Here is a 144,179-nt window from a genome sequence, read left to right as displayed (position 1 = left end):
CTGGACCGGGGATGGGGACAGGCAGGGCCAGAAAAGAAACTGCATGGTCTCCTCAGGGGAACCTCTCTGGTAACCCACGCGTGTGCTCTGAGACGCTGTTCCACAGCTGCCTCGCTCCCCACACCCCTAAGACGGGAGGACTTGGGTGGAGTCTCCCCCTCTCTCTATCATACACTCCTTCCTCCCTTTTTTCACCCACAAAACGTGCCTGGAAGCTCTGGTGACCGCAATGAGCACGTTGCAAAGAGAGAAGCAAAGTGCCTCCCACCCGCCCCCTTCCCCGCCCCCGCCCCCGCCCCCGCCCTTCCCCCACCCCCGCCCCCGCCCCCGCCCTTCCCCCACCCCCCCTCCCCGCCCCCGCCCCCGCCCTTCCCCCACCCCCCTCCCCCACCTCCTCCCCCGACCCCTCCCCCAACACAGCCGCCCACGGACCAGAGACTCACATCAGCGCCTGGCTGTGCTGCCCGTGCTCGCGTCCCCATGGAACCTCAGGTGCGGCTGTGCAGGTACACCTTTCCCGAGGCCTCCAATCAGGAGAGAAGCAAGGAAGGGAGAAGAGGTGCTCACCAAGTCGTAAGCCCTGGCGTGGGGCCTTGTCTACCGGGAAGAAAAGACTGCTCTGTTTTATTTGTATAAAGATACTGAATGAGCCATTGAGGCTCTGGGTGTCCAGATATATGAATTCTAAGGCAGTACAGCCAAAAGAATTCAACCTAGTTTGAAGGAGTCTCATGATGGTAAGTTCCTACCTCCGCCAGTCATGCCAACTTACTTCTACATCAATTCATATGTCAATTCAGAATCCAGTGGCCTCATGCAGTGTAGACAGAAGGTGGGACGACTTGATGTCAGTTGGACTGGGTTTGGCCCTTGGATCTTTACCTTCATTCATTCATTCATTCATTCAACAAATATTTTATTAAGGACTTTCTCCATACCAGGAACAACCCTAAGTGTGGTAGGGATACCACAGTGAATAACGCAGACAAATACCCCTGCTTGCATGGTCCTTACGTTCTAGTGGAGAGAGATAATAAATAAACAAAACTAGTAAGTGAAACCTGTGGTGCGTGAGATGGTGGAAAGTGTTAGGGAGAAAGTAAGCTGGGAAAGGGGAGAGAGGGTGTTGGGAGACAGCAGTGGCAGGCAGGTGAGAGGCAGTCAGGGAGAGGGCCACACGGATGAATGGGGACAGAGCTCTCCAGGCAGAGGAAAAGTGAGGACAAACACCGAGGCGGGAGCTTCCCACAGCTGGGAAGGAGACCAGAGACAGCAAGTGTCAACAAACAGAAGATGGAGTCTTAGCACAAGACCTTGAGCAGCCACTTAACTCTTCTGAGCCCTTAGTTTCCTCCTCGGTAAAAAAAAAGAACCAGTAACACGACTTCACGGGGAAGTGATAAAGTACCGGAATATATGTGAGAGAACTTGCTGGACGGGGATGCACTGTAGCAAGCTATTGTGTAACTGAGACTCCCTCCTTTCTCCCCATCCTTCCCACTGCCATCTTCATCCTTCTTCCACTGTGTCCCTTCCCAGCCATGAGTGACACACAAAATGGAAGTGTGCCCTCCCAAATCCTGCCCAGGATGAGGTCAGAACACCTCCTTGCCCCCATCCTATCCTGACTCAGCTCTACAAAGAAGCCTACACCTTCAATGGCTGCCCCATTTTAGAGAAGGAAGGAAGAAAATGCCCACCTGGACACTCTTAGCCACCCACCAGCCACAGCCAGAAGTCACCCACCTCTGCACAGTGCCTGGTCCCAAGAAGATGCTTAATAATTGCCAAGTGGATTGGCTTTAATTGAAACAGAGTTTGAGGCAGAGACAGGAAGACAGAACAATAACACATATGGCCACAAAACAGAGGCTAAGAACTAGAGGAAGATCTGCACCGACGCTCATGATTAAGGCAAAATTAACAGCTAAAACATTGCCCTTAAACACTGTAAGGCCCTGAAAGGGACGGTTTCCGGTAGATCCAAACAATTCTTGACTTGAAGAATGCCAAAAGAGAAAAAGAGAATGCTGTATCGTTTCAAACAACACTATCTCTGGAATACAACCAGATATCTATCTATCTATCTCCCTCTCTCTCTCCCACCCGCCCCCAGTAAGTGGTTTCCACAAGAATGTCGAATGCATATGTTTAACACAAGTTATTTGATTCTTAGTAAAGTATTAGCACATTTAGATTTCCACAGCACAGTTTTGCCTTTATAAGGATTTTAATAACTTTTTTCTCTGATACGAGTCCTCAGACCTCTGGATGAACAGAGCTGGCAAGGAGCTGTTACATGCTAGTTGTTCAAAGTTAACAGCTATTGGAAATTTTTATTTACTTTCTTTTTCTGTTTGCATTTACCTAATGCTAATAAAGTTCTGTCTGGCAGTAAAAAAAAGGGCATAAAAGTGGCTACTTAAGGAAAGCAATTTGGCCATTTGTGACAACAGCTGCCTGATATTGTATTTTATTTAATTGGAAAAGGATGCAAAAAGTCTGTCGAGGCATTAAAGAAACTCAAAGTCTGGAGAGATCCTAGGAATTTTCTCCTCTACTTTCTTCTATTTAAATTACCATTATTAAGTAATCTCTTGGGCGTCAACAATATACTAGATAGTTTCTAAATTGTTTGAAATGGATTGATGAAGGAAAACTCATTTAAACTCTTTTGGAAAGGCTCTCAGTGGACCTTTCCAATCATGTGTTCAGCTGACAGGGTGACACTGTCATTACAAGGATCCCCAAGAGCTGTGGAGCCAAAGCTAAGCTTCTGAGCCTCCACCCTCTGGCCCCAGTGTCACTCCAAAAATTCTTCCACCACTTGGTCTTCCAACCACAGCCAGCTGCTGCTCCCAGTCCTTGGCACCCCCTCATTCCTTGGCCTTCATTTGGCTCTTCTCCCTGCTTAGCACACACTTCCGCGTTGTCTTCCAGGTGAACTTCTTAACCCTTAAACCTCAAGCATCAGATCCAGCAATTGCATTTCTAGGTATATAGTCAAAAGAACTGAAAACAGTGACTCAGACAGGTATTTTTACACCCATGTTCATAACAGCCTTATTCACAATAACCAAAGGGGGAAACAACCTAAGTGCCCATTGACAGATGAGTGGATAGACACGATGTTGTATATACACATTAATACAATAGTATATTATACAGCCACTAAAAGAAAAGGAAGTTCTGACACATGCAATGATGTGCTTAAGCCTTGAGGATATTATCTTAAGTGAAATAAGCCAATTACAAAACAGACAAATATGATATCACTCCTCTTACATGAGGTACCTAGAATAGTCAGATTCATAGAGACAAAAAGCAAAATGGCGGTTGCCAGGGGCTGGGGTTGGGAGAATGGTGAGTTGTTGTTTAATGGGTGTAGATTCTGGTTTTGCAGATTGAAAACAGTTCTTTCTGTAGATGGATGGTGGTGATGGTAGCACAACAATGTGAATGTACTTAATGCCAGTGAACTGTACACTTGAAAATGGTTAAGATAAAAAATTCTGTTCTGTGTATTCTTTCACAATTTTTTAAAAATTTTAAATAAAAATATAAAATTAAAAACTTAAGTATCAACTTCTCTGTGAAAACTTTCCCTGCCCCCAGCACCAAACAAAATTAGTCTTTACTTCCTCTCTGCCCCCACTGCACTGAGTACCTAATTAAAATTATCTGTCTGAATGCCATTGTCCGCTCCCAACTGGGAGCTCCTTCAGAGTCAAGACTGTGTATTTTTCATCTTTATTTTGTGTGGTCATCACTAGGACAGGTCACAAATACCCAAGCTCTCTGCTTCTTGGTGCATGATAGCATGGCACTTTCCATTGTGAATTTCCCTGGCCATTGAAACATGAGCCGAAGCAATGTCCTTTTCAGGGCAAGAGCTTTAAGAATCGATACGCATTTGTCATGTACTCTTTCCCATTTGCCAGATAGTAGCTGCTTAATCTCCATAATTTTCCATGTAAGGACTAGATGACTCAGAGTGATCCCCAATGGACATGTAGTGAGAGCAAGAAATACACTTTTGTTGTCTTAGGCCACCAAGATTTTAGAATTGTTCCTTACCACAGCTCAGCCTAACCTATCTTGACTGATAAACCCCCCATGCTAACAGTGCTAACGATATGGCAATTACTTGAAAAAATGTATTTAAAAGGAATGACTGGTTGAATTAATAAATTAATGAACAATAAAAAACTATCCCTCCAAGATTAAATCAAACAGGTAAGAGTTTCATTGGTAATTCATTTAAACTTGGTTTGTAAATTGAGGGGACCACTTTGGTGATCAAGGGCAATAATGTAATAATAAATCTGCAGTTCTTTATATCGTTATTTACTTCTACTACTAATAATAACCACCATGTGTTAAGTCCTTATAACTCTTAGAGATTGTGTTATAAGCTTTACATACATTATTTTAGTTGTCTCGTTTATGATGTTATGTATTTTATTGATGTAAAGTTACAACAATTTTACAGATGGCAAAACTGAGAACTAGAAAAGTTAAGTAACTTTCCCACTATCACAAAGCTAGAAATCAGCAGAGCCAAGATTCAAAATAGGCCCATCGATTTCCAAAGGCTGTGCTTGTAAACTAGAGCCCAGATTCTGTTTGCCATCACCCAGGAAAGTTCTTCTGGAGGCCTACGAATGAGAGAAACAAGTGAAATCAGCAATGAGAAAACTTCACCCCTCTGGTTGGCAAAACCAAAAAAGAGTGATATCATCTAGTGCGGGCAAGACTGTCAGGAACAGGAATGTGAAACGCAACGTTTTGGGAAAGTGAACTGGAAATCTCTTTTAAGATACACATACCCTTTTGTCCAGGAATCCCACTTTGAGGAATCTTATGCTATAAAAAATAAGGGCACCAATATGTACAGATGTTAGTATTAATATAGGATATTTTTAGTGTCAAAACCTGGGGTTAGAGGTAATTAAATGTCTATAAATAAGGAAATGATTGAAAAACGTTCAATAGGTCCATACCATGGGATGTTAGGAGACTATTAAAGAGAGCAAATGAGATATCTATCCATGTTGCCCAGAGAGAAGTTCATGATGTATATAATTCAGTAAGCAAAAGAAGGTTTCGAGTAATGTTTATAGCATAATTCATTTCTATTAAAAAAAAAAAAAAAAACAAATCAACAGCAAAAGCAGCAAATGTGCGTGCATGTGCCTATGGGCTGTGGAAGGGAACACACCAGCTGTTCGTTGGCAAGTTGCCCCAAGGGGAGGAGAAAGCAGAGGAGGAGAACAAAGTTTTTACTTTTTCTTTATGCAGATTTAAATTGTTTTGCTTGTTTTTGAGATCTAAAAAATTAATCTAGACTTTTTTTAAAAAGATGTGGATGGCTACTTGGCCAGGGTAGTGCTTGCCGTTGCTCTCCTAGGCACGACTGATGCGGGTGACTGGCCCAACTTCTCCCTCCTCTCTTCACTATGAGGCCCAGCACGAGACTCCACTCTGATCATGAGATTCACCTCTCGGTCAGCACTGCTGGACCAGGGCCCCTCTCCTCCTGGTCCACCTGCCCCAGTTCCTTGAAACTAGACCCCGCTCCCCTCAGTCTCCCACATGAGGCCCTCATCCCAGGGACAGAGCGGCACTGGCCCCCACAGCCCATCCCAAGGCCTGCAAACGCACTGCAAACACACATCACACTGTGATGACACGACTTGGTTTTTGTAGATGAAGCGCTAAGGATCAGTCCAACTTCCACTAAGTGGAAGTAAAGCAAGTAACAAACACATAAGTATTCTTTTAAAGTGCCAACGTCCCTAGATTATAAGAAAGTCAAGCATTTATCCATTAATATAAGTTGGAAGTAATCTGATTAACCAAATTCTAGAAAAGACAAACTTCACAAGGAGTGGCCATTGTTTATAAGGTGGGGGGGGGTGGCAATGATCATAGTAAGTTTAGAGTCCAGGGTCCTCTCTGGAGTGGGGCAGGGTCAGGGGTAAGGGCTAAGGCACACGGGCAATAACACGCATAGAACTATCTTCTGTGATGACAACAACGCCTTCTTCTGGAATATCTCCTGAAGGACCTGCCTGAGGCTGTTTTAGTTTTAAAAGGCTGTTTACCTTTTTTTATGAATAGAAGGAGTATACTCTAAAATAATGATAAAAAGTATAGTATAGTAATCATATGGGACCGTCATATCTGCAATCTATTGTTGACTGAAATAGCATCATGCAGTGCACGACTATATAGATTGCTGTTCCTAGATCTATTCGTAAGTATATTGCTATTCCCTGGAAGATGATTAAGTTCTCAACTATCACCAAATTTCAGAAAGTTACCTTTAACTGACAGCCTTTAAGAATATTTTCATAGCTGGTCCCCTTGCTTTTCATTTCGAACCTCACACTCATGTAAATTCAGAAAGATGCTAAGCACTGCACTCCTCTACTCTGGGTAGATGTAACAGATGTCCAGGCAACACAGCACAGGCTGGCCATGGGAGGGCTTGGGTTCTAATTCTGCATCTGTGAGCTGGCCAGATGGCTTAGCCTAGCTGGATCTTAGTCTCCTCACTAGCAGAATACTGTGTAGTGGATTCGAATAGCTTCTTAAATTATGTTAAGAAATGTTTCTATACAGAAAAAAAAATAGTATAACAAGCCACTATGTGCCTAAAGCCCAAGCATTACAAATATATCAGCGGCCGTGCGAACTAGGCTCATCAAAAAGACCGAGACTTACAATGGGAGGCCCAGAGGTGAAGCCAGCCCTGCAGACCAGGGACAAGCATGCACACGGCTAGCAAGTACAAGTGCAGGATTCCACACAGATCTCCCGTGTGGAATTACTTTATTGCAAGGGTACAGACATTTACCCAAGAAGTGAAACAAAGGGTGTTATATGCCCACTTATTCTAAAAAGAGATGCAAAGTCATCGAGGCAAGACTTGCTAAGGGTTATCCAAAACATGTCCTGTCGCCTTACGCCCATGAATCTCTAGGCTATTGAGAAAGGGCTAGATATTCCCTCAGATGGGTAGAGAGGATCCCTTCAGAGAGTGTTGTCACAGCGCTGAGCCTCCCCTACTTGCCATGGTGGCAGGTGCCCCTACTAACTCACTCCAAGTGAGGGCCCCTTGACGTGGCTCCTGGAGCCTGGAGGACACAGAGACTGAGAAAGGGAGAGGACTCTGGAGATGGCCAAGGGAGGGGAGGAGGCTTCAACGAGACTGGGCTGCACTACCTGTGACCATGGGGACTCCAGAAGGGACCCCACAGAAGACAGCAGGCTCGCAGCAGCCAGAAGCAACCCCACCCAGACGTCTACCTGCCAGGGCTAGGCTACCTGTGCAGAAAGGGTCTGTGTGGGCTGCACCACCAGAAGCAAGAGTGGAGGGTGGAGTCAGAGAGGGGCTCAGGGAGAGGGTCCCCATGGAGGAGAGGTCTCCAAATAGCCCAGATGTGTTCCCGCATCATGGGCACCTGCCACTGCCACAGGGCACCAACCCAAACTGCAAACAGAGCCCGTCAAGGAAGATGCCTATGCCCTCTTCTCTCCTTCCTGCCCCCCACACCCTGAAGACGAAGGGCAGCACAGAGTAGGGCAGGGAAGCAGAGGACAGGCTGGCACTGCAGGTTTCTGAGCCTGTCAGGTCCCAGCTGGGAAAGGGGAGGGATGTTTTAAGTGGACTGAGATTAAAGCTTTCATTTAGACGACACTGGATGTATTAAGGAATTTTAAAGGCGACTATGAATTACTAGCTAAAGATGACATCAGAAGCTATGGGGTCTGCCCAAAATATCATTCAGGTGTAGGAAGAGATTTCCATATGGCACATGTGAAAAAAGTAGTGTGAGAACATGAAGTTATCTTTTGATATCTGTCACACCAAGCCCAAATTTACATAAATATTTTGTCATATTGGCCTCAGATCCTTCTTTTTAATAAATAAAACATTATAGATACAGTAAAAGTTTCCCTTTCCCAATACTGTGTACCTCCCTCTCTTCGCAGAGCAACCTCTATCCTGAGGTTGTTGTGTACAGTTTCTGCACGTATTTTTATAGTCTTGAAATGTAATTACGTATTTGAAAACAATATATAGTATGTGTTTGAAAATTTTAGCATGTTGTCTAAGGTTCTTTCTAACTATAATTCTATGGTATAGTGTGACTTTTTTACCTTAATGAAATAATGAAAGTGAAGAGACTGTTTCAATTTTCTCTCTCTACACGTGTATCTCACTGACCATAAATGAAATACAGCAGCTCCTGACATGACATACAGAGTCCTGGCTGTGCAAAATTAAAGGCAGCAAAGCTAGGGATGCATTGGTAAAGAGCTACGGTGCAGATCCAGCAGGCATCCAGCAGAGGGCGATATCATCTAATCAAAACAGTACACACGCCTGGGTGGCCGCCTTGGATAGTTGGGGGATCATACAACTCGACATAACTTTTAAGTGCTAGATGGTAAAATTAGAAAGCACAAGCTCAATCATGTGAATTATTTGCCCAAGGTCACAGAGCTAATTAATATGTACTATTTCTGCCTTCTGGTCCAGTACTCTGGAAGGTCTGTTAGCAGCCCTTTCTGCAAATGATTTAGCAGAAATCAAATTGGTCTAAATCAAATCATTGATAATATCTGTCTTTTTAATTAAATGTCTTCTGATCTCTTGTGCCAGTTTTAAGTCCTCAACATGCTCAACAGGGCATTTTAGTCATGATCAAGATGATATTAGGGCTTGAGGAAAGAACAAGAGACAAAGAATTTGCAAACTGATAAAAATGATTTAAAAATTATAAAATCATGCTGAAGCATGAGTACTTTTAATCAAAAAAATTATAAATTCTAATTCCTTACATTTATTCTAAGAATATGTTCTAATGTATTGTATGAAATTTTTAGAATAGTATCAAAAATACATTCTATTGACCATCCAGTTGGGTTAAAAGTATTAGTCAGATTAGGATACATTATGCTGAAGTCACAGAGAAAGCCCAACATCTCAGTAGCTAACACTATAAAGCAGGAGTCAGAAAACAGGCCCAGAGCCTGCTTTTGCAAATAAAGTTTTCTTGGAACACAGACACACCCATTTGGTTATATATCGCCTCTGGCTGCCTTGGAGCTTCAATGGCAGTTGAGTAGCTGCCACACACACATGATATCTTCAATTGGCCTCTTGACCTGCAAGGCCTAAAACATACACTACCTGGCTGTCTTAGTCCATTTGTGCTGCTATAACAGAATGCCACAGAATGCATAGTTTATAAACAGAAATGTATTGGCTCAGTTCTGGAGGCTGGGAAGTCCAATATCAAGGCATGGCAGGTTTGGAGATTCTGATTCCAAGATGAAATCTGGAACACTATGTCCTCCAGAGGGGAGGAACTCTTTGTCCTCACACAGCAGAAGGTAGAAGGGCAAAGAGACAAAAAGAGGCAAAACTCACCCTTTTAGAGTGGCATTAATCCCACCCATGAGAGTGGAACCTTCATGACCTAATCATTTTTTTTTTTTTTTTTTTTGAGACACAGTCTCACTCTGTTGCCCGGGCTAGAGTGCCGTGGCATCAGCCTAGCTCATAGCAACCTCAAACTCCTAGGCTCAAGCAATGCTCCTGCCTCAGCCTCCCAAGTAGCTGGGACTACAGGCATGCCTGGCTAATGTTTTCTCTATATTTTTAGTTGTCTAATTAATTCCTTTCTATTTTTAGTAGAGATGGGGTCTCACTCTTGATCAGGCTTGTTTCAAACTCCTGACCTTGAGTGATCCTCCAGCCTCAGCCTCCCAGAGTGCTAGGATTGGCCTAATCACCTCTTAAAGATCTCACTCCTCAATACTGCTACAATGGCAGTTAAATTTCACCATGAGTTTGGAAGGAAATAAGCATTCAAACTACAGCATTGGCCTGTTCCAGAAAAAGTTTGCCAATCCCTCCTATAAAGCTATGCCATCCAGTAAAACTTTCTATGATGGTGAAAATGTCCTATAACTACATTGTCCAACACAGTAGCCATTAACCACATGTGGCTATGGAGCCCTTGAAATGTGACTACCAATTACCATATTGCACAGCAACTGAGGAACAGAATTTTCAATTTCAAGTAATTTAAACTTAAATAGCCACATGTGACCAGGAGTTTTGAGGAACTAATAGTCCTATGGCATTCATCAGTCTCTTAGCCCCCCACGCTGTTGGAGTTGTGTTCTTTACAAAATCAGAGGCTGTGGGCCAGCTTTGCCTGAGGGCAGTATCTCATTGCCCCCTGCTTTACAGTGTTAAGGTGCTGAGATGTTGGGCTTTCTTTGTGACTTCAGCATAAGCCAACCTATCCTGACTCACACATTTCTACAGCCTCCCACTTCCTTCAGCTTTTCTTTAAAAGCTCTGCCAAGGAAAAATCAGGGAGAACAATACCTACCATGTAAAGTTGTACTTCATCTCTTTGTCTTACCTTTTATCTCTTCCAATCTGTATTAGTGTATCATTTGGGAATACTCTTGCTGCACATATCAAAATATCTCACAGTGGCCTAAAGAATCAGAGCTTGTTTTTTCACATAACAAGAAGTTTGGAAGTAGACAACTTCTAGCATCGGTTCAGCAGTTCAACAGTTTCAGAGCTGCTATCTCTATAATTTTTTGGAACTTTCTCTCTTAGTTATAAAACAGCTGCTGCCACATTTAAGGCAGAAAGAAGTGGAACTAGGTACTGTGCCAAATGCATCTGTCTTTTTATAAGGAAAGTAAAAAATTTTCCAGAAGATACTCTTAATATAAACTCTTACCTTATTGGTATCTGGGAACAACCAGCACTGGGTCATATGACCACCAGAACTGTGAGATAGTCTGAGAAAGCAGGAAACCATTGACTGCCTGTCAGTGGTTGTCACCTAGGGCTGGGCACACTGGCCCTACAATGGCAAGAATGAATATTGAGTAGACAACTGTCTGCTCATTTCTTAAGTATTTCTTAAGTGGCAAGAATATCCTCTGAAGTTCATTTTCTAGGATTTCATGAATAGATGTGTGTTCTTTGTATCTGTTCTTTAATTCAAGGATTATTTTCTGACTATCTGTTGAATGTCAAGCATTGGGCCAGGTGTCTGGAAGGGGCAGAAGATGAGGCTATAAATGCTGATCTAGAATATGGAGGTTCTATGTAAAAGTATAAATTGAGGGCTTTATGAAATAAAATAAAGATTTATGCCAAATAAGCCACAGATTTATATTTTTACTTAGGAGTCTCAGTACTTTTAACCTGCAAGCTCTTCCTAAGTGACCTAGCTTACTATGACATTTATTGCATATCTAAAAACGCAATTCTGTTGGATGATTTTTTTAAAAATCTCCTAGTAGATACAAATCTCAGTGACTCAGTTGAGTAAGAAACATGCTAGAGCTTTTGTTATTTTTCTATGTAAATCTTCCATTCTGCTGGATTGGTAGAAACCTTGTCTCGGGGAATCTGTCGTTCTCTAGGGTTGTGACTAAGTCCAGAGGGTGAAGAGACGCCTTTTGGGGGAGGGAACAGTCCGTCTGTTGGTGGCGTCTGTACACACCAGCATCAATTAAGATTGGATCCTATCTACACACCTCCCTCATTTCCAAGCTCCTGGTCCCTTTGGGATGATTCATGGCTTGCTGGCGCTCTACCTAGGGAAGTCATCCCACAGCTCCTCCCCCATAATGCAGTTCGGATGACTCTGCAGGGCTGCTAAGGCCCCGTTGGGTTCAACAGTTAACGTGGTGATTTTACTCTGAAGAGCTGCCACCTCCACAGGCTCTGGTGGGAAAGCAGGGTACAGCCCCTTCCCTACGTTCTTGAATCCTGCAGTCCCAACTGCGGGTCTGCTGCCTCTGGGACCCAGGCAGGAGGGTGGGCATGGGGCCTCTCTCTGTGAACCCACATGTCTGTGCTCGCAAAACTTCCCCGTCTCTTCTCCCCTGGACACTCTCAGTTGGCTATTTGCTGCTGTTAGTTTTTCTACATATATTTATAGTGACATAGTTTGTCCTTAAGTATTTTCTGTCCTAAATCATTCAAATTCCCCTACACCAGAATCATCACCAAAAAAGGCAGAAGGAACTATGGGAGTGTGGGAGAAGGTATCCAAAGTGCAAGAAGAAGAAGAGAAAGCTACCTTGCCACACTGCCCCTCTGCTCCTCGTGGGACCTGCCTCATGCCCAAAGCAAAGCAGAGGGCTGCCCCCTTCCACACTAGCAGCGCCTGCACCTCTCACAGTCGGGTTCCCTTGAAATTATCCCTCAACATCATATGAAGAGAATGACATGACTATACACGATAAGCTGTGGGTGACGCACACTCTAGGCTAAGGGACAAATGAGTTTATGGATTATGTCTTGCAGAATGATGAGCTGGAGAAAAGCTTGCCAGACAGAGAGATGAAAGAGGACACTCTGGGGCACAGGTACAAGTTGGCACTTGGCATGTTTAAAGGATTACTAGCCATTTCACAGTCAATTCTTGTTATTTGTAGTATCATGTTTCCCCCCAAATAAGACAGGGTCTTATATTTATTTTTCCTCAAGAAGACACCCTAGGGCTTATTTTCAGGGGATGTGTTATTTTCCCCTCAAAGCCTCAGCTTGCAGCACGCACAGGATGGCCAGGACCTGACAGGGGGAGCCGACCTTGTTGGTGGGGCTGCCCGCACCTTTCCGGTCACCTCTGGGATAGCAGCTGTCACGATGGGGCAGATGAGAAGGGCTGCTCGTCTTCTTTACCGCTCTGAGACGAAATGCATGGGTTGTGCAGATGCGCTGCGTAGCCATGCCCAACACTAGGTCTTGTTTTCGGGGTAGGGCTTCTATTGTGCAAATGCTTAGAAATCCTGCTAGGGCTTATTTTATGAGTAGGTCTTATTTTGGGGGAAACACAGTAGTTACATTCTATAAAGTCTCACAAACACTAAATTAGTGAATACTGAACTATTACTCCTGCAGGAAAGAGAGCTTTAGGCTCCTGAGAGCCTCTGGTGACAGCATTTTCATTAACCAGTCAATCCATGCCCTTCTTTTATTTCTGTTTCTGTTTAAAGACACATCATTTAATATATCCTGTTGATCTGTGAACATTAAACTGCCCGCCGACAGCACCGTAGCACACGCTGAGCAAGGCTGGTCCAGCGCGTGTCTTCTCCCCGCGCCAGGAACACTAGACAGCGCCTCGGCACCACACTCGGGAGCGATTGTAAACAGCAAAATCACAACAGAAAGCTCAACATTCAGAAAACATGGCACTGAACAGACCTCAAAAAGGGCACCTGCTCATAGCATGAGAGCTGAAACCAGAAAGCAGAGCGTCAGCTAGTTTGACCTCGGTCAGAACGTGTGAGCTGGGTGACTCAAATTTCTCACCACTCTGTCAGGCACATGCCCATTGAGGGGTCGAGTCATTGCACACCTGCAAGGCCGCGCACCCCCAGTGAAGCCAGAAGCAACATCCGGCTTCTGGAAACTGTTGCTTGCTTGCCTGCACCATGGAAACTGTTGCTTGCCAACTTTGCATTGTTTGAACCCCTGTATAGTGGGGCTACCAGCCAACCAATCATGTTAAAGGTCAATGCATGATCCACGCGTGATCAGCCAATGCGTAGCGTATGCACCACAGGGATAAAAGGCACGCTGCAACCCCGGTCGGGGTCCTTGCCTGCAAGAGTGGCCACTGCGTTGGTGCTCTGGGACTTGGACCCTGGCTAGCCAGAAAATAAACCTCCTCTTGTGTGATTGCATCCTCGATGTCTCTGCTTTTCTGTCCGGTGGGGCTGTGGAAGGTCAGTCCTTAACACCATGAGTGACAACCAGAGCGCCACAAATACTGATTTAGGGATTACAAATAAATTTTAGCACGTAGGCAAATTTGCAAATAAAGAATTCTTGCATAATAAGGACCGACTGGAGCTGGAGCGAAGATTACGTGCTGGTGTGCCCAATTGCTCTGGGGTATGATGTCAGGGAGACCAGAAAAACAGGCCACCAAGGGCCTTGTGTGACAAGCCCATGAGCATGGCCCCTCTCAGGATGGGACATGTGGAAGAAGTAGCTTGGAGGCAAGACAGTAAAAGTAAGTCTTTGACCTTAAGAAGTGAGTTCCGTAGGATGAGGGGCCTGGACACTGCTGATGGCTGGTGGGGACACATTGCTCAATTAATTAATTTCATTTAACTTTACTCTGACTCCATCGAGATGCTAGGGTTGAGCGCTAGAAGAAGAAGTGTTGATATACCTGTATATGTATGTGGCCATTCAATAACCAGGAAGTTCTGCATTTATGAAGGAAATGCCGAGTATAGCAGCACGAGCAGAGGTGACAACGGCGTGTTTGGGCCGCAGTGTTGAGCAGGGTTACCAGAGGGCACAGCAGTCAATCATGGCAGCTGCGGGTGGGGCCCGCCCTCACAGAAGATCAGAGATGGCTTGTGACCACCCTGATCCCCTTGGGTTGGGCCTCACGGGGTTCCTGACGTCCCTCGGACTGGCACCCCAAACTCATGCTTGGAGAAGGGAAGGATACCCATGTGAATCATCACAAGTCATTGGCAACTTCGGCAGGACTTCCTTGGGGTTTTCCACTTGACACTTAATGTCACAATAAGTACATTTTAAAGCTTTTTAATTCCTGGAGAAAGTTATTTTTGCTGGGAAACAACTGTTTCCCACAAGGCTCATTATGCTTTAATTTTGAGCTAAAAAATAAAATACTTCCATGGGACTTCTTTGTGGGGTTCCACTTGATACTTGATGTCACAGTAAATACATTTTAAAGCTCTTTAATTCCTGGACATAGTTATTTTTGCTGGGAAACAACTATTTCCCACAAGGCTCATTATGCTTAATTTTGAGCTAAAAAAAAAACAAAAAAAAAAAACTGCCAGCCAAAACTATATCATATTTGGAAATTGCTTTCCAGTTTCAAATCTTAGCTACATGATCTTAACAACTTTAGATTTCAACTTCTTTATCTTTATCTGTATCTAAAAATGTTGGAGTGGGTGCTGTCTTAAGTCCCTCCATTTCTGGGATTTTAGTGTTTCTGCTCTTTGAAGCGTAGGATTTTGGACAAAGTTCACACTGCATTTTAAATAAACTTACACATTCTGAGTCCATAATTGCCATTGACAGATGGGAATGGATTCTCAGATGAAGCTTCATGGAACTTAGATCTATCTCTTTAATGGCTGGAGGTGATTGAAAAATATATTGCTGGATTTTTGAAAAGGAAGAGGTAGAACATTGCCAAACTGCCTGAGAGAAAACGGTGTAAAGATGTAGAAAGTGATGACAGTTTAGGGAAAAGCAGAAAAGAGCGAGTAAAACCCCTTCCCAAAGCATCCACTCAAATGAAAACAGGCTCTGGAAACAGGAAATTCAGAATTCCTGGCCAATTAGATTCAACATCTTAACATCAGAACCCCTTCCTTCTCACTCCCTGCAGGATAGATCCCCCAGGACATAGCAGAGGGGGCATCCAAGCCCGACTCTGCATTAGGCTAAACTGGAAGACAGGTAAGAGCTAACTTAAGTGCTCACTTAGTTGCAAGAACATGATGACTACAAATGGTAGGAAAGAAGGCAGGGAAAATAATCTTGACTTAGAGACATGAATGAATAACCTAATCTGGTTTTTTAATCTGCAAAAAGCAAAAGACAGACATGACAGTTGAAGAATTGTATACAAGAGTTCAAAACTCAGGAAACAGAGAGTAGGTTGAGAGGTTCTTGAGCAACCTGCTGTCTCAAAAGAAATTGACCAGCAGCACCAGCCTTGACAGATCACACGGCATCGTCACTGACACGGCCACACCCCACAGGAGGGGGCTCGAGTTGGCCTCCCCTCTGTAGAGTGGAATAAAGATGGATGTATGAGGCCCCTACCCTACTAATGAAACATACCTGACAGGTAAAGCTATGCAACCAAGAGTGTCAATTACAAACATTACAAGAAAAAAGGAAAAGCGAATAACTGAAAGGGTATGCAACACAGAACAGAAGCCATAGTCTGTTTCAGATAACGTGTGTCTTATATTCTTACAGCTGAATTTTCAAAAGTATTTTAATGTGCGCTTTGTAAGTGAAAACTTGGAATTCAGGCTGGCGGAAATTTCGTTTAGGCAATCACATCCCTGAGACAATCCCATTCTAAAGTGGAAGGGAGTGGGGAAGATTAGCAAAATGAATCATATAGTAATGCAACTTCATTCTTCTTTGACATGGACTTAACAAAAAAATAGTTTAATGTGCAATTTGCAGTAAGAGTTTATAATAAGTCCCTGAAATTGTTTTACATTTTTAATTGACACATAATAATTGTACATATTTATAGGCTACATGTAATCTTTCAATATATGTATACAATGTGTAATGATCAAGTCAGGGTATTTGAAATATCCATCACCTAGAGTATTTATCATTTTTTTGTTTTGGGAACATTTCAAATCCTCTCTTCTAGCTATTTTGAAATATACAGTAAATTATTGTGGGTTATATTCACCCTACTGTGCTATAGAACACTAGAACTTACTCCTCCTACCTAACTGGAATTTTATACCTATTAAGCAACCTCTCCTTATAGAAATCCCTGAAATTTTATAAACATTACTGAAATAAGCACATATGTATACTGTTTTTTTCTGTAGTGAGATTTTATAGCTTTCAACAGATTCCTTCAAAGGGATTCATAGTCCCAAAAAAGTGACAATTCCTGGTGATAGTGGCAGATGAGTTGGTGAACTGCCATCTGCAAAAGACATTAATAAGGGGAGTCAATGTTTTTGCCAGCTGAGATAACCAGAGAAAGGCAATCCTATGAATGTAAGAAAAACATGTTTGGTGGCTAGCTGGTAGCATTTTATCAACTAGTTATCCAGAGTTGAACTACCAAGAGAATGGATTTCAACTAATCCAGAGAGGACTACTGATAGTAGAGATTTGGTGAAGACCATGTTAGAGACCCAGATATGATACAGGAGCATAATATCTGTACACATTAAAGTGCTGATAAGTAAAAATCTCATGATCTCCCACTTTAGAACAGAATGAAAGCCCTGACATTGATTTAAATCAATCTTTTTTCTGCAGTCATATGGGCATAAATTAAACTATATCTTCTTATCCCCAAGACAGACACCTTACAGGTAATCAACACATGCTGAAATGAAGGTGGTAGAGGTGGTGCTGTTTATTTAAGAAAGTTAAGAATGAATGGGTCAATTATTTTCACCTATTGCAAGTCCTCTCACCCCAACCAAATCTTACCTATGTCAAATACCTTCTTCATAAAGCCTTCTCACAGAATAATAGAATTAAATATTATTAACACGGAAAGGAATGTTAGATGTCATTGATTCCAAACGCCCTTGTTTAAACAGATGTGGAAAGAAATGAAATGAACTTTCTCAGAGAGTTAAAGGCAGGGTTACACTTCCACATCAATGCCTCTGCATTCTTCTAAACCTATGGTCTTTACAATTCACTGAGAAATTACTGGCATTCTGCTTTGTGACACCTTTTCTAACAGCAGGTGTTTAGGTACTCTGCTTTCATTTCAGTCTGTGTAGTTAAGTCTTATTTTCACCATTTAGATTATGTTCTCTGACAGCTTTGTTCAGAGCATTCAGCAACTGTGTACTAACATGATTTTATTCCCAGCTCCTGAGGGACATTTCCAAGCTCACGGGGCATTTGTTTTTTATCAAGAACATTTATTTAGAATGCCAGATCTTCAGATGCGGTCCTATTAGTCTGAATCACCAAGCTACTTGTTTGCCAATTATGCACCCTAGAAATGTAAATTGAGTGCATAATGTTTGATTCTAATAAGACCAAACTTTTTTCAATCTTCATGACACTATTAGTAGTTGCTAGGATTGCAAATTGTGCTCATATGCAGGGCTGCTTTTTCACCTCACTTCTGCAGCACACAAATCTCTTCTTTTTTTCCAAGCCAAGCTAGGGTGTGTCTCAAGTAGAACACAATTATGATACATGCCAAACGTTACAACTATTTTTAAGGTTTTGGGGGAGGGTTGCTATTTTTTTCCATTATGAATGCAATTGCTACCTTCTAACAACATGGCTTGCTGGACCAGACACCTAAATAATGAGTACTTTGATTCAGAAATGGACCATATCTCCATGTTCCCAGACACTAAGAGTCCACTACACAATACCTGCATTTTTCAACTGAAAGCTCATTAACATTCATTAATCCATTCATTCAGTTTTTCAACAAATAATTACTATGCAGAATACTTTTCTTTGATCTTAGAGTTAAAACTAGCCTCAGTGGGTAAAAGTGACAACAAAACTTTAGTGCTGTATAAATAAGAACTTCCCAGAATTCAGAGCTGTCAAAAAATCAAATAGTCATGTTCATATACAACCAAACAGAAGGAGATTCTGCAAAACCAGTGGCCTGGCCTGAACTCTTCAAACATATCAATGTCAGGAAAGAAAAAAAATAAACAGAAAAACTGTTCTAGATTAAAGGAAACTACATTACCTAGCTTAAGTACAGACTAAATTAAAGGAAATAAAATACACAACCTTTTATTGAATCCTGGATTGAAAAAACAGCTATAGAGGACATTAATGGGAAAATCGGAGAAATAGATTTACCATCCACATTACATAATGGAAATATATCAATGTTAAATTTTTTAAGGTTAATAATGAGTAGTTTGTGGTAGAAGTTTAGAACTAAGCGGTTTGTCTCCAGAGCCATCTTAACAATTTCCTGTCTCTAAAAGTATTTAAACAAAGACTGTCGATCACCTGATAGTGATTATTAGGTAAGATTCAAACAATGAATACAGTGGAGATGAGGAGCTGAGCAAACATTCAAAAGCATTAATGTTGTGAAAGACCAATAAAAAAAGAAACAGCTGGGAAACTGTTCCAGCTTAAAGACAAACAAGAAACAAGCAGTGAATTAGATATTTCTGGCCCTGTACCAGGGACTGCACTAACGGGAAGAGATTCCACAACCCTCAGGGTGGCTGGGACAACCACCCAGCGCGATTCAGATTTTTATGTCAGAGTCACAAGGTAAAAGAGTTGATCTAGAAATCAAGGAAAACTACTGGTACTTAAAACAACTCCTTTAAGATATATCCTTTAAGATATAAATCACTTTCTTTGACCAAAACAACTAATGGGTCCTTCATTTTATATCAAGTTTGTCTGGTTAGATGAGAGCTACACAGATAACACCAGGCACTGGTCTGAAGATTAATTATGGTGTGTTTATTTTCTGACTCCACCTTTAGGTGCCTCTCTTCCCCGTTTTAAGTACTATTAAATAAAATTTATGGAAGGACACTGATTTGGACTAAGCTCTTGTACTAAGTCCCCAACAGACCAAACCAAAATGGAATTACTCATGCTAAAATTTCAAGTCACCAAACTGAAACTAAGGTGTTTATCGGACCTTCAGGAAATCAGGAGGGAGATGACAGCCAAATCTCCAAACAGGCCAGTTTTAGCCATCATGATAAAGAAGTCCCCTCTGCTTTAATCCTTTCGAGAAAAGTAACCTGAAGTAACATAACTTGTTAAACAAACCACTTTTGTATTATGCTGTTTCCTTGCTCCTGCTCAAGCAACCTAATAAAATCCCACTGTTCTGCCGTGCCCAAGGGGAGGGTTTATTTATTCTATAAATGAGATAGATACTGGCCAATTCAAGAATCAGTAATAAAAGTCAACCAGATCTTTAAACTAAGTTTGTTGAAATTGTGTTTGTTAACAATACTAAGCTGTTGTTTTCAGCGGATATTAAATAAGCTACCTCTGAGAGCCAGGCATTGTTCCAGGCTCTGAGAATACAAAGGTAAAAATGTTGATGGCAACTTTTATTAATATATCCTTGAGGCCAGCTTTTGAGCACATGATAGATTTTTTTTATGGCTACTCTGTCCTTTTTAAGAATTAATATTAAATGTATTAAAACCACAAATTCAAAAACCTTTTTTCTTAAGCTTTCAACTTAAAAATCCTATTATCCTATTTATAATTTGGTAAATTTTAATATTTTAAAAAAAACACTTTGATTCATATTTGGTACCACTTATAAACACAATTTGTTGACTCCCTTAAATATTTTTAAATGAATTTACAAGAATAATATATTCAAATTTCTAAGCTCTTCAAATGTCTACCAAGCTGGTGATTCCCAAGTACTTAAACAATTTTCATAAAAACCTAATAAAATTATACCCTGAGACTTTGCCGAATTTGTTTATAAATTCCAGGAGTCTCTTGGTGGAATCTTTAGAGTTTTCTAGATATAAGGCCGCAGGTTCCCCACCCCTGGCTCATCCACTTGACTTAATATTCATAATAACACACTTGCCGTCTGTCAGGCTCTCTTAGGTATGGAAACATTATCTGATTGGCTTCTGCCATCTGTGCTGGAAGATCCTAACACTGAAGTCATGCTGATGACAGAGGGACCTACTCCCTGGCTGCCCCCAAGGCCCCTAAAGACCTGCCTGCCTGCCCCCAGGGCCCAGGCCCTCCTCTCGCCACCACTCCTGCCCCCTCATCTAATGCCCAATCCACTCCCAAGCTGTCCTGTCTACGTACAGGTAGGATTGCCCCACTCATAATCTCATAATGCTGATATTGCTGAAGTGGTGTTAATGTGTGGTTTCTCTCAACGGTTTGAGTACAGGTTAGTGAGTTTGGACTGTTATAACAAATAGGCCGTAGATGGCAGTGCTTAAATAACAGTTTCTTTCTCACAGTTCTGGGAAGTCCAGGTCGAGATCCTGGCAGACCTCGGCTCTGGTGAGGGTCTGCTTCCTTGTTTGCAGAAGGCCGTCATCCCGCAGTATGCACACCTGGTGGAGAGCGGCGAGTGGGGCAGGAAGCTTCCAGCTGTTTCCGATGAGGGCACTAACCCCACTCCTGAGGGCCCCAGCTTTATGACCTCATCACCTCCCAAAGGCCCCACCTCTAAATACTATCACACTGGGGATGAGGCTTCAACAAATGAATTGGGGGGCGGGGGGCACACCAATTTCCATTCCACAGCAAGTATCTTATCTTAGCCAGTTGCTCCTAAATAGGTATCACAAACCGACAGCCCATGAGACAACTTCGGTCAAAGACATGTTTGTTTCACCCAAATGATGATGTTGATCCAATACTTTAAAATTAGGATATTTCACAGAGAATCAGGATATCCAGCACCTCTTGAAAACTCAGACAATCCAAAAACCCTGAAACCCTTATGTAAGCCCACGTGGCAAAAACTGGCGCCAGACGAGCAGCGGTTCCCCTCGTTGGAAAGGACATGGCCCTGCTCTATTTACCCAGACCCTCGCCCACTCGCCCCCCAACTCTCTTCTCCGTTTACATTTTCCTCCTGGATCAGGGCAGTCAATTTGAGTTTCTCCAACTTTCTTAATAAAGGCAAGGGCAGTGGTGGAAATTTCAGGCACCGTGAATATCTTTGATAGAGTTCCCAAAGCTCTTAATAGTCATACTATCATTGTCTATTGTGCTTACGCACGGATCAGCCTGCATCGTGGTTTCCGAGAGTCATTGCGATTTCTGACTGTTGTTCACAGAATGGTAGATATTATTACTCAAAATATCACACTGACTGCAAACATTCTTTGAAGCAGAAGATTAAAGCTGGAAGAAACCTGGGGATCATCTAATCTAATCCCTTCTTTTTATCAATGTTTGAATCAAGGCCCAGAAAGACAAAGCAACTTGTCCAAGGTAACGTTTTTTTGTACTTCCTGGTATTTTACTGGGCTTATCCATTTATTCTTAGACTGCTTCAAACAATCCAGGCTAACTAGTACTTGAGAAATTAAAAACGTGTTGAAAAATAAATTTTCTTTGCCCAAATTGAGAAAAAGACAGGAAAGAAAGAAGAAACTCACCAAATGTAGATACTCATTAGGCTCCTAGCTCTGGCCTAACTAAAAATATTTTTAAATGCAAGAAAGAACTGACATCAAAGGGAAAAGTAAAAGAGCAACATTACCATTATTTTTGGCACAACTTTGAAATACCAGTAAAAGAATTTTCTACATTTAAGCCTCCAGGCCCCAATTTACATACTCAGTCAACAGACTTGTTTAAAGATAAGATTTTATTTTAATGGGTTCAGATCTCAGTCACAAACCTGTAGTCTGAAACATCTCGGCCTACTTTACAAGTAATCTAGCCATTAACTTAATTCACTGTCCTTAAACATATACCACAGTCCTTGTGCAATTGCTGTTTTTAAATTTGCACTGCTTTACTGGTCAGTTTACCAGTCAATTATTTACATGCTGAATTCACACAGAGTTCCTGCCATTACTTGCCCTCAGTCCTGCTACCTTTCCTTTCTGGGTTTCCAACTTCTCTCTCTTGGACTACAGACATCAACTCAACTCACCTACCTGGGAAATGCCTTGCTATGGGCTACCAGTTGTAGTGACCTCACTTTGAAAGAATGCAAAGAAAGGAGGCTTCAGAGACATAAATAAATATGTATTGAGGATTTATTATGTGCCAGGCATTAGGCCTTGCACTTCCCCATATTATCTAATTTAATCTCTCAGCAGAGAATTAAAAGGAATGAAAACTATATCTCATTAGGACGGGGCAATAAACTTAGTGCTGGCGGGGCGTGGTGGTTCACACCTGTAATCCTAGCACTCTGGGAGGCTGAGGCGGAATATCTTTTGAGCTCAGGAGTTCAAGACCAGCCTGAGCAAGATCAAGACCCCATCTCTACTAAAAAAATAGAAAGAAATTAGCTGGACAACTAAAAATTATATATATATAAAAAAAATTAGCTGGGCATGGTGGCACATGCATGTAGTGTCAGCTACTTGGGAGGCTGAGGCAGGAGGATTTGCTTGAGCCCAGGAATTTGAGGTTGCTCTGAGCTAGGCTGACGCCACAGCACTCTAGCCCGGGCAACAGAGTGAGACTCTGTCTCAAAAAATACATAAATAAATAAAAATTAGTGCTATACAACCTAGAAAAGAAAAAATGGTTTCTCATTTCAAGGGGAAAGAAGTTCTTGACTCCCAAGATGGTAAACTCCATAAGGCTATCTAAAACACTCAGCTCTTAGCCACAGGCAGCCTTGCAGTTTCTCTTGCATTGTCTCCCTGTGCTTGTCATCTAGGCAGGATATACCTTTTCATCTTTCTTGCACCTGTGGCTTGTCTCCAGTCTACCTTACAACAGTAGAGGGGCTGGAACTGAGCTCTGCTCTCCCCCTCCCTTCCCTGGCCCTGAATAGATGCTCCTCCATTGAGGATTGAGTAGCTACTCAATCGCCGCTTATTGAAAGAAATTACAGTCAACGAATGTAAAGGAGCACTTGAGTGGAGAAGGTGGGAATAGCAGTCCTGGGAGAGCACTCCAATTACCTCAGCAATAATTGCTTAAGTGGAGCAACGGGTACTTAACTTAATTAGACCATTCAAGTGCATTCCAGGAGATAGTTGTAACATCTTTCCTTGATACAAAGCTAAAATAACTTTTCATGACTCAATTTAAAAGGTGTTTCTCAACTCAGGAGCGCCTTTTGTGCAACCGTAAATCTAAATTCATGCTCATCTACTCTACCAGTGGGTTTCCTAGGCCTATTGACTCTGTGTTTTAATTTTTTAAAAGGCTTTTGGAATCACATAAGAATGTTCATTGACGTTTCATGTTTTTATTATGTGAGCTAGATCTGAACTACTCCCTCTTCACTCACTCTTTTACATTTCCTGGAGGGCACCTAGCTTCAACCTAGACTAGGTTAGCCACGCCTAGATTTCAGGTTTGGGGAGCTGGAAGCTATTAGATATGAATCACGTGTAATTCTCTTAAACACTACAAATAAATCTACTTATAAAAACATGTGGATAATATAATGTCACAAAGATTGTATAGTTCTTTCACAGTTGTCAGAGATTTAAAAACAAAAATTCTAAATGTGGGTTTGGATTTACTGACACTGAGTTTTATTCATTTATCTTAGCCCTAGACATTTGGAACATTTCTTCTCCCAGGAGATAGGGGTAAATACAATTGTGAGAAAGTAGAACTCATTTTTTTTTCTAATATGCATTTTCTTCTGATTACGAAGCAAAATATCCATTTTTCCATTCATTCATCAACAGATATTTATTGAGTACCAACTCTGTGCTAGGCATTGTGCTAGTAGAAGATACTATTTGAGCAATAACATAGAGTTGCTGATCTTTTGGAGCCTGCAATCAGTTATGTTTGAACTGAAATCATAAGAAGAGATGAAACTAGAGGGTGGGGAATGGGTATATAGAAGGAACAAGAAGGACATTTCAGGGAAAGTAAACAATATAAACAAAGACCTTATGGCACTTCTTTCAAGAAAGTAGCTGATTAGGTGCAGGAATCTCCACTCTCATTCAAAATACAAAGGGGAAATACACGCACACACACACACATATATGTATTTCCATGTTGAAGACATACTTGAGCTCAAAAGAAATGGATATCTTCATATGCCAGAAATGAATAGGGAACCTATAACCAAAGACAAGCAGTTTTTGGAACCACACAAACCTTAGGAGAAACTGGGCCAGACATATATTTTAAGGGCTGGCTGGCACATTCATACTTTTGTGGGAAAGGAATGGAACCCTTAGGCCCCATATACATCAAGAAATAGGAACTGGACATCCTGCTTAGCACTGGCTGCCCAAAATGTGCTGAAAAGCTCATAAACATTACCTGAAAATCCCCTCCAGCAGGCTCACTTTTACAGGATAAAAGTAAGCTGACTTCCTCATGCTGTCAGAAACAGAGATTTCAGCAGAATACTCCCCCCTACAATGAGATGTTTCAATCTTGAGACTGCATCATGCACCAGTGCAGAACCAACCACCTGTAAGAAAGAATAAAGATCGTTGGAAATGGTAAATATATGGGTAAACACAAAAGATTATAATTCTTTCTATTAATTTCTTTGAAAGACATTAGTGTCTAAAATAAAAAATGTGAAACTATGTTATGCATTTATGACATGTAAGAATATAACATGTATTAGGAATAGCACAAGAGATGGAGAGAAAATTGAACTATACTGTTGCAAGTTTCTTATATTTTGTATTTATATTAACTAAGTAAATTATGATAAGTTGTAATAAATATATATTATGTTATAATAAATGCATAGCCATATGCAAATTGAAATCACTGGAGGTATAGCTAAAAAGACAATAGGGGAATGAAAATAGAATAGGTAAAAATATTTCATGCACCCAAAATAAAGCAGGAAAAGAGGAGCAAAGAAACAAAGAGCAGATGAGAAAATAGAGAAATAGCAAAAATGGCAGGCCTAAGTCCAACCATATTAAAAATTAATAAAATGGGTATGGACTAAACACTCCTTTTAAGAGCCTGAGGTTATTAGATGGAACAAAAATGTGAGACACAACTATATGCTATCTACAAGTGATGCACTTTACATAAAAGATACAGGTTGAAAGTAAAAAGATGAAATAGATATAACATGGAAACACTGATCATAAAAAGCTGGTATGATTATATTACCATGAAACAAAATAGACTTCAAGACAAAAACTATTACTAGAGATAAGCAATGGTATTTTTTAATGATAAAAGAGAATGAAAAATTGGAAAATAAAAAAGTAATGATAAAAGAAAAATAACAATTATGAATGCTATGAATCTAATAATGGTTTTCAAATACATGAAGCAAAAACTGACAAAACTAAAGAGAAAAATAGCACATCCACAATCGCAGCTAGAGATTTTAACATTCTTCTCTCAGTAAGTGATAGACCAAATAGAAAAAGATAAATCAATATAGACATAGAATATTTGAATAAAATTATCAAGCAACTTGACACATTCTTTTCACGAGTACATAGAACATTCACCAAGCTATATCATATGCTAGGCCATACGATAGCTCTCTTAAGTTTCAAAAGGTTAAAATCTTACAGAGTATATTCTCCGAAAACAATGAAATTAAATTAGAAACCAATAACACTAGATATAAAAGCACCAGATAATAGTAAATTAAATAACATACTTTCAAAACATATATTATAATGGACTTCTAATAATTCATGATGATAATACTCCATGAGTCAAAGGAGAAATCACAGAGAAAATATAAAATATTACAAACTGAATGATAATGTAAATCAAACATATTAAAACATGTGGAATGCTATTAAAACAGTCCTCAAACTACTACTCAACAATAAAAAGGAAGAAAGTATGGATAAATGCGATAGCATGAGTGACTATCACAGACATTATGCTGTGAGAAAGTGTGTTTCCATTTATATGAAATTCTAGAACAGGCAACACTAGCCTACAATGAAAATAACAAAAAGCAAAACAAAACCTAGAATGGTTACCTTAGTAATAAAGGGGCATTGGCTGGGAAAGGACGCATAGATGTTTCTGGGGAGATGTAAATGTTCTGTGTTGTGATGGAGGTGTTGTGACATGGGTGTGTCCATTTGTCAAATTGTACAGCTAAGATTTGTGCATTTCAATTATGTAAAAGTTACCTTTAAAAACTCAAAAAAACCCAAACATAATACTCGCATGGGAGATGGGGAGGAAGTGAGGTATCAAAGAAACATACACAGCACAACGTTGACAGTTGCTGAAGCTGGGTGATGGAACACGGGGCTTAGTCCACGATTCTTTGGCATCCCTTCTGTGAGGGATGAAGGTAGGCTGCCTGGGGAAGGTGTAAAACCATTGCAAAGAGAGAAAAATCTGGCTTAATGTTCCAGATATTGTATTACTGCAACTGTGAGTCCTTTGAGGACCTGAACCATAATATATTATCTGTGTTTTTGTGCTTAACACTAGAGCAATAAAGGACTACTCAACCATTTAATGACCTTTTATTGGTAGGAACACCTGTATAAGCCCCAATTTCAGATAGGAAGCACCTGGGTTCCAAAGCATTTTTTTTTTTTGTCTTTAAAGGCCTTTCTAGTGACTCCAAAACCATACCTTGGATTAGCCTCTCCCCTTGCTCAAAACACTATTCAAATTTAAATTGTCATATGTGTATGTTCAACTCTTGCATGTTGAAAGCATTTTGTATTTGTAGTCAGGAGGTTAGGATCCTTGTCCTGACTGTGCCACTACAGAGCTGTGAGAATTCGAGCAAGTTGTGTCATCAACCTGGTCTGAATGGAAAATGAGGGGATGAGATGAAGTGGTTCCCCAGATCCCTTCAGCTCTCGGTCTGGATGCCTCTGTTTAGGGTACAGTTTGATTTAGCCATGTGTGATGGGCTCCTGTTCTTGTTCCTGAAGAGCTTTAGCATAGTTCTGTCCTGGAGAACAGAGCTCCTTTTAGCCCAAATGCAAATAATAAACCTGAGAGTAAGAATAACTGAGTAGCTGCTATCTATTCACCCACTAGGGTGTAGCACAGTGCTGAGAAGGCAAAGTCATTGTGGTTTGATTCCAGAATAAGACACAGGTTTGCACAGAGAAAAATCATTAGTGGAGTTAAATAGTTAATTATTGAGCTGTAGCAAAACTCCCCAAAAGTTAATGTCTTTAAACAACAACCACCTTATTTGCTCACAATTCTGTGAATAAGCATTTGGCCTAGATTTAGCTAGAAGATGTTTCTTCTGGAGTCACTGTATAATGCACTGCAGGTATCTAACAGCTCACCTGGGCTGGATGTTCTAAGACAGTGTCAGTTGCATATCTGAATGTTGGCATTGTCTGTCCGGTTGTCTGTGCCTCCCACAGGCTAATCAAGCTTCCTCATCTGACAGCAGCACTCCTGCAGGGCTGGACCTCTCGAGCCATAGCCTTGAATGTAGAGTGCTGCACTTCACTACCCTGCATTCTATTGATCGAGCAAGCCACAAACCAGCCCAGATTAGAAGGACAGGAGAAAGTCTCCGCCGATTAGAGGAGGGCTTGGCATTATCTCACTGCAAGGGGAAGTGAGTGAGAGGAGGGGAGGAGTTTGCAATCATCTCTCTTTGTACACAATCAGCTACACTCAGTCACAGCATGAAGAAGGCATCCAGTCAACACGGGTTTAAAGGATTACCTCCTTAGTTGCAAAGGCTTTGGAGTTACCTCCTCTCCTGGGAGAGAGTAACAGTGATGTACATGGGATGTCTTACTGGTGAGGAATCAGTTGAGTCACTGCTGAGTCCAAATTCTGTTGCACACCATGGAGGGTGGTGGGGGGTTTTGGTTCTGGTTTGCAGTGGGATTGTCATTTCCCTTTGCTCCCTGGATATAAAACATACTGATATGGAAGGATGACCCCATAATGACACCATTATTTCTCTAAGAGAAACACCACGGGGGAGGTTTGTCTACTGTAGATTCCACCAATAACAAATAAGATGTATTGTTCTCTATTTGCTTTATTACTCTCTTATCTTCATAAGCAAAAATAAATAAATAAATAAATAAATAAATAAATAAATAAATAAATAAATAAATAAAAGTGGTCAAATCAATTCAACAAATATGTATTTAATGTCTATTTAGTGCCAGGGACATAGTCCCTGGAAATAAAAATGATACTGAAAGAAGGCATGTGCCTCCTTCCTCGTGCCTGGTCTAGCCCAACTTAGGAGGTTTTGTTAGATCCTGGAGGTACTGAAATGTTTCTTACTGTTGCAGCCTCAAAAACTACATCCACCAGGATTGGCTGCTTCAGCTACTCTGCTTTTCAAATGAAAAGTTGTGAGTGAGACTTAAGCAGCCAATTGCTTTGAGGGTGTGTGGTGCGTTCGCACATGCTGTTTCTTCTGAGTGAAATGCCTTTGTCCTCTTCTCTGCCTGGCTTGCTCTTTCAATCCATTCTCTGCGTTTCAGTCCAGCATTTGCTCTCTGAAATCACACCCTAACCCAGCTAGCTGGTCGGCTGCCCACTTGCCAGCCTCCTCATTACCCTGCGCATATCTCCATACACACCCAGCAGCTGCTGTTCCGTTGGTTTACGTGTCCCGGACTTTGAGCTTCTGAGGCTGAGAATAAATAGAGAACAGTTTCTTATTTATCTCTATAACACTTTAAGCAAATTCTCAGTAAATGTGCGATAAATATCTAAGAAATGAAAGAAAGAAGAAACAAATGGGTAACAAGCCAAAGGGCAGTAGATAGCTTGCACAACTATTTTGAAGCCCACAGTGCAAGTTGAGCTCTGCGTCTCATCTCAAAACAACAGAGCCCGTTCTTCTTCATGTTTGCCTCCCTCGTTTTTTCTTCTTCTAACAGACCTGAAGCAAACTGAAAAATCTAGAATCAATTTTTTTATGTTACCCTTAAGGGATCCTAGATCAATGACTTTCTATAAAAAGAAAGATCCCTATTCTTAACTTTGCATGATCTATTTTTTTAACCAAGAAATTACATTTTATGTTTAAATGTCTAACTTGTCTCTTCTTAGGCCACACAGCAATGTTATCTCCTATTTTGACAATTGCCATTGGGTTTACTTCAATGGAAATGGAGCATAATTTCATTAGAATCCTGCACGCATGCTGGTGAGGTTGGTTTTAATCAAGTACCATATCTTCTCTAGGGAGGATCAGTCTTAGCCAAACTTTTGGAAGGTGTTAAATCACATTCTGTCTCTCAGGATGGCAGTCATTACCAATAAATAAATACGTGTCACCAGAGCTGGGGTAACAAAATAACCTGGTCAAAACAACCAAAAATATAATAAATGTCCAATGACAGGATTTTGTGTAAAGTAATGATACAGTGGCATTAGAAGCTAATGTCTTTGATAATCTAACAAAGTCCCTGAACTCCTTGAAGGCAGACCTTCTTATGTTCTTTATGTCATCACCATCAAACATGACTGGCACACTTGTAGTAAGTTAGATGCCTGATTAATCTTTGTAGTTCAGATAGGAGCATATGAGTCAGAAATTATTTGGAACCTAAGTCCACTAGACACAGCTAATTAAACTATAAAACTTGGAGCAAAATGTATTGGGTGCTTTAAGAGCTTACATTAATAAGGACATGCAGACACGAAAAGTGATGAAGACAGAAAACACATGGAACCAAATGACAGGAAACAGCAAAGTCTCAGAGGGGCACTAACTAGGGGTGGTCTTTCTGAGGTTCTCCTGAGCAACTAATACTCTTTCATTCAACTTGATCTTTCCTGGAACAATAATAAATAATGCCAGGAATTCCTTAGAAGGGTGCTTCTGCAGGGTGTGGTGGCTCATCCATGTAATCCTAGCTACTCAGATGCTGAGGCAAGAGGATTGCTTGCAGTCAGGAGTCTGAGACCAGCCTGGGCAACACAGCAAGAATCCCATCTCTATTAAAAAATAAGAAGAAGAAGAAGAAGAAGAAGGGTGGTTCTCAAACTGCACTAATTACCTGAATTATCTAAGGTATTTTTTAAATTTACAGATTCTAAGCCCCATTTCAGACCCACTAAATGAGAATCTCCTAAGGGGGACCCAGGAGTCTATATTTTTAAATCTCTTTAGGTAATTCTATTGATCAGCCATTCTTAGCTTTAGACCAGTGATTTAAAAACAATAACAAAACAAACCTGTAAGGTGTGTGCTGCTGTGGGCTGAATTGTGTCCGCCACATTCACATGTTGAAATTCTACCTCTAATATCTCAGAATGGGACTGTATTTGAAGATGGGGATTTTAAAGAGGTAATTAAGTTAACTGAGGTTATTAAAGTGGGCCCTAATCCCATATGACTGGTGTCCTTATAAGAAGAAATTAGGACACAGAGAGGTATAGAGGAAAGATCCTGTGAAGACAGGGAGAAGGTCACCATCTGCAGGCCAAGAAGAAAGGCCTCAGAAGAAATCCACTCTGCCAGCACCTTGATCATGGACTTCCAGCCTCCAGAACTCTGAGAAGATAAAGTTCTGTTGTTTAAGCCCCTCAGTCTGTGGTCCTCTGTTAGCCCTAGCAGACTAGTAAATGTACTTCCACAGTTAATTTACCAACCGGCAAACCTGAGTAACAAGAAGACATTGCTAAGGGTGCCTTGTGTCATGAAGAGACACAATATTTCAAAGGGAAAACGGTCCCCATTAAAATGGCTGATTGATTGTTAAGTTTCAGTTCTGTTCAACTTCAACGAGGAGAGCAGTTGCTGAAGGAGAAAGGAAAGAGAGAAAAGAGTGCAAAAGTGAAAAGGAGTAACAAAGAGCCAGAAAATGAGGGACACTCAGGAAAACGGAAACCATAGCTCTTAAGGAATGTACCATAACACAATGACATTACCAAACAGCCTCCCAAGGAGGGAAACAATAAAAAGTAAGGCCCAGGAACACCTTCAGAAGTCACAGGGAATTTTGTGTGTCTTCTCTTGCCCGAGGGAAAAGCGTTCTTCCTTCCATTCATTTAGCCAACAGCCGCGTATAGCCCATGGCCTACGTCACAGACAGGAGGCTACGGTCAGGTCACGCAGACACGATTAACCCTTTGCACTTGGATGTGGAGTGTGGATAATGTCGAGTGGATAGTGAGAAAAAAGCAAGCGAGTGCAAAGGGTTAACACGGGAGCTGTGCTGAGAATGCCAGAAAAAACTGTTGTTAAAAGCCTCCCCCAAAGATCCAATCCCAAGAAGACATGTTTAAACCTCCCCTAGGAGATCTTAGGTTCTGCAATTCCTTACCTCTTTGTAGATAAAGAAGGCAGGAAATCCACAGCTGTGTTCCCTCTAGGCTGTGACAGGAACTGTACTTCTCTGACATCCTGACTCCAACCCAGGGCCAGGCACATAGCAGGTGCTCAATAAATCTTTAATTAATTAATTAATTAATTCTTAAATTAATTAACTAATGGCTCAAACCATCTGATCTGCCAATCCTAGGAGCCCTACGTGAGTCTGGCACACCCTCCCCTCCCCTGCTGCCCAGAGCCTTCCCGGAGGCAGCTGTGCCTTACTGGAGTCTCCCAGAAGAGGCCACATAAGATAGTTAGTGTTGAGAAAACATCATTAAAAGCAACATCTCCTCCCAGCCTAGAAAACCTCTCCAAAAAGGTAAAAGAGAAAGAAAACAATTTTATTATCAAGTAAGTGTCAAACCAGTTTGTGGTGTATATCACAATTTACTAAAAGGACTGCAATGACAGAGAGAAATCTTTCATAGAGCTAAGTGGATACAATCCATTACACTCGTGTTTTCAAGATAAAATTGCGAAGTTGATCGTGTCCTCATGCCTGGAGATAGGGCTTGCCATTTGAAGTCAGAGGACAGTGGAAATTAGGCCCATCGCCCAGAAGACTGGGAGATAAGGACCTTGTATTCCTTAATGATCACATTTAAAGGAGATGGGCTCTCAGGTCCATGAGGAAACATTCCTGAGTTGTTAGACTGACAAGAGGTTTATTTAGCATTTGACCTTAAAAGTGGCAAGGCAGTCCCTTCCTCCTGGAGTCTCATGCTCATCAGGCTCCCCTTGGGAGTGGGACTGGACTTGTTCTAGACCGGAGAGCACAGAAGCTGGCCCCAGGGACAGGTGTTCTCTTAGCCAGGTCTCCAGGCACAGCACTGAGCTCTAAGGCCAGCTCTCAGGGCAGAAAGGTGAAACCTTTCTCTGAAAAGCTACTTGATAACCCTTTTGACCTGGAACTTAAGCAGCCAAGCACTGAAAACACAGACTTTGAAATTAGACAGACCTGTACTAAAATCCACAGTTCACCATCTATGTTGTCTGATCTTGAGCTAATTGGTTAGTTAATTTTTCCAAGACTCAATATCCTTATCTATGAAATGAAGATAATAATACCTTCCACAGAGAGCACAGAAGAAGAGTTATTAACTACTCTTACTACTATTACTGAAGCAAGAGAATTCAGAGGTTTGAAGAGTACACTCTGAACCTGAACACCTGGCTTTCATCTCAGACCCATGTTAGGCAAAATCACATATCCTATTCCTCAGTTTCCTCATAAGTGAAGTACTTAGAAGAGTTGCTGGTCCATATAAGAATTTAATAAATGTTGGCTATTATTTTTTTTTCACCTCCATCTCCCTTTTGCCAGTGGGGTTTGGAGAAAAGAGCATTCCATTTATATTCTAACTCTTTCAAGTTGTTTCTTTCATTTTTAATTGGGTAGAATCCTTTGAATTGCAAGGTCTCTAGAAAAATTATTATCCAGATTAAACTCATTTAAAAGCTAAATGGAAATAATTTGGAAACCTAAAGAAGCATAAAATTCCAAATTGCAGTACAGAGAAGGCCTCTGGCTTTCATCCTTATTTAACGCTTTTTCCCTTCCCTCTTTATCTTTCTCTTTTCGTGGCAGTTTCTGAATTAAAGAGAAAAACCAAGCCTTTCATGTCTATTTAATACCTGTTTAACAATTTACAACACTTTTAAGAGCCAACTATGTCTCTAATGGGAGAGTTGCTCTAATTGCTCTCCAAATACATAGCAGGCATCATTCATCATAATCTTTTCCCCAGGCAAAGATCAGATCTGGGGGCAAAGTTCATTTAAATAAACCACCCTGATGTAGTCCACTCTAGCAACTAATAAACTAGCATATTAGATAAAGAATAGCTAAGAGCTACATTGGTTGATCAAGTGCAAGCCCTTTATTCTTGTTTAAACTAAATATAAATCAAGTCCTAATGCCTTCTGTAGTGTCTTCTGAGACAGAAATGAACTGTCTCTCCATCTCAGAAACAATGCAGCCTCCTAGAACTGGTGGCATCAACTCCCAGATCTCAGGCTCTTCCTTGGTTGAGTAATCTTGATTGACATTGTTTCCAGGTTTGATTTGGACAAGAAGCCAGAGCATGGCGAAGGGTGACTCATGCAGCCAGTAGAGGATGAATGTCATTTTTGTCACTATAATCCAACACAAAACTGTTTACTCTTTCACTTTTTCGCCAGCTGTGTTTGAATGCACTTTCCAGGATCAGCCCCACATAGATTTGGATCCCATATCTGCCATTTACTAGTTCTGTCACTGTGAGCCAATAAATTAAACTCTCTGGGTCTCAGATTCCTGTTCTATAAACTATGGATGATGATACCTTTTTCATGTGGCTATTTGGGGGGTTAAGTGTGACAATAAATCTGTACTCCCTGCCACTGTGCCCACTCCAGGCCTTTATGCCCTGTATAACCCATAGCCTATACTCAGGGAACATTGTCTCCCTTCCCTCTCCACCCAAAGAGTCTATTTGTCAGCCTAGACTACAGATTCAATGCTATCTCCCCAACACCATGGAAAGCAATTTACTTCCAACTCATCCTTCAAGTCCTCACTTTATCCTGCTCCTTCCATTGTCCTGTTCACCCCACACTGAAGCCACCTCTCCTTTCTCTGAATCCCTCTATAGCTGTTATTTTTTCCATTCATATTACCTGGCACACTCTGCTGGTGGCCCCATTTTGCTTAGTCCCTTCTCTGTCTCCATTACTAGATCCTTGAGAGTTCCTCTGGTCTACCATGGTGTTTTAGTCACCATACATCTGCCTCTGAGTTCCTCTGAAAGCAAACCTTGAGACAACCCTGAGTTAGGATGCTTATCGGGATGATGATCCCAGGAAGCTCGAGTGGGGAAATCAAGGCAAGGAAAGGAGGCATGCCAATAAAGTGTGCATCAATGGCCATGTGTGCAGCTAGAGTTCAGCCCCACTGAGGTCTCTCTGAGAAGCATCCTTCAGAATTGTCCCACCAGGGGATGCAGACGCTAGAGTATTTTATTCACTGGCTCTTACCCAACATTGATTAAGGACTGCCCCCGGAGCATCAGTTTCAGGCACTGCGGGCAGCCCTGCACATGGCTGAGCAAGCTCTTTCGTCGCAGGGAGGTAAAGAGAGAGCCGTGGACAGGTCAAGTAAGAAGCTGCCGTGTGCACTAGAGCTCTCGCCTGTGGCTGCAGGTGAACTTGGAGTTGGGACATCCACATCATCTGCTATAGAATTTAATTAAAATCTAGTTAGTATTGAATAAATGAAAAAATAAATATCACAGAAACACTACCTGTATCATAATACAAAGTCACTATCTAGAAGAGTTACACCTATTTCTTTTTAGACCACTGGTCTATTTAACACATAGTGTCTAAGGCCCAATTCTGGAGTTCTAGAATGAAGATCATGGATATTTTGCTCTCTGGTTCTGTTTGGGAGACTCTTGAAGTCCCTAGGCATTGCTGTGAAGGACAAGGGGAAGGCAGAAGCTAACAGCTACTAAGAACCTTTCTCAACCGCTTCTCAAATCTTCAATACAAAACGTACAGTGACTTATCCCAGTTCAAATAGTAAGTCAGCTCTCGGGCTGGAAAAACAACTTGGAATTTCTTAAGTTTTCCAAAAACCCAATCAAAAGAGACAAACAATGAACCACTCACACAACCCACATCCTGGACTGTCTACCTAACTAACCATTCCATCCATGTTTCCTTCGTGTTTTCTTTACTCCTGCAAATACCATGACTTTATGTTTCCACACAGCCACTATTCCAAGAGGGCCACGGGGTGGCACAAACAACTCTGTGATTCTGAATAGCTTCTCTTTTTCCCTCACTGCTTTTCCCATACTCGGTGGGTGGTAAAAATAGAGGCTCATCACCTTAATACCAACATGTAATGTTTTCAATCAGGTTACATGATTTGCAAGAAATTTCTTGGAGGAATGTCCACCTTCACATCTTACATTTTTCCACATTAATAATGATGAAATTAGCCTAAAATCAACTAATAAAAAAGTAAGAGCAGTAATCAAACCCTGAATTGATTCTTATCAATTCCAATCCTTTTGTTTTGCAATGTCTTTCATTTAACACCTTGAATTGGAGCAAAAGTTTCTCAGATCAGGCTCAGAATCTTCAATGATGCAATAACATTTGACCAGAGCTTAGTGCAGACTCCTGCTCAGAATGAGGCCTTTAATAACTATGAGCAATGCTGGGAAAACTGTGTGTACTCTAAAAGCTGACATCTCAACCAAAAATAACAATCTTCATGAGTGACTGTTCCAGGACAAAATAAAAGTGTAAAAAGTTTCCTCAGGATCATACTTTAAATTATTCCTGCCTGAACAGTTTCTTTCTTTTAAAAAAAAAACAAAACTTGATTATGGTGCAAAGCTAAAAGATCATTTTCTTTGGGTAATTAATGCCAAATATTCTCAGTACCCAAGTTTTACAACCATCTTCCAAGAATAGGATTTTCAAAGTCACATGAAGACCAGAAAGGCTCAGGTAATGAGCGTACTAACTGCAACTTTTTCCAGCCTACATTTTTAAGAAGCACTAGAGAGAGGGAGGAGGCCCTGAGAGCACAAAAGGAGAAAAGTAAAACCAAAAACGTGGGCACCAGATGCAGACTCAGGACAGCCCGAATGAGATCCAAGGTGGAGTTTTGAATGATCCTCAGCAGAGGTGAAGATCTTGGAAGCACTTATGAACAGAAGTTGTGGACACTGAAAAGAAGTGTGTGCCCAGCCGCTGCAGGAAGGAAATAGCAAATATTGCATTCAATAGATACAGAGGCTTATACATAGCACGCTTTTACCCTGTGGGTCTTTTTCCATTTCCTGAGGCACAAAGGAGAAGTCATCTATGTCCTAGCCTGCAAAGTGGTTACAAGCTAGCTGGGGACTTGACTGATATATTCAGGAAGAGAAAAGAGACCCCTCCAGACAACTCCAGCCTGCAGGACTTCCATAGGAGACACGCCTGGAGGGGAAGGGAGGAGGGCAGGGGAGGAGTCCAACCTCTGGGGAAGACTGGGCTCCCCTAAGTTACCAGTTAACCCCTCCAAGATCCCATCTTACCAGTGAGGAACCCAGTATGTCAGGAGAGTTTTACTTTGTAATTTTGATAGTGCCATGTAAGTGCTGAACAAATAGCAACTTTTATTCATTATTATTACTATTTCTATTTGCTTCCTTTATTAGTAGTATCTTCTTAGAACTTCCTGGAGGGTAGGGCAACGCCCTGTAAATCCCACTTGGAACTGAAATGCAATTTCCTACTGTTATAAATAGTACTTAAGGGATACTGAATGCTTCACAAATTAAATGTTTATTATTTGCTGTCGGGCTACGACTACCACAGATAACATTCTTTGAGACACTGAGGCCAGAATTCCCAACAAGGTCAACTTTACAGATAATTGGCAGATGAACGGGAAACATTTGGAGCCATCCCCTTTGTTACTAGTGTCTACCAGGGCATGATAAGAAGATTGGTGAAATAAGCAATGTGTGCTCAGATTTAAGTTGCCCAGTGAAAGGAACAAGCAGGGGCTCAAATCCAGGCCCCAAATTTCCCCTAAGACAAGCCCCTGGCTCTGTGATGACAACATGGCCTTATTTTTCTTTGCACGAAGGAGCCTCTGAGAGCCGAGCCCATGGCCTGTGGGGCTGTGCTGCTTGCAGGAAGAAACTTTCTCTAATTTCTCTGCCTTGAGGAGACACAGAGAGTTAGGCTGAAGCCTCCGGGTTGCACCATCTTGGGTGAGTCTTGTATCATCCCTGTTAGAGCTGTGACATCCTCACTGTACCCTCATTGGTTCCAGCTTTGGTACAGGGGCTCCACCCTAGCCCAGCCCAGCCAGTCACAGGGGTGCATCATCATAATGGTTGCTGGGTTGAGGATGAGTGGCCCTGGAGGTGGGGGCACTTCCCCCAGCACACACCAGGGCCCAACCCCCTCCTCTCTTTCCTGCAGGGCCAGTCCTGCCTCAGCCCAGCCACCACCCTGCGCACTGCACACAGCGCCTTTGGGAGGGCCCATCTAGCCCTGTCCTCCTCTGCCTGCTTCTCTCCTGGGGGCCAGCCCCTGTCCTACCCAGTCCCTTCCAGAATTGTAGTGAATAAAATGTCTCCACCCAAATGAATAATTGAGTGAGCATTTGGCACGTCGCTGGCACTTACCAAATATTGGTGGAATATGTAAGGGAGCAAATGAGTACACGAATCCTCGGAGCCTAGCGGTGTGTATTGCCTAACCAAGTTGAATTACAGGCATAGGTGGAATCAAGCATTCTTGCAGAATGCATCAAAACGGACAAGTTAGCACAAGGCGTCCTGCTCCCCAGCACACTTCCTAATCAGAAGAAATAAAAGCCTATATGGCACAGAGGCTGGAATCCCTGCAGGCTGGAATGTTTTCTAAACAAAAGGACATAGACACCCTGCCTACAAAGGAAGCCAGGAGCCAAGGAAGGTTCCTTGGTAAAGAAGATGCAAGACACGTGCCTTTGACAAGAAGGGAGACAGCATGTGGACAGGAGCAGGTCCCCTTCCTACTTCACTAGACCCCCACAGCCAGCCTTGGAGCGAGGCACAGAGATGTGGCCTTAGCTCTGAATCACCACCATCAGGGAACGAACACTCCGAAAAGGGCCTGCTTGCCTGTTTTCATTGAATGGCAATTCTGCCAGGGGCTCAGGCTGGATGGAAGCAAGCTGCCCTCACACCGCCATTGGCAGCCTCAAAAATATCTCCATATATATGCACACACTCACGTACATAATACATATCATATCAATAGCATATAAGATGTATTCCTAAATAAAGTTTACATGTAGCTTACTAGAAACAAGAAAAACAATTATATAAAAGGACATTACTCAGGTGAATATATTTTTAAAACTTTCTTTATTAAATATTTAAAGAAATCAATTTATATGTTAATTTGTATTTTGTTTTTGAATTTAAAGTACCTAATTGATGTTAACCAAATTGTTATTACAAAACTGTTATTACAAAATTGTTATTACAATATATAAACATTTTATGTGAAGCAGAAAAAACAGATATTTGTGTAAATATATGTATATATATTTTTTTACTTAAAAAACTAATTTTAAACAATTCATTTAGTTTGTTAAAAATAAATTTGAGATGATATAATATATATATAATCTCCAACACTTGGAGCAGAGAGAAATGCCAGAAATATCCACATCACACCATAAAAGACAGGCTCGCTGGAAAGAAGAGAATTTTACCACCCCTTGTTAAGTGCACTTTCGAGTATTGCTCTCTGCCCCTCTGCTGGGTTTGAATGAATCACATCCTCAGGAAATACAACTGGTTGGGTAAACCAGCACTCTGGAAAGTCTGAAGAAATACAGCTAGTTCAGCTGACTCACTGGATTGATGCAACTTTAAACGGAGCATTTAAAGCCTTGAAGGAGGCGTGCCGTGTTACTGATTCAAGGTGGGCAACGCTGGTGCCCAGGTGTTTGTCCAGGCAAAAGGCAAGTCAGCTTAACGTAGAGCCCTTGGTTCTTACCTAAATATACGAATCTCGGGGAGCAGTTCTAAGGCTGGTCAGTAAAGCCAAAGCAGGTGGGAACCCAGCTTTATGAAATAGCATGGCTGAAGTCAGCCTTAAACGAATTTCCTTTTTTAAAAACTTTTTTATTTTTCTATTTTTTATTTCAGCGTATTATGGGGGTACAGATGTTTAGGTTACATATATTACCTTTGCCCCATTTGAGTCCACCACCTGGATGGTGCCCACCACACCCCTTAGGTGTGAATATACCCATCCCCTTCTCGCATCCCCTTGTCCCCCCTCCCACCTGTCCGACACCTGATGAATGTTATTACTATATGTGCACTTAAGTGTTGATCAGTTAACACCAATTTGATGGTGAGTACATGTGGTGCTTGTTTTTCCATTCTTGGGATACTTCACTTAGTAGAATGGGCTCCAGCTGTATCCAGGATAATACAAGAGGTGCTAGATCTCCATTGTTTTTTGTGGCTTTCTTCATAGTGAGAAAGGTATTAGGAGCCAGCCACAGTAGCTCATACCTGTAATCCCAGCTCTTTGGGAGGTTGAGGCAGAGGATCACTTGAAGCTCAGAGTTTGAGATCAGCCTGGGCAACCCAGAGAGACCCCTGTCTCTACAAAATTTTTTTTAAAAAATTAGCTGAGCATGGTGGTGCACGACTGTACTCCCAGCTACTTGGGAGGCTGAGATGGGAGGATCACTGAGGCCAGGAGTTTGAGGTTACAATGAGCTATGATTGCACGACTACACTCCAGCCTGGGTGACAGAGAAGACCCTCTGTCTCAAAAAAAAAAAAATAAAAATAAAAAATAAAACAGAAAGATTTTAGGGACCTGACAAAGAGAGGCTGTATGTCCTTAGAGCATCTTTTATCAATGTACCAGAAAAATTAATGAGATTTGGAACGTTGAGTCCAGAGATAACTTTAAAAGAAGAAACAATATAATCGTTTATGTTCACACTGTTTGTCCCTGTGTTCTGGCCTTGATGGAGTGATTGGGCGTCACTGAGGGGAGTGAGTAAAGCCGGCTGGCAATGCTACAGAGAATCAGCTGTGAGGCCTGTCTGTGCCATGCAAATAAATAATATTCCCGGACACAGCCAGGATTTTCATTTAATTTTCCAAAATTGGAATGAACTAGATCTAAAAACAATGGGCAGTGAAGTGGAGCTGCAGTATGATCTGAGCAGACCACATAAAACCAGCTACTTCCCTCTCTCTGCCTTTTGCTCGCATCAGCCCCAAGTATCTGACTGCAGACTTGGGCGAAGGGGCTCTCAGAAAGCAGAGCACCAGGAAGAGTGGTTTGTGCAGCCGAACTGATGGAAGGGAATTGCAGGGATTGGTCCTGATCGAGCACAGAAGAATCTCACACCAAGTTACAAGACATAATTGCATTTGTAAGCAAAAACAATACATCCCTTCAGATCACAATTTCTAAATTTTCATTCCAATCCACGTCCTTTCAGTCCAATTCAAGCTTGTGGTTATGAATTCAAAATAAACAGAGCTGATTTGGGAAGCCACAAAGCTTTGCAGAGAAAAACGAAAGCCAGCTGTCATTGTTAAAGGGAAAACTATACATATCTTTGACTCAAATTAGAGGAAAGGTAGGGGCAAAAGCCAAATGGTTTAAAATTTGAAAATATCCTCTTTCTAAGGGCAGATTGGTCTTAATAAGTTAATGCTTGATAACAAGGCTGTGCAAAGTCCAGGGCGGATGGTCCAGATCTCCTCTCCAGGCCAGCCCTGATTCTCACTTGGGAAATCTGGGACCTGGGGCTGCCCTGCCCTTTGCAAACAATCCTGCCTGCTTTCTGGCCTTTCTCCACCTGAGCCACCCACTCCAGTTCACCTCTGGCCACCGTTCTGTCCTCTTCAGCTCCCTTTCTTGCCCATTCAGCCCCTTTGTGTGAAATGTGAAAACACACGGCTCAGTGCCACTGACCCTGGCACCTCTGAGAGGCAGGGAGCAGCCTTTGGCGGACCATGTAGGCCTCCTCCCTCATCTCAGAGGGTGACAGGCGGGCACAGGTACATGCCCCACAGCCCTGTCCTCATTCTCCCCCAAACTCTAACTCATAACCCAACATGGGAAGCATCCAAGGATGTCCCACATCACCTGGTGCTTCATAAAGAGCCACAGGTGACAATTTCCTAATCTCATCTTGCTAGAATGCTAATGAAAAGGGGCTAAGAAGAAAGCCCTAATCAGGTCCTTTCTTCCTCAGATCTTGTTTTTTATGTTGTTTATAATTCTAAAGTCATTCCTGTTTATTGTTGTAAGTGCAAATGCCTATCCTACCTCTTTCTAAATTTGGGATCAAGATTGAATAGAAATTTTGGGCTTTCTTGCATAATGGATCCTACTTATTTTCCCATGATGTTAAAAACTTTTTGGAAACATTGTTTGCAAATGCATAATACAGCTGTATTATATTGCCTTGCAAGGAAGCACGTTAAGCATCCACTGGGCCTGATTGTGATATGTTCATTTACACATGATCCATTATTGCCTGTGCCTTGAGTTTTTAGCCATTAGAGGAAAAGGCAAGGTGTGTGTAGACAAATAGACAAACAAACTGGGCCTCTGCTTCTCCACTCTGGGAAACACTAAATCCTCTAGATGAGTCAGAAAGCTGTCACTTGGGGAGGCGGTGTGCCAAGAACACTTGCTGGCACCTCCAGCTTCCTTGCCCCTCCGCCTCTGTCTCTTTGCCCGGGAGGCTGGGTCATTATGGGCACATCAAAGAGCCCCCTTACCCTGCAGTGACCTGGCCAGTGAGCTTGGTGAAAGGGGAGCTGGCAGGAGATCAGAGAAAAGGAGGACAGGTAGGTGAAGGCATTTGTGCCCCTGGCTTCCTTGCTGCAGGGTGGCCTCCACTGAAAGGTACAGCTCCTCTCCTGTCCCAGCTTCCCCCCAGGTGGCTTCAGCATATGACTCTGTCCTGGTAACCTCCCTCCCTGGTCCCTCCAGGCCCAGGCTGTTTCTAGCCCCACAGTATAATCCCCAGAGTTCCCCAAATCCTGCCCACACCTTTGTGAATAGTTCTTTGATTAAAACCTTCTTAAGTTATTCTATCTTATTTTTTTCTGAGGCCCTGACTGAAATAGCAGGAATGTGCAAATGCAAATGCCCCTTTAATTATAGCAGGACTGTGTAATACACCTACAAGTAGGCCAGCCCCAGGTTTCCACATACCATTTTGCCTTTCTCCAGTCCTTTGAGTCTCTACCATGAAAAAGTGGGAAACAAACTGAAAAGTAAGTCATAGAATGTGTCAGCCAATAATACGTGCCGTAGGGATGGGACAAACAATATGCTCTACAAGCACGTGGGAAGGAAAAAGTGTGAGGAGAAGGACACCTCAAGCCACAGCCCTGAGGGTGGGGACAATTTCAATGGTGTGAGACAGCCCCCACCTGGATCAGAGAGCCTCCTTGCCTATAATAAACTACAGCAAACACTGCCTGCAATTCACAGCCTGTTCTGGCAACAAAACAATTCCTGCCAAGGGGAAGTATATGAGACCCAGCACGCCATTCATTCATATAACAAATGTTTAGTAAATGTTTATCAATGTCCTCTATACCAGGCCATGTTCTAAGTCATGATCTCACTTCCAAGCATGCCTTTTATCTTGGTTGTGAAACTAGAGGCAAGTCTCTCACTCGCACACACAGATACACACACATATCACAATCATCATCATTATCATCATTAACACCAGCATCATCACCATCATTACCATCATCATCATCACCATCATCATCACCATAACCATCACCATCATCATCACCACCATCACCATCACCATCATTATCACCACCATAACCATCACCATCATCATTACCATCCCTATCATCATATCATCATCACCATCTTCACCACCATCATCACCATCACCACCATCATCACCACCATCACCATCACCATCATCACCATCACAATCATCATCACCACCATCACCATCACCATCATCATCACGACACCCATCATCATCATCACCATCATCATCATCGCCATCATCACCACCATCACCATCACCACCACCACCATCCTCACCATCTTCACCACCACCATCATCATCACCATCACCACCATAATCATCATTACTACCACTACCATCATCACCACCATCATCACCACCACCATCATGATCATTACCATCATTATCATCATCATCACCTTCTACCTGCCATTAGACTTTGGTTCCTCACCTTCAGAGCCACGTCCTCCATCCTCCTTCACCCAGGACTCTTCCTCTTCATAAGTTTTATATAAGATAACCAATATCCCACTCTGGCAAACTCCTAACTTTCAGGTGTCGAATTTCCTCATCTCCATGGTGCCTTTCCTTCCACCTCATAGAGACGTCTAGGACTTCAGTCCTCCTGAATCCTCTTCCTCCCTTATTATTGCTCCCATTTTCCTAACTGGTGTCCCTGTTTTCAGTATTTCCAACATTCAAAACATCCTCCACCCTGCCATCAGGGGATGTATCTAAATTTACCTTTGCTCATGTCACTCCCCAACATCTTAGCAATTGTAACCATGCTGAACTCTTTCCCTTTCTTTAAACTTGACTTTGGCTCATGTGCTCTCCTCCCCAGGATGTCCTTTCCTCTCTCTGCCTTGGTGAGCTCCTGTTTGATCATAGAATTCCAGTCTGTCGTCATCTCCTCATTGAGGTGGGTGAGACTGAGGAGGAACTTAGAATAAATATTTACTGGGAATTTTATATTTCTGCTGGAGGTTGACCAATGAAACCCTCTCCTACAGATTGCCTACATTGTCTAATACTGATTTTCTGGGCACAGAGTCTTCTAGAAATGACCATGACAGATGTGGAGTTCTGCCTCTAGCCAGCACAGGTTGACATGGCATGTTCCCAGGGGCAGAGGACAAGTGAACCAGTTAGCTCTGCTGCATTCCTACAACCATCACTCTGGTTCACAAGCCCACCATCACTTGCCATATACTAGAATAGCCCTTCCCTACCTAAAAATGCTTCATGGATTTGTTTGGTTTTTATTATCTGCTTTCTCCACTAAAGCAAGAATTTTATCTTTCATTTACTTGTTTATAGCACTTAAAACATTTGCAGGAACTTAGATGTTCAATAAATATTGCCTGAATGAAGGCAGGAGCAAAGCTTCCTAACCCTTCATACAATCACTGAGTCAACTGTGCTCCAGGCGGAAGAGGCTGGACAAATTTGGGTTACATAGCTCAAGCTCAAAGCTGGCCATGTCACTCTGCTTCTCAGATGTTTCAGATGCTTCCGGGCTTCTGACTGCAACGGGAATGCTATAAGATCCAAAACTCTTAACATGGCAGGAAAGTGTCCTTGCTCTGGCCCCTGCTTGCCATCCTGGTCCCATCTTTCACCACTCCCGGGCTCACATTTGACCCTCCAGAGCCCTAAGGAGCTGTGGCTTCCTTCACATCCCTCCCTACAACCTGCTGCTCACATTGTCCCCTCCCCACCCGCCCCTGTTCTCTTCATCTTCCTCAGATCCTCTTACCTTTTGAGGATTTACTCAACTCCTATCTCTTTTACCAATTCTCCCCTCTCACCCCTGTCCCCACTAAGTTTGGGAACTTGCTCCAGGTCTTGGGAGAGGCTTTGGGGAACTTGAATAATCAGGCAGGTTATAAGGGCAGAGATGCAGGTATGAGAAAGAAGGTAGCCTTAGTCACTGAGGAAAGGCAGAATCTCAAGCCAACGGGTCAAAGAGATCCTAGCAGCAGGGTTGGTTTTCTTTTTCTTTTCTTTTTTTCCAGCATATATGCAGCTACAAATGTTAAGGTTACGTATATTTCCCTTGCCCCCCTCCCCCCTCAAGTCAGAACTTCAAGCTTGTCCATCACCCAGTTGGTGCACATCACACTCATTATGTGTGTATATACCCATCCCCTCCCCCCACCTGCCCGACACCTGATACATGTTATTCCTATATGTCCACTTAAGTGTTGATCAGTTAATACCAATTTGCTGGTGAGTACATGTGGTGCTTATTTTTCCATTCTTGAGATACTTCACTTAATAGAATGGGTTCCAGCTTTATTCAGGAATATACAAAAGGTGCTATATCACTATTGTTTCTTATAGCTGAATAGTACTCCATGGTATACATACACCACATTTTATTAATCTACTCATGTATTGATGGGCACTTGGGTTGTTTCGACATCATTGCAATTGTAAATTGTGCTGCTATAAACATTCGAGTGCAGGTGTCTTTTTCATAGAGTGACTTTTGTTCTTTTGGGTAGATGCACAATAATGGGATTGCTGGATGAAATGGTAGATCTACTCGTATCACTTTTAATGGTTAACATTTATTTACCACCTGTAGGACATATTTTTTGCAAAATGGTTTATATATTTAAATTAACTTAATGTCCACAATAATGCTATGACATGGGGATAGTATTGTATCCATTTCATAGATGAGGAAGCTGAGCCACAGGGAAGTTTTGGGACTTAGATTCCATAACCTCCCCTAGGTCCCTCAACAATTAAGTGGTAGAACTGCTGTCTGGCTCCAAAGTCAGACCCTCAGCCCAGCCTCTGTGGGCCTAGTAGCTTCCTGCACAATGCCCTGTAATCCAGAGCTAGACTCCCTGGCACCTAGACTAGTCAGCTGGGCCAAAGATGGGTTTGCTCTTGAAGGTTGTCTCCATCTCCCAAGACCATAGACCTTTCTTTGCTCTGAGTTCCGAGCTCATCAAGCAACCTTTTAATTACTACTAATACCAGAGGGAACCAGGCCTTCGGGGAGGCCTAGATCACAGACATAAGCATTCAAGGGAAACTTGTACTCTATTGTAAATAGATAAAGAGGCTTTGTGGTTTACAGATAATCCCTCATGTGTATCTGATCAACATGGCTCACAGGCTCAAGAGCAATCTGAATATGCTAAAAATCTGGGTTTTGGATCTGCTAAATTGAGGACAGACCTGAACTGCAGGGATTCTACCCTTCTGATATTCCTTGGGATCATGCTAGCTGGCCTTCTTTCCCTGTACCCCTATGTGATTCTTTAACATCATTAAATTTACTGACGATGAGTTTTGCTTTACCTGCACCATGACATTGACTCCCTTAAAATACCATACTCCCCACTGCCTCTAACCCGACAACCCCATGCATACGCCTGAGGGGGAGGGAAACAGCTTCAGCAAAGGAGACTAGAGGGCTATCCCATAGGGACCAGGCAGAGGAATTATACCAAAATTCTGCAGCTATTCAGCCTGTCAGCCTTTATTTAATATGCGACTGAACCTCGAAGGTGAACACAAAAAACATGGCAATTGCAGCTTATGACTCAATAAATTGTCAAGGCAGATCACACTCTGGAGGCAACAAAAATATATGTTTGCAAACCAACATATCAGCAACTACAAATAAACCAAGCCATAAAACTTAGGCAGCAAGGTTAGAAAAGGTCAAATCCAACACACGGGAAGTACTCTTGCTCCTGACAAAATGGGGTACATGGAGAATGGTCCCAATAATGGAGAATGAAGTAGATGAAGTTGTATTTCCGTACCTGTCATTCAATGAGCTACAAAAGAGTTTGAAGAAATAGCACAAGAGTTCTATTTATTATATGGCACTTAAAATATTATCAAAGTACTACATGCACAAAATTAAAAATTCTAAATAGGACAGAGAGCTGAGAGCACAGTGCAGCCACATTCCTGGCTCCAGCCCACACAGTCTGTGTCTGGGTGAGCGTGGGCCCCGGCTACGGCCAGGATCATAACTCAGAGTGAGGCTCAGCATGACAAGCTAGAAACCCTGGAGCCCACCCAGCCAGACTCTTTTACAGCTTGATTCCACAGTGATCTTATCCTTCTAACAAGTAGCCTTCCAAAATATAAATGGAGCAAGATTCCACATTCTTCAATGATACTTCATTTGACAAGATCCTACTAAGCATTAGGAGAAGACACAACCAGTTTTACCATTCTGTAACATCAAAGGCTAGAGAAAATAACAAACAGTCCAAAAATGCTCAAGTTTGCATGTGGTAAAAGAAGAATTGCCATTTATGAAGAAAAAATTGAGAAGATTTCTCAGAAACTTTTAAATTACTAATATTACAAGTAAAGGAAAAGTTTGTTGGAATAATGCTCTTTGCTTAAGTATCAACTGTGCAGGAAAAATTAAATGAAAATAGTAGAGCAAATAAAAATTATAAGAGAAACAAAGAAAGAAAGGAAAGGAAGAAAGGAAGAAAAAGAGGGAAGGAGGGAGGGAAGGAGTCAAAAGCCAAAATCCATGGCACTTCTGTAACAATTGACAATTTCTTTAATTGGAAGGCAAAAGTTTGACACAAAATTCTTGAAAATTAGAAAGAAACAAATGAACAAAGAAGAACCAGTAGGAAAGAAATACATCAGTGAGGAAAAATAGCTATTTGAAGCAGATCATAATCTTGACACATCCAATATCCAGTTCTTGGAGGATGCTAGAGACAACAGAGAACTCATGAATCTCCGCCCCAGGAAATAGAAGGCTTGCAGCTGAGGATGAAGAGGGTGACCTAGACTACAGTCCTGCCAATCCAAAAAGCAACTTGACAGGTAATGTCCTCAGGCTCATGTCCCCATCTGCAGAGAGACTTGAATGTTATCTGTGGTATGCTGAGGCAGTTTGGGTTTTCTTCTTCTTCTTTTTTTTTTCCTTAATAAAAAATAATTTTTAGGAGAATATTCTTCTGACAGCTTTCATCATTTAACTTAAACTGACTTTAAAAGTTGTTTTTTTTAAGGTTATGACAACAGAAACAAAAACCAACCCATTTTACCCTTCCCAGCCCCTGATAGATTCATGTTGCTGTCATCTCAATTAGGATACAAGACAATTCCATCACCACAAAAACTCTCCCATACTATCTTTTTATAGTCACATCCTCCCTCAACCTTTGCCCCTTAACAATCATGGACCTGTTCTTTGTCACCATTGTTTTGTCTTTTCAGGAATGTCATCTAAAAGGGAATCATCTGGTATGTAACATTTTGAGACCAGAATCTCTGACTCAGCATAATGCTTTTGAGATCCATTCAGTTTATTGCTTATATCAATAGTCCATTACATATTATTGCTGAGTAGTTTCATTGGATGGGTGTAGTACAGTTATCCATTCACCCATTGAAAGATATTTGAATTATTTCTGGATTTTGCCAATTATGAATAGAACTGCTACTCATATTTGCATACTTTCCTCTAGAGCAAATACCCAGGAAAGAATTGTTGAATCCTAAGTGTGTGTTTAACTTTATGAGCAATTGCAAAACCCATTTTCTGCCCATGATGTTTAAGAGTTGCAATCGCTCTACATTCTTGTCAGCACTTGCTATTATCAGTATTTTTAATTTAGCTATTCTAATAGGTGTGTAGCAGTTTCTATTGTAGTTTAATTTGCATTTCCTCAGTGCTAATGAGGTTGAATATCTTTTCTGGTGCTTATTTCTATTCTTATATTCTCTTTGGTGGAATGCCTGGAGATCAATTAGGACAGAATTGAAATCTTCACTGTGTTGAATCTTCCAATTCATGAGCACATTGTATCTCTCTGCTTTATTGTTTAAGAAAATATACTTAGTATAATTTTAATTTTTAAAATTGTTAAGATTTGATTTATGACTCAGAATATGGTCTCCCTTGCAGAATATTTTATGTGCACTTAAAAATAAAGTGTATTCTGCTTTTGGATGTAAAATTCTATAGATATCAATTAGATAGTTAATTGTGTTGTTCAGTTCTATATTCTTGGGGATTTTCTATCTATTGGTTCAATCTATTAATATTTCTTTTTTTTTATTTTGGCATATTATGGGGGTATAGATTTTAAGGTTTCAATAAATGTCCATGTCCCCCCTCCCCCCAAAAGTCTGAGTCTCCATCATGACCATCCCCCAGATGGTGCACATCTCACTCATTATGTATGTATATACCCGCCCCCCTACCCCCTCCCACCTGCCCAATACCCTATTACTGTAGTACCTATGTGTCCACTTAGGTGCTACTCAGTTAATACCAGTTTGCTGGAGAATATATCTGGTGCTTGTTTTTCCATTCTTGGGATACTTCACTTAGTAGTATGGGTTCCAGCTCTAACCAGGAAAATATAAGATGTGCTATATCACCATTGTTTCTTAGAGCTGAATAGTACTCCATGGTATACATATACCACATTTTATTAATCCATTCTTGGATTGATGGGCACTTGGGCTGTTTCCACAGCCTTGCAATTATGAATTGTGCTGCTATAAACATTCGAGTGCAGGTGTCTTTTTTGTAGAGTGTCATTGGATCATTTGGGTAGATGCCCAGCAATGGGATTGCTGGATCAAATGGTAGATTCACTTGTATCGCTTTAAGGTATCTCCATATAGCTTTCCACAGAGGTTGAACTAGTTTGCAGTCCCACCAGCAGTGTAGGACTGTTCCTCTCTCTCCCACGCCAGCATTTATTGTTTGGAGATTTTTTGATAAAGACCATTCTCACTGGGGTTAAGTGATATCTCATTGTGGTTTTGATTTGCATTTCCCTGATGATTAGAGATGTTCAGCATTTTTCCATATGTTTGTTGGCCATTCTTCTGTCTTCTTTAGAAAAGTTTCTGTTCAAGTCCTTTGCCCACTTTTTAATGGGGTTATTTGATTTTTTCTTCCTGATTTTCGTGAGTTCTAAGTATATTCTAGTTATCAGTCCCTTATCGGATGCATAGGATGCAAAAATTTTCTCCCATTCTGTAGGTTGTCTGTTTACTTTCATGACTATTTCAGAAGCTTTGTAGTTTGATCATGTCCCATTTATTTATTTTTGTTGCTGCTGTGATTGCCTTTCGGGACTTCTTCATAAACTCTTTACCCAGGCCGATGTGTAGGAGAGTGTTTCCAACTTTTTCCTCTAGAGTTCTAATAGTTTCATACCTTAGGTTTAAGTCCGTTATCCAGCATGAGTTGGTTTTTGTGAGAGGTGAAAGGTGTGGGTCCTGTTTTAGCCTTCTACAGGTGGCTATCCAGTTTTCCCAGCACCATTTATTGAAGAGGGATTCTTTTCCCCAGCGTATGTTTTTGTCTGCTTTGTCAAAGATTAGATGGCTATATGAGGATGGTTTTATATCAGGATTCTCACATCTGTTCCACTGGTCAATATTCCTATTTTTGTGCCAATACCATATTGATTTAATTACTACACCTTTGTAGTATAGTTTGATATCTGGCATATTAATGCCTCCCATTTTGTTTTTGTTGCCTAGAATTGCTCTTGATATTCGGGGTCTTCTTTGGTTCCATATGAAGCGTAAAATTATTTTTTCTATATCTGTGAAGAATGCTGATGGGATTTTAATAGGTATTGCATTGAATCTATAGATCAGTTTGGGTAGTATAGACATTTTGATGATATTGAGTCTGCCGGTCCACGAGCATGGTATGGATTTCCATCTGTTTACATCCTCTGCTATTTCCTTCCTCAGTGTTTCATAGTTCTCCCTGTAGAGGTCTTTTACCTCTTTGGTTAAATATATTCCTAGGTACTTTAATTTATTTGTTGCTATTGTGAAGGGAATTGAGTCTTTGATTTGGTTCTCAATTAGATTGTTGTTGGCGTATATGAATGCCTCTGATTTCCGTGTATTGATTTTGTATCCTGAGACTTTACTAAATTCATTGATCAGTTCCAGGAGTTTCTTGGTTGAATCTTTGGGGTTTTCTAGATACAATATCATATCATCAGCAAACAGTGAAAGTTTGATCTCTTCTGCCCCTATTTGGATACCTTTGATTCCATTTTCCTGTCTGATTGCTATAGCCAAGACTTCCACCACTATGTTGAACAGAAGTGGAGATAGTGGGCAGCCTTGTCTGGTTCCAGTTCTAAGTGGGAATGATTTCAATTTTTCCCCATTCAGTATGATGTTGGCTATGGGTCTGTCATATATGGCTTGTATCATTTTTAGGTATGTCCCTTCTATGCCTATTTTCTGAAGTGTTCGTATCATGAAAGGGTGTTGAATTTTGTCAAAAGCTTTTTCTGCATCTATTGAAAGAATCATGTGGTCTTTGTTTTTGCTTCTGTTTATGTGGTTAATTGCATTTATAGATTTACGTATGTTGAACCATCCCTGCATCCCTGAGATGAAGCCCACTTGGTCGTGGTGGATTATTTTTTTGATAAGTGTCTGGATTCGGTTAGCTAAGATTTTGTTGAAAATTTTTGCATCTATATTCATTAGAGATATTGGTCTGTATTTTTCTTTTTTTTGTTGCATCCTTTCCTGGTTTTGGTATCAGAGTAATATTCGCTTCATAAAAGGTGTCGGGAAGGTTTCCATTCTTCTCGATGTTGTGGAATAATTTCTGCAAGATAGGTACTAGTTCTTCTTTGTAAGTGTGGTAAAATTCAGATGTGAAGCCATCTGGACCAGGACTTTTCTTTTTAGGGAGATTTTTAATTGCTGTTTCTATTTCAGCTGTTGAGATTGGTCTGTTCAGGGAATCGATTTCTTCCTGGTTGAGCCTAGGGAGGCTGTGTGTTTCTAGAAATTTGTCCATTTCCTCCACATTTTCCAGTTTGTGTGCATAAAGATTTTTGTAATATTCATAAATTGTATCTTGTATCTCTTTGGGATCAGTTGTGATATCTCCTTTTTTGTTCCGGATGGAGCTTATTAGAGATTTCTCTTTTCTGCTTTTCGTTAGCTTAGCCAATGGTGTGTCAATTTTGTTTATTTTTTCAAAGAACCAACTTTTTATTTTATTAATCTCCTGAATAGCTTCCCTGTTTTCAATTTCGTTTAGTTCTTATTTGATCTTGTTGATTTCACTTCTTCTGCTGGGCTTGGGGTTGGTCTGCTCTTCTTTTTCCAGCTCTTTGAGTCATTTCATTAGATTATCTATTTGTGATCTTCTTGTCTTTTGGTTATAGGCATTTATGGAGATAAACTTTCCTCTCAGAACTGCTTTAGCTGTGTCCCAGAGGAGTTGATAACTTGTCTCTCCATTGTCGTTTTCTTCATAGAATTTTTTTATTTCCGTCTTGATTTCTTCATTTATGAAGTAATCATTTAGTAGGAGGTTGTTTAATTTCCATGTTTTTGCGTAGAAATGTGAGTTTCTGTTAGGGTTGATTTCTAGTTTTATTCCACTGAGATCTGAGAAAGTACATGGTATGATTTCTATTTTTTTAATTTTCTTGAGATTTTCTTTGTGTCCTAGGATATGGTCAATCTTAGAGAATGTCCCGTGAGCTGATGAGAAGAACGTATATTCACTGGATTTTGGGTAGAATGTTCTGTAAATGTCAGTCAGACCCAATTGTTCTAGAGTTTTGTTTAAGTCCATTATTTCTTTATTAATTTTCTGTTTGGAGGATCTGTCTCGTGCCGTCAGTGGGGTGTTGAATTCTCCGGCGATTATGGAGTTGCTATTAATCCATTTGCTTAGCTCTAGTAAGGTTTGCTTTATGAATCTGGGTGCACCTAAGTTGGGTACATATATATTTAAAATTGTTATCTCTTCTTGTTGAACTGTACCCTTCACCATTATATAATGACCCTCTTTGTCTTTCACTACTTTTGTTGGTTTAAAAACTAAATCGTCTGAAATTAGAACTGCCACACCAGCCTTCTCTTGGCTTCTATTTGCTTGGAATATTGATCTCCACCCTTTTATTTTTAGTCTATATGCATCCTTGCAGGTTAGATGTATTTCCTGAAGACAGCATATACTTGGCCTGTATTTTCTTATCCATTCAGCCAGCCTATGTCTCTTGAGTGGAGAGTTTAAGCCATTCATATTTATTGAGAGAACTGATAGGTAAGGTAGATTACTGATCATTCTGTTGGGTTGGATGTTGTTGCTATGATTTCTGTCTTGAGCCATTGTAATATCTGGCCTTTAATATCTTTGGGTTTTGGTTGTTTTTATATTCGTGGGTTATTATTATGATGTTCCGTGCGTAATGCTGTTTTAAGTACTTCTTGTAGGGCTGGTCTTGTCTTGATGAATTCTCTGAGCCTTTGCTTGTCTGAGAATGTTTTTATTTCTCCTTCATATATGAAGCTTAGTTTTGCAGGGAATAATATTCTAGGCTGGGCATTGTTTTGTTTCAAAAGAGTGAGAATGGGGCCCCAGTCTCTCCTTTCTTGTAAAGTCTCATTAGAGAAGTCTGATGTTATTCGAATTGGCTTTCCCTTGTATGTTACTTGCTTCTTTTGTCTTACAGCTCTTAGAAGGGCCTCTTTAGTTGATACTTTGGTCAGTCTGATGACTGCATGTCGTGACGTCTTCCTGTTTGCATTGAATCTCCCAGGGGTCCTCTGAGCTTCTTGAACTTGTATATCAAGATTTTGAGCAAGGCCTGGGAAATTTTCCTGTATTATATCTTCAAACAGCTTGTCCAATCCTTGAGTGTTGTCTTCTTCCCCTTCTGATAAGCCTATGACCCTAACATTAGGTTTCTTCACATAATCCCACAGCTCTTGTAGGCTTTGCTCTTTTCTCTTGTTTCTCTGCTCTATTTCTGTGACTGATTTATTTAATTGGAGGGTGTTATCTTCAAGCTCTGAGATTCTTTCTTCTGTTTGATCTACCCTGTTCTTGAGACTTTCCACTGTATTTTGTAGTTCCTTGAATTGATTCTTCATTTCCAGGAGTTCAGTTACACTTTTCTTCATTGTGTCTATTTCTTTTCCCATATCCTGGAGGCTTTTTGTGGTTTCTTTGTGTTGGTTATTGAGTTGTTGTTGCAGCTGGGTGAGTGTTCTTATGATCCACATACGAAATTCCTCTTCTGTCATATTAGTTGCCTGATTTTGGTTGGTGTCCGTTTCTAGGGGGCTGGTGCTCCTCTTTGGGGGTGTGTTTTCCGTTTGGTTCTTCATATTTCCTGAGTTCTTTCGCTGATTTCTTCCCATGTCAATGAGTTGTTGTTTCTTTCCTTAAGTTATTGTTTGGGTATTCACACACCTTGTTTAGTTTCTGAGGCGTTAGGTGGTGTCTGTGGGTGAAATTGGACCACTCCCTGTATATTGAGTCAGTGGGTGCTGTGGAAAGGCTGTGCAAGATGCTGTCCCTGTCAGTAGGTGGTGTTTGCTTGGAGGAACAGGCTATGCTGTTGATTTTGTGTCCTGTTATCAGCTCTTGTTCTAGGTGGAGCTGGGTTGGGTAAGCCTGCCCTCAGGCAGTTAGCAGGGGTCAAAGTTCTGTTCTCTGCCTCCAGGGAAAGCTGTCAGGGCGGGGCTGGAATGGTCCCGCTCAGCCAGAAAGTCTGGGTGTGGGGGTGGGGCTGTCTGAGACCGGCAGTCTGGAGCGGGCCTCGCTTCTTTCCACCCTCCCCAACTCCGCAGCTACTCCTGGGCCTCTGCCAGCAGGCCAGACCACAAGCCACCAGGCCTCCCCGGACTGTGATGCCGGCGGGGAGGTTCCCTGCACAGGAACGCCACCTGGGTTGGGCGCACGGCCTCCTCCTGGGAGGAGAGTTTCCCTCTAGGACGCCGATCCGCCCCTGGAGGCACACACACCTCAGTAGGATGTTCAAGTATAACCCTTCTGTACCCCGGGCAATGCTAGCCCTCGTGCAGGGGATCTGGTCTGCAGGTCTGACCTCTGGGTCCCAGAGTTCAAACTGTATCCCCAACAGGGAGAGGATTTCCGGTCCCAATTCACCCACAGGGAGCCCAAGCTGGGTCTATGTCTCTCAGCCTCTGAGTCAGCACCGTTCTCCTGGGAACACCGTGCCAGCAGCACCTGGGAGGGCGGGCAGGTAGGGAGCTCACAGTCTGAGTTCCCCTGAGTCAGCTGTAGGGTCCCAAAAGGGAAGGTCCCATTCCCTGGAGGTGCCTCTGGCTGGTGGCTGTATTGTCTCTCTGGGCAACCGCGGGTAGGGTCGGTGGATGGGAGGAGGAGGCAATATGGCGCCTGCCGCGGGGCTCGGGTCTGTGCACACGGAGGTGCCCGGAGGAAGTTGGGAACCTGGTGCCACGTCTGCCACAGGCTCACCGCTGGCTGGTCGCGGCGGTCTCTGGGCTGGTGTCCACAGGTCTCTCCACCCGCTGGGGAGCCCACCAGCAGTCCCAAATGCAGGGGAGGGGAAACAGCAAATCCACTTACCCTTGCCGCTGGTCTCCGGGCTGCTCCGGTGGTCTCAGCCTCCAGTTCTCCTCCGCAGCCTCCTCCCGTGAAGTCTCCCGGGGTCTCAGGTACCCCTCCTTCTGGCCCTTGTCCGCTGTATGCTCGTCTTCTTGCTTCTTTCCTCTAATTTCTGCTAGAATCTGTCTTTTCTGCAGAGACACTCTGTCTGGCGGTGTTATTCGTCCGCCATCTTGCTCCACCCCCTATTAATATTTCTGAGAGAGGAATATTGAACTCCCTGATGATAAGTTTTGATTTATTTTTCTTTTTAGTTCTATCAGTTTTTGCTTTATGTATTTGGAAGCTCTAAATGTACATACACACTTAGAATATTCACATCTTCTTGGTGAATTGATCTTTTTATCCTATGCGATCAATATTTTCATCCCTAATTATCTTCTTTCCTCTGAAGTATAGCTTGAAACTAATATAACCACTCTAGCTTCCTTTTTATTAGTTTTTCATCATATGTCTTTTCTCATTCTTTAGCTTTTAACTAACTACATCATATTTGAAGTGAGTTTCTTGAAAACAGCATAGAATTAAGACATTTTAAAATTCATTCTAAGATCTCTGTTTACTAATTGGTATATTGAAATGGTTTACATTTAGGGAAATTATTGATATGCTTTGGTTTATGTTTACATTTTATTATTGTTTTTTGTTTGTTCCCTCCATTTTTCATTTCCCTATTTCCTCATTCCTGCCTTTTTGGGGATTATTTGGGCATCTTTTATCATCCTATTCTAATGTATCTATTGTGATTTTTATCTATTTATGTAATGTTTTTACTGGTTGCTCTAGGGATTACAAAATACATAATCAACTTTTCATAGTCTATTTAGAATCAGAAACCCTAACTCCATAAAGTTTTCCTTACTCCTCCCTTCTTTGTGTTACAGTTGTCTTAAATGTCACATCTATAGGCACTGAAAACTTCACCCATGTTATACTTGTGCTTTCAACCACGAAATATGCTTTAAAGCACTCAAGAGGAGAATAGTCTGTTATGTTTACCCAAATACTCACCAGTTCTGCTGCCCTTTCTTCATTCTTGACGTTCCAAGTTTCTTTCTGGCTTTATTTCACTTCTGTCTGAACTCCCTTTTGCAGTTCTTTTAAAGCAAGTCTATTGCATAAAAATTTTCTTTGTTTTTCTTCATTTGAGTATGTCTTTATTTGACTTTCATTTCTGAAAGCTATTTTCACTGTATATAGAATTCCAAGTTGATAGTTCTTTTCTTTTTTCCCAGCACTTGAAAGTACCGTGCTACTTCTTTCTGGCCTGTGTGAATTCTGTCATCAGCTCATTGTTGTCCTGTAGATTATGGATTGTTTCTCTCTGGGTGTTTTAAGAATTTTTCTTTGTCTTTAGCATTTCAGAAATTTGAGTACTACATATTTGGGCATGCATTTCCTTGATTTTATCCTAGGAGTGGGGATAGTGGGATCTGTGGAGCAGTGGGGTCTGCTCCACTTCTTGAATATGTAACTATATGTTTTCTTCAAAATGCATGAAGTTTTCAGCCATTATTTCTTCAAGTTTTTTTTAGCACCACATTCTTCTTCTAGCCTAGAAATCTCATGACACAAAATTATACTTCCTGTTGTTCAACAGAACCCTGAGGTTCTATTCTTCTTTTTTTGTTGTTGTTTTTCCAATATTTTCTCTCTCTATTGTCCAGACTGGATAATTTTCATTGATCTATCATCAAGTTCACTATTTCTTTCCTCTGTCATCTTCATTCTGCTACTGAGTCTTTCCAGTAATTTTTAATTTTGGTTACTGTGATTTTTAGTTCTAAAATTTCCATGTGGTTTTTCTTTATGTCTTTTATGTCTCTTGTAACTTTGTTCCAAAAGTGATCACAATTGCTCCTTTGAGTATTTTTATAATGGCTATTTTTAAGTCTTTGTTAAATAATCCCAATATCTGTATCATCTGTTTGTTGTATATATTGGTTGTATTTCCCCATGCAGGTTGAAAAGTTCTTGGTTCTTTGTGTACAAAGTAATTTTAAATTATATTCTGAAAATTTTGAATATGACTTTATGAGACACTACATTTTGTTTAAGTCCTGTGAGAGAATGTCAATATTTTTGTTTTAGCACCCATTTTCCTGGTTAAGTTGTAAGTTCCAACTCACTTTCTGTGGATTATGCTTACAATGTCAGTTCAGGTTTCAAAGGCTTTAGTACTATTCAAATTTGTCCTATGAGTATGTCATCCAGTGATCAGTCTGGGCCCTGGGAAGAGGTCTGTCTGTTAACTCAGTTCTCACAGTTTTTGGAATACTAATTAGGAGCAGATCCACCCATGTACGGGTTGGAGATCAGCCCAGATATCCATAAACAGATTTATAGGATCCATTTCCTGTGTTCTTCCTTCTCTGCTATCTTCCCCATACTTTATGGTTCCCTGAGTCTTCTGTTTTTCAGTCTATCAGCCAAAACTCAGCCACTTCTATGACTGAGCCACATCTGGGGCCCAATGACAAGTGGGGAGAGAGAGGTTATAAGGGTGGGGTGGGGGTTGGAATTGCAGCTCCACCAAAAGGAAAATGAAGTTTCCTCTCCCTCAGAGTTTTGCCTCTTGTAGGTTTCCATGCCAACTACTGCCCCCACCATGAGATTGCCTGGGGCCAAGAATGAAAGAGAATGGAGAAAAAGGAGAGGGAGGAAAAAAAAAAAAAAAAACCCTGTGGATTCCCTCACTATCTCTGAACTTTAAAAGTTCTCTTTTCTGTTCCTCAAGACAGACCAGAGGGATTTCCTTGGCGCTCTGTCTGTTCTGCAGCACTTACTTCCAGATTGTGACTATGTTAAGATTCAGTGGGAGGTACTGAAGGAAAAAATACTATAAATTCACTGCTAGTTTGGTGTTACTATAATCCAGGGCCCCCACTGAACAAATTTCAATGACTCCTATATAATCTCCTCTCTTAACTAACTACTTGATCTTTGAGTTGTTTCCCAGAAATGGTGGATTTTCTGTAAGACAAAGGAGCTGAGATTCTGAAGACCCCTGGGCAGATTTCCTGATGCCAAGATTCACCATCCCCACGACCTGTCCCAATGCATGTAGCCCCTTGTGAGACCTGTCCCAAGGCACGTGGCCCCTCCTTTAAAAGCCTGTGATCTCCCTTAATCAGAGAGATGAATTTGAGGCAGCTTCTCCTGTTCTCTCACCAAGACATCTGTCATAATAAAAATTCCTTTCTCCCTTGGCAGTCCTCATTGTCTCAATAATTAGATCTTTGTGTGACGAGCATCTGGACCCAGACCGAAACCCCCTTGCAGTTTTGACAATATTACTTCAAACTCTATTCTTCCTCAATTTGCCTGCTACTGCACATAGAGGGGCAGTAGCACATTCTTGGAAGAGACCAACCAGCTGCTTGATAGCAGGTTGACTCTATTTAAGCCTTCAACCTTCACAGGGGCAGAAATTCATCCTGCTACTCTTCTTTTTGCAAGTTCCAGAAACACAGGCCAACTCCACAGAGTTCTGGAGGAGCTACACAAAGACAGTGGCTCCAAATGGTTCAAGAGGTGAAATGAGTTGTATGCTGTGGTGTGCTGCCCATATGACTGACTTCAGGACTGAAGCACACACCAGGAATTGCCCTGGAGAGTCAAGCCAAAGAAAGCCACATTACCCAAGACCACACCACATCCCTGGAGCCAGCTCACATCCAGTGACTGGTTGAGGTGGAGATAGCGCTGGGGCAGCATCAATGCAAGGAAGGACCGAGTTAAAGGCCCATCTCAGCTCCAGAGTCCCCCATGGAACTGACTCTTTTGTTGAACTCCTTCCTTTGCCCAATCCTATTTCCTTCACTCCCTGCAGTGTTGAGTGGAGGACTCTCCCCAGTAAACAAACCTCCTGCACACAAACTGTCCCGGAGTTTGCTTCCTAGCGACAAGGGAAGATACTACGGATAACCATGGCATTCCCTGCTTTCTAAACCATTCTAAAGGAATTGCTTTAGAAATGGGCGCATAACTCAATTCAGATTAGTATGATGTGAGGAGACTTGTTCTAGAATCTTCTGGGAAATTTTCCTGACACTAGAGAGAACCATAGGAAGAGATATCTGTCTCACTTTGAAACTAAACCTGATCAAGAACTCCTGCAGCTCCAATTGCTGCTGACAAACATATTTTGACACCAAGAACAACCAGCCTAAGAACAAAGTTTATACTGTGAATAGAATGGCGACATGGAAAGAACCTGAATCCTTAATGACATTGAGTTGCAAGGTTGATGCATCCAGAAGGCCATCCCATTTTTAGACGTCTGGTTATATGGGCTAATACATTTCTTTATTATTTAAAGCAGCTTGGAGGCTTCATTTTTGTTTGTTTCTGCTATTTGCAACCAAAATATCTGATACAAATGCGCGTCTCACTGACTCTCCCTTCCTATACCACTTCTAGAAGAGATTTTCACAAATATTCAAAAGAACTTGGGAAATTTATAACCTAGACCAAAAAAAAACCACAAAAAAAAAAAACTGAACTGTAACTAAGTGTAGGCAACTGATGGTAAGTTTTCTTTTCTTTTTTCTTCTTTTTTTCTTTCTTTCTATAGGTCACCAATGATATTTTTTTAAAAAAGAGAGAGACCTAATTGAACAAATATAGTTTATATAATAATTAAGACAAAAATGATATTTGCAACTGGGTTGAAAAAAGTACCCTAAATTCTATTTTTAGGATCAAAGTACAATCTAGGCCATGAATTTGATATATAATTGGAACTTCTGAAAACTCCCTCTGTAATAAACAGGTAAAGTCAGACACCTGGTAATTGCATAGGGTATTTATATGCCTGTGGAGGAGGAAGAGAGAGATTTCTGCAAAATTACCTCAGAAGGAAAATGCCTGCAAAACAGATATAGTTCCAAAAGTGATTCAGTTTGCAACTTAAAAGACAAACAATCCATTATGACAACCCAAGAAAACATCACTCACTCCCACTCATAGTATCTTGACTCAAACTCTGAAGGTCAAAAAACTACGATTTTGGAAGACCAGAAAGGAAAGAGATTTCAAGAAGCAAAGCTTTCTGCCCTTTCATAGGGAACACCGTATCTGCCATACCTCCAGGTTCAAGGGCACGACAATGGAACATCCCTTGCTCTGAATTTAACTCTCTTCTACCTGCTGAATTGACTGTGTCCTCTTCTTCCTCAGCACTAGCCATTTCAAGACGGTTTCCTCAGGCATCTAAATACATAATCTAATGATTCTGTCATTGTGGATAACAGGCAAAGCACAGGCCTGAATTTAGGAGGCAGGTTTTAATCCCAGGACTGCCCACCAGTGAACTGGGTGGCATTAAGAAAAATATCTTTATCTCTCTGAGCCTCCATTTCCTCATCTGCAAAATGATCCCTTCTGCCTCCATGATTATAGATTCCTGGGGAAGTGAGAGGTGCTGTCTAAATGCTGGTGTGGCTTGCAGCAATAACTCATTTTTTCAGTCACCCACCCACCCAACAGTCCAAAGTTTTAACCCAATATACAACCTATATTCTCTGTTACAAAGAAACTGGAGGGTGAAGACAGAAACTACCGAAGACAGAAATAGCAAATCCTCTTCCTCCAAATCTGCAATCAACCTCTACTTTGCTTTTGGTGCCTTGAGAGTTGGCCCATGTCATCGGCGCAGAGGAAAAATGAATCAAACACTCCTGTTCCTTCTCTGCTTAACATTTTAGAAATAATCCAAGGATCACACTGGAATACGTATAACTGATTTTGCAGTAAACATAGGTTAAGGTGGTGGTGAGAAGGGGTTGAATGAACCTGGAGTCCTTCGGAGGCATATTAATGGGACTGGGTCTACAAATGTGCACACAGATTTGCCCTTAGTTCTCTAAGTGCTAACCCCAAACAAACATCTAACAAGTTCTTTAGGCCACAGCATCAAAGCCAACTGCATGACCCACAAGAGCAGAGATAGACGAGCTGGCTCAGAAACACAGCCCAGCAAAGAAACAGTGACAAGCATCCATGGAGTCCTTTGCAAGACATCTGTCCTGGACACTTCAAAGATTCAGTGAAAAAGAACAGAGGAAGAAGAGGAAGCTGCTCTAGACCGAAAGTTACTAAAGAAACATAGCAGGCAAATGCAATGCACTGACCTTGACACTAATGATATTCTGGAAACAATTTAGGAAATGTGATTATTGACTATGTGTTTGGTATTACTGAATTAATGTTCCTTAAATGTGGAAATGATATTGTGATTATCGAATAGGAAAATGAAGAACGTCTTTGTTCATGGGAAATGTGCTATTTAGAATTATATAGGAGCGATGTGTCATGATGCCTGCATACTACTTTCAGGTGGCTTACAAAAGGGAAGTGTGTGTGTGCGTGTGCATGTGTAGGTATGGCAAGATGCTAAAACCTTTAAATCTAGGAGGGCAGAATATGTGTGTTAATTATTATGGGTTTTTTTCAATTTTCCTGAGTTTTGAACATTTTACTAAATTTAAGAAAGGTACACAACTCAGCCAGGCTTGATCAGAGAGCATGTGGGTTTACAGGGGTCTCATGGCTATAAGCTCCTAGAATGTTTCCCCTTCTCAGAAGCCACTTTGCTTCCAGTTCTCCTAGAAAAATTCATTACTGACACTTGTGAGGACCAACCACATAACTTACAATTGCTTTTTAAAAAATGCATAGGAGGGAAATAGTTTATTCCCCAATTTACAGAGGAAAAAGCTGAAGTACACTCAAGTTAGCTAACTTGCAGAGCTCCCTGCAAGAGCCACGTTGATATACTACCCAGATCCTCTGAGTCTCTTTGACCAGTTTTCTATGCTCACTTTCCATCTTCTAGATCCTTCACTCCCAACAGGTCTCACTGCAACCTTCTTCAGAGGACTAACCATGGGCTACTGAAGCCACTTCACCAAGACTCCAAACTCAGGAGAACCAGAAGTGCTAGGGAGTTCCATCCTTCCAAAGCCATAGCAATGGCGGTCTCATCAGTCTCAGAAGGCCAGGAATTCCTTTCATTTCAGTTTAGTCCCAGAAAATAAATCCTCCCTTCATTGTTGTAATTATACTCACCTGTTTATTCCCAGAATCAAGCCACTTCCCTCCCCAGCACCCTGATAGCCCCCACACACACGCATGTCATTTCATCCCACGCCCTTTGGTTGCCATGGAAGAGCAGTGCTCCACGGTACAGTTTCATAATGACAGGCTTAAGCTGTATTCTCTCTCCTTCAGAAGACACAATCCTGTCTCTAAGGTGTCCCAAAGTTCTTCCTTGTGAGGAACGTGTGTGATCACCATGCCAGGACTTTGTGGGATCTATTCTTATGTCCAGGGATTTCTTGCGCTTCCTTCCCAAAGCTAGGCTGAATTCCAGAACAAAGGTTGGCTGAATAGCCATATTGTTATGGCTGAGTTCATATTGTTATTTTCAGGAAGCGATAATCAAAATATATAACGACTAATAAGCAGAGAGGGCACTAACTAAGAGTGGGTGGGTGCAGGCAGAAAATGGACCCAACTGGGATCCTGGAGGACACCCCCTTGCTATGAATCCTCCAGTAGCTGAACTGTGGGGAGCCCTAGGGAATATCTTGGCCACAGAGGAGCACTCAGGTGGGGCTTGTGGTAATAGTTACTTACAATCAGATATAGAAGAATTTCCAGATTTGATAATCATCACAGCTGTACCACTGTGGACAACCTGACCATCAGTTCTGGTTGTTTTAATGATTGGAGTCATAGAAAAAAATCATTTTGAAGCCATGTAAAAGAGCGAGGATAAGAATGAATTAATACAAAAAGGGCATTAAAAGATGGGCATTAAATGACAGACACTATACACAGATACATATCGACCATTTCTCTCTCTCTAACTCTCTTTCCTTCTCACATACACACAGAAAAACAAGCAAAGCTCCACACCAATGGCAACAAGCATTTTTTTGCACCCAACTTTCAAACTTCAGTCCCTCTAAGGTAATGTTTTAAGAACTTTTGGTGAGGCCGGGTGTGGTGGCTCACGCCTGTAATCCCAGCACTCTGGGAAGCCGAGGCAGAAGGATCACTCAAGGTCAGGAATTCAAAACATGCCTGAGCAAGAGCGAGACTCCATCTCTACTAAAAATAGAAAGAAATTAATTGGCAAACTAAAAATATATAGAAAAAATTAGCCAGGCAGGGTAGTGCATGCCTGTAGTCCCAGCTACTCGGGAGGCTGAGGCAGATGGATCACTTGAGCCCAGGAGTTTGAGGTTGCTGTGAGCTATGCTGATACCACAGCACTCTAGCCAGGGCAAAAACAAACTTTTGGTGAAAAGGCTGTTTTGATGCCTTCTGCTGTTGAGGTTCCTGGCCAGTCAGCCAGGAGCCAACCTCAGGAAAATGTGAACTATTATTCAGCAAGCAAGGAGGAAGCTGGTCAAAGCAGGGAGGAGAGCAATAGTGATAAACAATATTATTCAGGAGAACTCAGAAGGAGAAAAAGCAACACTGGGCGAGATAAGCATGGGGGAACAAAGAGGCCCGGGAACAGAGCTTTCCCTTCTAGGATATACAGAAAATTTTCCACGTCCTTAGGCCCTAAAATTGTCCTTGGTCAGCAGAGTCTACATTGACTGACACTGTCCCCTCACTCCTCAGTCAGCTGCTGCCATGAGCAAAGCAGCATCGTGAGACCAAAAAGAAAAAGAATGTTAAATTTGAAAGACAAATGTAATCATGTTTCCTGGTTAGGAGTTTTACTTTGTTAGTCACTAATGGGCAATTTAAAATCCAGACACAGTGAGAGATTAAGCTAACTAAACAGAGGATGGTCTATCTGTCCCTGAGGTGTAGATATTGCTACAAACTCCAGGTGGAGATTTCCAACCACCAGGTCCACACGGAGTACAAACCCATACTAGAGAGCTCCAAAACTGCACATGGGTGAAAAAGTTCTTTTGTGGCTGTCTTAGTCCATTCCTGCCACTATAACCAAATGCCTTAGACTGGATGGTTTATAAACAAGAGAAATTGATTTCTCACAATTCTGGAGGCTGGGGAGTCCAAGACTGAAGGCATCAGATTAGCAGATTCGGTGCTTGGTGAGGGCTCCGTCTCTGCTTCATAGATGGTGTCTTCTCAGTGGATCCTCTCCTGGTGGAAGGGGCAAAACAGCTCCCTCAGCCTCTTTTATGAGGACGCTAATGCCGTCAATGGGGACAGAGCCTGCATGACCTACTCACCTCCTGAAGACTCATCTCTTAGTATTATTGCATTGGAGATTAGGTTTCAACATATGAATTTGGGGAGGAGGAGTGAGAGGCACAAACAAACAGACTGTAGCAGTGACCCTTTGTCACACCATCCATTCCATGGAGTTAAGATTTATCTCCAACGAATCTGTCACCAGAAAGGATTTTACTGATTTAATTATGATGCCACTATGATAAGAAAAATGAAATAACTATTACAAAAGATTTTTTTTTTCCTGATGATCTCAGAGACAGGAATAATGCTAAATGTGTATATCAAAATAGTTAGGATGACTGCATTGGTAGACATAAACCTTAAGAACCAAATCCAGCTGTGCCAGTAGTTAGACAATCTGGACAGAGGGAAAGGATGAGAAAAACAGTGATGAACCTAAAACAAAAAGCCAGAGTGTTTGAACTTCTGGCCCTCTTTTCATCTTCTCAGGAAAGTGCAGTGAGACCTGCATGTGCAGAAGCCAATCAACTGAGAAAGAAGCAGCCATAGAAGTCAGGGTCAGAAGAAGCAAGGACAGGGAAAGCAAGGCTTTCAAACTTGACTCCAACTTCTAATAACAGGGTAGAGAGGCTGTGCCACGACCTATACAGAAAGGCAAAAGCTGATAATGGACTTTTGGGGAAACTCTTCACAGTCCCTACTGATAATGAAATCATTGATCAGTTTCACACTGGTGACCCCCACAGTAGTTACCCTTGTTTCTGGGGGGTCCTTAGGGAAGAACATAACTGCTCTGGTTTGACACTAGTTCCAAGGCCTAATAAGAAGATATTCAGCTAAAACATAGTCATTTCCCTCCAATATTTTAATATAGCAAAGTTCTCATAACTTTAGCACATTTTGTTCAGATAAGAGAAAACAGTAGGATCAATGACACAACTAAGACTTTAGAGAGGATGCTTCCTATGGGGACCAGTAAAAGAAGTTTGAGTGAATATGCTTAAAAATTTAAGTGTAGATACTCAATTTGTAGTGAAAATTACTAATACTTATAGAAAGAATTTTCAGAAATATTTATTCGTTAGTTAGTATATTGATTAAAATTCTAAATATAATCACAGTCTATGAATGCAATATTTCACCCTGGACTAGCACAAAACCTTTTAAAAAAAAAAGAAGAAAGAAGTATAGGTCCAGAAAGAACTAGTCCAGGCATCTGCAACATTTTTTTGTTTTGCTTCAAGAAACGTTAGTAAAACTATCTCAGCTAATTATTCTTCAAGTCTCACCTGCTCTGGAAAGTCTTTTTCCCTGACCCTCCTAGATAATAGTCACATTTCCCTGTCCTGATTTCGATAGTGCATATAGATATAGCATAGTATGCACATGTGAGATCAGCTTTATATGTGCATATGCTTGTTTCTTTAGCTAGGTGCAAGTTCATGGAGGACAGATACGTGTCGTATTCATCTTTGTTATCCCCCACAATGCCCAGTATCATGTCTGATGCATAATAGATATGGATTGAATAACTGATTGATTAATGCTTCTGGGGCTCCCAGACACAGGCCAGGGAGGAATGAAATGGAGAGGGAGAGGTGGCAGATGAGACAGGAAGAGGAGAGCTGTATGGGGCTGCCTGATGCAGGATCTGGAATGATGTCTCAGTAATTCGTTTGGTGGCATCAGTGGCCTAGGAGGCCTAATCCAGACCAAAGCAACCCCCTAATTCCAGAAAAGTCTGACTATAAAACAAGTTAAGAAACACCTAGTTGATGAGAACTTAAAGGAGCTAAATTAGTCAAAAACTGCTCTCAGAATTTTTTAGATGTTTGTGGAACAAGGCCTTGCCCATTTCTCACACATGTACCAACCGAGGAGATTTGTTATGCCACGCTTCATCGATATGGGGATTCAGGCTCATCCAGGGGATTGGTCGGAACAAGAATCATTTTTTCTGAGCTAACAGAGAATTGCACCTAGACGTGATTGAGCTGCCTGACTGGGGCGCCATGACAGGCCCTGCAGGAACGGGCTGCCATGGTTTATTCACCTCTTCTTGCTTGTGTTGACCATTCTCCTCTGCCAGAGATATTCCCAGAGCTATTAGTTGTGAAATAGGAAACGCAATAACCTAGGAAACCTAGACTACTTGCCATGTTTTCAGATGTAAGACAATTTCCTCGAGAAAGGTCCTGACACGACGAGAATGTAATACACCCTGACAAATTACTTCCGAAAAGCCCTAGTTCCTGAGGTTCATAGAACCACTAGCTTGACTTGTGCCCAGTCCTAACCCCTTAAGCTCCTCGTGGCTATCAGATGGCTGGTCTTTCCTCACCCTCCCCTTCCTACGGTTTCCTGGAGTCACTGTGCTGGGAGGAGGAAAGAATGCACTGCTTGTTTCTTCCCATTGATGCCCAGCACGAGGGCTGGCATCACTGCCTGATGGCTTCAGCTCAAGCCAGAGCTTCACAGAAAAACATACAGACAAAAACATCGTTATTACACTAGAATTTGCAGTCCAGCGGGGGTGTGACCATGTCTGCCAGGTCTGCAGAGCCAAAATCCTTGGGTCCTAATCAGTTCCTCAACAGTAGAAGGGAGGGAGATATGGAAGAAAGGATGACATCAGAATGTGGCCAGAAGCCAGCCCCAGCTATAACTATGTCCCCAGAAAAGTGGTGACAATTTTACACACTGTATTCAGTGCCTTATAAAACTTGCTTTTTGTTAGATTATAATGAAAGAATGAATTAATTTTAAAAGTGCAGCATAAATAAATAGCATATGATTTGGAGGACATTCAAAACTGAATTAAATGTTATAATTTCAAGTATGAAATTTTGCATAATTTTAATGTGCACATGGATTAACAGTGGATTATGTTAAGTATGCAGATTGTGATTCAGTATTCCTGGGGTGGGGGCCTGAGATTCCACATTTCTGACAAGCTCCCTGGGTAGGTTGGTGCTGCTGGTCTTGGGGTCACACTTTCAAACAAGGCTCTAGACTATATTGCTCAAGAAAGAGCATAGACTGGAAAGAACATGGTATGCTCCCAAAAGTATTCAACTGATTTAAGATTTAATGCCAAAAAGGAACACCCTACAGCAAATAGATTAAATCACTTGCCCCTGAACTATTTATAAAAATCAGTCCTCTATTGGCCACAGTTAAAATCTCAATAAAGTTCAAAACTAGAAGGAGCACAGATAACATTCTCTGGTATCAGTGTGATAAAATTGTAAAACCAAAGCACAAATACACAAAACTATGAATAGTGAGGCAATTTAAACACCTTGTTAATAAGTTTGAAAATCCAGAAAAAAAAAATTATGACTTTTGAGAAGGATACAAACTGTTAAAAGTAACTCAAGAGTAGATAGACAATCTAAAGAAACTTATAGACGTGGAAAATGTCTTTAAAGTTGACTAAGACTAAATATCCTTCAAAACACAAGGACTTGAAAGTTTTACATATGAAGTCTTTCAAATCTTCAAGGAATAAATATCTAAATGTTTGTAAAATTTTCCAGGGAAAAATGGAAAAGTTTCCAATTATTTGTACAAAACCATATAACATTGATCCAAAACTTAAGGGAAAACATAACAGGAAACTATATTCCAATTTCACTCAAAATACTGACACAAAAATTCTAAATAAAACATTAGAAAACAAAATCAAATAGTATTTTAAAAGACCATAACCCCATGACCAAAGGCAGTCTTGTCTGGGAAAGCAATGTTTGTTCAATATTAACAAATCAAGTTAAAATGTCAAAAGAGAAAAACAATTAATTACCTCTCAATAAATGATGAAAAGGCAACTGTAAAATCCAACATCAATTATTTTTTCAATTAGAAAAGAAAGAATCAAAGGATACTTTCTTAACATAATCACATACATTGTTCAAATAAAAAGCTAACATCATGCATGAGACTGACATGCTAAGATTTACATTGAAGCAATGATCCTTGTTATTATCACTATTTAACATTCTTTAAGACATACTAAATAATCTAATTGGATTAAACAATTATTAATATTATTAAATATGATTATTGAAATATCAATAGGAAAGGAAGAGACAATGTTTGTTTTCAGATAATAAGATTCTATTATCTGGAAAGATTTTAGGTGTATGGATGAGCCAGGAGGACGTTAAGTGAAGCCAGGCACAGACACATGTTCTTGCTCACATGTGCAAGCTAAAAATGTGGATCTCATAGAAGCAAAGAGCAGAACAGAGGTTATTAGAGACAGGGAAGGGGGAGGGGAGGAAAGCCAAAGGTTGGTTAATAGACACAAAAGGACAGCTAAATAGTAGGGATAAGTTCTAGTGTTCTATAGCACTATAGGGTGACTATAATTAACAATTTGTTGTATATTTTTAAAGAGCTTGAAGAGTGGAATTTGAATGTTTCAAGCACAGTACATCGAATAGAGAGAGAACCTGTGTGCCCAGAGAAGGGAGACCCAAGTGATTACGGGACTTTGCATTGAAACTCAGTGCCCCATTGTCACAAGGGAACACAGTAGAGGGCAGAATGCTGCTGGGACCCATGGAGGGAGCATTTAGACCTCCCGGGCCAGAGGGAAATCCTCCACCCTGAGTTCTGGCTAGCCTTACCACTGGCTGACAAGAAGCAGTCTGGGGCCTGGAATAAATCCATAAGGCAGTCAGGTCACAAAGCAGCAGTCCTTAGACAATTCCTGAGGCTGTGGTGGCTCAGAGCCTGTGAACTTGGGGAGCATGTGACTCAGTGAGACATTAGCAGCAGCAGCCAAGCCAGTGCCTGTGTTTCCCCTGCCTCAGCTCCAGGCAGCTGCTCAGGGAGTGCAGTCTTCCACTTGGGGAAAGCAAAGGGAAGACTTCAGAGAACTTTGTTTTGCCTCTCGGATACCAGCTCAGCCACAGTAAAATAAAGTATGAAGCAGGCTTCTGAAAACTCTGATTCCAGGCCTTAATTCCTGGAAGGCATTAGTAGACCCACCCGGGGCTAGAAGAAAACCTGCTTCCCTGAAGGGTGGGACCCAGTCCTGGTAGGATTCACCAGCTGCTGACTAAAGAGCCCTTGGGCTTTTACAAAATCATCAGAGGTAGACAGGCAACAGTCATCACAGGTTTTGGGTGAGAATGGGCTGGCTTCGGGTATGACCTGGCAACATTCCAAATGTTATGGCCATGAGGGAGTGCCCATGTCACTCCTCCCCCAACTCCAGTAGCCCAGCACAGAGGAGGGAAGAGAGTGAAAGACTGTGCCTGGCAATCCAGGAAATCCTCCTGTATCTTACCCAAATCCTCTAAGGTGGTAGCACCAGGAGTCTGCAAGAGTCACAGTATTACTGGGCTTGGGGCACCCCCAGTGCTGATGTGGCTGCAGTGACCAAAGACATAGATCACAACACTCAATTCCCTTTGAACAGGGGTCCTCAAACTGTGGCCTGCAGGCCACATGTGGCCCGCCAAGGACATTTATCTGGCCCACCAGTGTTTTTGCCGCCACTGCCTGTCCTGCTTAGCAGCCAACTCCTCCGGGGCCCACAGTGCGCATGTGTGGAATGTGCTCCACACTCTCCAACGGCCCTCCAACGGTCTGAGGGACAGTGAACTGGCCCCCTGTTTTAAAAGTTTGAGGACCCCTGCCTTTGAATATCTGGAAAGTCTTCTCAAGGACAGGCCCAAACAAGCCCAGACTATGAAGACTGGAATAAATACCAAACTTTTCAATGCCCAAACATTGATGAACATCCATAAGCATGAAGAACATCAAGGAAAACATGATCTCATCAAACAAACTAAACAAGGTACCAGTGACCAATCTTGGAGTGCTAGAGATAAGTGACCTTTCACACAAAGAATTTTAAATAGCTGTCCTGAAGAAGCTTGATGAACTTCATGACAACACAGAGAAGGAATTTAGAAGCCTATCAGAGAAATTTAGCAAAGAGATTGAAATAATAATAATAAAGTCAAGCAGAAATTCTAGAGCTTAAGGATCCAATTGACAAACTGAAAAATTCTTCAAAGTCACTTAACACCAGAACTGATCAAGCAGAGGAAAGAATTAGTGAGCTTGAAGACAAGCTATTAGAAAATACACAATCAGAAGGAAAAAAGAAAAAAGAATGAAGAATTTTTACAAGATCTATAATACAACCTCAAAAGGGGAAATCTAAAAGTTATAGGCTTTAAAGAGAAGGTGAAGAGACAAATTGGTGTACAAAGTTTATTCAAAGAAATAATAACAGAGAACTTTCCAAAACTAGAGAAAGATATCAATATTCAGTTACAAGAAGGTCATAGAATAACAAGCAGATTTAAGCCAAAGAAGATCACCTCAAGGCATTTAATAATCAAGCGCCCAGAGGGTCACAGATAAAGAAAAATTCCTAAGGGAAGCAAGAAAGAAATAACACATAAAGGAGCTCCAGTACATCAGGCAGCAGACTTTTCAGTGGAAACCTTACAGGCCAGGAGAGAGTGGTGTGACATATTCAAAGTGCTGAAGGAATAAAACCTTAACCCTTGAATATTATATCCTGCAAAAACAGCCTTCGAACATGAAGGAGAAATACAGACTTTCCCAGACAAATAAAAATTGAGGAATTTCATCAACGCCAGACCTGTTCTACAAGAAATGCCAAAAGGAGTTCTTCAATATGAAAGAAAAGGACATCGATGAATAATAAGAAATCATCTGAATGTATAAAACTCACTAGTAACAGTAAGTACACAAATACAGAATACTCTATTGCAGTAATTGTAGTGTATAAACCACTTAAATAATATCTTGAGTAAGAAGACTGAAAAACAAACCTTTCAAAAATAATAACTATAACAACTTTTTGAGAGATAGATAGTATAAAAATATATAAATGGATATATATAAACAATGAAAAATTAAAAGCAGGGGGAATGGAGTTTTAGATTTCTCTTTTCTTGTTTATTTGTGTATAAGCAGAGTTAAGTTGTCATAAATTTAAAATAATTGATTATAAAATGTTTTTTGCAAGCCTCATGGTAGCCACAAATCAAAAAACCTACAACAGATACCCAAAAATCTAAAAAGCAGGAAATTAAAACACACCACCAGAGAAAATCATTTTTAACAAAGGAAAACAGGAAGGAAAGAAGAAAGTTAGGATGGTAAAACAACCAGAAATCAAATAACAACATAGTAGTAGTAAGTCCTTACCTATCACTAATAACATTAAGTATAAATAGATTAAATTCTTCAATCAAAAGATATAGAGTGGCTGAATGGATTAAAAATAAAAACAAAAATAACAAGATCCAACTATATGTTGTCTGTAAGAAACCCACTTCACCTATAAAGATACACATATACTGAAAATAAAGAGATGGAAAAAGATATTCCATGTAAATGGAAATCAAAAAAGGGCAGAAGTAGCTATGTCTCTATCAGATGAAATACTTTTCAAGACAAAACTGTAAAAAGAAACAAAAGGTCATTATATAATGAGAAAGGAGTTAATTAAACAAGAGGATATAACAATTCTAAATATTTATGCACCCAACACTGGAGCACCCAGATAGACAGAGCAAATGTTATTATAGCTAAAGAGAGAAAACCTAATATAATAATCATTGGTGACCTCAATACCCCACTTTCAGCATTGAACAGGTCATCCAGACAGAAAATCACCAAAGAAACATCTGACTTAATCTGTGTTACAGACCAAATGGACCTAATAGATATTTACAGACTGTTTCATCCAAAAGCTGCAGAATATAAATTTTTCTCAGCTCATGGATCATTCTCAAGGATAGACCATATGTTAGATCAAAAGACAAGACTTAAAATTCAATAAAATTTAAATCTTATCAAGTATTTTCTCTGACCACAATGGAATAAAACCCTTTAGCCCAACTAAGAAAAAATGAAAGAAGACTCAAATAAGTAAAATCAGAGATGAAAAAAGAGACATCACAATTGATACTACAGAAATCCAAAGGATCATTAGAGACTACTATGAGCAACTATATTCCAATAAATTGGAAAACCTAGAAGAAATGGATAAATTCCTAGACACATACAACCTGCCAAGATTGAACCAGGAAGAAATCTAAAACCTAAATAAACCAATAACAAGTAATAAGATAGAAGTAGTAATCAAAAATCTCCCAAAAAGAAACACCCAGGACCCAATGGCTTCACTGCTGAATTCTACCAAGGATTCAAAGAAAAACTAATACCAATCCTACTTTAACTATTCCTAAAAATTGAAGAGGAAGAAATACTTCCAAATGCATTGTATTAGGCCTATGTCATTCTGATGCCAAAAACAAAGATACAGCAAAAAAGAAACCTCGGGCTAATATCTCTGATGAGCATACATGCAAATATTCTCAACAAAATACTGGCAAACTGAGTTCAACAATACACTAAGTTTATTCATCATGATCAAGTGAGATACATCCCAGGGATGGGAAGATGTTTCAATATATGTAAATTAATCAGTGTAATATATATCATGAACAGAACAAAGAACAAAAACCATATAATCATTTCAATTGATGCTGAAAAAGCATTCAATAAAATCCAAAATCACTTCATGATAAAAACTCTCAAAAAAAAAAAAAAAGCTGGGTATAGAAGGAAAATACCTCAACACAATAAAAGCCATATATAACTGCTAGTATCATACTGAATGAGGAAAAACTGAAGGCCTTTCTTCTAAGATCTGGAACAAGACAAGGATACCCACTTTCACCACTGTTACTCAACACAGTACTGCAAGTTCTAGCTAGAGCAATCAAACAAGAGAAATAAATAAAGGGCATACAAATAGGAAAGGAAGAATTCAAATTATACTTGTTTGCAGATGATATGATCTTATATTTAGAGAAACCTAAAGACTTCACAAAAAGACTGTTAGAACTGATAAATTCGGTAGTTACAACATACAAAATCAACATACAAAAATCAGTAGCATTACTGTATGACAACAATAAACAATCTGAAAAAGAAACCAAGAAAGTAATTCCATTTACAATAGCTACAAATAAAATGAACTTAACTAACTTTACTAAAGTAGTAAAAGATCTCTACAATGAAAACTATAAAACATTGAAAGAAGTTGAAGAGGAGGACACAAAAAAATGAAAAGATATTCCATGCTCATTGATTGGAAGAATCAATATTGTTAAAATGTCCACACTACCCAAAGCAATCCACAGATTCAATGCCATCCCCATCAAAAGACCAAAGACATTCTTCACAGACGTAGAAAAAATAATTTTAAAATTCATATGGAACCACAAAAGACACAGAATAGCCAAAGCCATCCTGAGCAAAAAAAAACCCGAAGGAATCACATTATCTGACTTCAAATTATGCTACAGAGCTGTAGTAACCAAAAAAAATCATGGTATTGGCATAAAAACAGACACATGGACCAATGGAACAGAATAGAGAACTCTGAAATAAATCTACACATCTATAGTGAGCTTATCTTCAGTGAAGGTGCCAGGAACATACAATGGGGAAAAGACAGTGTCTTCAGTAAATAATCCTGGGAAAACTGGATATCCATATGCAGAAGAATGAAACTGGTCCTTTATCTCACTATATAAAAAAAATCAAAATCGATTAAAGACTTAAATTTAAGACCTGAAACTATGAAACTACTGAAAGAAAACATTGGGGAAATGCTTCAGAACATTGGTCTGGGCAAGGGATTTTTGAGTATTACCCCCCAAATCACAGGCAATCAAAGCAAAATTGGACAAATGGGATCACATCGAGCTAAAAAGCTTCTGCACAGCAAAAGAAACAATCAACAAAGTGAAGAGACAACCCACAGAACGGGAGAAAATATTTGCAAACTTCCCATTGGACAAGGGATTGGACAAGGGATTAATAGCTAGAATATGTAAGGAACTCTAACAATTCAATAGGAACAAATCAAATAATCTGATTTAAAAATGGGCAAAGGACCTGAACAGATATTTCTCAAAAGAAAACGTACTAATGGCCAACGGGTGTATGAAAAAACATTCAACATTTTGAGTCATCAGAGAAATGCAAATCAAAACTATAATGGGATATCATCTCACTCCAGTTAAAATAGCTTTTATCAAAAAAGGCAATAATGAATGCTGGCAAGGAAGTGGAGAAAGAGGAACCCTTGTACCCTGTTGGTGAGAAAGTAAATTAGTGCGACCACTATGGAGAACAGTATGGAGATTCCTCAGAAAACTAAAAATAGAACTACCATATGACCCATAATCCCACTGCTAGGTATATATCCAAAAGAAAGGCAATCAGAATATTGAAACATACCTACACTGCCATGTTTATTGCAGCGCTATTGACGATAGCCAAGATGTGGACTCAACCTAAGTGTCTATCAATGGATAAATGGATAAAGAAATTATGGCACATATTCATAATGAAATATTACATAGCCATAAAAAAGAATGAAGTCCTGCCATTTGCAATAACATGGATGGAATTAGAGAACATTATGTTAAGTGAAATATGCCTAGCACAGAAAGACAAATCTCACATGTTCTCACTCCATATGTGGGAGCTAAATATTAAAGACAATTGATCTCATGGAGCCAGAGAATAAAATGATGGTTACCAGGGGCTGGAAATGGTAGCAGGGATGTAAGGGTAAAGTGGCAATGATTAACAGGCACAAAAATATAGTTAGATAGAATGAACAATATTTGATAGCACAACAAAGTGACTAATCAACAATAAGTTAGGCTATAGTTTAAAATAACTATAAGAGTGGAATTGGAATGTTCCTAACACAAAGAAATGATAAATGGCTGATATGATGGATACTCCATTTACCCTGATTTGATTAATACATATTGTATGCCTATATCAAACATCAAATGTATGTTATAAAAATATACAATTCATGTACCCATAATATTAATAATTAAGAATACAAATTTTTTTTAAATGAGGCCTATCTGGTTTACTTTTTTGAAGACACCAACCTGTGTACTTTCCATGCCAAAAGTGTAACAATTATGCCAAAAGGCATCCAGCTAGCATGCTGTATACAAAGAGAATCTGGTTAAGAATCCATTATGGGCCAGGCCTGGTGGCTCACACCAGTAAGCCAAACACTTTGGGAGGCAGAGAAGGGAGGATCACTTGAGGTCAGGAGTTTGGGACCAGCCTGGGCAACATAGTGAGACCCCATCTCTACAAAAATTTAAAAATTAGCCAGGGAATGGTGATGGGTGTCTGTAGTCTCAGTTACTCAGGAAGTGAAGCAAGAGAATCGCTTGAGGCCAGAAGTTCAAGGCTGTAGTGAGCTATGATTATGCCACTGCATTCCAGCCGTGGTGGCACAGTGAGACCCTGTCTCAAAAAAAAAAAAAAAGTTTTCTCCTTGTTATTGGTAGTTCTGAGCATTAAGGTATTTTTTCCTGTGGGGCCAACGATAACTAAGTATATGATTGCAAGTGGAAAATTAGGGGACAGAAATTAGGTACTGGGAGTTTTTGCATTTTCATTTGTGTGTGAATTTTTAATATAATTGCAAAACATTAATGCAAATCAAAATGTTTCAGTGGTTCAAATTTTAAAAAGTTTCATAATTTTAAAAAGTTTAAGAGGTTCAAATTTATAACAGCTATAATAAACCTGTTAAATTTTTCTGGATGTTGCCAGCATTTGGATTTTTTAAAAAACAGGTAAATTATTGATGGCAAAATAAGAATTAAGATACAATAATCATGGCCAGGTGCAGTGGCTTATTCCTGTAATCCTAGCACATTGGGAGGCCAAGATGGAAGGATTGCTTGAGGCCAGGAGTTCAAGATCAGCCTGAGCAAGAGTGAGACCCCCATCTATACAAAAAATAGAAAAATTAGAAAAATTAGCTAGGTGTGGTAGTGTGCATCTGTAGTCCTAGCTACTCAGGAGGCTGAGGCAGGAGGATTCCTTAAGCCCAGGAGTTTGAGGTTGCAGTGAGCTATGATAACACCACTGCACTCTAGCTGGGGCAACACAGCAAGACTCTGTCTCAAAAAAAATTTTTTTTAATGTTAAAAGAAAAAAAATTGGAAAAAATAAATAAATATTCCCCCAATAATGAAAAAAATTTAAAAAGTAAAAAAAATAACCGTTGGGAAAAAATGGGTATATAGATTTTTAAAACTGTGAAAATCTACTAAGAAAAAAAATAAATAGAATACGAAAACTTATTCTTGAATAAAAATATGAGTTTTCCCTAAATGAATGTATAAATCCAATACATTACCAATTGTGTCAGATATCGATTAATTGCCTCTCAGCTCCAAATTTATTCTTCATTGACTGCTCTACAAAAACAGGTCTGAGCCCTTTAAATATTTTTCTTTTGCCAGCTATCACAGTGTTAAAGCTTATCAGGAGAACTTTAAACATTGTGACAGAATAGCTTTGTCAAAGAGATACTGAATGAGAAAAAGACTTTTTGCTTCTCAATTCCCACGTTCCCTCGTACCCACGCTCCCAAACCTGGTTCCCACAGCGCACAGCAGCCAGAAGCTTCCTCACCCCACACCACCTCCCTCAGGCAACTCTGCTCACCTGCTGGTGAACACCTTTCCCTGGAGCCCTGCAGAACGTATTTCCAACAAGTTCCAGCAGCTCCTCGGCAGAGCCCCTTCCCTGCCATCCAGAGAGCCGGTGTCCTCCACCAAGGCCTGGACCTCAGGCTGGAGGCCCTTTCTTAGGCATCAGTCCCATCCCTAGGAGTAGCGCCTTGTCCTTTACATAAGCTATTCCCATATTCCTGAGAGTTCTGTTTACTTCTTACTATCCAATCCTTTGTTATTCTTATCTCCCTTTGCAGTTAATAATTATTTATATTAAGCTTCCCTTGTTCCAATTACTGTGTGGTTTCTCCCATTTGGCTGAGACACTAATCAACATGCCAAGCGAGATTTTGGTGAACTAGATAAAATTATTCTAAAGCTCTTTTGAAGAAATAAACCAATGGAAACAGTTTACCTTTGACATTGATAAAAAAAAAGGAGAGCAATGTACAAACATGGATTTGATATGAAGCTAATAAAGCTTAAGCTTTAAGGCCTCTTACTTGCATGGAGCAATTTCAAGGCCTTGGGAAGAGCCTAGTTCTTGTAAAAATGCTATAGATGTATTTTAACCTCTGATGAAGTATTTTAACCTCTTGATTAAGACCTCTGTCTCTCTTCATTGCAACTTCCTCTCCATCACACTTTCCTTTGAGATGGATGGCATTGAAGTAGCCATGGGAATTTCTGGAAAACAGTTATGTGAAAACACATGCCCCTACAAAAACCTCTCCCAGAATGTTCATAACAGCATTATTTCTAATGGGCAAAAAGTGGAAATAATCCAAATATCAATCAATCGATGGCTGGATAAATACAATGTATTATTGCTATTCAGTGGAATATTACTCACCCATAAAAAGGAATGAAGTACTGACACATGCTATATCATGCATGAAAATATTGAGTGAAAGAAGCCGGTCACAAAGGACCAATATTGTATGAATCTATTTACATGAAATGTCTAGAGTAAGGAAATTCACAAAGGCAAAAAGTAAATTGCTGATTCCCTTGGTCTGGAGAGGATGGGAAGAAATGGAGTGTGCTAATGGGAGTCCTTTTGGTGGTGATGAAAATGTTATAAAATTGATTTGGTGATGATTGTACAGCTAAAAACAACTGAATTGTACACTTTAAAAAGGTAAATTTTATAGTATGTGAATTATATTTTGATAAAGCTTTTATTATAAAACAAATTGACTATCAAGTGCTAAGTAACATTTCTGTCTCTTTTGAAGGCCTGAGTTGGCAGGCACAACGGGAATGTAACTCTCTAGAAACTGGTTCTAGGACAGACTGGGGTTGGTTGTAGGACTGAGACAATAAAATCAGGTTAATCTTATATTAGTAATTGTCATGAAAATGGGATTATGTTCCTGACCTATTTTAAAGCTGGTCAACCTGAAAGCTTCTCAGCTGAAAGAAATGCAGGGCTCTGTGATTGTACCAAAATGCACGGAAGTCTATGGAAGTGGTATAAATGGGTTGATAATTAGAGCAGGGTGATTTCTTTACCCACCAGCTCTGTGATCTTGAGCAAGACACTTAAACTCTCAAATCTTCAGTTGTTCCTTCTATAATATGGAGATGACAAAAGTACCTACTGTGCTCCATAAGGTTGTTGAGATCATTAGAAGAGATTTAATAGGGATACAGTGCGAGACGCATGGGAAGGATCCAATGGATGCTGGCTGCCCTTGAGGATGTGTTTGAATTATTCTGCAAAGGGAAGTGGGAGACTCAGGCAAACTCATGTCAGTCTTCCTTACATCTCAGCTGAGTGCCCTTTAAGGGGAGTGAACAGGCTGCTCCGCTCCCCACAGAAATGGTTCTGGAGCTCAATTATGACCTACCACTACTTCCACCACTACCCAGTCAATCACTCCAGGGACAGGGATGCCAGCCTAGCCAGCTCCCCCACTGTCCTGCAAGGCAGCCCCACTCTCAGGCCTGGACCTCCCATCGCCATGGCACCCAGGGTAATCTCTTCAGAACCTGTTTTGCAAATTTGGGAGAGTGAATTATAATACAGAATGAGAAATTATGCCTCAGAGGGACCAAGAGTCCTGCCCAAGGTCTTAATCCATGCTGCCTCCCATTCACAAGAGATAACGACGTGTTAAATTTTGAGCCAACCAGCCTAGAGAGCCAGGCAGATCTGGATATGCGGAACTAGACACAGGGTTTCCTCTCTCTGCACCTTATTACCCTCAACTTTGAAAAGACTGCTGTGAGAATTCAATAAAATAATGAAAGTATAAAAATAAAGTGTTGACCACAGGTCTAACGCCCCATTCATGTTTTCTATAGTTTAAAAAATTTATGTTCTATGTATTCTTCTCTTTGAAACATAGGTACAAAAATATATAGCTATGTTTTCCCCACAAATGGTTGCACTCGTCCAAATTTCTAGTTTTCTGATGGGAAAAAAGGGAGGGGAAGGTGCTACGGAGTAAAAGGCAGCTTTGTTTACAGATGGGAATTGGAGTATTACTAATTACTAATACAATAACATGAGAAAAAACTTCATCTTTGGAACACTAAACTCCTGATACTTGTTTCCAAAATAAGTGGAATTCTCATTTTTCTGCAACAGCTTTGGGGCAGCCAAACCTGTAGATTTCTTTTTAAATAATTATTGGGTCTATTACAAAGAGGTTTAAATTTGCTAGGCAGTGTGGCCCACATGTATACTTGGCATAGCAAAGCACACTGTGATTCTCTGGCCTCTAAACCTCTCATACGATATAAGATTTCTGAAATCCCCCTATTTCTACTGGGGAAAATGCTAATAATGGTTTTTTGTCAATTATATGATAGGTCTGACACATGGTATCTCTTGTTAACATTTTGAAGCATATCATTGAAGAATTGGCAACCTCAAGGTTCCCCTTTAGTATACAATTGGTTAAAACTAAACGGTATCTCCTTAAAATAGCCAAATCCTTGTTTTATTTACTATGTGCTTGCCGCTGCCATCAAAGAAAAATTCTTATTTTTTGAGTCCTTTTTAGAAATTACAAAGACTGTCAATGTTTTGGAAAATTTTTAAATCTTTTTCATTAATACATAGTAATTGTACATATTTAAGAGGTATATGTGATATTTTGATACCTGTATACAGAGTATGTATGATCAAATCAGGGTAACTGGGGTATCCATCACCTCAAACATGTATCTTTTCATTGTGTTGGGAGCATTACAAATCTTCTCTTCTAGCTATTTTGAAATATACAATAAATTATTGTTAACTATGGTTTCCTATGGTACTATTGAATACATGAACTTATTCCTTCTACTTAACTGTATTTTGTGTCCCTTAATGAACTTGGAAATGGTTTGGAAGGAAGCCAGGAAGGAAGGAAGGAAGGAAGGAAGGAAGGAAGGAAGGAAGGAAGGAAGGAAGGAAGGAAGGAAGGAAGGAAGGAAGGAAGGAAGGAAGGAAGGAAGGAAGGAAGGAAGGAAGGAAGGAAGGAAGGAAGGAAGGAAGGAAGGAAGGAAGGAAGGAAGGAAGGAAGGAAGGAAGGAAGGAAGGAGAAAAAAGAAAAAGAACAAAGAAAAAAACTACCAAGCAAAATTTTGCCTGAAAAACACCACTCGGTACTCTTTTGCGCAGATGGAGCAGTTGTGATGTTTGTGGTGCATCTTATTTTGCTACTTTCATTATAAAGGAAGTTCCTTGGGTCATATCATTCACTGCTCGCTACACAGACAAGCCTGAGAACAAAGACTCCTTCTGTCCCCCTGAAGTTTTCCTACAGCCATAGAGGCAGCAGCCTTATTAGAAGCAGATCTCTAAATTGATGCATTTTGAAAAGATTTTGCCAAGAAATGGGAATATCATGGAGATGAGTGGAGAGAAAGTCTTAAAGGCACTTGGAATTAGGAACAGAAATTTTACTTTTTCTAAGGAAAAAAGAAAACTCATTCTTGTTTACTTTGAAAAAGAAAGAAAAAAAGAATATCCTTTACTTGTATTACCTGCCAGCTTTTTGTAATTACATGAACAAAATAAACCTTTTTATTATAAATAAAAAAATCTAGAGTCACCATTATGGATACTATTGAAAAATGTCATACTTTCTTGGATAAGGGGCCAATATTAAAAAAAAAAAAAAAACTAGCGGGGACTGGCATCCTTTTAACTTTTTTCTAAAAACATAGATTTTACTTTTTAGAATACTTTTAGGTTCATAGTAAAATTGAGCTGAAGGTATAGAGATTTCCCAGATGCCCCTCTCCACCCTCCCACCCCATGCACAGCCTTCCCCATCAATATTCCCCTCAGGGGTGGTGCATTTGTCACAACTGATGAACCTACATTGACATATCATTATCACCCCAAGTCTACACTTTAAATAAGGGTTCACTCTTGGTGTTACACATTCTATGGGTTTGGACAAATGTATAATGCCATAAATCCACCATATGAGTGCAGAGATATATCCACTTCTGCTCATATATCCATCTATAGTCTACAGAATAGTTTTACTGCCCTAAAAATCCTCTGTACTCCACATATTCACTCTTCATTTCTCCCTCCCAACCCATAGCAACCACTGATCTTTTTACTGTCTCCGTAGTTTTGCCTTTTCCAGAATGTTACATATTTGGAATCATATAGTATGTAGCTTTTTCAGATTAGCTTTTTTTTACTTAGTAATATGCATTTAACATTCCTCTATGTCTTTTTATGGCTTGATAGCACATTTCTTTTTACCACTGATATTGCATTATCTGGATGTGCCACAGTTTATTCATCTATTTACTTACTAAAGGACATCTTTGTTACTTCCAAGTGTTGGCAATGAATAAAACTGCTGCAAACAATCCATGTGCAGATTTTTGTGTGGTCATGGGTTTCTAATTTATTTGAACAAATACTAAGGTGTGCAATTTCTGGATTGTATGATAAGAGTGTTTATTTTTGTAAGAAATGTCAAGCTGTCCTTCAGAATGGCTGTACCATTTTGCATTCCTATTGGTAATGAATGAGAGTACCTGTGGCTCCATATCCTCACCAGTGTTTGGTGTTGTCAGTGTTCTGGATTTTGACCATTATAAAACATATGTAGTGGTATCTTGTTGTTTTAACTCATATGTCCCTGATGACATATGATGTGGACCTTCTTTTCATATGTTTATTTGCCATCAGTATATCTTCTTTAGTGAAGTTTCTAGTAAGGTATTTGGCCAATTTTTAAGTCAGGTTGTTTGTGTTCATATTGCTGAGTTTTAAGAAGTTGGGGGGGGTGTTTTGTATATTTTGGGTAATAGTCTCTTTTTTTTCTTTAGCAGCACTCTATCATCAAAGGGTAATAATAGTCCTTTATCAGACATATTTGAAAATATTTTGTCTTAGTCTGTTTCTTTTCTACTCACTATCTTGACAATGTATTTTAAAGAGCAGAAGTTTTAACTTTAATGAAGTCCAGCTTATCAATTCTTTCTTTCATGGTTCATGACTTTGATGTGATCACCATACCCAAGATCATATTCTTCTATGTTATTTTCTAGGAGCTTTAGGGTTTTGCTTTTTACAGTTAGGACTATGATTGATTTTGAGTTAATTTTTGAAAAAAGTGTAAGACCTATGTCTAGATTCACTTTTATTGCAGGTGGATGTTCAGTTGTTCCAGCACCATTTGTTGGAAAGACTACATTTTCTCCATGGTATTGCCTTTGCTCCTTTGTCAAGGATCAGTTGACTATATTTACACAGGATTTTTTCGGGGCTCTCTATTCAGTTTCATGGATCTATTTGTCTATTCTTTTGCCAGTCTCACACTGTCTTGATTATTGTAGCTTGACTGTAAGTCCTGAAGTTAATTAATGTCAGTCGTCTGTCTTTGTTCTATTTATTCAATATTGTGTTGGCCATCCTGGGTCTCTTTGCCTGTCCACATAAATGTTAGAATTAGTTTGTTGACATCCACAAAATAACTTTCTGGGATTTTGATTGGGATTGATTGCATTGAACTTATAGATCAAGTGGAGAAGAATTGACATTTTGGAAATAATGCCTTTACCCATGAATATGGAATATCTCTCCATTTATTATGTCTTCTTTTACTTTTTTAATCAGACTTTTGTAGTTTCCTCATGTAGATCTTGTATATATGGGCTAGGTGCAGTAGCTCATGCCTGTAATCCCAGCACTTTGGGAGGCTGAGGTAAGAGGATCACTTGAGGCCAGGAGGTGGAGGTTACAGTGAGCTATGATTGCACCACTTCACTCCAGCCTGGGTGACAGAGGAGACACTCTGTTTGGAAAAAAAAGAGATCTGGTACATATCTTGTTTTTTTGTTTGATTTATACCTAAGTATTTCATCTTTGGGGAATGCCAATGTAAATGGTATTGTGTCTTAAATTTCAAATTCTACTGATTCATTGCTAGTATAATATATTGACTTTTATGTATTATCCTGATATCCTACAATTCTGCTATAGTTGCTTATTAGTTCCAGGAGTGATTTAGTCAGTTCTTTCAGATATTCTATATAGACAATTATAATATCTATGCACAAAGACAGTTTTATATCTTCCTTCCAAATCAGTATAGTTTGTATTTCCTTTTCTTATCTTATTGAATTAGCTAGGACTTCCAGTACAATGTTAAAAAGTAGTGGTGAGAGGGAACATCTTTGCCATGCCCCTGATCTCAGTGGGAAAGCCTCACCATTAAGTATGATATGATGTTGGCTGTAGGTTATTTTATAGGTGTTCTTTATCTAGTTGAGAAAGCTCCTCTCTATTTCTAGTTTTCTGAGATTATTTATTGTGAGTGGGTATGAGGTTCTGTAAGATGCTTTTTCTGAATCTATTGTTATTATCACATAATTTTTCTTCATTAGCCTGTTGACATAATAGACTACATTAATTGATTTTTGGACAAATGTTGAACCAGCCTTGAATGCCCAAGATAAATCCCACTTGGTCAGGATAGGTATGGTGGCTCATGCCTGTAAACCTAGCACTCTGGGAGGCTGAAGTGGGAGGATCCCTTGAGATCAGGAGTTTGAGAGAAGGCTAAGCAAGAGCAAGACCCCATCTCTACTAAAAATAGAAAAATTAGCCAAGCGTCGTAGTGCATGCCTATAATCCCAGCTACTTGGGAGGCTGAAGCAGGAGGATGGCTTGAGCCCAGGAGTATGAGGTTACAGTGAGCTATGATGATGTCACTGCACTCTAGCCGGGGCAATAGAACAATACCCTGTCTCAAAAAAAAAAAAAGTTTATTCTCCATTATTGACATTTTCTTCTTTACTTTCTTAAGTCTAATCAACTGATGAAACAGTAAATCAAGTCCTGATTTGTATACAGAACTACTTGCCTTGGAGAAATTCATTAAGTGCAGTTTTCTTCCCTCATTGACTTAGGAAATGTTCTATGACCCCCGATGGCTTTGCAGCTGTTTAATATACGTAGCCTTGCCTTGTCTGTAGCATTATCAGCTGCAGGAGAGCTGAAATCCTTCTTGGTTCTTTCACATCATTGCTCGATGTCTCTAAAGTACATTTTAGGTTAATGCTACTCAAATTGTACCACTGAAGCAGTTACTCTGTTTCAATCACTTGAAAGAAAGACAAAAAAAACACATTAAACACCTGAGAAAAAGTAAAGCCACATTAAAGTCAGATTGTAGGAACAGATTAGGAATGTAGAGAAGAGAAAGCTCACTGCTATCTGGAGGAGTCAAAGAAATTTCATGTTGACTTGAACAAGAACATTAAGCAAGACTGGGCCCTGGCCTGAGGACAGGCTGGGAGTGAGTGGTGGTTTGGAAAGAAGGAAAGAGGACACGTGGAATATGTGAGGGACAGTGGAAGGTAAAGTTGGCCGGATAAAGTGAAGTCTTCAAAAGGCCAAGTTAGGAAGCTTGAAATTGGCCCAGTAAGCAATCAAAGGCTATTTTAGATCTATATGCAAACAAATAGCATAGGCATGATGTTGAAGTAGAAATCTGGTAGCATCCCTAGCACAGGAAGTTCAGAAGCCATTACAGTGACTTAGGTTTAAATAATAAAAATACAACAAATGATCAGTTCCCCAGTGATCGGCGATAAGTCATGTTGATACCATGTACCCTCCCAGATACGATGCAATGAGAAGGGCACCTCATCTCTGCAGTATTATTCCTAAAAATCCACTACTTAAGTCAATCACGAGAAAACTCAGAACCCAAACTGAGGGACAGTATACAAAAATCAATATTCTTCAAAAGTGTCAAGGTCATTGAAGATAAATGGCTAAGAAACTGTCACAGATTAGAGGAGACTAAGGACACATGAAAACTAAATGCAATGTGGTATCATATATTGCATGCTGGAACAAAAAAAGGACATTAGTGGAATAACTGGTGAATCTATATAAAAGTAGTATAGGTGATAATTTTGTATCAATGTTAATTTTTTGTGTCATTGATTATATAAACTGTTATTATAGGGGAATATGGGCAAAGGGTCTGTGGGAACTGCCTGTATTACCTTTACAACTCTTCAGTAAGTTTAAAATTCTTTTTTAACTTAAAAAAAAATCTATTCTTCTATCTGCTAGCTGCAAGAGAGACAGGGAAAACCTTGCAAAGCATGACTTTAGAGCATGTTTCAGAAGCAAAGGTCTGCTGCTCCCAACCTGTGTAGCCTTTCCTGGGCAAATGATTTACAATCTCTGAGCCTCAAACCCCATGTCTTAAAAACAGAACTGGCAAGGGACATCTATTCAACACATGGTACTGAGAAAACTGGATATTCACATGCAAAATAATAAATCTGGACTCTTACTATATGCAAAAATTAACTCAAAATATATTAAAGACCTACAGTGTAACAGCTGAAATTATAAAGGAGAAAATATCTAGGGAAAGTTTCGTGACATCGTATTTGGCTATGATTTCTTGGACATGACACCAAAAAGCAGAAGCAACAAAAGGAAAAGAAAATAGACAAATCGGACAGAAAGAAAAGGTGACCAGAAACGCAACGGAGGGCAGTGTCACGTCCTCCTAGCTGTTGGTCCTTTAACTTCCAGCGGCTGTCCACGCACCGCCGAGGTTTTATCACTTGGGTCTTAATCGGGAATAAACGAGGGAGTGTATTCCAACGATTCCTTAGCTTCTGAGAGCCTACGTCCCAGCATCGTAGGCTCCGTGCGTTCTCGAGCCCATCCCGCAGCCAGAAAGTGCAAAGCGCTCCTCTCTCCCGCCTTGCTCTTCCTCCTCTCCCCTGCCCTCCTTGTCTTTCTGTCCGCCCTCTCTCCTTTCCCTCTCTCGCTCTTCCAAGTGCTGAGCTCACGCAGCCACGAGCCCAACACAAACCGTGCTGCTTATAGAAAACTCCGCTCATCCAAAGAGGCGCTAATTAATCCGCGAGGACCCACGCGCGGGGCGCACCCCCGACTCCTCCCTCGCACCCCCAAAGAGCAGCCCTCCAGCGGCGGGACTGCCGGCGCCCGGGCTCCCCGGCAGCTCCCCGCCGGGAACAGCCTCCCCACTGTTCCTGCAGGGAGCGGGTGCCAGCCGCCAGCCCTGCCGCGCCCCGTGCCAGGGTCGGGCGGGTGACGTCGCGGGCGTGCGCCTGGCCGCGGGGCAGGCCTCCGGGCTGAAGGAGGGCCCGCCCCGGCTCCGACCTGGGCCCCGCCCCGCCGCCCGGGCGCCTAGCCCCGGCCCCGGCTGGTTTGCTGGCACTCGCCGGCGCTCGCCCGGCTCGCCCGCGTCCGCGCTCGCCCCGCGCGCTGCAGCCATGTGTCCCCGAGCCGTGCGAGCGCCCGCGCTGCTGCTCCTCGCGCTGGGCGCGTCGTTGTGGCCCGCGGCCGGCGCCTGGGAGCTCACGATCCTGCACACCAACGACGTGCACAGCCGGCTGGAGCAGACCAGCGAGGACTCGAGCAAGTGCGTCAATGCCAGCCGCTGTGTGGGCGGCGTGGCTCGGCTCTTCACCAAGGTGCAGCAGATCCGCCACTCCGAGCGCAACGTGCTGCTGCTGGACGCCGGGGACCAGTACCAGGGCACCATCTGGTTCACCGTGTACAAGGGCACCGAGGTGGCGCACTTCATGAACGCCTTGCACTACGATGCCATGGTAAGACGCGAGTCCCCGCCGGGGCTAGGAGTCCCGGACAGAGAAGAGAAGCTGGGCTGGAGAAGCACCGATGGCAGAGCGTGGCAAGCCCCGGACCAGGGCGCAGGGGGGGAGGGGGGAAATAAAGTGAGACTCTGGCCAATGTGCCAGGTGGATGCAGACATAAAAGTCCCTTAGAAGATTCCTCTTAAACAGATAATACTGGGCTCTCACTATGAGATGGGAGTATTTAGAGGAGCGGGACCCAGCCCTGACTACGAGGGGGTTCAGCTAGGGCACATAGGAGCATTGACAATTACGAAGAGCTAGGGACTGAACTAGGTTCCTCGCGCATCTCTCTCATTTGCTGCTTGATCTTTCAAAAAATGCTTTATCTTAATTTTATTGAAAGTAAGACTGAAGGTCAAAGACGCTGAGTAAATTATCCAGGTCACCATCCCCCAAAAAGGGAGATGTGATATGAATGGACGTGAGATTGCTTTGACCCTGGTGCTCAGGCACAATTAAGCTCACAGCTTTGGGGTAGATTCCTGGCTCAGTTATCTGTGTGACCTTGAGCAAGTTATTTACTCTCTGTGTGCCTCAGTTCCATCCTCTATAAAATGGGGATAATATTAATAATTATATTTACCTCAAAGCATTGCCTGCACATAGCATCGTCTCTATAAATGTTGGTCCTTATGATTACCAGATACAGTATAGGTTTTAAAAAAGAAACTTCAGAGAGGACCAAAATGGTGAAACGCTGGGGTTTCAAAGGATTTCAAAACATCAGCTGGGCAGAAGAGTCCAACTTAAGATAAAGGGCTCTTAAAACATGTATAAGAGATTAGTCCAAAGTCCCAAATGCTGTGTTGAAGGTAATGCTTTGTTTGTTGGACTAAACTGGGGGGCGGGGGGGAGACAAAAGAAAAGAAAAGAAAGAGAGAGAGAGAAGGAAAGAAAAAAGAAAAAGAAAGAAAGTTAATAAAATGTGGTATATGTATACTATGGAGTACTATTCAGCTTTAAGAAACAATGGTGATATAGCACCTCTTGTATATTCCTGGATAGAGCTGGAACCCATTCTACTAAGTGAAGTATCTCAAGAACGGAAAAACAAGCACCACATGTACTCACCAGCAAATTGGTATTAACGGATCAACACCTAAGTGGACATATAGGAGTAACATTTATCGGGTGTCGGGCAGGTGGGAGGGGGAGGAGGGGATGGGAATATACATACATAATGAGTAAGATGTGCAACGTTTGGGAGATGGACACGCTTGAAGCTCTGACTTGAGGGGGTGGGCAAGGGCAATATACGTAACCTTAACATTTGTACCCCTATAATATGCTAAAACAAAAAAGAAAAAAAGAAAAGAAAAAAGGAAGGAGGCTTACATAGTAATAATAAGTAAGTGTAACGGAGATGTATATATGATGGTTGTTTTTTCACATCAAACCACCACCCAAGTTTAACCCTATGGAAAAGCCTCAAGTGAAGGGATTGAGCAAGACTGTGGAGAAACTAGGGACAAAATGTAAGAGCTCTGGAAGAGGAGAGGCAGAGAAATCTGTGAGGCCCGCAGGCGGGCGTGAGGGAAGGGGAGGGCGGCCCAGGCGGGACACAGCAGTGTGCTGTGTGTGGAAGAGCTCAGAGGTCAGGAGAGCACAGGGCTGTGTGATTTTTTTTTTCCTCTGGAAACTTGCAGAAAGGAGGACAGGAAAAGATGATAAGAGGGTGCAGTTGTTTGATTTTGTTGCTGGTTCCGCGCCCCCCAACAAGAAAGCTCATTTTAGAGAAATGAGAAAAAGGGAGAACGCTGCTCTGACCTGCCGTGTGGGTTGTGGGACTGCCAGGAGCAGTCAGAGCAGCAGCAGCCCAAGCAGATCGCTGAGCCCTCAGAGCCCACCTGGAGAGCTCCCCGCGGACTGCACCCGCAGAAGAAGCATGGGTCTCAACAACTCTGTGGTCTCTTAGCATCTTAGCTAGACTTGCATGATGCTTTGCACTCGGCAGTGACAAAATAAATATTTATAGAATTGAATCGTTACTAGCTGGTGTCTCCACTTCCTCCCAGAAGAGTAAAAGAAACCCTACATGAGTTTGTTTTATTACACATATAAACCGCAGCTTCATCTACTTTTCTTTTTGTGACTCCCTTTTCTCCACAGTTGTGTAAATTCCTTTTGGTGAAAAGAAAAAAATGGAGAACTCCTGGTTTTCCCTAATGATAATGTTTCCCTCTTTAGGTCCAATTGAGCTCATGGTGTTTGTTAGTCGTCCTGTCAAGTGTTTATAATAAGACTTCTGGGTGAGGCCAGGACCATCTGCTGCATGTTATAGCCCATCTCCTCCACGAATGTTTAGAATACTTTTTGTTGGATGGAATTACTTTCAAATTTCTTTCAAATTGTGCTCAAAGTAATTGGATTAGGGCCTTAGGAAAAGGGAAATACTTACACTCTTGGCAGGATAAAGAAGTGAGGGGGTCAAATGGCTAAGCTGATGGCTGCGTTCCTGAAGGCATCGCCTCACCACTTGCTCTGTGCAGTTTGGGGGTTTGCCAAACTTGATTTGACTTGCATAAAATCCGAGTTCTTGCAGTGCTAAGGCATGTGATAAAGCTCCTCCCTATTCCTGTTCTACAGAGATTTTTTTCACTGTTATTTTGTTTATATTATACTAACCCTCTAGGAATGTATTGCTATTTTGATATAAAGGTTTCCCCCACCACAACCACTGTCCAGGTCTTGAGTCCCGGAACACTGGAGATTCAGATCAAGGTGGAAAACAGCTGTGGAGAGGCATCTCCAGTTCCCTGGAAACTGGGCCTGGTTTCGGAGAGCCCATCCAAGGACTCAAGGGAGGGGAGGACAAACAGGAAGGTGCTAGAATCTAGCTTAAGCCCAGGAGTTCCCTGGAGCAGGGGCCTCTGAGGAAACGTAGACTTTCTAGACCTGCTGAAGCAATCCCAATTGCTGTGCAGGCCCCAGCGTGAGCCCGGAGACCCCAGACCCACTGCTGGGCAGAACACTGAGAAGAGGGTTGCAGTAGTTGGTGCAGCTGTCGCAGTGGAAGGACTGGTGTCCCCTGACGAGTGTGGAAGACAGGTGGATGCATGGATGTGCATTCAGCCTGGTTACGCTCTCTGAGCCTCATGTTCCTAATCTGCAAAATGGGAGTGATAACACCCATCGTGTAGGATTCTTTTTGAGCAATACATGATATAATAAATGTAAAAATTCCTAGCCCTCTGCTGGCTCTTAAATAAGTGCTCGCTAAAGGTTAGTTCTGTGTGCTCTGGGAGGAAAAATTGTGAGGGAGGGAAGGTCTGGAGTTTGCATCTGTCGGTTTATCTGATTCTGACACCCTGGCACAGTCTACCGCCTCCCCTGCACCATCTTTTCCCATTGTCTGAACTATTTTTTTAATATTTACTCATTGAGTGGACTTATAAAATCTTCCCAAAGTACAGAACCAAAAGGATTCATCCCCAGAGGTGGGGTTCTCGCCATCAAGACGGGCTGTGAGGAAGATGGCTTTGAGCAGGTCTCTCGGGCCCCCTGGAAGGGCGGCGTCATCTCTACCCGGCCCTGCTCCTGAGGCCCTGGCCGCTGAGCCCACCTCCTGCTCAAAAGACTGAAGCCTTGGCCTTAGCCTTAGCAATTTGCTCCCAAATGCCAGAGCCAGCAGCAAGAGGGGAGGACCATGGCCCCTGCCTTTCACCCCCCCAACCCCAAGGGGCAAGTTAGTCGAACAGTACGGTCCTTTTGTCACCATCCTCCCCCTTCCATATAGACAACCATTCTAATGTATGTGGTGGACTATATACAGTTTTGTTTCTGTGTGTACTTGGTAAAACCTTTGTGTGCTTCTATTTTTAAATTATGTGACTAGTCCTGTTGCTTAGCCCATTCTGTTTCTTACTTTTGCCCTAAGAATGTTGTTTTTGTGATTGGTCCATGTTGCTCTAGAACTGCTTCTACCCACACGTCAGGGTGCATCATGCTTTCTGGCATTCTCCACTTATTTTACCTATCTGCTCCCTGGCTGATGAGTTTGGAGATGGCATCCAGCTCCCTGTTTCCACGAATTGTGCTGCTCCAGTAGCCTCCTGCAGGTCCCACCGTGAGGGTTTCTGTGGGATCCATACCCAAGATCAGAACACGTGTCACAGGACACGTGTATACTTACTCTGATCAAGGACAGCCAGACTGCTTTCCTGAATGACTAGCACCCTCTACTCTCCCCCACTCACTCCCAACCCCAAACAGGACACGGAAATCCCTATATCTTTACCCATATGTGGTAGCATTATCCAGCTGTCCAGTAGTTGTAAAGTGACATCACATTGTTGCTTCATCTGGTATTTTTCTAATAACTAGTGAGTTTGGGCATTTATTGATATGTTTGTTAACTTTTTGGATTTCCTCTTCCCTGATTGGATGGTCAAATCCTTCGCTCTATTTTTAAATTGAATTTGCTCTCTATTTCTTAACTTTCAGGAGGTCTAGGTATTGATCTGTGATCAATTTCAAACATTATAAATATCTTCTGATGATGTTACATCTATTAACTTTGTCAGTGGTGTCTTCCATTGAACAGAAATCCTTCATTCATTTGGAGTATTTTTTTTTTGCCTTGTGGTTTGTGCTTTTGAAAGTTTACTTAAGAGTTTGCTCATTTGAAGCTTACCATCTTCAGCACTCCTCACCAGAAATTCAGAGATCACTACTGTTCTCGCTTTCTTTTAAGAGATAAATCTACAATCTGTGGCTATACCATTCACTTCTCAATGTCACCGGCTCCTCGTGGATAAAATAAGAGAGTCAAACCAGCTCATCTCTGAGGTTCCATATGTCTCCAAGCAACTGGAGCCCTGAGAAGTGTTTTGATTCAGTGTAGGGGCTGAGGGTAGGGCCAAGGAGTAGAGGCAGGAGTCTATGGCTGGAGCTGCCTGGACAGCAGTGAGAGGCAGAAATCAGCAGTGAGGGGCAGAAATCGAGGCAGGTGACGCCTTGTAAGCCTTAGGGGCCTCCTGAGAAGTTCGGGCTCTGTTGTCATGGCAGCATGGAGTTTCTGAGTACAGAGTGACTATAGTATAATAAAAAACAAATATTCTGTCTTTATCACCACTTCCTGCCACAGAGCTCCTAAAAACCTAAGGATTTCCTAAACAATAGACGTGTCTTTTGTTATTAATAATGAGCCCCTTTGATAATACCTAGGTTTATGCTCCTGAGGTGAATTAGCGGTGGCCCCTAGATGGCCTCAGGGTGGGGCCAGTTACCAGAAAGAGCAAGTGATTAGAAGATTAGAGAGTTAGAACTTTCAGCCCTACCCACCAGTGTCCAGGAAAGGGGTGTGGACCTGGAGACTAAGCTGTTTACAAGCTCTGTAATGTTTGATGAGCTTTTCGGATATGGCCCTGTCCATCTCTTCATCTGGCTGTTCATCTGCATCCTTTCTAATATCCTCTATAATAAACCAGGAGACGTGTTTCCCTGAGCTCTGTGAGCCAGCCTAGCGAATTAACTGGACCCAAGGAGGAGATCACGAGAACTCCCAATTTATAGGTCAGAGGCACAGATCACATCCTTGGGCTTGCAGTTGGCATCTGAAGTAGGGGGACAGTCTTATGGAACTGAGGGATCCTACACTATTTCGAGCGAGTGTCAGAATGGAATTGAACTATGGAACACGCAGGTCATGTCCTCTGGAGAAGTGGTTGGTATGTGGTGAAAAACCCCACACATCTGGTCACAGCAGTGTTCTGTGTTGAGTGTGAGAGTTGAGAGAAAAAAGGTTGTCTTCTCCTTTACACCTTTGTGCACTAAGGAGATCACTGGTGGCTGGGAATCCTGGTGTAGCTTCAGGAAGCTGAAGTTGGTGGCTGGTCACTAGGAAGACCATCCCATGATTAGAGGGTTAGAACATACAGCTCCCTCTTTCCTACCTCCGGGGAGGGGAGGTGGGCTAGAGATTGAGTTCAATCACCAATGACCCACGATTCAATGAATCATGCCTTCCTAATGAAACCTCCATAAAAACTCCTAAATGACCAGGTTCAGGAAACTTCCAAGTTTGTGCTAGGAAGGTGGTACACCCATAAAAAGTATGGAAGTGCACCCACCCACCCCATGCCTTGCCCTGTGCGCCTCTTCCATTTGGCTGTTCCTGAGTTGCGGTAATAATACACCGGCAATAGCAAGTAATGTGTTTTCTGAGGGCTGTGGATTGTTCTAGCTGATTATCAAACCTGAGGATGGCATCATGGGAACCTCCGATTTCTAGCCAGTTGGTTAGAAGTACAAGTGGCCCTGGACTCTCGACTGGCATCTGAAGTGGGGGCACTCTTGTGCGACTGAGTCTTTTAACTTGTGGGATCTGATGCTAAATCCAGGAAGATAGTGTTGAACTGGATTGTTGGACACCAAGTTGGTGTTCACAGAGAACTGGAGAATTGGTTGATGTGAGGAACAAAACCTCCCAGCTACATAGGGAAAATCACAGTTTTAGAAGATGAGCAGAAATGGATGGGAAGGGGAAGACCCCAGGAAACAGGCTGGGGAAAGAGGTTAGGCAGTAGTCCAGGTGCGGGACGATGAGGACTGACTGTGGTCACAGCGAGGCTGAATCCACGGGAACCAGTTTCAAAAGGCGGCGGCGTGGCATAGGGTGAAGAAGGCAAAATTGGGGGTGATCCTGGGGTCAGGTTCCCTTCTACCACTGAGAGCCTATGGACTGTGACCAGGTTGTTTACTCTCACGAAGCCTGCACTTCCACGTGTGTAAGATGTGTGATGTAGTCTGCACCCCGTAGATTGTCATGGGGTTTAGAAAAGACAATAATGCTGAGCACAGGGCTGACCCACAGTGGGTGCTGGCTGTGCTCTCCTTGTTCAGGCAGGCAGCAGACGGGGCTCAGGAGAGGGTAATCAGAAGATGACTACAAGGGGTCAAGCACCCGGCTTTGATGCTGCCCCACAGGAGTACGGCGTATTCTTCTACTTAAGCTTACCCCTGACTGGGGGTAAGCTGGGGCCTGCCATTTCAAGTTCTGAAAGGCTCTTCCTGGCCTTGCTGGTCACAATCAGACTCTGCAGGGCTGTGGCAGACAGCCGCAGTGGAAAGCGGTTTGAATAGGACGTCAAGACACCCAGGTTTTACATCTTGGCTCTTATACTCATCAGCTACATGAGTTTGGCAGTGGTTTCCTCATCTGATCTGCGGCATGTCACTTCCTAGCACTGCACCCTCTGCCCAGCCCTCTCTCTTGCTTCTCTAATCTGCCAGCATCACTTGGTTTGTCTCTGGGCTTAATTGGATACACAAGTCTAAGTTTGCTTGACAACTGTCTTATTTCTCTTTCACAGGTGCTTTTGGGAGGGGCGGCTATTTCCTTGTGGAGCAATAGCTTAGGGCTTCTCCCGCCTCCAGCTGGAAGCTGTCCCCAGGTGGGGAGGGTCCCAGGATGCTCTGTGCAGTGTTGCTCTGTTAGCAACAGAAATGACAGCCTAAGGAAGGGGAGAGAGATAAGCCCAGTTTTGAGTCTGTTGTCTTTGGGGCTCATTTATTCTTTTAGTCCACAAATATTCATTCAGTACTACCATGTGCAGGCTCTCTGCTAAGTACTGAGAGCGGTGACTAAGCCCTGTGAGGTGAAATTTACTTACAGTGGAGGGGGCGATGCCCACTGAGCTTTTCTTCATCCCATAGAGGGGCTGGGTAAGATCTACAAAGGGGAGAGGGTGAACAGAGCAAAGCAAAAGCGACAGAAATTCTAACACCTATGCATGGGGGATTCTCCAACTAAAGATCAGATCTGTAGGCCGGGTGAGGTGGCTCACGCCTATAATCCTAGCACTCTGGGAGGCCGAGATGGGTGGATTGCTCAAGGTCAGGAGTTCGAAACCAGCCTGAGCAAAAGCGAGACCCTGTCTCTATTATAAATAAAAAGAATTAATTGGCCAACTAATATATATAGAAAAAATTATTCGGGCATGGTGGCACGTGCCTGTAGTCCCAGCTACTTGGGAGGCTGAGGCAGAAGGATTGTTTGAGCCCAGGAATTTGAGGTTTCTGTGAGCTAGGCTGATGCCACGGCACTCACTCTAGCCTAGGCAACAAAGCAAGACTCTGTCTAAAAAAAAAAAAAGATCTGATCTGTAGAAGACACAACATCAGAACCTCATATTTGTCTGTGCCCAAATCAACAGAATGTTTCTTCTCCCCAGAAAGCTAGTGCCTCAGAAAAGAGAAGTCACCTTCTATTCCAGTGCTTACAAGGGCTCTCATGTTAAGAGAACTCTCAGAATTACTTTATCTTCAATAACAAAGCCCTGTTTACAGGAAGACAAATGAGCAATACTAGATTGGGAAGCTTGAAAGCAAGATCCTGGTGGCAATGGTATTTTTTAAAAGGCAAAGAAAATCAGTAATTGTTTCTAGAGCTCAGATCTCAGAAGTGGTGAGTGTCTCAGGGTTTGTGGATCCCAGGCCTCAGAGGTGGGAACAACCCTCCGCCCCCACTTCCTGGGGCTGTGGCCTCAGGCCTCTGCTTCCTTCATTCCAGCCTGAGTCCCAGACCAGAAAGGGGCCGGGCCAGATGGCCTCAGGCAGGGGAAGAAGGAATCAAAGGTAGTTTCTTAGCAAATCTTGTTCTCGTCCTGGCATCTGTGTTTTCTTAAACTGAAAATTGGAAAGAACTGAACAAATCACCCATCATGTTGGTAGCTTTCCATACACCACTCACAAATACATTTGGATGCTGTATAAACTCCTTCAGTGTTTATTTTCTTCACATAACTAGAATTTGAATATTCTCTTGCCACTTCTTTTCCCTCCCTTGAATAGTTGGTTCTCTCTATATAATCCAGACCTTAGCTGGAGCCCTGGAGCCCCTCAGAGATGTAGTTAAACCTTCCTGGACCCTAGTTAGTTGAGCAGTTAATTCTAAATGTAACGTTGATATGCATATTTTGCCTTATGGACAATGTGGACATTTCTCCTCCAACCAGAAAAAGATGCTGTCTGTTCAGTACTTGCTCATTTATTCATTATTTCAACAAATGTTGAAGCGTAGGTGAGCTTGGTTGAGTTCTAGGGTCTTTTCTGCTGTTCAGTGGGATGCCACATTCACCTGCTAGGGCTGACATGCCTGGCCCAGGACTGCTGGGATGGAAGGCAGCCCAACGTCAGAAATGGGCAACAGCCAGAAACGTATCAACCAAACCAAAGGTCATCTGTAATCCTCCCATCTTAAGGATGTTGCTGAGTGTCCCTGAGTGACTGGCAGCTGAGCCCCATTGTATAATAGACCAGGCTGTCTTGCTAATCCTTGGCTTATAGGACTTCCTGCAACTCTAGTCCCTAACGAATGAGTTAGTATGTAAGTGACCAGCTAAGTAAATGTGCTGCAAACCTCTGACGAATAGCTTTGGACTAAAAAAAAATTCTTTTCTTCTGCATCATGTATACTACACTGCTTTTAAATCAACTCTCCTTTCGTTTGTTTCTCATATAACATTCCTTTGTTTTCCTTCCAACATGCCTCTTGTCTTCACTTGGAACATTTTTTACTACTTCATCCCTCTCGTTTCCACTCCCTAGCCTAGCCCAGCCTAGTATTTTTGGCACTCGAACACCTGAAATGTTGCCTCCTATTTAAAGCCAAAAACAAATGAAAATTTTAAGAACACAAGGAGATTTGATTCTTCTGTGACTCAAAATCCTTCTGTTATTGCTAAATGAACTCTGCAGAATATAGTATGATGTTTTTAATACCTTTTGAAGGTATTTGTTAATATTTACATCTGTTGTGGATAGTTTATGAAAGTCCAGTGGCTTTGATGAAACCCCTTTCAAGTAAGAACCAGAAGGTCATATGAATCAGCAATGGAAAAATGAGGATATTCTAAGACTTCTGATGTCAAGTTTCTTGTTTTGATTATGAAAAATACCCTGCAATTAGGAGTGAGGGAAAGCTTGAGTCCATCTAAAGTTTGGCTTGTAGTTCACATGAATTCTGTATACAGGCCAAAGACTGCCTTCCCTTTGGGGATAAGCAATGTCCTTACTTAAAAATAATTTCAGGTAATTATGAAGTAATCATATCTCTATTCATTTATTCATTTCCAGTGCACTATAATGTCCCGGCCCTCGGGACCTTTTGTTACTCGCAGGGCGAGGGGGACCGTGTCTGAAAGAGATGGGCGAGAGAAAGGAACGGGACCAAGCAAATGGTTGTCAAGGTCTACTTTACTTGGATTTTTAGTAGGTTTTATATACAGAAACAAGGAAGTAGAAACAGAAAAATAGAGTGGGGGGATGATGAGGCTTGGGTGTGGGCTAATCAGCCCCAATCAGCATCCCAATGGCACCGGAAGCTGTTTGTGATGGATCACTCAACCCCAACCTGGCAGGGGGTCGGGAACAATTGCAGGTAGCATGCCCTGGAGCAAGCACGTCATGGAATGCATTCTTCTCGGAACTATAGCTGGGGGGCTGGGTGCTATTTTTGTCTTAGGCTATTTTCCGTGCATAGGACAAGTCAGGACAAGTTGTTGGAATGTGGAGGGTCTTAGTCTCCAACATCTCCCCCTATCTTTATTAATATGAGGGAGATTTATACAGGTTGGTGGAGAGCCTGTCTTAGGCTACTCGATGGGCTTTTGCGACTAGCACCCCAAATATAAGATCGGGCGATTGAAATGACGGTGAGGCCTCTGTCTTAGGCTATGTAGGTGGCATCCAGCTCCGGCACTTCTAATGATGAAGTGTGCCCCCGGGCATGGACCTATAATATTCCCGTCATGGAGTTACTTTACTGCTGGTGGGGGTGTGCACCTGGTACACGGCATCACGATAATCCCGTCATGGGCGTCTCCACAGCTTTTGGAACCAACTGCGTTCTATGTCTGAGGCAAGGTTAGAAAAATTTAGACCCTCTGTGGCTGAATGGGGAGACTCTGTATGGAGGTCTTCTCTGGAGCCTCTTTGTTCTAGCCGTTGGTAAAACACGGAGACCGATTTTTGTGTGGCTGCGTCTACCTGCGACTTGACAAAGTTGGTTAGTTTTTTGAATGCCCAAGGCCCAAAAGTGAGAAGCAACAAGAAACCTACAAACGGCCCTAAGACACTGGGAAGCAATGTGGATAGCCAGGGGGATGTAGAAAACCAATTTTGATACCATGCCTCACTTTGTTTTCTCCGTTTTTTTCTATCTTTTAGGCTCTGTCTAACTCTCTCAATGCTATCTTTTACCAGACCTGTTTTGTCTGCGTAAAAGCAACATTCTTCTTTGAGTGTTGCGCACAAGCTTCCCTCTTGGAGGAACACTAAGTCTAGGCCTCTTCTATTTTGCAACACTATCTCAGAAAGTGAAGCGAGGGATTTTTTGAGATATTTTAGGCCCTGCTGTAGCTCTCGGAGATTATTATCGATGGCATCAGAGAGCTGCAGGTACTGCTGGTTGGAGGTGACCAGAGAGGCTATGCCTGTTCTAGCCCCTGTGGCACCAAGGCCTAGAACAACTGCGAGTGTTATGGCTGTGATGGGCTCTCTCTTTTCTCGGGGCATTGTGGTGCCACGCTCCCAAAATTTAAGCAATTCATCAGCAGGATGTACAGTGAGTCTGGGGAAAAGCATGACTAACACACAATATTCTCTATGCTCAAGAAACATTGCAGTGACTACATACGGGGTAAGGCCAGAAGAACAAGCAAAATAGGAGGTGTTAGATGCCTGAATATACTGAAAAGTAGAGTTGACAGTAATTGACTGATTGCATATTTTCTCTAAGGGTGTGGGAGGGAGGATTCTTGGGCTAAGAAGGTAAAGACCTAGGCCTGTGACTTGGCTGAGCGTCAGGCCATCATGGGTCTCTAGACCCCATCTGAGTCTGTTGGTGTCATTAGTAAATAATGGCTCACTAAAAGTAGTGACGCCTTTATAGAAGGGAGGCCGGGGGGAGTAGCATACCCAACACTCCTGATATTCTGAATTATTGGCCTCTCGGATGGTCCTGATAGAGGCGTTGACTAAGGAGAGAATTAGTTCTGCCGAGGAAGGGGGCCCCTCGGGCAGGGTAGGTTGGTATAGGGAGGTGCTGAGCAGAGGAGGGGACACAGTTGGGGAGGAGGGTAGGCCCCTGGAGGGACCGCGAGGCCGTGGTGGGTGTAGGTTGTTATTAGGGCCTAATGTGACCGTAGGACCTCTGGGGAGGCTTTTAATTAACTTGATTTTAAATGTGAGACCAATATCTTTTTCAGATATGTAAAGTCTGAGCCCCCATTCAAATCTCTTGGACTGGTCCCAAGAAGCCTTTTTTCCAGCTTTGGTGAATGAAATTAACAGGGGGTTGCACCATTGGTTGCTACACTCTTTCTCAAAGGGGACCGGACCGCTGTTGAGGTGGTATGGGGAAGGGGATTTTCTTTTGACTGTTATATAGTCCCAGGAGGAGGAGGGGCTCCAGTAGGTATCGCCCGTAGTCTCACAGCCCTAGGAGGCACAAAAGAAGTCAGGGGCATAGCCACATGCTTCAGCAAGAGAGCGGTCTCGATGAGCCCCAGGGCAAACATAAGTCCTTCGAACCCCAGAGCTATAGCCTGGCCGAGAACTGGTGTCTCGTTCTCCCGTGTTAATGGGTTTTACCTGTGGTGCAAAATGTGAGGGCGTGCCCCAATAGTCATGGGCTCCAAGGGCCAACACGCATAGGTCCACTTCTAGTGGATCTCATGGTGTAGTGGCGGAGAGGTGTGAGGAGGAATTGGCAACGTCTTCTGCCTCATTAATTATTTGCCATGTATAATTGTAGACCTGGTGGATGTTGGCTGCAGCGGTGTTCTTGACTGTGGACAGAACTAGGCACAGGAGGGTCAGCGTCTTTTTTGGGGGAGTCATTGTATTTCTGGAAGAGAAAAGAATTAAGAATTTTTCTTAGGGGATTCCCTGGGTGGGTTATATAACTTAATTGCTCTCTCTGGTAGCCATCTGGCGTTTTTTGCCTGGGTATCGTAGATGCAGGCATGTCCTTTTTCCCATATGAGGACAGGGCCAGGCCCCAGCCATTTGCCTGTAAGCGGCTCTTTCTATAAGGCCTGTGCATAAGTATCGGTGGTGGATGGGTGCCAAAGGCGGTTGGTGGCCGTTTTACCGGCAGTGTCAAAGGTGAGAAAGTTTAAAATGAACAGGGCATGATTAAGCAGGGTTTTGGAATTACCTGTCAAAGGGTACAAAATTCCTCCTCCCGATTGTAGTTTGGAGAGCGTATTTTTTAATGTCTGATGAGCTCTCTCTACAATACCTTGGCCCTGAGGGTTGTATGGAATGCCTGTAATATGCTTAATGCCTAGCTTAGCACAAAAGCTTTTGAAGTTGGAGCTGACATATCCCGGGCCATTGTCAGTCTTAATAACTTTAGGCTGAGGGAGGGAGGTGAGACAGGCTATAACATGGCTGATAACGTGGTGGGTGGCCTCACCTGTTTGTAGGGAAGCAAAGATAAATCCACTGCAAGTATCTATAGAGACATGTACATATTTAAGCTTTCCGAAAGGGGGGTAATGAGTGACATCCATCTGCCAGAGCTCCCCAGGGATCAGGCCGCGAGGGTTGACTCCTAGGTGTGGCTCAGGGAGAAGGGTAAAACAAGCCCTGCATTGGTGGACGATTTCTCTGGCCTGTTCTCTAGTAATGGAGAATTTAAGCCTGAGGGTATGGGCATTGAGATGGTGTAAATTATGAGCCTGGCGTGCAGCGCAGACAGGATTAACAGTGATATTGTGAACAGCGCCTGCAACGCGAGTCGCCTGATCAACAAGATTATTTCTAGCGACTAGAGGCCCAGGAAGGCCAGTGTGGGCGCGAATATGGCCTATAAAAAAGGGCGCGGAACTGGAGTGAATGAGTCTTTGTAGTTGCTGGAACATTTGAGTGGTATTGTTGGAGGGCCGAATATGAGGCACAGTTTTTAAAGTGGCGACAGCATGAGCAACATAAGAACTATCAGTATACAAGTTAAATGGTGACTGATCTACGTATTTGAAGACTGCGACTAAGGCTGCTAACTCAACGAGTTGAGCAGAGGAGAATTTGGTGGGAAAACTGCGGACCTGGCCATTAATGCTATAGGCCGCGGTGCCTGAGGAGGAGCCGTCGGTAAAGACTAAGACAGCTCCTGGAATGGGGGAGACTCTTGTTTTTTTTGGGAAATATCACAGGTGTCCGATAGAGGAACTGAATTAGTTTATCAGGGGGGTAATGATTATCTAGTTTGCCCTGGAAAGACGTACAGTTAACCGCCCAGTCATCATCATTCTGTATTAGCCACCGAATTTGGGAAGCATTGTAAGGGAGTATTATGATATCTGGATCTTTTCTAAAGAGCTTAAGGGAGTTTTCTCGCCCCAAGCGAATAATCTTAGCTACTAAGTAAGGGTAGGTAGGAAGGACTTTAGGGGAGGAAGCTGATAGGTGAACCCAAAAAAGAGGCTTGCCCTGCCAAAAGAGTCCCGTGGGCGAAAAGGGGGTGGGGAGGACAAGTCTTTGGAAAGCTGGGCAAACTCTTTTTGAAGTTGTAAAACATCTCTTAATTGCGTAACCCTTTGATTTAAGTCTTTTTTGGTATGCAAAAGCAAGGGCATTGTAAGGGGAGGCATTAACGAAGGTGCGTAAATCTGGGGCGTGTAAGGAGGCGGCCATTTGGGATCGTGATATTGGGCCGCTTCCCCTCTGAGGGTTGCCTCTTCTGCGGGGTCGAGGGACTCTCGGAGGGGTTGTTTTTTGAACACCCGGTAATTAAATGCATGAGGGGCTGTACCCTCGGGTAAGGGAGGGTAAAGGGTCTTGGTGTCTGGCCTACTAATCGGGGGCTCGTCCCTAGATGTTTGGAGCTCAGCTGAGGGGTCCTGAGGGGGCATATTAATACAAACTGAGGGGCAAGGGGAAGGACATGATGGTCTCTTGAAATTATTAGGAGAAGCTGGCCCTTTGGCCGTCTTTAAAGATGTTTTCGAAGCGGACCGAGACACGGGTCGGAGGCAGAATTTTGCTACTGAGAGCAGCTGCTTTTTATTGGGGTCTGAATCTGCCCCTTCAACAATATCTCTGATTAGTCCCCAGTATGAAAAAACAGATACGGGGACGGCATCTGGGCCCTGATTTAGAAGTAAATTGTTTAAATCTCTACTTACTTTTTGCCATTTGTGTGGGTGAATCTCAGGTCTACCAATAATAAACCAAGGACAAGCACGATCAATGAACACAAAAAACTTTACTAAGTCTTTTTTCTTAACTCTAATTCCTCTCTCTCTGAGTGAGGCCTTGAGATTCTTGATAAAAACGGCCTCTTTAGACAATGAATGGCCCATCTCGATGGGGTGACAATGTAAAAATTTACTCACCAGACCATCGACTCTGTGAGTGGCAGAACGAGGGTCTCTGTAGGGTTTCCTTCGGCCGAAGAGCACTCCACGGCGTCACCGACAAAGGTCCGTACCTCGGGCCCCACGTTGAGCGCCACTTGTCCCGGCCTGCGGGACCTTTTGTTACTCGCGGGGCGAGGGGGACCGTGCCTGAAAGAGATGGGCGAGAGAAAGGAACGAGACCAAGCAAATGGTTGTCAAGGTCTACTTTACTTGGATTTTTAGTAGGTTTTATATACAGAAACAAGGAAGTAGAAACAGAAAAATAGAGTGGGGGGATGATGAGGCTTGGGTGTGGGCTAATCAGCCCCAATCAGCATCCCAATGGCACCGGAAGCTGTTTGTGATGGATCACTCAACCCCAACCTGGCAGGGGGTCGGGAACAATTGCAGGTAGCATGCCCTGGAGCAAGCACGTCATGGAATGCTTTCTTCTCGGAACTATAGCTGGGGGGCTGGGTGCTATTTTTGTCTTAGGCTATTTTCCGTGCATAGGACAAGTCAGGACAAGTCGTTGGAATGTAGAGGGTCTTAGTCTCCAACACTATAATGCTAAAAAGAATCCAAAATAGCATTCGATTATCATCTCTTGGATACCAAATTAAATGGAAGCTACCTAGTACCCACTCAAGTTGAAATGCCAATAAATGCACAATAACCATAATGCTATGCTCCCCTACCCCTTTCTCTGTTCTTGGCAGATGATGATTGACTGAGTCAATCTTTCCCACTGTGTTTGGACGGAGCCTCAGAATCCTACTTATTCCTACACTGCAGGGAGTTATTGTCACTGAACTAGAGATGGCCTTGAGATGAAATTATATTCCATCCTTGCACTAAGATAATAATTATAAGCATGTAATCTACTTATTGGGTTTTTTTTTGTTTTTTTTTTTTGAGACAGAGTCTCGGTTTGTTGTCCAGGCTAGAGTGAGTGCCGTGGCGTCAGCCTAGCTCACAGCAACCTCAAACTCCTGGGCTCGAGCGATCCTTCTGCCTCAGCCTCCCGAGTAGCTGGGACTACAGGCATGCGCCACCATGCCCGGCTAATTTTTTTCTATATATATCAGTTGGCCAATTAATTTCTTTCTATTTATAGTAGAGACGGGGTCTCGCTCTTGCTCAGGATGGTTTTGAACTCCTGACCTTGAGCAATCCGCCCGCCTCGGCCTCCCAAGAGCTAGGATTACAGGCGTGAGCCACCCCGCCCGGCTACTTATTGGCTTTTAACAGCAGTAAAATACGTCTTTAGCAAGTAAAAAAATGCCAAAGGCTATAGTTTTAAATAAAGAGGGAAGAATCCTTCTGACTTTTCTCTTTATCACTTTTGCTCCACAAAGAGTGTGGGTAGAATCTGTGACTGAATTCGGCAGTCACACCCAGCCTGTGCTGCCTGACCACACTGTCTCTGCAGTGACACGCCAACTTCTGTTTTTTCTTTCCCAAAGCTCTTCCTTATTCACTTGCTCTCTCCCTGTAAACACACGCTCCCAATGGTACTGAGTACATGTTCGCATGGGAGAAACAGTGAGAACGAGAGGAATGAAAGCACTTGGCGTGAGTGCAGGTCGGAGGCGGTGGCTCAGACAGGAACTCGGGTCCCAGTCTGCACCTGGGTGCTGTCTGTGTGGTCTGCAGGGGACACGCAGAGGTTAGTGGCCACCTGATGGCCTTCTATGAAGTCCTCTCATTTTGTTTTTACACAGAAATCTCCAACTTCCTGATTTTCCCCAGTTACAGTGGATTGATCAAAGCAATCTCTCTCTGTTATTGAACAATTAAACAACATGCATTATTTGATCCCCATAATCCATTTAAAATGATCTGACACAAATACTTGGTAAATATCACTGAATGAGTGAATAATAAATAATGGCCATGTGGGGTAGGAGGAGACAGAATTAATTCCCAAGACTGGAGCTCCTGGTCCTTCCGCCCCTGGTCCAGTTGCCCCTGGCGGTCTCATCTGTGCCACCTAGAATTCTGTGCAAGTATCGTCATTTTCTATGTGTGCTGTTGTGGGGAAAAGGTTACAAAACACAGTCTTTCTGTCCTCAGGTACCAAACTGGTAAAGAGTTCTGTTTGAAAGCCTCTGATGAATGAACACAACGGCCACAGTGACAATTTTAGCAGGAAACCAAGCCACAGAAAGCAGGCCACAAAGCCCCAAGAGCTGAAAAAGCCTCGCAGGCCAAGAAGCAGTTAGGTCACGTCTCAGACAGAGGCGGTCTCCTCAGCTGAGCAATGCGTGTCCCCAGATATATAAAGCTGTGAGGAGCTCCTGATGCAGCCTCAGTGATTAGTTTGCCTCAAGCTGTAGCAGAATTTTTGTTCCAAGGGTTACCAGAAAATTTAGACTTTTTTGCAAACCTTGAGATGACCACTCCTCCCCCCTCCCCCCCATTTCAGGTCTGCCCAGCATGAAAGCAGGGGTTACAGACACTGGGGAAACACGGTGGCCTGGGAGGGACAGGCGGGTGGGGCAGAGGCCTGGCCCCCTCTCCCTTGTCTTGTTTCAGGGGACACCATGTCAACTGGTCTGCAGCCATGTGGTAGTTGCTGCTTTTTCTCCCTCTGCCCTTCCCATAGCTCTCCACTCCTCCCTATCCACTGGCCCAAGAGTCCCGTGCCAGGTCCACCACTGCAGAGGAGGACACGTACCCCAGTGACCCCGTAAGTGACACAGCCCTGAGGACGCACATGGTGTCAGGTGCTGGAAACACGCAGGGGAGTAGTGGAAGCTGGGGCAGCCCAGTCCTCCTCCCTGCCATGCGCCCTCATGTCCAGCAGGTACAAAGTCCTGTCGCTTCCACTCCTGCACCATCCCCTCAGCAACTCCTCCCCACCGTGTCACCTCCTCCGTGGACCATCCCAGAGGCTTCTGGGCACTCCCTGGACCTGGGGCTCACACAGCTCCCCGCTGTTCCCCAGAGGCGGGAGACCCAGCTTCCCAAACACAGCCTGACTGCCTCCTGCCCCCATGTTAAATCTCTCCAAGGCTTCTCTCTTCCCTCTGAAATGAAAGTCCTAACTCCTCGGACACCATACAGACCCTCTCTGATCTCGAGGGGAAGCCCTGAGCTGTGTCATTTGTCCTGCCTAAGTTCTAGGTGCCCTCAGTTCCAGGAGCACTAAATCACCCAGGTGCCTCAAGCTGCTTCCAACTTAGTCCAAGCGTGAATTTCTTGAGACGCCTCGGTGATACCAACACTGCAGCCATCTCTCTCTATTGGTGTGTGCAAACGGGTGTCTCTAACAGCACTTGTCCACTGTGGCTGTCTGTTCACACTTCCACTGCCCCTGTGTCCTCAGTGACGCCAGGCAAGCGCTGGCTGGCACCAGTGCCCAGCAGATGTTTGCAGAATGAATAATAGAATGCTCACTCCACCTGCTCCTTTTAAATGGGTTCCATTTTATTCTGTGATTTGGTATGTGAGCCGCTAAAACTTTTCAGAAGAAGGCAGGATATGAAACAAACCTGTAGATAGTACAGTGAACCAGTGTCTTTGTTGTAAAATGAGAGAAACCAAGTTGCTTGGAAGCAGGTGAGAAGCTTGGCAAATTGCATCACAATTCACAGCCTGACCCCTCAGAACCACCTCTCATGACATAGCACACAGGTTCTCTTGTTTTCATTTCCTGTGTTTTAATTTACAAGTTACCTTTATATTTTACTCATGTCTTATTGGCACTTGTTTGTGAATGGAACAATTTTTTTTAAGTTTGCTGAACTATTCTGTGTGAGTGTGGAAAGTTTTTTCATATACGACCATCAGTTCTTTTTTTTTTATTAAAAAAAAAGTGTTTTATGCTTTCTCCTTGCACAAAGAAAAAGAAAGTGGTTGGAGTGAGGAGCTGGGGGTGGCCCATATGCTAACTTGTATTTCTATGATTCTGGTGTTGGAGATACTGAAGGTAATTTTGCTAGGCCCAGCTTATATTACAGAAAAATACACTTGGTGAAATTTAGTGTTTATGGTAAAAATATACAAGATTGTCACAAGGCTAGAATTGGTGAATGAATAGCATTAGTGAATGGATGAGCTGAATACTAGAAGTGAAATATTTGGAAAGCAAGAGGGTGAGTGCATAAGGATATGATTTAGGGTCATGGAAATCACCTGCCTAAGTGGCAGCCGGGCATGGTGGCTCACGCCTGTAATCCTAGCACTTTGGGAGGCCGAGGCAGGAGGATTGCTTGAGCTCAGGAGTTTGAGACCAGCCTGAGCAAGAGCGAGACCCCATCTCTACTATAAGTAGAAAGAAATTAACCAAACAACTAAAAATAGAAAAAATTAGCCGGGCATGGTGGCACGTGCCTATAGTCCCAGCTACTCGGGAGGCTGAGGCAATAGGATCATTTGAGCCCAGGAGTTTGAGGTTTCTGTGAGCTAGGCTGATGCCAAAGCACTCTAGCCCAGGCAACAGAGTGAGACTCTGGCTCAAAAAAACCAATAAGTGGCAAGTTACAGTTTAGCTACACAAAATGTACAAGCACACATAAGGAAAGTTGCACGAGAACTTCCAGAGAGGACCGAAAAAGTTGGAATGAGATTATCTGCTCTGTTCTGTCGCTTCATCTTTTTTTTTTTTTTTTTGAGACAGAGTCTCACTTTGTTGCCCAGGCTAGAGTGAGTGCCGTGGCGTCAGCCTGGCTCACAGCAACCTCAATCTCCGGGGCTCAGCGATCCTACTGCCTCAGCCTCCCGAGTAGCTGGGACTACAGGCATGTGCCACCATGCCTGGCTAATTTTTTGTATATATTTTTTTAGTTGGTCAATTAATTTCTTTCTATTTTTGGTAGAGACGGGGTCTCGCTCAGGCTGGTTTCGAACTCCTGACCTTGAGCAATCCGCCTGCCTCGGCCTCCCAAAGTGCTAGGATTACAGGCGTGAGCCACCACGCCCGACCTTGTCGCTTCATCTTTTATTGCTCAATGTTCTTCTCTTAGGCAGTCTTTTCCTGAGATATTTTCATGTCATTAATAAAAATCATATCAGTGAATAAATAAGATTGGTTTATTTAGCACATTTCCTGAGCCCCGCTGTGGCCAGTGTGTGGCGGGACCTGAGTACACTCAGGAGAGTGGCATGAGCCTCCCCAAGAGCTTATGAATCATCAGGTTCTGAGAAGTGCAACAGAAAAAAAAATGGGTAGGGGAAAGTTGAGGTGGGGAAATGAAAATATGAGTTTCTCAGGAAAATAAGTATCCACAAAGGAATTTGCATTAATTTTTGTAGGAAAAGCCAGCTGTGTACAGAAAGAAAAGACAGTTGTCAGCAGTTCCTCTGTCCATTCATTTACTCACTGAGCAGTGCATCTGCCACGCGTCAGAGGGACTGACCACTCCTCGGGCAAGTGACAGCTCTGCTATGGCTGCGTGGAGATGGCTGTCAGAGAGCGGAAGGACATCTAACTCAGGGAGCCCGATGAAGGGCTCTTGGAAAGCCTCTCTTCTAGAAGCATTGTTAGACTTCAGGAGCTAAAGCCATTAGTTGAATAAGTGTAAGGAGTTGAATGATGTGAAGAAGCAATATTCCCTTCTTTCTTTCTTTCTATCCACCCATCTATCATTATTTGTCTATCATATAAAAAGGGACAAAAAAACAGTGAGATCATGGGGAAATACAAGTAGTTAGGATTTTCTCTTTGTTAGTGTTCCTTGTGCAAAGCCCTTTACAGCCAAGCATAGAGGTTAGGAGCTTTGGAACCAAACATGAGTGATGCTAGTCCCAGCTCTACCACTTACTGATTATGTGACCTTCAACTATTTATTTAACTTATCTAGATCTCAGATTTTCTCATCTGTGAAATATACATAGCAGTCTTGCCAAGCTCACAGATTGCCTATGCAAACTCACTTTTTTTGATGCTGGCATGTGGCAAGTGCTGGCTCATTTTTTTATTACCACGTTTGTTTGTTTATTCATTCACTGCCCTTCCAGAGGAAACTGCGGTTTAGAAAAGTGTCCTGGGTCACTGCTCATCAGCAAGGAGCCAGCCCTGCCATGTGGCCTCACACAGTAAGGGGGCTGGGGGTTGATCAGAAATGGGGATGGAGGGAAAGGCAAAGCCAGGTCTCAAAGAGCAGGTGGGCCCTGCTCAGCATGCTGAATTTTATCGTAAAAGGCAGTCTCTGTAGGAGTTTAAGGTGGAGAGTGACAAGGTCAGGTTTGCGTTTGAGAAAGATTATTGTAGTGATGTAAACAGTGGTTTGGAGAAGGGAAGGAAGATAGTGGAAAGCCCAGTCAGGAGCTGCTGTAGTATAGTAGTGCAGAGGCGAGTGGGACGTGCACTAAGACGGTGACTTTGGGGGGACGCTGGGGTTGGTGGGAGAGGGGGGAGGGGAGAGGGAGGGGCTCCGCTGCTCCAGGGGTTCTGGCTATTGGCTGTTTACATGGAGGCACCGAGATGGGGAATCACGGGGAAGGGGCTTTGAGCATGGTAAGCCTGGGGCACCTTTGTGGTACTGGGGGGAAAATGTCTACATGGCAGTTGACATAAAAGGCAGAAGAAAAGTCAGGGCTAGAGACCTTCAGTTTGGAGTTGAAGGTGTGAAAGGGAATGAGATCGTTGAGTCAGCCCATCCACAGCATCGAGCACCAGGAAGCGGGCTCCTCTCCCCACGGGGGAGGAGAAGTGGAAAAGAGTCACTGCCTTCAAGGGGGCTGCACTCAAGTCAGGGTGGGGAGGAAAACAAGACGTGAAACAAATAAGTGAACGCAGTGGTCTCCTCTATTGCCAAACGCTAGGAATGCGACGTTGCTGGTAAACTGCAAGGTGGTGTGACAACTTGAATAATTTTTTCATGAAGAACTGTAGAAATTTTCATTAAAAACAGAACAACTTTTACACTTAAGCAAGATAGTTATTGTTATATAACAAAGGAGACATTTCACCATAGGAAGAGACTCTAATGTCCTAAGAATAGAAGGGAAAAAAATAACTACTCAAGACTGAGAGAACCTTTAATACTAGATTAGCTTTTAAGAGGGAAGTTAATTAGATAAGAAGAAGAGGTAAAAATGGGTAGACCATCAGAGATGGGAGAAATTCTACATTTGGCCAGGTGTGGTGGCTTACGCCTGTAACCCTAGCACTCAGGGAGGCCGAGGCTGGAGGATTGCTTGAGATCAGGAGTTCGAGACCAGCCTCAGCAAGAGTGAGACCCTATCTCTAATAAAAAACAGAAAGAAATTAGCCAGGGGTGGTGGCGCATGCCTGTAGTCCCAGCTACTCAGGAGGCTGAGGCAGGAGGATCACTTGAGCCCAGGAGTTTGAGATTGCAATGAGCTATGATGATGCCACTGCACTCCAGCCTAGGCAATAGACCAAGACCCTGTCTCACAAAAGAAAAAAGAAATTCTGCAATTAATGGGGGAGACAGGTATGTGGGAATGTAAAGACATCATGTTGCTTTTTCTACATGAACACGTGCATATGAGGATATATGCACAACCCCTGGAGCCACAGACACCTGGCGAAAGCCGGTGTGCCGGGGGAGGGGGCCGCCGTGCTGAGCGGCAGAGGCAGCAGGACCTGCGGGCCGGGGAGACAGAGGTAAAGGAAAGGCCGGCCAACATGCCATTGCAGTGTGGAATGAGCGAGAAAGGAAGACGGTGGGGCTGTAAGAGAATACACGGGGCCCTCGCTTGGTTGGAGGGGTCACCAGCCAGCATTTCAGGCCTGTTCCCAGATGACCCACGGAGTGAAGCAAAATTGGATGTGATATTTAGAAAATTTGAGGTTCACTGGTGTTAATTACTAAGTTAGCGAAATAGCCTCGAGGGGCAGCCAGCGCAGGCAGGTAGGTAGCCAGAGGCGACGGTTCATGCCAGAGGCCGCGGAGGGAGGGATGGCAGGTGTTCTGGGGAGGGCGGCTGGCCCGTCACGTGTTGTTGGTATGAGCCCTGCATGGACCTTTCTGCTCCCCAGGGGGCGCTGCGAGACAACAGCCTGGGGTGGTGTCGCACCCGGCAGCCACCTGCAGACGGCTGAGCAGTGGGAGGGAGCAAACGGGGTGGGAAGTGAGGATTGCGTGACACAGCCCTGCCCCTGCGGAAGCCCTGCGCGCAGAGTGGGTCGGAACCTGCGGAAGGTCCGCCGGGCGGTTCTTCATCAGACGTGAGACTGCTGGGAAGGGAACGCAGGTGCCCAGAGCCGCACCGCAACGGGGAGACGCTGGCGCCCGCGTGCCCTTGGGGATCTCCCTGTTCCCAGAAGTATCAGAGGGAGAAAGTGACTGTGTGGCCGAGGTGGTGCAACCAGGAAGGAGGCCTCTGGTCTCCCTCGACGGGTCCACACATTCCGGGTTGCTCTTTGCTGTGGCCCTAGTGATGTCAACCGTCCTCCCCAGCAGAAGGCTGTTTGAGTGACTGGGTCTGAAATGTGGGTTTATGGGAAAACTGAGCATGAAAAGGCTGGGCAGAGCCTGTAAATGCAGATGTGGGAACCTGCGCCAGATCGGAGGCTCTCCAGCTCTCCAGCTGCTGCTTGTGCACGCTGGGGGATGCCACCTTCACCAGGTGGGGTGAGACCTGGGGCAGCAATTCTCAACCAGCCCGATGATCTGAGTGTCCCTGGGTCTGTCCCCAGGGCTCCTGAGTAAACTCTCTGGAGATGAGGAGGACACAGGCCTCAGAATCGGTCTCTGTGGGGCCTGTCCAGTTTTGGGAGCCACTGAGCTAATGTAATGTTTTTTAAAGTATGCTTTTATTGGAAATTCCAAAGTCCCTAATTGTTTTTCTCTTTCCCCTTTCATCTAGGCATTAGGAAATCATGAATTTGATAATGGTGTAGAAGGACTGATTGATCCACTCCTCAAAGAGGCCAAGTTTCCAATTCTGAGTGCAAACATTAAAGCAAAGGGACCACTGGCAACTCAAATATCGGGACTTTACTTGCCGTACAAAATTCTTTCTGTTGGTGGTGAAGTTGTGGGAATTGTTGGATACACTTCAAAAGAGACCCCTTTTCTCTCAAATCCAGGTATTTTCTCCTTTTACAGCACTCATTGCTTGGAAACAGAAGCACTGAATCATAGCTTGGCATGATTTTTATGGACTGTAGATAAAAGTGGGAACAATTGGGCTAGTAATGTACTTAGGATGACACTGATAAGACCATCTGGTGGACTCTGCATTGTTCTGAGTTACTTCTTAAGGACATTTCCTCTTCTGCTCAATGAACTTCTTTGTTAACACAAACAGTATCTTTGTTTAATCCAGTGCGTTCAAAATTGGAAGAGAAGACCATTTATATCCAGTGCTAAACAGTACAGATTTATTTGCTAGGGAATGAGAGCCCTGAAACGCACTGCCTTCTTCCTGGGGAGCCCGGGAGCCCAGAGCTGGGGTTTCACCTCAGCCTACCTTATCTTTCCTTTTCTGGCATGATTATTACATGTCTAGTTGACTCTCCTTTCTCCCTTTTCATTATTTATCTCTTGTTTTAATGATGCTCTTGAACCTGGCTTTCTAGGAAGTATATATATATATTTTCTTGAATGGTCTTAGATATATTCTAATGTATATCTGTCTCATATGTCTGTCACATATGTGTGTATATGTATGTAATGCACACATACATATGGCCATTCAAGAAACAATTTGATTAGCTGGGTACGGTGGCACACACCTGTAGTCCCAGCTGCTCAGAAGGCTGAGGCAGGAGGATAACTTGAGCCCAGGAGTTCAAGGTTGCTCTGAGCTAGGATGACACCACTGCACTCCAGCCTGGGCAACAGAGTGAGACCCTGTCTCCAAAAAAAAAGGAAATGATTTGGAGCCACTTTTATACGAACACTTTTATCAAAACACTCTGGCAGTGAGAACAAAAATGACGTTTTCTCTAAACTATCCAAATTTCCAAATTAAATGTCTTTCCACGTTTGAAGAATAAAAGGGAAACTAGGAGCTAGTATTATCCAGAAACATTTTTCATAACTGATAAGGGCAGATAATTAACAGTTCAAAAAAATCTGTATTTATTTTTGTTGTTGTTAAGTCTAGGCCATTGGAAACAATGACCAAAGGGTCGGCTGTGTGAGACCTGGCACAGTGAGCAGGCCCTGCAGCCGGCATGACACAGAGGTTGAGGCAGGCTGGGGCGGCCTTGGGAGGGGCAGTGAGTGACACGAAGGGACTTGCTTAAGAACGCTGTTCCTGAGGTCAGGTAGACTTGCTGAACAGCCACCTCGGCCCTGCTGAGGGTGTGTAAAGCATCTTGGGGCAAAGGACATTCCAGAAGTGAGGTCAGAGCCAGTGCTAGGACGCCTGCTCCATGAGGGCCGGGATCTTAACTGCCTCGATGGACTGAGCACAGTGCCCAGAATATGGTACGTTCTCAGACGATGTTGCTGGAATGAACGCGTGAGAGCAGGAAAGCGTAGGGACCGCAATCACAAAATAGCAGATAGTTCAGTTTCCTGGAACATGAGTTCTGAGCAGAGAAAGCTAAAAACTGGGTCAGGGCTTGATTATGGCTGAGAAATTCAGCTGTGCTTTGGAGGAAAGTAGTATTGTCCCTTCTCTAATTGTCACCACTAAGAAAGTCAGAGATGGGGGTGTTGTTGGAGAGACTCGGGGGCTCCAGAAATCAAACTACCCCAGCTGGGATTCTGACCAGTCCTTTACCAGGCTGTAGCAGAGAGGGGATCCAAAGGGATAATGCTTTTTCCAGAAGCTCCAGGACGAGAGGGGCTGGATCGTGGAGAGCCTAGTGTGGGGGAAAGGGGTGGGGTGGAACAGAAGATTCCCGGGAGTGCCAACTTCCAAGACCACAGGCTCAGCAGCCCAGCGTGACTTCTTCCTGCAGATCTCTGGCCCCTAACCAAGCCCAGTTCTCCCAGTCCTAGTGACCTGGCCATCCACAGGCCATTTCTAACACATACGTTTATCTTAGCTAGGTAATGAAATTTCTGTAATATAACTCTCCTCACCACATCTCAAAAATATATTCCAGGCTTTGTATATAGGTGATGCCTGGTCCTTGTGAGGTTTCTGTGAACACATTCTTTTGTCCTTAGAGGTATTCCTCTGAACTTTTCTGTTCCAGCCAAACCAAAGTACTGCATGGCAGTATTCTCTCAACCTGCATTCATTCCCCTGAGTACCTGTCTATGTGCCAGGCACCAGGAATACTAACCAAAAAATTCTTGTCTGCTGGAGCTTACATGTTTAGTGGAAGAATAAAAGAAAAGAGCGAAATGCTTGGTGTGTCAGAAGGTGGTAAGTGCTGTGGAGAAGCAGGAGAGGGAATGGAAAGTGAGGTGTGGGAGAAAATCCACCTTGCCGTTTTAAAGAGCTGCTCAGGGAAAGGCTTATAGAGGAGGTGACATGGCACTGAAGGGTCACCGTGGGTCCTGGGCTTCTTGGGGTGACCAGCAAGATTATCCGTGATGTTCTCGTGACAGACAATGGTGGTAAAGCTGTTACAACTCCTGGTTTGTAAACATCGCCTGTAAGTTACTGACAACACTGCCAGTCTGACACATCTGTGAGCTGCTAATTTTCAGGCTGTCAGTCTGGGGCCTCCCTGGCCGTGACACCAGCCATGCTGTTTATCTTCCATGATCATTGGCACAGGTGCAGTTGACTAAAGGTAGGACCCAAGAGTGCCCCGCTGAAGCACACAGAGACTCCTAAACATCACAGTGTAACAAGGGATGCGTTTTTAATAGTCTTGTTGCTCTTTGGAAAGATTAGCACTTTTCAAACTGGAGTTCACAGACTCCTACGTTTTGAAAGTTCCCAGCAAGATGTTACTCATTTTTTGGCATGGGCATGTTGAGTGTAGTGCTGGTTCTTAGAAGTTAGCATAAGGGAGTCGAGATCAACTGGAGGACTCCCCTGTAGCAGAGTACTGGACAAAACTTCAGGACAGCATGTCTGTCTGTATTTGCAGTCATGCCAGTCAAAGCTGTAAGGGCTCAAGGCTTGCTGAGCTGTGGTTGCAGAGCCAGGAGGAAGAATCAGGCATCTTGCTGCGTTCAGGCTATGTAGTCAGACCCGTGCTCACCGGTGGATACCAACAGGCGATCGTTTATCCACCAAGCGGGGGAGTAAGCAGCCAGGGAAGAATGTACACACTTCCAGTGCCAGCAATATTTAGAAGGCCCCATTTAATGCAGAGCTCAGTAATGCTGCGATGCTGACATTAATTTAAAGTAAACAAGACAAAATTATTACCGGCCATGTTAAAATTGGCATTCAAGGACCAATGCTGACACTTTTAACTTATCCCAGATTTTCATCCAGTGCCCTGCAGTTACTAATACTGTTTTGTGCATCATGCTTATGTGCTCAGGCATTTTCTGCATTGGTGTTATGGAGGTCTAGATATAAAAACAAACCATATCTGAAGCCTCCTGATACTTTGAGATTGAGTTTGAGCAAAATAATATCACCCACAACCTTAAATTAATGCAACATAAAGTGAATGTAAATGAGGATATTGATTTGAATTTTTATTTGCTTCTTACAGGATTTGTCTTTAACACATAAATGTATTTTTTCTTACTTAAGACATTGGCATGTTAGTATGTATAATAAGCAAGATAATAAAAATTGTTAATAAATGTTCATTTTCTTTATTTTATTCCTTAGGAACAAACTTAGTATTTGAAGATGAAATCACTTCATTACAACCTGAAGTAGATAAGCTAAAAACTCTAAATGTGAACAAAATTATTGCACTGGGACACTCTGGTTTTGAAATGGATAAACTCATCGCTCAGAAAGTGAAGGGTGTGGATGTCGTGGTGGGAGGACACTCCAACACATTTCTTTACACAGGTAATTGTTCCAAAAGGATCACGTGGGCCAGGATGTCCACACAAGTGACTTTGTCTCTTTTGCCTTTGTAGTTGTTATTATTAATGATATTTAATATGTAATATATGTTATATAATCTAAAATGCACTAAATATGTAATACACATTGAATGGGAACAGGTGTAAATCTTACTCAGAGACTACTAGGAATAATTTATTGGTTTCATGATTATAAGTCAATTCCACTTATTTATGTATATTGTAAACATAAATAAAATGTGTGTGAAACATATATATACTGTATATATAAAACAAAAAGATTACTGAGCCCCAACCAAAAGTCAGTTTATTCTAGACTCATATCAAAAAGCAGCATGTCATATAAAAAAATTTAAGCATCAACAGGCCGGGCGCAGTGGCTCATGTCTATAATCCTAGCACTCTGGGAGGCCGAGGAGAGATGATTGCTTGAGCTCAGGAGTTCGAGACCACCCTGAGCAAAAGCGAGACCCTGTCTCTACTATACATAGAAAGAAATTAACCAAACAACTAAAAATAGAAAAAATTAGCTGGGCATGATGGCACGTGCCTGTAGTCACAGCTACTTAGGAGGCTGAGGCAGCAGGAGCTTGAGCCCAGGAGTTTGAGGTTGCTGTGAGCTAGGCTGACACCACAGCACTCTAGCTGGAGCAACAGAGTGAGACTCTGTCTCAAAAAAAAAAAAAAAGAGAGAGAAAAAGCATAAACAAAATAATATAAATGGCGTCTTTATAGCCCAAGGTGATGGGATTTGATTTGTAGGTTGCACAGGTAGCAGAAGCTGGAACTGTGGTTTGAGTCTTAACTGTGCTTCGTCCTAGGACTGCAGGTATCCTGGAAGCCACGTGGCTCCTGGACAGCATGCACTGTCACTACCTACCTCACCACCCTTCCCTCCCTCCCTCTCTCTCTCTCTCTGTCTCAGCTTGGTGTTAGGTAGTTCTAGTTAGAAACCCTCTTTTGGTTTGTTTGTTTTTTCCATTCTGAACCTATGACATCCCAAAACTTTAGAGTCTGCTTCCATCTTTCCCACTGCCCCCCACTTTAGTGAACGTTCTCAGTGTGGGTAACATTGCAACCACACAGCTGAGAGCCCCTCAAATAGCTCCAGGAGGGTTAAGTGGATGGCAGAGCCCAGGCCAGAGATGCTCACTGGCGCAGGCCGCTGGGCAACACTGGGCAGTGGTGATGACGACCCCACCACTAACCAGTGCTGAGATCCTGTCTGTGCCCCATTTCCCTCTTCAGTGGAATGAGGCCGGGAACAAGAGTTCCTGTTGTAAAGGGTCATTGTGACTCAGTATACGTAATGGGTGATGTAGGTAAAAGGCCTCAAAACACTAGCTGTTCTTATTTCAGCTGTGTGTCAGCTCTGTGGATAAGACCTGTGTTAAATCCTTCCCAAGGCTTTTCTTGCATTTTCTCTGAGGCTATGTCAGCACCCTGGGACACACAGTGGGAGCTCGATGTGTCTCCTGCCCTCTCATCCTTAGAGTAGTGGCTTCAAACCTTTTCAACTATGATCCATACTAAGAACAGCATATACATGAAGACCCAGCTCACACATGCACACATGTGTGTGCAGTCACATACAAACACACACAGGGACACACACATGCACACTCACATACACATACATACACAGACAAGTGAAAGAAAACCTTCGCAAAACACCTGGATTGCACCCTGACATTTTCTGTTCTGCTGTTTCATATTTTTTAATGCCAGTTTCTACTTATTAAATTAATTTGCTTGTATTGTAGCTAACTCACATTTTTAAAAACTCAGCTTCACATGAGGCATGACCAAAACAGTGCCTGAACAATCAGAGGAGTCCCACTCCTCCACTCAGGTACTGAAGTCATTGCTGCGCCCCTTGACTTATCTGTACACCATCTTACCCGATGACATCTTACAGCAACAGTTGGTCACCCCCAGCCTATGGTGTGTGCCCATCAGTTAGTGTGCACTGATAGGCCTGAAAATCTTGGATGACTGTACCCGGCTTCCCATTAGTTCTGCAGCTGGTCCTTTGTTCCTGTAACCATATAGTCACCCCTTAGTATCCACGGGGGACTGGTTCTGGGAATCCCTGTGGATACCCAGATCCATGGATGCTCCAGTCCCTCATATATAGTATTCACATAGCACTGATGCACTTCCTCCCAGATACTGTAAATCATCTGTAGATTACTTATAATACCTAACAAAATGTAAATAGTTGCTATACTGTATTGTCCAGGGGATAGTGACAAGAAAAATAGCCTGTACATGTTCAGTACAGATGAAACCATCCATTTTTAAAAAGTATTTTTTGTCGGCTGTTGGTTGAATCCAGAGATGCAGAACCCACAGATACAGAGAGCCAACTGTATGTGCCTTGCTAAGTAGACAAATCTAGTTAATGATGAATGGCTGGATGAAAGAAAGATTTGAGGATAAAAATTATAGTTTGCTTATCCATAAATCTTGAAGTAGATAATTACAGTCTTTGAGAAAACTGAGATAACTGAGTCTTAGTCATTTATTGCACATTTCATGATTGCTTACCAAGATTAATCTTGTTCTCATGAAAATCTTTGATTTTGATACTCATTGTTTTGAAGAGTGAACTTAATTAAAAGTAATTCCAGGACACAGTAGGGATGAGGTATATTTGCGTATTTAAATAAATTTTCCCAGCCTTAAAACAGAAACTCCACTGAATCATTTTCTGGACTTTCTATGAAGTTAAAATAATGAATCTGTTACATGTGATTAATTAAAATATAGTTAAAATAATACATCCCTTGGAATTTTAAATCTTACTGAGAACCATTACAGTACATACAGGACCCAATATTCACACACCCTGGAAAGAAAACTTTTCCAAAGTGCTTGGATTGCACCCTGATACTTTCTGTTCTGTTATTTAATTTTTTAATGTCAGTTACCACCCATCACATTAATTTTATTATATTGTAGCCAACCTGTATTTTTTAAAACTCAGCTTTACATGAGGCATGACTAAAACATTGTATGAACCGATCGCCTCCACATGTTGATAGTCATCCCAGTTTCTTTTGATTCTAAGAACTGTGCACATGCAGATAACCCTAGCATTGTCTGCCCATTCTCACGGCACAGGGTAGAGGAGAGGATGTCCTCCTACCAGGCTTACGGAATGTTAAAGCTGCAAGAATTAGGGCTAGCATGCAAAAGCTTTCCCTAACGGAGTTAAATCCTAGAGTCATGAACTGGTTCATTTTGTTGCCTTTAGAGAAAAAAGTAGTGCAGTGAGTGCAGGTTGAAGCCTGCAGCTGGGGGACTCTATTCACTGTGCCACCCTCGAAGGGACTCCCACGATGCTGTCTCTTTGCCTCCCAATATTTTAACTGAATTTTTAATTCTGCAGGTCAATCTGACTAGCTGTGGCTTTGGGTGAGTGTAGGCATCAGTTTCTATAACTGCAAAGTAAAGGGGTTAGAATTGTTGATTCTGTGATCCCTTCCATCCTGTTCCCTAGAAAGTTATCTGTGCATAGAGCTTGATTGCTTACTTTGCAAGATTTGGGGGAGTAAAAATAAAAATTGGTACAACACCTTATAACACCTATAATAGGCTACTGCAGTGAACTTATGCCTCCAACTGCTCTGAAGCACAGACTACCTTTCTCTTCCTATCCCTGTCATCTGATGGCCTCCAAACAATCTCCCCCACATCCCTGAGAATTTAGCATTCAATTTCCCATCTTCTTCTCCACCCTAGCTCCTGCCTTCATCCTGGCAGGGTGTCCATGTGGCTGGCTGATCCAATACCAAGGTTCAGAGTCCCTTAAACCCTGTAAGCCCAGGACTGTCACATCTACTCTATTTCAGCATCTTCATTTCTGGGGCCACAGCCTGGACTTGGTCAACCCCCAAACTTTGTTCTCCAACTCTCTTGTCATGGACTCCTCTCCCTAAAGCTTTCTCACCCCCTTATTCCTTTCAGAGCTGACCGTCAGCCATATAAGCCTCGTATTTGTTGAACTCCTCTTTCTCTCCCAGTCCAGCTAGTTTCATGTCTCTCTTCTTGCCAGTCTGGAAGCATCCATCATACTTTGGGCCATGCCATGGCTGACACACAGAAGGAAAGGTGTCCAGTGTAGTTAAATGAATGTTAACAGGGCTATTTCTTTAAAAGTAAGATTTCTTTATTTGATGGATCTGAATATTTTTATTACGTACCTAATTGGATTTAGATATACATTTGATGAATATAACATTCAACCTTTTTCATTTAAAGAGCAGAAATTATTTTAATGACTACAGAATTTTGCTCTTAAAACAAATAGGCCGGGCGTGGTGGCTCACGCCTGTCTTCCTAGCACTCTGGGAGGCCGAGGCAGGCGGATTGCTCGATGTCAGGAGTTCGAAACCAGCCTGAGCAAGAGCGAGACCCCGTCTCTACTATAAATAGAAAGAAATTAATTGGCCAACTAACATATATAGAAAAAATTAGCCGGGCATGGTGGCGCATGTCTGTAGTCCCAGCTACTCGGGAGGCTGAGGCAAGAAGATTGCTTGAGCCCAGGAGTTTGAGGTTGCTGTGAGCTAGGCTGATGCCACGGAACTCACTCTAGCCTGAGCAACAAAGTGAGACTCTGTCTCAAAAAAAAAAAAAAAAATAGAGTTCACAACATAATTATAAATTAGACAAGCCAAGGACCTGCTGCATGTCCTTCCCGCTGCCACCAGGGCAGGTGCACAGCCGATGGGCTGGACCCGTCGCTGCTGTATTAGAAGAAGTGAGGGAGGGTGAAAGGCTGCTGTTGGTGTTTGCAGTCATTGTCGACATCCCATCGATTTTCATCCTTGTAGTTTAGATAATCTTGCCTTGTAGAACAAGAAGACAATTTTATCATTTACCACATTCACAGGAGAGGGAAGGAAACACTCTCTAACAAAGAACCATTTCCTTTGGGCCTTTTACAAGGACCGCTGACGTCTGTGGTTTACTGAGTGAGCTGGGAGAATCAACTGAGGGGCAGAGATGTGGCTGGTAGCTTCAAAGCTGATTTCCCTTGGTCTTTTTGACTGTGGTAAGCACAGGGACTTACTTGTCCCAGTGGTCACCCACTCGGGTCTTTTCAGTAAACCCCTGGCCACAGCCCAGTCTCAGCACCTGCTTCCTTTACAGAGCAAAGCCAGAGCCTTCTGGTGACTGATTTCTGCAGCCAGACAACACAGGTCCGTCTTAGCTGTCTCAGGAAACTGCTTTTCAAGGCAAAGTGAGACTGTCCAAAACCAAAATCTAGGAAGGATGACTATAAAACAAATGACAGTCAAGGTCATGTGGCAGGGTTGAGTTATAAGGAAAGCTGATGACCAACTAATGAGAAATCATAAGCCCACTTATACCATGAGGTGCAAATTGCTTCCTAGGATTGAAGTTTGTGTTTCCTTCATTTGCTGCTTGATGGTCTTCCACAAAGGATCTCATTCCTCCGACTTTCATGGGGAAGTAGCGTGGGGTGTGGAAAGGGCTTTGGACTCTCACAGATCCAGTTTCCTCCCAGCTTAGTCACTTCGGGCTGTCTGACCTTGGACAAGTTACTTAACCACTCTGAGCATCAGCTTTCTCTTTTTAAAAATGCTAACAGTGATGCAGCTACCTCAGAGAGTTGTTGTAGGGGTTAAGTGAGGTAATATATGAACAGAACAGGCCCTAGGGCCAAGACAAATATGTCAGTTCTCTAATATTCTCTGTGTTTGTGTGTGCATGTGTATATTCTTTCTAGGTATTTATATTATATACATGTTAAGTAAGGCAACATATGAGCAGAATGGGACCCTAGAACATAGTGGGTGTATGACATATATATAGCCGTAGATATAGATAGATATAGTTAGGGAGAGAGAAACAGAACCCAACAGGATATATTCTATTGAGTTTGGTTTCTCTGAAGAACTATAGCACAGAAATATTTTACTGAACAAAATGGTTTCTCCTTAAAGTGTACTCTGACACCCTCATTGCTAATCATACATATATTTTTTTTAATTCACAAAAATTATATTGGTCACTACCATAAGGTGGTGGGACTGCAAATAATTTTTTTTCTTCTCCATTTGCCAAATATTCTGTAATGCTAGTTTTGCTTTTATAATATTTTTTTTAAAATAACCTCTCTAAACTCTATAAACTTAACCATTCATCCTAAACTTGAACTTTATAAATATTTTTGTCAAACAAAGAAAGATTTCCTAAATTTGAGAACCTAAGCCAAATTCACAAATGACCCAGGATCGTCTCAACTGGCAAAGGCAGGAATCGAGGCACTCTGGGCTTGAACAAGCAGCCCAGGTGTGTTTCACTCGGTTCTCCTGCCCTCTCCCGGGGCCTAGAAACATCTGTGGCTGGGAATCCACGACTGCTCATCTGTAAGAGAATTCCCAAGTACTCTGCCGTAATTTGGAACCAGAGCTTTGGCCTTCCAATCCAGCTGGTCTCCAGGCCCTGGTGGACAAGCTTCTCTGAAGTGAGCTCACTACATCCATCACTTACCTGCCTGACCAGAATGAATGATTCATGGCATTAGCCAGTAAGACACTCACTGACCACACACAGCACTTTGCTCTAGATCACCCTGCTGGGAATACCTTCTCCAGCTAAATGCTTGTTTCCCCTAAAAAATTCATCCAGAGCAGATCAGTTTATGGTCACATTTACCTGCTTTTTCATCTCAACACAATAAAGTTATTACTTGTGAAAAGAGCACCGTTAGTAAGTGGAACTACATGGGCCTTGCAAGATAAAAGTCCATCTCTCTCTCTCTACCCCGTTCCCTTGGTCTCTGCATTTTCACAGGTCATACTGATAGAACCTGATGGTAGCTGTGCTGTTGAGATTTTTGTTTTGGGTTGGTTTTTTTTTTTTTTAATGTGTTACGTAGAACCTGTTCTGTAATGTAAAAAGTGAATAGGAAACCTGGTATGTGGAAAGAGACGGAGCCCCGGGGGCGGTCAGATTCTCTATGAAGGGGAGAGGATGAAAGAGCTGGGCTTTAGCCCCTTTCCCCTGCTCTATCTCCTCGGAGCAGCCACCCCCAGCCTCATGAAGATGAAGCAAAGACCACAGGCCCGGCCCTGCTAGGCGGTGGGAATCCAACACACAGGACATTCAGTGGAGCTCTGTAAATACCTGTGGAATGAGTGACTAAATATGTGAGGAACTGTTCCCACCCTGCAGGGCTCCCTGCTTCGCCCTACCCAGTCAGGCTTTGGCGCAAGCCTGGATTGGATTTCATGGAGGATTTGTGCCTACTCTGGGACCTACTAGAAGATGCATGATCTCTTTTAGACCTCCCAGTTGTCATTGAAAGTTCAGGGACAAGAATTTGAGCAGTAAATCAAAGCATGTGCAAAAACAGAGTGACATAGTCTGGGAGTGGGTAATAATGGTGGGCCCCTCGCATCCCCTGAAGGAGACATGACTGTGTGTGGTCACGGTTTGGTACAGACGTGGCTGAGGAGACAGTGACTCGCTCCTCTGGTTGCAGGACGCCTCTTGGCTGGCTGTGATGATGGAAGGCACGCCCCCTCCTGGACAGCTGGAGCTGCTGCTAGATTAGAGGCAGCAGAAGCGGCAGGGGCCTGACTAGAGAGCGGAGGGGCTGGGCACGGAGGACATCTAGGCCAGGAGGGGCTGGGCGCAGAGGTTCTCTTGTGGCAGGGAACCCAGCCAGAGCTGGGCTCCTGTCCCAGCTGGGCTCCAGCCTGAGCAACTTGGCTTTCCTGCTTAATCGTTTAGCCTTGCCACAAAATCTTTCTTGTGTGCAAATATGCTCATAGCTTAAAAAAAAAAAAAAGAATAGGTTAAACTGCTGTTGGTTTAAACCACTAATCAAATCTTTTGTTTTACAAATTTAGGAAATAAAATTAGGCTTCAGGGACTAAATGTCTCTCCCAAGGTCTAGAAACCAGGTTGAAACTGAGCTGGCACCAAACCCATTTCCCTGGCTCCTGTCTTCCAGTTCAGCTTCCCTCCCATAAACTCCCACCCAGCTCCCTGAGCCCAGGATGGTGGATTGAGGGGAGCAGTGGGAAGGGGCTGCCACTCTAGCATCGCTCACCTGTAGCATGATTCTGCCACAGGGAGAGCATAGAAATCTTGTGTGATTGATAGCAGAGTGTTTGCTAAACTCCTTAAGCATAGTCATTCAACAAACAGTTATCTACACACCTCTGTGCTAGACATACTCTAGAGACACACCTCTCTCTGCTCTCATGGAACTCAGTGTCTTGAAAGGGATACTAACTCTGAACAGATTTTTAAAAATATATAATTATGCAAATAAATAAATCATATTATATATAATTACGAAGCATGCTATGAAGGAAGAAATACAAGATGCTGTGAGAGCATGGTAATATTAACAGAAGGACCTGGCCAAGTCTAGGGGTCAGCAGTGAGTTTTCCGCAAGGGACTGACATTAGGGCCAAGATCAGAAGGACAAAGGCATCCAGGAGTTAACCTGGTCAATAATCATCGATATATTTTTATCAAGCACTTTCCTTGAGTCAGTCTTCACTTGCTACATTAACTTCTTTAATCCTTCCAAGAATCTTGTAAGGTAGATATTGTTATTTTTCCATTTAACAGATGAAAAAGTGAAGCAAAAACATGTAACTAATCCACATTAGTAGGCCCCTGGCTGCAGAAGCTCTTATTCCACATGGGAAGGTGCCCAGGCTAGGAAAGGGAGGAGGCTGATTGCTGAAGGGCAGGATGAATGTTCTTATGAAACTGCCAAGATGAGAAAGGGCCACATCATGCAGGTGATGATATTCATGTTAAAAATGTTAGTGCTTTTCCTACGGCCAGTAGGAAATATCTAAAACCAGGGAATGCATGATCACAATTATTTATGTTTTAGAAAGACCAGTCAGGCTGCTGTGTGGAGACTAGAGTGGAAAGAGGCAAAGAAGAAACTTACAGAGACCACTTAGGAGGCTGTCCCTGAGACCCAGGCATGAGATGATGATGGCCAGGACCGTGGCTTGCATGTGGAGATGTAGAGAAGTAGTCAGTTAAATTCAGTGTCTGGTGAGAGCAGGCACTTCCAAGTAATTCAAAAGAGAAACTCAAGCCCCTTGGAAGCAAGCATTTGAAATATGCTCATTACCAATTATTTTTATCCAGTCCTTTTATAGGGGCTCCAATTCGGGAGTTCTTACACCAGTTCCCATATGTGTTGAAAGCATAGCATGGACTGCTTTACAACATTCTATTTTAATATAATTCAGCCAATTGAAAACCAGGTCAAGGCCTGCTCCCTGGCACCCCAGTCTGTTACCATGTGACACTTGGAGGGCAGTTGTCCAGACCTGCACTTGGGATCGCCACATTCCTCGGCTCCCAGGGCAGAGCCCTGCGAGGTTCCCTCAAGCCCCCGCACGATGCTAGGAAATGCTCCCTTTATCAACTCCAGATGTCAGTCCACAACTCCTGATGAGTCAGCTTTCTAAACATAGATGTGTGGAAAGAATATTTGGGGCTGAGCATCTTTAACCGAATGGCATGGAATCGTGTGGGAAATGTGAAGCCCTGGATTGCTTTCTCTGCCAGCAGTTTTCTGGGATTGCCGAATTGTGGGGGTGGGGGAGAGAGGGCTCAGCTGTGGGGGAGACAGAGATAAGCCAAACTAGACCAGCTACTGCCTTGGTGACATGGTTAGTGTCCTCCTTGTTCCTGATTAAGTCCATTTAAGATGCTGATGACATGTCTTTTGTTCTAACAGAACATGAAGAGCTTTCCAAACTAGGGAATGGTCCCTGTCAGCTGGGAGCTGACATGGTGAGCTCCTATTTGCAGAGTGCATGCTGATCTGATGAGGCATTTCCCGGATTGTCAGATTCCTAACTTTTACATTCTGTTTAAGCTGGAATAGTTCTATGGAAGGCAGAAAAATAAACGCTAAAAAGTCAGGCTTGCCTTTCTCCTGATGTCTGCGATTTAAGTGCTTTTTTTTTCCCCCCTGGACAGAGTATTCTCTGCCACCTTGTGGACATTTTGGGAAATTCACAAGCCAACTGGCTGAGAGGCTGGGACGGGGCTGCCCTCACCGGCTGGTCCCTTGAAGTACAGACCAGGCTCCAGGCTTGCCCACAGGACCAGCACAGAACAGAATGAGGGCGACTACAGTTCTAACCTTCCCTGCTACTCTGCCATGCATCAGGTCATGGGCCTGTCACCCTCGAAGCAAATGGAAATGGATCAAGTCTCACTGGATCTTAAGTTGGGTACTTCTATGAAAATAAAGTTCCAAGATTTTTTTTCCCCCAAAGGGAAGAAGAAAATGAAACATTAAAGTTAGCAATAGCTACTTGCTGCTTATGAAGTGCTGGCATTTGCATACTTTTGCCCTGTGGTTACTCTCAGCTACTCTCAGCATAGAAACATGGCAGGGTGGGTCCTTCCTAACATGCTACCCCAGCTTGTCTTAGGTGAAGCTTGGAACACAAAGGTGCAAACCCTGGGTTTGCATGTGTTTTGGTAAGTGGTCTTTGGCAACCAGCTTGCAGACTTTATGAGATGAGCACACGGTAGGCTGTGTGGGCAGTGGAGAGAACACAGGCCCAGGGCCTCACAGCCCTGCTTTTCAATCTGCTCCCCGTCACGTACCAGCTGTGTGACCTTGGGTACTTCACCTGTGACAGTCAGTTTTCTTCTTGTAAAGCAGAGATACTGATAGGACCTGTCTTGTGGGAAGCTTGGAGGACTAAATAACAACAAAGCCCAGAGCCTGGCTCGTGGCCGACTCTCATAACTGGTCCATGTGTGTAACCAACAAGTGCTGAAGTCATATGAAGTCACTGCTGAAACAGTGGTGGGGTCAAGGGTATCAATAGTCTCTGATTCAAAACTGCCCAAACTATGTCATTGTCTCCCCGGAGGTAAGACGTGAACCACAGAGCGCCTGAAGGAGGGGTACAGTTGATGAACTTAAGCATGCCAGGTGATCAGAGGCAGGGCTGCATGCTCCCTGGGTGGCCACGCTCCCCACCCTCATGCAGGTACATGTCTAGGAGGCCATGGCGGGTCTCCCAGCTTCTGGGTGATGAGTGGCTCACAAACTCTCCCCCACAAGCCCTTTGAGACAAAGGCCTGCAGAACCTGACATGCGTGAGGGCTGGCTGGGCTGGCTGGGCTGGCTGGGGTGGCCAGTGTGCAGTGCTCGTCAGCCCCCAGGGTGGATGTGGCTTTTCTGAAAGGCACCTATGGAGATGCAGAATTGACCAGCAAAACCCAAGGGCAGCTCTTTAGCATTTCTTCATTTTCCAGTAAAGACTCTAAGCTTTGGAGTGTGTGTCTGGGATTTTTAGAGATTGCCATCACCTTATAAGGGAAAGAAACATACATTTACTGAGCACGTACTATGTGTTGGCACTACACTAAGGAGTTTAGACATTTAAACCTTTCAACAGCTCTGTGAAATAGGAGTTGTTATTTCATCCATTTTACAGGCAAGGAAACTGAAGTTCAGTAAGGTGAAGTGGCCTGGCTAAGCCACCTGGCTAGTGAGAATGGAGCCAGGGTCAGGATGGGGCAGGGATGATCTTAGCGGTATTACACCTTTGTGCGCCACACAGCACCAGGCACAATGCCCTGGACTTAGGAAGAGCTTAGTAAATGCCTGCTGAGTGGAGAATGGAAGGATTCATGTGCCAAAAGGCATTCAGAAACGGGCAACTGCCCAGGCAGGGCTCTGAAAGACCAGCTATGTGGAGCAGCAGCTGGCGAATCATCAATTTAAAAGTCACTGTCATCCGGCCGGTGGCCTGCTGGCCTGCAGCCAGCCACGTACAAGGGCTGACTTGATCAGCTTTGGCTCTTTTATTTCAGGCAATCCACCTTCCAAAGAGGTGCCTGCTGGGAAGTACCCATTCATAGTCACCTCTGACGATGGGCGGAAAGTTCCTGTGGTCCAGGCCTATGCTTTTGGCAAATACCTAGGCTATTTGAAGATTGAGTTTGATGAAAAAGGAAATGTCATCTCTTCACATGGAAATCCCATTATTCTAAACAGCAGCATTCCTGAAGGTATGTGAAATTCAGAGAATATCCCAATTCAAAATTTAGATGGCTGGATATTCGCCTCTCCAACCCCTTTAAAAAAATGTTTTAGGAAAGAACTATAATACTATTGAAGAATTTAGCTTCTCCCTAAAGTTTACCCTCCTCATGGAGAAGGAGATTTCAAACACACCCAAATGCCAAGATGCTCATTTGCTTCTCTGAGCCCTCTCAGCACCAGACTCCGAATCGCCGCTTCTTCTGCCTTTTAAAAGCTTGGTCCCGACGTGCAAAAGCCACACTCAGCTCATGCCCGGAGGAGAGCTGATTATTAAAGCAAAGGGGTTCAAACTGGGCAAAGTGGGGCTCAAATCCTGCCACCCCCTGCCCCGACTAGGGGCCATGTGCCTTGGGCAAGTTGCCCAGTCTCGATGGGCCTCAGTGTTTTTATTCATCAAATGAGGAAGTACCTTTCTCACTCTTTTGTCTGGGACTCAAAGTATGTTTTTATGTCATTCATTTTCATGTCATATACATGAACATATTCCTGTGCTTGTTTCTCACCTGACCTTTTCTGTTTCCCATGATCAGATCAGGAAGGATGAGGGGTGAGGGGCCACTGCGCCTAGGAGAGCCTGTGGTCACCACACAGGCCTCTCGATAACCAGACCGGAAGGGGGCCAGGACCCCACAGACTGTGACAGCCCAGCAGCACCTCAGGAGCCTTTGACACCTGCCCTTTCAGAGCCCCTACTGCTAATGCTACCCCAGGCAGGCCAACAGGCAGGTCATACAGATGTGATGAGTTGATATTAAGATGTTCAGCATATCCTTAACTTAAGATCCACTTCAAGTCTTATTACCAGGGAACAAAATAGAAGTTCCTAAGGGAATTTCATGGTTAAAACCAAAATGTACACAAATATGGTAAAAAAAAAAATATATGTACTCACAACAGGTAAGCTAGATGATGTTTGATTCCTTCTCCATAATTTAGCCCAGTGTGAGATCTGCTTTAACTACAGGCTACCTTCTTTCCTTTCTGTCTTTCTTCTTTATTTTTCTTCTAGATCCAAGCATAAAAGCAGACATTAACAAATGGAGGATAAAATTAGATAATTATTCCACCCAGGAACTGGGGAAAACCATTGTCTATCTGGACGGCTCCACCCAATCATGCCGCTTTAAAGAATGCAACATGGGCAACCTGATCTGTGATGCGATGGTGAGTGGTCCGCAGGAGCGGAGGGCCTGTGTCTGGGGAGGAAGGAAAGGAAGAAGGAAAGAGGAAGGAACGATGCAAAGAGGGACCGACTGATAGTTGCAGGTCAGAAATTTTAAAAAATTAGTGCCCAGACAGAAGCTTGGTGTAGTTTCATATACAGTTCCTTGGTAGGGTGCCTGAAGTAGATCACGTGACCATTACTTTATTGCCTTACAAGAACTAAAACCTTTATTTCAAGGTGTTCTTCTTAGATGTCTGAATTTTGGCTGTATCTCTCTCTCTCTTTTTTTTTTTTAGTAAGATATGAATATATAAACTCTGCTGCCCTGAAGATGTCAACATAGTAGATAAAGCACATCTGCTTGGACCTAAGTTGGCCAGAGTGTTTTTCCCTGAACTGTCCACCTAAAGTTCCTAGACCTTGTGTGACTGAAAGTCTTTCACAAGCACAGAATGACAGTGCACAGTTAAAATGATCCTAAGTCCCGTGGCTGAGAGAGATCAGCTGTGAGAAGAACCCTGGTCTCTTTGTCCCAGCAGACTGGCTGCGCTAGCTCCTCGTGGGCCAGACCCGCCACTTCCACAGGCTCAGGCGTGCACCCAGGGCAGTCATTTATTTGCAAGTGCTCAGCACGTGCTGCCAGGTGCCAGGTGCCTTTTATATATTTATTGGCATTCAATGAATGCATGCCAAGCAAATGCCAACATTCATGCTTTCAGAGATAAGATTCCTGGTGGCTGCTCAGCACCATGCGGTCCGCAGGGCAGAAGGGGTTAAAGAGGAGCCAGCACGCAAATGTTCAGAGGAAGCTTTAGAAGGAAATGCCCCAGGCTGTTAGCAGTGCTCACCTCTTTATTGGAAAGGCTAGGGAGAATACATATAAGAACTTTTGCTTTTTGCACTATTTATTTTCAAGTGAGCATATATTCATGTTATTTCTTATAACTAAACATACATTTTATAAAAGAAAAGTAAGAATGAACCAGTGTCTCCCAGTTTCAGGCTGTCCCTGTGCCTCCAAAATTGCCGACTTGGGAATTGGCTGGGGACATAGACATGGAGGCCAGGTTCTCTCTTGTTGGCATGAGGTCTGGGAGTGAGCGGGCTTCAGGGCCCTGCCCCCAAGAGCAGGCAGGAGACAACCCTGCCCTGGGGGAACCTGTGCAGGAGCAGGCTGCAGGCCAGTCCATGCAGGGGGCCCAGTCCTGACACCAGGGCTATGCCCCAGGAGTCCGTTTTGCTAAGGCCCACCAGCCTGAGGGTATGGGGTTTTAGGAGAGGGGACTAAGAGCTCTCTGTATTTAAGAGTCTGGCACCGCATTGGTCACAGTATCATATTTTTGCTTCTTGGAGCATAAAACTAGATCTGACTGATTATAGTTGAGAAGTCTCTGGGAACATGGGAGCAGGGGAAAAGTAGCTTTATATCCTCAGTAGAGCTAACCAGATTCCTGGAGCTGGTTAGCTGATTCTAAGGATTCCTGATTCTAAGGAAGACCCAGAATAGCTAATGTAAATTTGTGTTACTGTTGCAGATTTACAACAACCTTAGACACGCAGATGAAATGTTCTGGAACCATGTGTCCATGTGCATTTTAAATGGAGGTGGCATCCGTTCGCCCATTGATGAGCGGAACAATGGTATGCTCCCCAACCCAGCTCCTCAGTGTTGTGTTGTGTTCTTCTCTGACCTGTTTTCCTGCTGTGGCTTCTGTCCTGACCATGACCGTACCTAGTCTCAGCTCATCTCTGCTGCCAGCCGTGTAGCAGAATGTCAGTTGTTTCAGTTAGGGTTAGCTGTTACCAAAGTCCAGGACCTAGCCTGAAAGACACACACAAGCTTGTGTGTTGTTGTATGTATTCACACACATAAGCAGCAGCTAGGGTTAATGGAACCCATGCTTGGTTTAAATTTCTGACTCACAAAGCTAAATACTAATTGTTGCTGATTTATGCAAAATGTTTATTTTTCATAAATGTTTATTTTGCAAGCCTTTGCCTTGGCATCTGAAAAGAGAAAGACAAAAATCACCAATCTTCAGTATCACCGACCAACACTAAGGTGCTCACATGGAAGTAATATTCATCGGGTGCTGGTCAGGTGGGAGGGGGGTGGTGTGTAAACTCACAACTAATATGTGGAGCGCACTGTATGGGGGATGGGCACGCTTGTAGCTCTGGCTTGGGCAAGGCAAAGGCATTATATGTAATCAAAATGTTTGTACCCTCATAATATTCTGAAATTTTTTAAAAAAAAGAAAAAGAAAAAGGAAAAAACCCACCAATCTTCTGTGTTGGAAAACATACCAAGGATTAAAATATTATTTTATTGTATTTACAGATATCCAAGATTATATTATACGGTAAAACAAACTAGAAAGATGTTCAAGACACTCTTATAGACCTCCCTGATATATTGTGAGCACCCATCAGCATCTATATAAGGCCCCAAGCTCATCTCATTGTCACACAACAGGGACAGGGGACAGGGATACACTGCCTATCTGCAGGAACTGAGCAATGCCTAACAACTTACTGCAGATCTGGCCCCAAGCCAGGAGATCCAAGGCTGAGCATGGTGCACTTTTGAGGCACAGCCACTTGTGAGCTCCTGTCATCTTGCCCAGTGGTGGAGGGCAGGGCCAGGGGCCTCTTGAATCTATTCCCTCCCTGTCAGGAACCACTTAGACATGGCTGATGCTGTTCTCACAGCCCAGTGTATCCTTCCCCAGCCCTGAGGGAAACTGGTCTTGGGGTTAACAGTTTCTTAAGCTGTCTTCCTTCTTGCTTCATCTGTGACTACCCTCAGGCACGATTACCTGGGAGAACCTGGCTGCTGTGTTGCCCTTTGGAGGCACATTTGACCTAGTCCAATTAAAAGGCTCCACCCTGAAGAAGGCCTTTGAGCACAGCGTGCACCGGTATGGCCAGTCCACTGGAGAGTTCCTGCAGGTGGGCGGTAAGTCACCCGTCCTTCGGGGCTGGCTTGTCCAAGGTGATGTGGGTTGCCTGCTGGTTGGCTCAGCTCACCCCTTATCAGGACCTCTGTGGCCAGGCTTGTTTGCGTTTTCCCCTATCCAACACCAATACACCATTTTTTAATGAGTAGGGACTCCCAGAGTCACTGAGGCTAGGTTGGGGTCAAAGGCCCAAGTCCTGGCAATGAGCAGTGTTAGCCAAGTCTGATTTGGACACCAGATGGGCCCTTCACAGAAGCTGGCCCTCTAAGCTCTAAGCACGTCAGCTGCCTTGAGGTCTAGTTTCTATTAAAATCTTAGGTGTTTAAGCATTCAATATTCTTTAAAAGCAATCCTCTCTTCTGTTCTATTTGTAATTGCCTGGAACCATGCCAAGGTTCAAAGCCATGCTGCCCAGTCAGTATTAACAAGGATGATTTCTGGGAGGGACAGCCTACAGTGCTGACACACAAGAACACCGGGGCAAATCCTCAACCTCTCCCAGCACAGCCAGAAACCTGTCCTGCTTATCTCACAAATTGCAGTAAAGACTGAATGGAAAATGTTTCTCAAATTGCCAAGGGCTTCTGAAACTCTTTTCTTAGCAATTAATTCCACATACCAGTGAAGTAATCCTTTAATTAATAATCTTCTCTTACTCGGAAACCATTTTCTGGCCTCATTTTTTGACTTTAGATTGTGGCCCCACTTGGTGTCATCACCTTGCCAAATCATCCCTCTGCAGAACACACTGCTGAGATTGGACGTCTGGGGCAGTGGGACCCCTGGCCTGCTTGCTTGGGGGGTAACCCAGACATCCTTTATTTTCTCAGGAGGGAATTAATAATCTTCTTTATTAATCAAGGGGAACAGCAGTGTTTTGATGCTCTAGCAAAATATTGGGTAGCTGTTTGCTTTGTGAAAGTCACCCAAGTTATTACCATTTAGTAGTCTTCAAAACAGTAAAATGCTCTGTGCCTCTCATCTATTTGTCGTTTTCTAAAGCCATTGACCCAAGTTAGTGGACCAATTATTTCAAGATTATAAAGAAGGAAAAAAAGATGTGGCTTCTTCTTACAGATCACCATTTGCCCATTCTGGTCTAGAGCTCATTTTCTTTCCAGTGGTCCTCTTATCTTCCTAGAAGGACTAACGGATAAAGCTAATGAAGAAAGGGTAGCCGCAATGTCCCCTCAATTCTCTTGAAATTTCACTCAAGGATTTCAAATTTCAAATTTCACTCAAATTAAAGGAAAACCAAGCCCAGTGCCCCAATTCCAGAATTTGGCCAAAATCCTTTCTTTAGAAAATAGAAATCTCCCTTTGGATCCAGTGAAAACAGACTCATTTCTTTTCTAGGAATCCACGTGGTGTATGATCTTTCCCGAAAACCTGGGGACAGAGTAGTCAAATTAGATGTGCTTTGCACCAAGTGTCGAGTGCCCAGTTACAGTCCTCTTAAAATGGATGAGGTATATAAGGTGATCCTCCCGAACTTCCTGGCCAATGGTGGAGATGGATTCCAGATGATAAAAGATGAATTATTAAAACATGACTCTGGTAAGCACAAGTGTCTCTTCCTTTCCCTATCTCAAAAGTGCTCAAGAACAGCAGAACTGGGAGCCACTCATGGTGCAAGGAGGGCAAAGCCAGAACCCAGATCCTGTCCCTCTGTTGCGGACTCTCTCCTGTTTGCTTGCTGGCAAACAGCGGCACGGCATTGGGAAATACATACCCTCAGGCCCCAGCACACACACACACACACACACACACACACACACACACACACACACACAGCCATCTAACCCCAGGAGAAAACCATGTTTAAATAAAAAATATTCTATAATTCTTTTAACTACATCTAAGCAGCTATTTAAATTATTAAATATGAGTTTTACACTCATAGAAAAATCACACCTCTGGAACTTTAGATTGGACATGGAAAACCATCATAGTAAATTATCTCAATATTCTTTCTTGAAGCAGCTTTCAGTGTGAATAGGTCAGGCAGAAGTGGATGGGCTAAGTGCCCTCCTTTCAGCACAGTGGGTTGATGGAACAAATTCTAGGCAAAAGGAAGCCACTTTTTTACATCAGTTGGTATTTTCAACAGCATCGATATGCCAATCTCACTTTTAGAAATGCAATTGAGAGGCACCTCATGTGCATAAAGTCCCCTGATGTGGAACACACTTCCCCTTCTTCCTAGGGCAGGAAGCAACATGCTTACAAGACACACAGGCCCTTCTTGGCACCTCTGGGAAGCTCAACTAGGCTCCTCCTCAGCCTTACCAGAGTGGACCTGCCATTTTAGCTGCCTAATCCAAGGAGGGTGGAGGACAGAGCCAGACCAAAGGAGGCAGCCCTTCCTGGGAGGAAAGGCACTGGCAACTTCTGTCCATTCCATGATAGACGATGGAAGGGCAGGCTTAAAAACCTGACACGAAACGAGGGTGATGTCTGGGCATCACCCAAGCCGAGACTGATGGGTGTTAAAGAGAAGGCAAGCCATGTAGCAGGCCGAGGGAGCCTGGACCCAAGCATTCCCAACCCTGGCTATACATTAAAATCACTTGGGGATCATTTTAAATTAAGTACCAATGTCTTGGCCCCAGCTCTTAAGAGATTCTGACTTAACTGGGTTGGACTAAAGTTTCTTCCAGTGATTCTAATATACACCCAGGAGTGAGAACCACTGCAGAGAGAATTATTTTTTTAAGTATTGGAGTGATACCTTTAAAATAAAATTCTGTTGGGTCTTCATGGGTTTGCTATAGCTATAGGCAATTACTGTATCTTTTTTTTTTTTTTTTTTGTGACAGAGTCTCGCTTTGTTGCCCAGGCTAGAGTGCCGTGGCATTAGCCTAGCTCACAGCAACCTCAAACTCCTGGGCTCAAGCAATCCTTCTGTCTCAGCCTCCCAAGTAGCTGGGACTACAGGCATGTGCCACCATGCCCGACTAATTTTTTCTATATATGTTAGTTGGCCAATTAATTTCTTTCTATTTATAGTAGAGACGGGGTCTCGCTCTTGCTCAGGCTGGTTTCAAACTCCTGACCTCAAGCAATCCGCCCGCCTCAGCCTCCCAGAGTGCTAAGATTACAGGCATGAGCCACCACACCCGGCAATTACTGTATCTTTATCACCTCTTCTTGCTTTTGGAAAAGGAAGCCCCATTGTTCTCCCATCAATTATGTGAAAATAATTCTTGAGTAGACAAACAAAAAGTAGCCACTTTTATCTCTCAACTAATTGTTCTTGACCCAGTTCCCTAAGCCCTTATTCTGGATAGGTTCAAAGACTATGATGGCAACAACCTCTATCTTGAGTCATCTCAGAGCTGAGGCAACTCTACTCTCCCCAATTACACAATAGTGAACAACGGGCACATTTCACATCTGGAACGTGAAAAAGCAATCAAATTCTTTGCACATATGATCACCAGTATCCTGTCTTCTGTGACACTTTACCCCTGCTTAGGAAAGGAATATCTTCCCTTTTATAATTATAAAGGACTTTAAAGAAAAACTTTGGTTTTTCCTCCTCTCTTGCTGTTAATTGATAATTACTTTTTCTGTACTTAAATAATGTATGTATTTTTCTAGGTGACCAAGATATCAACGTGGTTTCTACATACATCTCAAACATGAAAGTAATTTATCCAGCACTTGAAGGTCGGATCAAGTTTTCTGCAGGAAGTCATTGCCATGGAAGCTTTTCTTTATTATTTTTTTCATTTTTGGCAGTGATCTTTGTTGTATACCAATAGCCAAAAATTCTCCATGCCGTTAAGGTGTGAAACTGCATTTTTTTCAAGTGAGATTCAAATCTGCCTTTTAGGGCCTGGCTTTGTGATTACAGACCATCCTTGCAGCTCCTAGAAGCTGAAGCTTATAGCACTGTAAAAGGAAGAGACTGTCATTATCACTCAGGGTCAGCAACACAGTGAATTAGACAGAAAAAAAATTAACATAGGGCCCTCCCTATGAGGAGAAAGCCAACCACCTTTAGTTTCGTATCCAAATTTTAATAAAATTTTATTAACAATTTTAAACCGTAGATAAAGTTTTTCTCCATTATATCCATTTCTAATCCATCAAACAACTTATGTTTACAAAGAACTTTTATCACTTACAAGGGGTTTTAAGCACATTGTCTTATTTGATGCCCAGAACTTTCCTTGGTAGGCAAGACAGATGTTGTTTTTCCCATATGACAGATGAGGAAACTGAAGCTCACAGGGTTGATTTGTTCAAGGCCATACTGCTAAGAGACAGATCTAAGACCTAGGTCTTCTGAACTCAAATCCATCACTTTTCAACTAAATCAAGTTGCTATTCAGAATAATACTTAGTATCTCCTCTCTTCAAAACTATCAGTAGCCCAAAGCTCATGGATGACAAGTCTCTGCTTTATTTCTAGTCTCTCATTTTTTACTTTTTAGCTCCTGTTGCAACATCGAGTTTAATGGACTAAACACAGGGCATCATTCTCTCTTGCATCACCCATGTGCCTTTGATGAGTCAGGGAACAAACTGCAATGGATAATGGGAAAGGCTAGAGGCTGCAAAAGCCAGTCAAGGGACAGGAGAGAAAGGGAAGGGAAGAACAGGACACCAAGGCTAATTTACATTGTAGAAGAGAAAGAACTAAAGGGCAGTTAGATGTGTTAGACAGAGACTTGCTAAGGAGTAGCAGCAAGGTGCCTGACAAGTGGTATCAGCTGTTATTAATTTTTTGAGATTCCATCAGCTCTGCCTCTGTGCTCTTTCTTCTTCCTAACATGAAGGTATCATGAGATGAGAATCTTCTCAGCTAAGCTGTAATTCTAAACCTACACCTGCCCCTCCCCAGCAAGATGCCAGCACTGCACTTAATCTAGTTATACTACACACACCCAGCTATGGAAAATCCAGAGTTCCAGAAGAAAAGAATTGATTTTACGTGATATACATAAGATGTTTGAAGCCACACTGCCTCCAATTCTGAACAATCACTGTAAGTCATTCTCAAGTCCAGACATAAGAATTCCTGCCAGGGAGTGGGCCCCTGAGTGGATGCTCAGGAAATAGCCATACTGATGAAATTATTCCCAAAGAACAAATAATTGCTTACGGCAGTAGTGGAACCATGTGAGCCTGCTCAGCTTTGCCTAACAAGAAATGGGAGCCTTCACCTTAAAAATAGTGAGCAAACAGCAGCTAGAAGCTTGGAGAGGGAGTATGTTTGTTTTTTAACGTTTACAAATATTAAGTACTCTTGATACTTATAAAGATTGTTGCAGTAAAGTAATACCCTCAGTTCTGTGCATTTATAGATTAGCTATTTAAAAAAAACAAACATGTCAGTAAGATTGTACAAGGAAAATTAGAGAAGGTACATTTGGGGTATATTTTTTATGCTTGGCCAGTAAAATAGGATAAATCCTATCAGAACACAATTTTTTAAAGAACATTTTTGTAAGTTTTCTAATTATGTATGTATTATGCAGTGGTATGAGAAATGACCTTGAACCACTTTGCAATTGTAGATTCCAAACAATAAAACTGAAGATATGCTCTTTGATCTCTGATAGTTATTTCTTCTCTCTAACACCTGTAGCTCAAGACAGTATCACTAAAGGAAAGTATCACTAAAGGAAAACTGACAGTTTTTCACTGGTATCATTTCTCTTGATCATAAGCCCCTTAACATCTGATAATCCTTCATCTCTCCACCACAAAAATGAGAAGAAAAATGCAGGCAATTTTTAAGTAGGAGAGAAAAGTGAATATTTTAAGTAAGCGTACCAAATTTTCTGGCTTTGATACACAGAATCTAATCTAGAACTGGTTTTGAGGCCTGTACTAATTTCCTAAAAATAAAAATGTCCAAGTTAGTGTTGAATATTTTCATTATCTGAACTGGCTGTCTAAGAAATCTTCCTCAAGCATTCTGATAACACAATAGGCTGGTCTGATAACACCTTGATCAGACACATTATTTTTTTTAATGTTTTAAAATTTAACTCCAGTGTCTACAGTATGGCTTGTCTGTATTCTGCTGCCTTATGTGGAGGAAAAATAGAAAAACACAACAAGATGAACAAACAAAAATACCAGGCTCATTAAAACCATCTGGTAGCTGTCTTATCCTGTTTGTGCTGCTGTAACAAAATACCATAGCATGAGTGGCTTATAAACAGAAGTTTATTTCTCCTAGTTCTGGAGGCTGAAGAGCCCGAGATCAAGGCACTGGCAGATGCAGTGTCTGCTGAGGGCCTTCTTCATGGTTCATAGATGGCACCTACTTGCTGTGTCCTCACACAATGGAAGAGGCAAGGTAGCTCTGGGGCCTCTTTTATAAGAGGCACTAATCTCATTCTGGGCTGGACACGGTGGCTCATGCCTGTAATCCTAGCACTCTGGGAGGTCGAGGCAGGAGGATCACTTGAGGTCAGGAGCTCAAGACCAGCTCTGAGAAAGAGTGAGACCCCATCTCTACTAAAATTAGAAAAAAAATTAGGTGGGCATGGTGGCACACACCTGTAGTCCTAGCTACTCAGGAGACTGAGGCAGGAGAATCGCTTGAGCCCAGTAGTCTGAGGTTGCTGTGACCTAGGCTGATGCCATGCACTCTAGCCCAAGTGACAGAACCAGACTCTGTCTCAAAAAAAAAAAAAATCTCATTCTGAGCCCTCATGACCCAATCACCTCCCAAAGGCCCAATCTCCTAACACCATCACACTGCTGATTAGGTTTCAACATAGGAATTTTTGGGGGGGACACAAACATTCAGATCATAGCAGTAGTTGCCTTCAGTAGTTTGCTACAAAGAGTAGGTTTGGTTTCTTTGAAGTAAATTTAGGCTGCTGACAGTTGTCCATTAGAAAAAGTTCCTTCCTCACTACACAGATGTGTAGCTTGGCAAGAAGTCATTGCTGCTTGCCAAAATTAGGAAAAGTTCCTTGTATTAGTATTAGTTTCCTGGGACTACCATAACAAAGTGCCACAAACTGGGTAGCTTAAATGACAGAAATTTATTGTTCTGGAAGCTAAAAGTTTTACATCAAGTTGGCAAGGTTGGTTCCTTCTAAGGGCTGTGGGGAGAAAATCTGTTCCATGCCTCTCTCAGCACCCGATAGCCTCAGGCATTCTTCACTTAAAGATGGTATTCTCTCCATGTCTTTATATCCTCTTCCCTTTGTGTACATGTCTGTCTCTGTGGCCAAATTTCTCCTTTTTAGAAGGCCATCAGTCATAATGAATTAGGGCCCACTCTATAATGACTCCATCATGATCATCTGCAAAAACCTATTTCCAAATACTGTCACATTCTGTTACAGGGAGTTAGTATTGATGTCCTGCCACAGGATTTCAACATATTTTTGGAGGACACAATTCAATCCATAACAGTCCCCAACATGACCTACATAATCAGCTGCAGTAGCCCTGAGGCAACCAGAAACTTCTGTGTCCTATATATTTTGCAAATGTAAGCTTATAATTAGGCTGGGTATGGTGGCTCACTCCTGTAATCCTAGCACTCTGGGAGGCCGAGGCAGGTGGATCGCTCGAGGTCACCAGTTTGAGACCAGCCTGAGCAAGAGTGAGACTGTCTCTACTAAAAATAGAAAGAAATTAATTGGCCAACTAAAACTATATAGAAAAAATTATCCGGGCATGGTGGCACATGCCTGTAGTCCCAGCTACTCAGGAGGTTGAGGCAGAAGGATCGCCTGAGCCCAGGAGTTTGAGGTTGCTGTGAACTAGGCTGATGCCACGGCACTCTAGCCCGGGCAACAAAGTGAGACTCTGTTTCAAAAAAAAAAAAAAAAAGAAAGCTTATAATTAATGTTTTTTGTGCTGGCAAATAGGATACATTTTTAAGTTCCTTTAGCTCCACTAGAGCAAAACAAAAGGAACCTGCTTTCCTAGCCAATTCAGTCCAAAAGAGGAGCTTTAGGTTTTATAACAAATTAGGGGGATCTCAAATCTCTAGTGAATAGTACCTCTGGGATCCCTAAGAACCTAAATTAAATACTTCATGAAAAACATTCAGTTAATAAGCTAGCTAAGGTAGGAAAACAATAAACTCTGATCCATGACAAGGATGTGTGACATATTACAAACAGCAGTGTAACAAATGCAAGAAATTGCCTGGAAAAAAAAAGCAATGAAAATTATACTCGGTTCATTTTTCATTAGGATACTTAGTTGCAAATAAAAAAAAATATGTTATCAGAGACATTATCAAAAGGGTATTAGCTAGCTCCCAGAATCACCAAGAAACTTAAAGTCAGCTTTGAAAATGGACAGCAAGCAAAGAAAACAAGGCATGGCTAAAATTCTGCCAAAGAAACAGTCTTAGTACACAGTCCTGGTGCTGTAGGTCCTGGACAGAGGCTGCAGTGCTGCTGGGTTTGCCTCTAGCACAGCTAACACCCAGAAGAGCCTTTGCCTATTCTTGTGCCTTCTTGCCTCCAACCAGGTAAGAACATCTAATTAATGGAGCCTGGTTCAGGCCCAAGTTGTTTTTACAAAAAAAGAAGGCTGAGTGAGGAATTATTAATAACTCCAGCCTTTTGGCTTCCATAGTAGAAATCAGTGCCCTCTCTCACAAGTGCCTTGGAATACCTCCAAATAAGATGTTCTGATTCTAGGCAGTCAAGAATGTCAAATGGCCCCTATGAATACTCCATACAAAAAAATGTATGAAATGGTAAAAACAAAAACCGTTACCTTCTAAGTCTCTCTTGAACACTATAGTGAGTTCTTAACATCTCCCCAACAATGTACATTCATATATGTGACATCCAGATTTTTATGAAAGCCAAAAATGCCAGGAAAGTAAACAAAACTACAAACTTTTTTGGGTAAGACCGTCATTTAATAATTTGTAAGCATGTGAGTAATGAAATCAGTCCCTCAGATATTTCCAGATATTATTTTATAAAAAATAAATATAGCTAATCAAATTCTTAATTGAGCTTGGTATGTTTAGTTGGATGTTGATTTTTTTTCAGATCTAGATGCCACAGCTGAAGTAAGGAAATCTATACATTTGAAGGATAAACATATGCTTTATTTTACTGGTAAAATCACAATGCACAGACTTTATATATTAGCATTAATACAAATCATGTTCCTGAAAATTTCACTAACTCATCACATTGTGAAATTTTGATTTTGTGTCATAACTAAGAAATGCTTATAGCATCATTCCTGCTCCTCTACAACATAGATGTATTATTACTCTGTTCAAGTTTTCCTCATCTAGCCTTGCCACATCCCTCATCAAAAATCTATCTCTGAGTAAAACTGAAAATATGGGGCTGTAAAATCAGAGATCCCAGACACTATCGCAGAATAAAAGTCATAATGAACAAACTAGTAATGTAACCTCAGTAACCATTATTCTCTAAAAGTACAGCACAGATAACGTAGGCTGCAGGTTCCCTGAATAACTGATCACTGCTTAACTCTACCCCTCCCTATCCTATTAGGAAAGCCCACAACAATACAAGTGACTGAGAGTAGCATTAAAGGGCCAACAAGAAAGACCATACATTTCACATTTGAAACATAAATTTTAACACAGAAACTACAGTACTTAAATTTTATCTCCTGTAACAACTTACTTGCCACCCCTTTGAAACTAATCAAGTAACACCAGTGGGCTCGGTATCAGAGCTTAGACAACTCCTAATGTCCATTAGGTACCAGCTATAAGCTTAATGCCAGGGATGCCTAACAGAGGGAGAAAAATGTTTAACTATTAGAAACATTAATAAATTGTAAACATTAACACAAATCCATATAATTTGTGAAAGATCATTATTCTGAGATCACAGGAATATCTTAAAACTTTTCATCAATATAGAAAATGAAAATACAGAATAATTATAAGCACTTGGTACAATTCAACAGACACAATGCTTTAGTAATGCCATTCTCTACCCCTCTGGCGTTCAGCTCACCTGACAGTTTTCACTCTTGTACTACCCAACTGGATGTGACAAAACTGTATAAAAGTATCCAAACACATTTCCTTATAAGCGAAATTTCAAAGTCACCTATTTTTTTCAGACTTTTGAGCCACTTTTAAAAATTAAATCTCCAAATAAAATAACTTGGCAACCTCCTCCCCATTAGTGAGTTCCTAGAAGTGCTTCCCTGTCCTTGTTGATGCATATTGCTCTAAGCTGCTCAGGGCTTCTCGGAAATTTTTTCAGGTAACCTCATTATCATCCCTCCATGCTGCACCAGTTTTCTCCACTTTGCATTGTTGCAAAATATGGGTATGGTTCTGCCTTCACTCCCAAGAGCAGCTAGTAAAAAACTGTAATAGTAAAACAAAGCTTTACTAAGTAGGAATAACTGGAGAGAATTACAATGAAAAAAAAATTTAACACTCAATATATCAATGCTCCTAAAAAGTATTGACCAAACCTATAACATGGAGTCTCTTTTGGGGTCCCTCTTCAGTTCCCTTACTGGACAGCCCCAGAGCATGGTCCTTGGACCACTTCTCTTTTCTACTTACACTTACTGCCTTGGTGATTTCATCAGGTTTCAGTTAATCTGTATGCTAGTGACTACCAAATTTTGATCTCCAATCTGGATCTCTACCCTGAATTCCAGACTCAAAAAAAAAAACAAATACATCTGCCTATTTGGCATCTCTGATTGGGATGTTTAATAGGCATCTTAGCCATTACATGTCCTAAAATTAATTCTTGATCTTTCTCCCTCAAAATGTGCCAGTAACAGTCTTTTTCATCTCATTTAATGGACCCTTTATCCTTCCTATTGCTCAGATTAAATCTTAGGGGTCATCCCTGGCCACTCCCTTTTTCTCAAACTCACATCCCCTCCATTGGTAAATCCTGTTGTCTTAGTTTAAAAAATAATCAGATTTTGTGGGCTGGGTGTGGTGGCTCATGTATGTAATTCCAGTGCTTTGGAAGGCCGAGGCAGGAGGATCACTTGAGGTCAAGAGTTAGAGACCAGCTAGGGCAATATAGCAAAACCCTGTCTCTACAAAAAAAAAAAATTAAAAATAGCCAGGTGTGGTGGCAGACAACTGTAGTCCCAGCTACTCAGAATACTGAGGTGGGAGGATTCCTAAGCCCAGAAGTTCAAAGTTACAATGAACTATGATCACGCTACTGCACTCCAGCTTGGGTGACAGAGCAAGACCCTGTCTCTAAAACAAAACACAAAAAAATAAAACAATCAGACTTCTACTTCTCAAAAACTCCACAAATACCACCCCAATCTGAATTACTGTCATCTCACCTGAATTACGTCAACAGCTTTCTAAATGAGCTCTTTGCCTCTACTTTTATTCCACTTTTTGGAATAAAAAGTGGTCTGTTTTGGTCTATTCTCAACATTCTCAATACAGCAACCAATGTGATTCTGTTAAAATATAAGATCATGCTGCTCATCTGCTCAAAATTTTTCCATCAGACTCCAAGTAAAAATGATAGTTACTGGCCAGGAGTGGTGCCAGCAAGTTAGGTTTCATTTTGAGGCCTATTCTCTTGGATTGTAGGTGGCTGACTTCTTGCTATGTGCTCACACGACCTCTTTGTGCACACAGGGAGAGGTGGAGAGAAATCTTGCTCTCTCTTTCTCTTCTTAAAAGCCCAACAATCCTATTGGATTAGGGTTTCATCCTTATGACCTGTTTAACTTAAATTATCACCTGAAGGCTCCATCTTCAAATATAGTCACATTGGGATTTATGATTTCAACAAATGAATTTTGAGAGGACACAATTCAATCCATAGCAAGGGTGAAATCTACTTAAAGCAAACATGATTTATAAAACTCTATACACACAAAATTATGTGAATTAAATCATTCACATTATAAAAATGGAAAGGAACAAAAATGCAATCCGTATTATCTGATAGGCACTTCATCATCACAGGTATCACTTGGACTTCCCAGCTTCCAGAACTGAGAGAAGTAAATTTCTGTTGTATAAGCCACCAGTCTATGGTATTTTGTCATGGCAACCCAAGCAGACCTGATACACCCATAGCTTCTTTTTCATCTAAATAAACAGAATATCACAACTAAAGAATAGGTTGAGGATGGCATAAAAAGGCATGTAAAATATTTTATTTTTCCAATTCATCCATGACATTTTAAGTAATAATGTTCAAATGCTATGGATTTAAATTTGAATAGTTAGGCTGATTAATTTTCCACCTGCCCATGAGAAGTCAAATGTGTAAGGTTTGGTGTTAAATCACTAATTCACAAAAAATCATATTCTAGAAACTTCAAGTATTTAAAAACAAAATAGAACTGCCAACAAAACCTGTTCAAAAATGTATAACACCTAAGAACCATTTTTGAAGCCTTGGGAAAAATATTAATAGTACACTTGAATGTGTTAGCTCTCCAGATTATATTCAGGTTCTCACATTATACAGCTT

General features: G+C 42.4%; 1 protein-coding gene across 1 annotated transcript; it reads left to right on the top strand.

Annotated features, from left to right (window-relative positions):
- The first annotated feature begins 86,828 nt into the window (after window positions 1–86,828).
- Window positions 86,829–135,811, top strand: NT5E (5'-nucleotidase ecto). The gene is made up of 9 exons (XM_012748407.3): window positions 86,829–87,297; window positions 111,477–111,699; window positions 115,317–115,505; window positions 127,392–127,589; window positions 128,633–128,787; window positions 130,324–130,429; window positions 131,598–131,747; window positions 133,105–133,305; window positions 135,352–135,811. Exons 1-9 carry the CDS (start codon window positions 86,959–86,961, stop codon window positions 135,513–135,515), a joined length of 1,725 nt encoding a protein of 574 aa, XP_012603861.1. The 5' UTR covers window positions 86,829–86,958; the 3' UTR covers window positions 135,516–135,811.
- The last annotated feature ends 8,368 nt before the right edge of the window (window positions 135,812–144,179 follow it).

Source organism: Microcebus murinus, chromosome 5 (assembly GCF_040939455.1).
Source record: "Microcebus murinus isolate Inina chromosome 5, M.murinus_Inina_mat1.0, whole genome shotgun sequence".
NCBI lineage: Eukaryota > Metazoa > Chordata > Mammalia > Primates > Cheirogaleidae > Microcebus > Microcebus murinus.
This window is presented reverse-complemented; position numbering and strand designations above follow the sequence as displayed.

What these genes read in the sequence shown, in the direction of transcription:
- NT5E (XM_012748407.3), top strand. Translation starts at nt 86,959, where the DNA reads ATGTGTCCCCGAGCCGTGCGAGCGCCCGCGCTGCTGCTCCTCGCGCTG. An exon ending in AAACAGCAGCATTCCTGAAG is followed by an intron (nt 127,590 to 128,632) that starts GTATGTGAAATT and finishes TTTTTCTTCTAG; the next exon opens with ATCCAAGCATAAAAGCAGAC. An exon ending in ACCTGATCTGTGATGCGATG is followed by an intron (nt 128,788 to 130,323) that starts GTGAGTGGTCCG and finishes TTACTGTTGCAG; the next exon opens with ATTTACAACAACCTTAGACA.